The 144,179-nt window shown below is 39.9% G+C and overlaps 4 protein-coding genes, 2 long non-coding RNA genes and 1 pseudogene across 12 annotated transcripts in view; 2 read left to right on the top strand and 5 right to left on the bottom strand.

The window, feature by feature from the left end:
- On the bottom strand, positions 4,400-23,893 carry LOC100737764 (solute carrier family 22 member 10). The gene is given in 12 exon segments (XM_003480686.3): positions 4,400-4,564; positions 5,802-6,005; positions 6,491-6,599; positions 8,102-8,316; positions 10,379-10,494; positions 10,960-10,991; positions 10,994-11,082; positions 12,207-12,375; positions 12,704-12,858; positions 22,534-22,637; positions 23,327-23,523; positions 23,526-23,893. Coding segments are annotated over 12 exon segments (1,653 nt in total). The 5' UTR covers positions 23,728-23,893; the 3' UTR covers positions 4,400-4,503.
- On the top strand, positions 24,054-30,500 carry LOC110259243. Its single transcript, XR_002341450.1, has 2 exons — positions 24,054-24,184; positions 30,288-30,500. It is a non-coding gene; the product is annotated as an uncharacterized LOC110259243 (long non-coding RNA).
- Positions 27,237-61,307, bottom strand: LOC100737802 (annotated as a pseudogene).
- LOC110259244 lies at positions 73,120-94,565 on the top strand. 7 transcript variants are annotated; one of them, XR_002341452.1, is made up of 4 exons: positions 73,120-73,593; positions 73,820-73,945; positions 83,756-83,870; positions 93,098-93,226. It is a non-coding gene; the product is annotated as an uncharacterized LOC110259244 (long non-coding RNA). The 7 variants fall into 7 exon arrangements; XR_002341457.1 differs by lacking the exons at positions 73,820-73,945; positions 93,098-93,226 and adding an exon at positions 94,021-94,565 and having other exon boundaries at positions 73,122-73,593; XR_002341456.1 differs by lacking the exons at positions 73,820-73,945; positions 93,098-93,226 and adding an exon at positions 88,128-88,177 and having other exon boundaries at positions 73,123-73,593.
- Positions 81,080-100,237, bottom strand: LOC100514700 (solute carrier family 22 member 10). Its single transcript, XM_003122615.6, is given in 11 exon segments — positions 81,080-81,789; positions 83,360-83,563; positions 84,254-84,305; positions 84,308-84,361; positions 86,442-86,656; positions 90,373-90,488; positions 90,917-91,040; positions 93,133-93,301; positions 93,402-93,556; positions 98,517-98,620; positions 99,369-100,237. Coding segments are annotated over 11 exon segments (1,656 nt in total). The 5' UTR covers positions 99,771-100,237; the 3' UTR covers positions 81,080-81,728.
- LOC110259398 (solute carrier family 22 member 24-like) lies at positions 110,474-112,036 on the bottom strand. Its single transcript, XM_021084436.1, has 2 exons — positions 111,425-112,036; positions 110,474-110,659 (listed from the first exon to the last, which is right to left on the bottom strand). The coding sequence occupies exons 1-2, from the start codon at positions 111,824-111,826 to the stop codon at positions 110,474-110,476; spliced, it is 588 nt and encodes a 195-aa protein (XP_020940095.1). The 5' UTR covers positions 111,827-112,036.
- Positions 129,317-144,179, bottom strand: part of LOC100737875 (solute carrier family 22 member 10-like) — a 16,793-nt gene continuing 1,930 nt past the window's right edge. Inside the window, exons 3-10 of the mRNA XM_003480688.3 lie at positions 139,370-139,524; positions 139,084-139,252; positions 137,252-137,375; positions 136,708-136,823; positions 133,169-133,383; positions 131,311-131,419; positions 130,625-130,828; positions 129,317-129,487 (exon numbers count right to left, since the gene is read on the bottom strand). Of these exons, the coding sequence (XP_003480736.2) occupies positions 129,427-129,487; positions 130,625-130,828; positions 131,311-131,419; positions 133,169-133,383; positions 136,708-136,823; positions 137,252-137,375; positions 139,084-139,252; positions 139,370-139,524 (1,153 nt within the window). The 3' untranslated portion in view covers positions 129,317-129,426. The remainder of the gene's footprint in view (positions 129,488-130,624; positions 130,829-131,310; positions 131,420-133,168; positions 133,384-136,707; positions 136,824-137,251; positions 137,376-139,083; positions 139,253-139,369; positions 139,525-144,179) is intronic.

The following is a 144,179-nucleotide window of genomic DNA, read 5'->3' on the forward strand; positions in this document are numbered from 1 at the left end:
ATTGCTTGGACACATGGTAGGTCTTCGTTTAGCTCATGGAGGGACTTCCACACTATTTTCCATACTGGCTGTACCTTTCTTTTTGTCATCAGCAATACATGAAAATTCCAGTTCTCTACAATCCTGCCAACACTTATTAAGTGTTTGATTACGGTGACTCTAGTGTTTGTAAAGTGGTATCTTACAATTTTTTGATTTGCATTCCCTTAGGATTAACGAGAATGAACATAATTTTACGTTCTTATTTGCTATTTGTATAACATGTTTATATAAAAGTGTAGTAACTTAATTTTCCCATATAAAAATTGAGTTCTTGGAGTTTCTGTCATGTCTCAGTGGTTAATGAGCCCCACTAGTATCCATGAGGATACAGGTTCAATCCCTGGCCTCGCTCAGTGGGTCAAGGATCTGGCATGGCTGTGACTGCGGCGTAGGCCAGCAGCTACAGCTCCAGTTCGACCCCTAGTCTGGGAACCTCCATATGCCATGGGTGCAACCTAAAAATAAACAAAATAAATAAATAAACAAATAACTAAATAAATAAATGAAAATTGAGTTATTTGTCAGTTTGTTATTTAGATGTAAGAGCACATTAAATATCCTGGCTAAAATTTCTCAACCCATTTTGTGGGTTACCTTTTCACTTTCTTTGTGGTATCTTTTGAAGAACAATTTTTTTAACTTCTATATAGTTCAACTCAACAAAGTTCTTTTTTAAAAATCACTTGTTCTTTTAGTGTTGTGTTTACAATATCATTGTATATTCCAAAATCACGAAGATTTAGACTTATATTTTCTTCTAGGGGGTTTACATTTAGGCATATGATTAGTTTGAGTTTTTTTTTTTTTTTTTTTTTTGTCTTTTCTAGGGCTGCACCGGTGGCATATGGAGGTTCCCAGGTTAGGGGTCTAATCAGAGCTGTAGCTGCCGGCCTGCACCAGAGCTACAGCAATGCGGGATCTGAGCTGCATCTGCGACCTACACCACAGCTCACAGCAATGCCAGATCCTTAACCCACTGAGTGAGGCCAGGGATTGAACCCGCAACCTCATGGTTCCTAGTCGGATTCATTAACCACTGAGCCACGATGGGAACTCCTATTATTTCTTTTTCCTTGCTATTTGCCCTGGCTAGAAACTGGTACAATTTTGAGAAGTGGTAAGAAGGTACACTCCTGTATTGTTCTAGAAATTTGGAGGAAGCATTCAGTCTTTCATCATTTACCACGATGATGGCTGGGTCATTTTTATGTTTCCTGTTCATTTTTCCTTACTCTTTCTTTTTTTGAAATTGACTTCATTTTTTAGAGCAGTTTTTTTTTTTTTAAAATTGAATTTTTTTTTTTTTTTTTTTTTTTTTTTTTTTTTTTTTTTTTTTTTTTTTTTTTTGTGCATTGGAGTTCCAGTAGTCTAATCGAGTGTAGCACTGTAACAAGCACAAACGGATCGACCGTCTGCACTACACACAGTACCAACGGATCGTTAATGAGCAGGCAGGAGCCGCCTCATGTTCTAGTCGATTGTTCACTGCCACACGGATTAAAATTGAAATATTGTTCATTTACAGTGTTGTGTTACTTTCAGAAGTACTCCAAAGCGATTCAGTTATACACACATATATACCTATTTTTTCAGATTTTTTTCCCTTTAGGTTATTGCAAAATATTGAGTACAATTCCCCATTAGCTTCTTGTTGTTTATCTATTTTATTTATAGTACTGAGTATCTGCTAATCCTAAACTCCTAATTTATCCCTCCCTCCTTTCACCTTTGGTAACTATAAGTTTGTTTTCTATGTCTGTGTGTCTATTTCTGTTTTGTATATGTTCATTTGTATTTTTAAGATTCCACATAAAAGTGATATCATATGATATTTGTCTTCTCTCTTTGGCTTACATCACTTAGTATGATAATCTCTAGGTCCATGTTGCTGTCAATGATATTATTTCATTCTTTCTATGACTGAATAACATTTTGTGGTATAATGTACCGTATCTTCTTTATCCATTCTCTGCTGATTGACATTTAGTTTGCTTCCATGTCTTAGCTATTGTAAATAGTGCTGGAGCGAACATTGGGGTGCATGTATCTTTTTGAATTATGGTTTTCTCTGGATATTTTCCCAGGAGTGGGATTGTAGGATCATATGGTAGTTCTATTTTTAATTTTTAAAGGAACTTCCATATTGTTCTCCAAAATGGATATATCAATTTACATTCCCACCAACAGTGTAGGAGGGTTTCTTTTTCTCCCCACCCTCTTCAGCATATATTATTTGTAGACTTTTAATGATGACCATTCTGACTGGTGTGATATAATACCTCATTGTAGTTTTGATTTGCATTTCTCTAATAACTAGCAATATTGAGCATCTTTTCATGTGTGTGTGTTTTGGTTTTGGGTTTTTGGGTCATCTGTATGTCTCCTTTGGAGAAAAACCTATTTAGGTCTTCTGCCCATTTTTTTGACTGGGTTTTTTTGGTTTTTTGAGATTGAGCTGTGACTTGTTTGTATGTTTTAGAGATTAATCCCTTGTCAGTTGCTTCATTTTCAAACATTTTCTCCCATTCTGTGGGTTGCCTTTTTAGTTTTGCTTATAGTTTCCTTTGCTGTACAAGAGCTTTTAAGTTTATTAAGTCCCATTTGTTTATTTTTGTTTTTATTTCCCTTACTCTAGGAGGTAGAGCCAAAAAGATACTGCTGCAACTTATGTCAAAAAATGTTCTACTTATGTTTTCCTCTAGGAGTTTATACTCTCTGGTCTTACACTTAGGCCTTTAACCCATTTTGAGTCTCTTTTCGTATGTGGGATTAGAGTATGCTCTAATTTCATTCTTTTATACTTAAGCTGTCCAATTTTCACAGCAGCACCTATCTAAGAGACTTTTCTTCATTGTACAGTCTTGCCTCCTTTGTTGTAGATAAACTGACTATAAGAGCATGGGTTTATTTCTGGGCTCTTCTTCTGCTCCATTGATCTATGTGTCTGTTTTTATGCCAGTACAACACTTTTTTTTTTTTAATCACTATAGCTTTGTCATATAGTGTGATCCACGGAGCATCATACATCCAGTTCTGTTCTTTCTCAGGATCGTTTTGGCTATTTAGGGTCTTTTGTATTTCCATACAAAATTAAAGTTTTTTTGTCCTAGTTGCGTGAAAAATGCCCTTAGAATTTTGATAGAGATTGCATTGAATCTTTACATTCCTTGGGTGGTATGGTCTTCCAGTTCATGAACGATATTAATTCTTCCAGTTCTTTCTACCTATGTGTGTCATCTTCAGTTTCTTCCATTAGCGTCTTATAGTTTTCTGAGTACAGATCTTTTATCTCCTTAGGTAGATTTATTCCTAGGTATTTTATTGTTTTTGATATGATTGTAAGTAGAATTGTTTCCTTAATGTCTCTTTGTGATAGTTCATTGTTAGTGTATGGAAATGCAATGGATTTCTGTATATTAATTTTGTACCCTACAGCTTTACTGAGTTCATTAATGAGCTCTAGTAGTTTTTTGGTGGCATCTTTAGAACTGTCTTTGTATAGTATTTTGTCATTTACAAACAGTGACATTACTCATTCCTTTTTAATTTAGACTCCTTTTATTTCTTTTTCTTCTCTGATTTCTGTGGCTAGTACTTCCAATAGTATTTTTGAGTAAAAGCGGTGAGGGTGGGGAACACTTGTCTTATTCCTGATCTGAGAGGAACTTTTAACTTTTCACCATTGAGTATGATATTCGCTATGGGCTTATCATATAGGGCCTTTGCGAAGTTGAGGTATATTCCCTCTATACCTACTTTGCTGAGAGTTCTATCAAAAATAGATGTTGGATTATTGTCAAAAGTTTTTTCTACATCTATTGAGATGATCAAATGGTCTTTATTCTTCAATTTGTTAATATGGTATATCACATGACTTTATTTGTGGATATTGAACCATCCTTGGGTCTCTGGGATAAATCTTACTTGATCATGATCTGTGATCCTTTTGATACATCATTGGACTCAGTTAATGCTAATATTTTGTGGAGAATTTTTGCCTCTATGTTCATCAGTGATATTGCATCTAATTTTCTTTGTCTGTGCTATCACTGTCTGGATTTGATATCAGGGTGAGGCTGGCCTCATAGAATGAATTCGGAGATGTTCTATTCTCTGCAAGGTTTTGGAATAATTTGAGAAGGATGTTAACTCTTCTGAAATTTGGTAGGATTTACCTGTGAAGCCATCTGGTTCTGGACTTTTCTTTGTTGGGAGGTTTTTAAAAATTACTGATTCAATTTTGTTACTGGTAATTGGTCTGTTTTTGTTTTCTATTTCTTCCCATTCAATCCTGGGAATTACATGTTCTCTCGTGTTTTATGTTTAATTGCAAATAATTCCATAACTATAAATGAGATTTTTTTCTAGCATATTTTATTGCCAGTTTGTAGATGTAAAGGAAAATTCCAGTTTTTTTCCTTCTTATTTTTATTTCTTCACCAGTCAGCTCATGAAATCCACTTAAAATTTTGTTACTTTTGTGTAGGAATCTTTCTCATTTATTTTTCCTGAGAATTTTTTGCTGGAACAAAAACGCAGAGACAATCAATCAGGAGCAAATTAAACAGTAAAAAACAGAAAAAATAAGATAAATGTTCTTGCCCTTCTTGAACAAGTACAAATTGATCCTCTAACCTTAACTCTTTATGATCCAATAAACTCCCTGAGGGATTGACACTCATGCTGGAGAAGGCTGTGCTGACTGTGCAGGCCCAAGAAAGCAGTTTGAAAGTTGATACTCTCACTTGGTCTCTTTAGACCTCTGGCCAAAGGCACCTTGGGAGAGTCTAGAAGTGGACTGAAAAATCTTATGGGGAACTCTCCATTTCTTATGCACTGAATTGTGTTCTCCCAAAATACATATAGTGTAGCCTTCACTCTCAGCATCTCAGAATATGAGATTTCCATATTTGGAAAGAGGATTTTTGCAGTTATAATTAATTAAGATGAGGTCATCCTGGAGTAGGGTGAGCCCCTGAACCAAATGGCTGATATTATTACACAAAGGGGATATTTGGACAGAGAGGCATGCCAGGGAGATGCCATGCAAAGACGGGAGTTATATTGACACAAGCCAGGGAACTAACGGAAGCCAGGAGGGATCTGGAACAAATCCTTCCCTAGAGCCTTCAGAGAAATCATGGCCCCGCCAACAACGTGAGCTTCCAGACTTGTGACACAATAAATTTCTACTGTTAAGTACACTCAGTTTGTGGAACTTTATTATGGAAGCACTGGGAAAAGGATACTATTTTCTTATTTAAAAATACCTTTTACCAGTTTCTTATTTTCTCTATTCTCAATCTTTCCATTAATTGTGGCAATAAAATTGCCTGAAGATTTATTTCTTTATTATCTTTTCAATAGTGTCTGTAACTCTATGCAATTGTCCTAACATTCCTTCACTGATTATCCAGTTTCTTTCCCATATATCCCAGGCTTTTATGGATTGAGAACCATGAAATACCATCATGAGGGCAGGTAGGATGTGCCCTCACAACAGAGCTAGTTATTGTCTCTTCAGCACTAAAACTACCCATGAGAACAGGGCAGAGGGGCTCTCTGCAGCAGCCTGGAATAGAACTCACAATGGGTAGAAATGCCTTGCCACTCATGAAAGGCAATGGCCCAGGTGGAAGTATCCCAGGCAAGGCTCAGCCATCCAGAGATCTGAGGGACCCACTTGGAGTTTTGTCCATCTCACCCACAGATCCAAATCACACATTCCCTCCCAGGGGATAGATAGAAGGTTTACTCACTTATTTCGCACATCCTGGATTGTATCAAACAGAGGCAGATTTCTGGTTTCAGGTAGGAAGAAGACAACAAGACCAGCAAGGATGGGACTTACTGCATAGATGATCCAGGGCAAGGTGGGTAGATATACCGCTAGGGTCATCAAGAGAGGAGCCACTGATGACCCACTCCTACTGGCCACTATATCTAATCCCAAAGCTGTCGCCCTAAGAGGTAAACATGAATACGTAATAATCCAGTAAAAATCCACATATGTAATTTATGATATGTTTTTTATCTGATTATGGAACACAATAAAACAATTATTACATAACTGGGCTTGATGAAAAACACGTGTTTTTCTATTTGATCTGTGATTTTCTACCTGTCTTTCTCAGGATCAAAGTGTAATTGAGACCCACTGACATCATTTTAAATAGAATGTTGGTGTTACACACCAAAGCTATCCTGACACATATTCCAAAAAGTTAATGAAATGAAGCATTGAAGTACCACTTAGCACAGGACATGGTACCAATCAGCTTTTAAAATAAACTTTGACTATAACTGCTGCTATTATATTATTGCTATTACTATTGTAAATGATTGATTTATAATTAACAGAGCTTATTACGTTATTCCCACAATAAGCATCAATTAGCTTGGACAGTCCTACTTTGGGTCCTATCAGAGCATCCATAAACTCATATACCTTAGGACAGTGGGGACAAGTTCATCATAGTGGACAGAAAAACTGGTGGTGGAGGCAGCAGCAAAGGTGATTCCCACACTTGCCAAAGTCACACGCAGGGTCTGCATTTCTGGATACAGGAAGACCAGTGAGATTAAGAAAACTGTGTTGAAGGGATCAGCATCCACCAACTTTAGGCAAGGAAAAAAGACCCTATACATTATTTGTGTGTTTAAAATGTATTGTAGAAAAATGTACAGTAGCCGATATCATGATGTTGTGAAAATAGGAAATATAACATTATCAACATGGGTTGTAAAAAGTACATAAAATTATATGGATTCACTTAAAAAAATCTTTCTCTATATCTGAGATTTTCCAGAAAAGAAGACGAAAATGTGTGTCTGGCAGAAAATTTGCTTTCACTTAGTCATTCCAGTACTTGCTGTATCCTTACTGTAGAAGGTAGGGCTGCCATATGTACAATTATTGAGTCTAAGGCTCAGCTCTAACCTTGAAGACTTCAATTTTTTCCTAGTTTTCTTGGTAATTAGGTTTTATTAGTAATGTGAGATTTTCACTGATACAATCAGGAATGTCCCAGGTATACCTAAATGAGGGTAGATACAGCATTGTTATGGGGAGAATATGGCATCAGAGAGTAGTAAAAAGACAGGCCCACTCTGCTAGTGGACTGGCTGAAGAGAAGCTAGCTCTAGATCAGTGTTTGACATAAAGAATCAAGAATGGAATCTTCTATTTGGGAAAGAAAGGCCAGAATTTGGGACCACTGGAAAATTTTGGAGAAACATTTTTTTTTTGCACAGTATAAAAATAAATCTAATTATAGCTTTATATATTGGAAAGAACTCTATTTTAAGGGGGTAGGTCTGCATCCTTAGTGATATTCTGAGGAGCAGAGTCCATGCGAATATAAAGCCGTAAATCATATGATGGCATTGGGAGATGGTGAGGCATAATTCCCACTAGGTTTTTCCTAGTTATTGTATACATCATTCTATTACTTGTAAAGTAATCTCTCATGGAATGGGCAAGGATTTTACTCTGCTTAAACCCTGCTTGCTACTGTACACACATTCACTTCTTAAAAAGGAGGATTTTTTCATTTCCTGGAAGAGCAAGAGCTATAGTCATGGTGACCTGATGCCACGGTCACATGTGGATACATGGAGATGAGGAAGGAGACTAGTTACCAAAGCTGGTAAAGAACACCCAAGCAGAGGAGTGACCATATTGCGTCCTCACCCAGGGTTTAATTGCAAGACCTCACCCCTCCATGCTCATTATTTAAAGTGTGCGTGAATGGGCAAAAGGCAAATGAACAATTGTTGTTCTAGAGAAATGGTCCAGAAGAAATGGTACCAGTTTCCAGACACTCCCACAATGTGATGAAGACGAATACATGCCTGACCAGCCCCTCACTAACCTTTGGCTCTTTTCCCAAAAAGCTTATTAGCGGAATATCTCATAAACCATCAGATTGGTTTTGGAGAATACTTAGACCTTAACTGGAACCTTTGTGTACCTCTGACTTCTGACAAATGTGATTAATATAATCCCTGAGGAATGGGAAAAGGCATTTCCTTTCCCCAAAGTCCAGTCTTCTCTCACCTTGCGGCACAAATGTGTTGCACAAAATGGAAAGTCCCAGCAGGTACATGAAAAACATCTGGGATGGTCGACGACCCACATGATTCAGAGATAAAAGGGCAAGATAACGGGCTAAGGCAGTGAGAGCTCCAAAGATGACCTGGAACAGGAAAATGTTGCTCCCAAAGTACTGTAGATTGATAAAGATGCCATAAAAGGGTATTATGCTTGCAAATCTGTAGTGAACAAAAGAGGAAAGGCACACATCATAAGTGTAGAGCCCAGGTGTGCAGTTGATGTTTCTCTTAACCCAGGCACCAATGATCAATGTTGAAGAATAAAGGCCCAGTTTGAGTTGTATAATACTTCATCTTAAAAGTGATAGGAGTTCTCGTTGTGGCACAGAGGAAATGAATCCGACGAGGAACTGTGAGGTTGCAGGTTCAATCCCTGGCCTCGCTCAGTGGGTTAAGGGTCTGGCATTGCCGTGAGCTGTGGTTCAGGTCGCAGATGCGGCTCGGATCCCGCATTGCTGTGGCTGTGGTGTAGGCTGGCAGCTGGAGCTCCGATTCAACCCCTAGCCTGGGAACCTCCATACGCTGCCCTAAAAAGCAAAAAAAAAAAAAAAGTGATAAAGTTACCAAAAATGTACATAGCTGTGTATAAAAATAACATATCTTCTTTTATTCTGAGTCCCTAAGCATAGAATTGGCAGTGACTGGAAAACATAACCTGACTCAATCAGCAAACGGGATCATAGAGAGAAGCTGAATATATAAACAATAAAAATTCAAATTTATGGAAATAATTTCTGAGTGTTGTCTGTCTGCTGTCATTCTTCTCCTTCTGCAACCTCAATTCTTCCTTTTTTCCACTGACTGAAGCTGCCAAGAGATTACCCATGTCACTTTGATCTGGGAGAACAGTATCCTTAGCTGTGACACAATTCTGGGAAATTTAAAGTTCATAACTGATTTATTCGGATTAACAGAAAATGTAAGAATTCAGGAAAGCAAACTTGCACCAACTGTATCATTAGAAATAGAGTCAGAGTTTTCTGCTGGGGATCTACCTTTTACCCAAAAAGCATCTAAGGGAAAGGAATCCACTTTAATGATCTACTATACCCAGAGAGCACTAGACTTAGATGTTGCACCAGAAGAAACCATCACGGATCACAGCAATTATGGGCAACTCCTCTCTTGATCATTCTCTAAACTTTTCCTTCCAGTTTTGTTGTCTAGGATTCAGAAATGTAAGGCTGTGTCCTAGGGGATACGGAAAGGGTGAAAAAGCACAATGAAATTAAATGCAGAGGCAGTCTACTAGGATATGTCTAGGGAGAGGTAAGTTGTACAATTTAGTAGTTACTGTCTTAGGCTTGGCAGTGGATGTATATTGTCCTGTGTGCTTTTTTTTTCCTCTTAAGACTACGAAAATTCAGAATTATATTGAAAATTTCTCCTCCTGACTCTATCAAGGTATTCCCTCAAGAGTTAATGAAGAAGACTTCCACCGAAGTACTTATGCTAAGATACAAATAAACTCTATTCAAATTCAAAAATAAATAACATTGAAGTACATGAAGAAATTGTAGTTAATTCATCTAATGGAAACTAAAACACTACGGAGGAGAAACACCTACTGTCATAAGCAACAGAATGGATGAATCTTCTTGAATGAGTATGAGGAGAGGGAGCCTGTCACAGAACCTTTTATCATTTATGTTACAGTGAAGTCAAGATCAAGCAACACTCATCTATAGTAAGGGAGATCAGAACAGTTAAGGGCGTTTTTTTTTTTTGTTTTGTTTTTTTTGTTTTTGGCACTGGAGAGGGTAATGAGGAGACAATAGAGTAAGATGTGGTGGGGATAGTCGTGGCTATTTTTGTGTGAGATAGTTGAGGGGAATGTCTGGGGAATTCAAATTTTTTATCTTAATCTTGAGGTTGGTTACATTTTTACAGACATTCATTGATTTATGTATATTCCTGATCTCTTCTTGTTTCTTTTTGCATGATTTGCTTTGATTAAAACTGAAAGAAAAAGAATATTAAGTGCCCAAATCTGTACTATGACAAATTTCTCAACATTAACCTCCAGTGAAGAGAAGGATAGTATGATATTACTTAACTACCTCTTCATCGTATATTCAGTACACATGAGTCTTATTTGATGAGATTTCCTCATTTTTATTTCCAAATCAGCACCTCCCCCAACAACACTGTTATAACCTTTGAAATAAATAGATTCATGTCCCCACTCTATGAATTTCGTCAAGAATTGCATGAAGCCCACCTCACAAAGGACAGGAGACACATCCTTCTACGCAGGATGGGTGTGCGGAACAAGTCAAATAGAGTCGTTTTGGTCCGTGCTGCCTCCAGCTCCTCCTGCATGGTAGCTCTCAAACCCTTCAACAACAACAAAGATGAATCATTTGCCAACATAGCGCCATGTATTGTGATGAGCACTGGCACCAAACAGGACAAGAGTGATGTGTTCCCTTTCTTTGCAGTATAACATATTATACATGCAACCATAGGTGTGAACATGTTATGAAGGAGAATGTAGGGAGTTAAGGGAGACTATGGGAAATTATACAATAATTACAATATTTTGAAGATGAGGCCATAGAAGAAGGCAGAATATCCAGGAGATTACATAGGCTATAAATTCAGATCAGAAATCGAACTAAAGGAATAAGTCCTCTAAGCTTCGTTTATATAAGATAGCCCTGAAAGAGGAGGGAACTGAGCTTTCATTATCAACAAGCGGACCTTCTTCAAAAAGCAGTTTGTCTATCTCAATAAGGAGAAGGCATTTGTCAGTTCATGACTTCCCTCCAATCCAGGAACCACCTTCCCCGTCCTGCTCACCTCCATGTTCAGGGTGGCTTCATCATTTTTATTCCATTTCTATGTGCAACTTTTTTAAGTTCCTTTAAGCCCTCCTCTGGTTTATTGGTTATAATCAGCCACCGAGCAGATTCCACCAGCCACCTGATGAAAGGCACACAAGAGCAGTCGACTCTCTCTTTCTTAATTGTCCTTTGATTACTGACAAACATAACGCTTTCTGCCTTCCATCTATATCCACCACTTCACTTGTTAGGTTAGGAATAGAAACTTACATTCTATTATACAAATACCAGGAAAATATAAGAATGACCATTTTATGCAGCACACCTTAAAAGTGTACTACTCACAAAGGGTCAGAAATTTTGGAGTCGAATTCCCCCTGTGCTTTCTCACCAGGAGATTTTCCGAGAGTTTATGAAATTTAAGGTAGAGAGTCCTTCACATGCATAATTCTCTTCCAAAGCCTGACATGGGATCTAACCCCTTATTTATTTATAATTGCCTCAATTTTCTCATTAAAAATGGAGACAGCAAGCACATCTTTTTTTATTTTGATAATAGAATGACTTAGCATATGAGTCTGACCTGAATTACACTTTTTTTCTCATTCTGTACCCAATTCACTGTATTAAATATGTAGCCATTTCTCTGTGATCTGCTAAATATGATTATCCCTAGACTGGTTTTTAAGTGTAGGGATGAAATTATCCATAAATAAATATTTATTAAAGTTATTTTAAGAGAAAGGGAGTGTTGAACACATGATGTAAATCATCTAATCTGCATGCTATATTCACTTCTGGAGACATTATGCTATTATTTTGTCAAATTGATCTATGAATAAATTTGCTGTCTTTTTTTTGGATCCAGTTTCATCTGCAATGTAGAAAATCACTGAAAACTTCATGGTTTCCCATTTATTTCAAAATCAAACCATTAAAGGTATATTTTTTAAAAAGCACTTATATCTGTATTTTATAAAGTACTAGGGAAAATAATTTTAGAATGAGTCTATTCCTACTATACAGGGTAGGACTTAGTAAGCAAATTGGCAGAAAATACCTAGAGTTCCCAGGCAGAAAGGTAATTATTACTCCCTAGCGTAGTTCTCAAATCTCATATTTCTCAGAGTGAACAGTTGAGACATGGGTTTTTGGTGCAAACAATGAGGAAAGTTTTAGAGAATAAGGAAATCAATATATCCCAATTCAATATGCGTTTTCATCCCAGATTCCCTTAAGACAGAGTGAGTGAGAGACTCATACCTTGAAGAGACAAAGAAGACAAAGAAAGGTATGGATATCACCAGCTGCAGGGTGCGCCATTCACGAAAGGCAAAAGCTAGTCCTCCCAGAATTATCTGTCCAATACTAATGGCAGAGGTTATCAGTGCTATTACCATGGCTTTTGACTGGGACCTTGTCCACTCTATAGCTGAGAGAAAATCCAATTGGGATATTAATGTCAGATAAGGGTAAAATATCAAGGTCAAATTCAAAGTTAGGAAATAGAGATCGGAGTTCCTGTTGTGGCTCAGTGATTAACGAATCCGACTAGGAACCATGAGGTTGCAGGTTTGATCCCTGTCCTTGCTCAGTGGGTTAAGGATCGCTGGCGTTGTTGCATGTGGCTCATTGCGCTGTAGGCTGGCGGCTACAGCTCTGATTAGACCCCTAGCCTTGGGACCCTCCATGTGCTGTGGGAGAGGCCCTAGAAAATGCAAAAAGACAAAAAAAAATAGAGATCAAAATTATTGACATACTGAGCATCCAGTTATTTGTAATGATGACTGCAGCAGAACAGCCTGACCAGAAGCGTAGTAAACAGTAAATGAGGAAGGTGGGAGCAAAGGCTGTACAGGTCCCAGAGATGGCGAGCTGAAGCAAACACCATCTGAGAATCAACTTTCGGCCAAACCTAAGAAACAGAGAGAGTGGTTAGATTATGGGAGCAATGATAATTTGTGGCAAAAATTAAGGAAACATAAATAGACTTCTCTATCAAAACCTCATGGGAACTGCAAACCAAAAATCTACAATATGTACACCCACAAAACAGAAAGAGTAATCCAAACACAACACTAGATATATTTATCGAATCACAAGAAAAGAGAACATAAGAGGAAAAGAAGAAAAAAGGCCTACAAAAACAAATCCAATGCAATTTCAAAAGGCATTAAGATTTACCATCGCATCAATAAGAATGAAATATTTAGGAATAAACCTACCTAAAGACACATAAGATCTGTACTCTGAAAACTATAAGACGCTGATGAAAGAAATCAAAGATGCCATAAATAGATGGAAAGACATACCATGCTCTTGGATTGGAAAGACACAGCATGCTCTTGGGTTGGAAGAATCAATATTGTCAAAATGACTGTACTGCCCAAGGTGATCTACAGATTCAATGCAATCCCCACCAAGTTACCAAGGATCTCTTTCACAGAACTAGAACAAAATATTTTAAAGTTTGTTTGGAAGCACAAAAGACCCAGAATATCCAAAGCCATCCTGAAAAAGAAAAATGGAGCTGGAGGAATCAGGTTCCCTGACTTCAGACTCTATCACAAAGCAACAGTCATCAAAACCATACAGCACTGGCACAAACACAGAAATATAGATCAGTGGAACTGGATAGAAAGCCCAGAATTAAACCCACGCACCTATAGTCAACTAATCAATGACAAAGGAGGCAAGAATATGCAATGGAGAAAAGACAGCACCATCAATAAGTGGCACTGGGAAAACTGGGCAGCCACATGTAAAAGAATGAAATGAGAACACTTCCTAATAACATACACAAAAATAAACTCAAAATGGAGTAAAGAAATCAATAAGCCAACAGAGATCCTAAATGACACAATAGAAAAGTTAGACTTAACTGACATTTTCAGGACATTACATCTGAAAAAATCAGAATATACATTCTTCTCAAGTGCACATGGAGCATTCTCAAAGATTGATCACATACTGGGGCACAAAGCTAACCTCAACAAATTTTAGAGTTTAGAAATTATTTTAAGTATCTTCTCTGACCACAATGGCATGAAACTAGAAATCAACCACAGGAAAAGAAATGAGAAAAAACTTACTACTTGGAGACTAAACAACATACTACTAAAAACCCCATGGGTCAATGACAAAATCAAGATGGAAATTAAAAAATACCTCAAGACAGATCCTGCTGAGTAGCATTGAGAACTATGTCTAGATACTCATGTTGCAACAGAACAGAGGATGGGGGGGAAAACATATACATGTAAGGATAACTTGATCCCCTTTCTGTACAGTGGGAAAAAAAAATACCTCAAGACAAATGATAATGAAGACACAACCACTGAAAATCTATGGGATACCACAAAAGCAGTCCACAGAGAGAAATTCATAGCAATACAGGCCTTCCTCCAAAAATAAGAAAGATCTCAAAACAAGAAGAGCAGAGAAAAAACCCAATTAAACAAAATCAGAAATGAAAAAGAAGTCACAACGGATACTGCAGAAATACACAAAACCATGCGAGAATACTATGAACAATTGTATGCCAACAAATTTGACAACCTAGAAGAAATGGACAACTTTCTAGAGACTTACAGCTCACCAAAACTGAATCAAGAAGAAACGGATCAACTGAACAGACCCGATCACTAGCACTGAAATTGAATATGTCATAAAAACACTCCCTACAAATAAAAGTCCAGGACCAGATGGCTCACAGGTGAATTCTACCAAACATACAGAGGAATTTATACCCATCCTCCTTAAACTTTTTCAAAAGGTTGAAGAAGAAGAACACTCCCAAAGACATTCTATGATGCCACCATCACCCTAATTCCAAAACCAGACAAAGATACCACCAAAAAAGAAAACTATAGGCCACTATCTTCGATGAACATAGACGCAAAAAATTCTCAATAAAATTTTAGCCAACCAAGTCCAACAACATACAAAAAAGATCATATGCCACGACCAAGTGGGATTCATCCCAGGTTCACAAGGATGGTTCAACATACAAACATCAATCAACGTCATACACCACATTAACAAAAGAAAAGTAAAAAACCACATGATCATCTCAATAGATGCAGAGAAAGCATTTGACAAAGTCCAATATCCATTCATGATCAAAACTCTTACCAAAGTGGGTATAGAGGGAACATACCTTAACATAATAAAAGCCATTTATGACAAAGCCACAGCAAACATAATATTCAGTGGAGAAAAGCTGCAAGCCTTCCCACTAAAATCTGGAACAAGATAAGGATGCCCACTCTCACCACTGTTATCCCAGATAGTTCTGGAAGTCCTAGCCACAGCAATCAGACAAACAAAAGAAATAAAAGGCATCCAAATAGTTAGAGAAGAGGTAAAACTGTCACTTTATGCAGATCACATGATACTGTATATACATACGTATATATGTGTATATGTGTGTATATATATATATAAAACTCTAAGGACTCAACCCAAGAACTACTTGAACTGATCAACAAATAGAGCAAAATAGCATGATATAAGATTAACATTCAGAAATCAGTCACATTTCTGGATACTAACGATGAAATATTAGAAAAGGAATACAAAAATATAATACCTCTTAAAATTGCACCCCAAAAAATCAAATACCTGGGAATACACCTGACCAAGGAGGTAAAGACTTATATGCTGAGAAATATAAAACATTAATCAAGGAAATTAAAGAGGATTCAAAGAAATATTCCATGTTCAAAGACATTCCATGTTCATGGGTTGGAAAAATTAATATTGTAAAAATGGCCGTACTACCCAAAGCAATCTACAGATTCAATGCAATCCTATCAAATTACTCATGACATTTTTCACAGAACTAGTACAAACAATCCAAAAATTTATATGGAACCACAAAAGACCCAGAATTGCCAAAGCAATCCTGAGGAACAAAAACCAAGCAGGAGGCATAACTCTCAGACTTCAGGCAATATTACAGAGCCACAATAATCAAGACAGTGTGGTACTGGTACCAAAACAGACAGACAGACCAATGGAACAGAACAGAGAACACAGAAATAAACCCAGACACCTATGGTCAATTAATCTTTGACAAAGGAAGCAAGAACTTAAAATGGGAAAAAGACAGTCTTTTCAACAAGCATTGCTGGGAAACCTGGATAGCTGCCTGCGAATCAATGAAACTAGAACACACCTTCACACCATGCATGAAAATAAACTCTAAATGGCTTAAAGACTTAAACATCAGACAAGCACCATCAAACTCCTAGAAGAGAACACAGGCAAAACATTCTCTGACATCAACCTTACAAATATTTTCTCAGGTCAGCTCCCAAGGCAACAGAAATAAAAGCAAAAATAAACCAATAAGACCTAATCAAACTCACAAGCTTTTGCACAGCAAAGGAAACCATAAAAAAAAAAAAAGATAACTTACAGAATGGGAGAAAATACTTTCAAACAATGCAACTGACAAGGACTTAATCTCTAAATTATACAAGCAACTTATGCAACTCAACAGCAAAACAGCCAACAACCCACATAGGTTCAAAGTGAAGGGATGGGAAAAGGGTCTCTACACAAAAGGAAATCAAAATAGAACAAAAGTAGTTATACTCGTAGCAGACAAAATACACCTTAAGTCAAAGAAACAGGAATAAGAGAAAAGAAGGTCATTGTATAGTGGAAAGGGGGTCAATTCATCAAGAAGATGTATCAATCATAAATAATTACAGTCCTAGTATCAGAGCACCTAAATATATTAAGGAAATACATTTATGAAGGGAGAAATAGACAACAAAACAACAATAGTAGAGGACTTCAAGACCCCATCTTTAACAATGGATAGATCATCCAGACTGCAAACCAATAAGAAAGCAATGGGCTTGAACAAATTGCCCCAACAGATACATAGAACATGTCATTCAACAACAGCAGAATAGACATTCTTTTCAAGTGAATAGCAAACATTTGCAAATGCATGCTAGATCGCAAAAAAAGTCTTAGCAAATTTAAGAAGATGGAAATTATATCAAGCGCCTTTGTAACTACAACAGAATGAAGCTAGAAATAACAGAAGGAAAGCTGAAAGATTACATATACATAAGAATTAAACCACTGAAAAACCAGTGGAACAAAACAAAACAAAACAAAAACCCAAAAGTGAAACAAAAAAACTTGAAGCAAAAAATGATAACACAACATAGCAAACCCTATGAAATGCTGCAAAAGCAGTTCTAGGAGTGAAGTATTTAGCAATAAAAGCCTACATTAAGAAAAAATAAAACTCCCAAATAACATTAATTTGCACTTTAAGGAATTGGAAAAGAGAAAAAAAACTAAGCCTGAAGTTAGCAGAAGAAAGGAAATAGCAGAAATAAATGAAATAAAAACCAAGAAAACAATAGAAAACATCAATAAAACCTAAAGATGATTTTTGAGAATGTAAAAAAAAAATTGAGAAACTTATCTAGACTAAGAAAATGAGGAATTCCTGTTGTGGCTCAGTGGAAACAAATCTGACTAGTATCCATGAGGACACAGGTTTTATCCCTAGCCTTGTTCAGTGGGTTAAGGATCCAGCATTGCCATAAGCTGTGGTGTAGGTTGCAGACGCAGCTTGGATCTGGCTTGCATTGCTATGGCTGTGGTCTTGCCCAGCGCTACAGCTCCAATTTGACCCCTAGCCTGGGAATCTCCATATGCCACTGCTGCAGCCCTAAAAAAACCACCAAAAAAAAAAATTAAAAATGAAAGCTGATACCACAGAAATACAAAGGATTATCAGCAACTACTACAGCTATTTATAAAGAACAAAGTGGGTAACCTAGAATAAATGGATAAATTCATATAAACATATAACCTATCAAGACAGAACCATTAAGAACTAGAATATCCAAAAACACCAATAATGATGGAGATTGAATCACTAATTAAAACACTCAAGTCCCCCAAAGAAAAATATCCAAAATATTTAAACAGCTCATATAACTCAATATCAAAAATGTAAATAACCCAGTTTTAAAAATGGGTAGAAGACCTGAATGGACAGTTTTCCAAAGCAGACAAACAGATGGCCAACAGCCACCTGAAAAGATACTCGACACTGCTAATCATCAGAGAAAAGCAAATCGAAACCATAATGAGATAACACCTCACACCTCACACCTACTAAATACCTATCATGAAATAGACCTGAATAACAACTTTGGGGAAAGTATGGAGAAAAGGGAACTTTTTATCCAGTGTTTGTGAGAATATAATTTGGTGCAGAAACTAGGTAAAACAGTACAAAGATTCCTTAAAAAAACTAAAAATAGAACTACCATGTGACCCAGCAATACCACTTCTGGGTACATATCTGAAAAAACAAAAACACTAATTCAAAGAGATAAATGCATATAAATGTTCATAGCAATGCTACTTACAATAACAAAGATATGAAAGTAACTTGTGTTCCTCAACAGATAAGTGAATAAAGAAGATATGGTGTGTGTGTGTAAAAAAAAATTCATATTACACACACACACACACACACACACACACACACACACACACACACACTGGAATATTACTCAGCCACAAAAAAGAAAGAAATTCTACAATTTGCAACAATGTAGATGGACTTACAGAGTATTACGCTTAGTGAAATGTCAGAGAAAGACAAATACTCTGTGTTATCACTTATACGTGGAATTTAAAAAATGCAAATGAATGTATGAAATTAAACAGAAACAGACTCACAGATACAGAGAACAAACTAGCTGTTACCAGTGAAGAACGGGAAGGGACATGTGGCAAGATAGGGGATGAGATAAAGAGATTTAAACTACTATGAATAAAATAAGCCACAAGCGTATACTGTATAGAACAGGGAAATGTAATCATTGTTTTGTCATAATTTTAAATGGGGTATGATCTATAAAAACATTGCATCACAATTTCGTGTACCTAAAACTAATATAATAGTGTAAATTAAGTATATTCAAATTTTTTGAAAAGGACCAGAAGAATACTTCCAAATGTTTAAAGAAGAATAAACACCAACTCTTCTCATTCATTTCTGAAAATCTGAAGCAGAAGTTACACTCCCAAACATTTTAGAAGGCCTCCTTTTTTCCAGATATCAAAATCAGATAAGGATGCTGAAAGAAAACTACTGGCCAACATCTGTGGTGAATATAGATGCAAAAAGTTCTCAATAAATTATTAGCAAGCCAGATTCAACAGGTTATGAAAAGTATCATACACCACAAGCACGAGGGATTCATCCCTAGGATGCAAGGAGTTCAACATATTGCGATTCGATATATGTGATAAACCATAGCAAAGGAATGAAAGATAAAAGTCATTGATTCTTTCAAAAGATGAAGGAAAAGCCAGTTGACATAATATAAATATTTTTGTAATAAAAAATGCTCAGTTAATTAGGTGTGGAAGGAATGTAACTCAACATAATAAAGGCTCTATATGACAAGTCTTCAGATAACATTGAACTCAGTAGTGATAGTTTGATGCTTTTCTAGGTTCAGGGACTAAAAAGGGTGCCCACTTAAACCACTCCTATCAACATAATCCTGGAAGCCCTAGTCAGCATTATCAGGCAAGAAAAAGAAGTAAAAGGCATCCAAATTGGAAAAGTGGAATTATATTTTCTTTGCTTATGGATCATAGGCAACGTGTATAGAAAATCCTGAAGACTCAACTAAAATTTTTGTCAGAACTAATCTACAAATTCAGTAAAGTTGCAGGATACAAAATCAACATACAGAAATCAAATGCATTTCTACACACCAACAATGAAATATATGAAAAATTAATAAAAGATCTCATTTACCATAGCATCGAAAACAATAAAATAATGAAGTTTAAATTTAACCAAGGAGATGAAAGATCTGCACGCTGCAAACAATAATATGTTGATGAAAGAAATTGAAGAAGTCACAAATAAGTGGAAATATAACGCATGTTCAGGGGTCGGAAAAATTAATATTTTTTAAATGAAGCCATCTATAGATTCAGTGCAATCTCTATCAAAATTCCAATGGCACTTTCCACAGAAATAGGAAAAACTAGCCTGAACTTTGTGTGAAATTGCGAATGACCCTAAACAGCCAAAGCAATCTTCACAAAGAAGACCCAAGCCAGAAGCATCATACTTTCTGATTTCAAACAATGCCACAGAGTTATAGGGATAAAAACAGTATGGTACTGACATAAAATAGACCTATAAACGAATAGAAAAGAATCATGATCCCACAAATTCGCCCTTCAGATGCCGCATGTAATAAAGGAGCCAATAACCATCTCTTCAGTAATGATGGACAATCACATAAAGAAGAATGAAATTGGACCCTTATACACACAATTCAAAAAAATTCACTCAGGAGTTCCCGTCGTGACGCAGTGGTTAACGAATCCGACCAGGAACCATGAGGTTGCGGGTTCGGTCCCTGCCCTTGCTCAGTGGGTTGACGATCCGGCGTTGCCGTGAGCTGTGGTGTGGGTTGCAGACACGGCTCGGATCCCGTGTTACTGTGGCTCTGGCGTAGGCTGGTGGCTATAGCTGCGATTCGACCCCTAGCCGGGAACCTCCATATGCCGCGGGAGCGGCCCAAAGAAATAGCAAAAAAGACCAAAAAAAAAAAAAAAATTCACTCAGAATGGATTAAAGTCTTAAACATTATCCTGGAGTTCCCATGGTGGCACAGCAGAAACAAATCTGACTAGGAACCTCCATGTGTCGTGGGTGCGGCCCTAAAAAAGCCAAAAAATAAAATGAGGTAAAAATAAAGACTTAAACATTATCCCAAAACAGTAAATCTTCTGAAAAAAAAAAAAAAAAAACATAAGGAAAAACTTCCCTGACAGTGGTCCTGACAACAGTTTTTTTTAAGGTATAGCAGCCATCCAAACTGTTGCGAAGATATCACAGTTGCTTTGAGTTGTTTTCTCTGATGGTTAGTGAGGGTGAGTGTCTTTTGCATGCCCGCGGACTGGTTCTAGGTCTTCTTTGGAAACATACCTATCGAGTTCCTTCACCCACTTAAAAAAAAAAATCATGTTATTTATGGGTTTTTGCTATTGGTTGTCGTAGTTCTCTGTATATTTTGGACATTAATTCTTTGTCTGTTATAGGACTTTCAAATATTTTCTCCCATTATGCAGGTTTCCTTTTCATTTTGTTGATCATTTCCTTTGCTGTGCAGAAGTTCTTGGTTTTACATAATCCCTCTTATATATTTTTGGTTTTGTGGCCGCTATCCACAAATTATTTTTTGGTTCAAAATCTTTAGCGTAGCAAAAAGGCTCCTTCTTCCTCACCAAGATTTCCACTCTTACCTCCTGTCATAACCATCCACTCCCCCCACACGACCCCATATATTCCCTTCTGCCCGTCTACACGGATCAATCAGCCTTTTGTTGTGATTCAAAATAAAGGGCTTGGTCAGAAAACTGGTCAAAAAGAACACTCTGACCCTGAAATTTTTATGAATTACATTGAGGGGATCCATTCAGAGTTCACAATGTTCAGTTATAAGATTAAAAGATGTTAGGCTCATAAATGACAGGGGAAAATTTAAGCCTCCCATTTGCCCTGTAGGATACTTGAGTGTGTGTTGTCATGGTCGTCCTCTTACTTTCAGGAGACAACAGCTGCAGGATAACCTCAACTTCTCAATCCAGAAATTATGACGCCTGAGTTCTATGGATTAGTTGACTTATATTGCTGAACGTTTACCTCTAATGAGACTTTTTTTTTTTTACAAGATCAAACACCCACGTTACAACCACAATTATTTCTTTTTTTTTTTTTTTTTAACTTTTGTCTTTTTAGGGCCACACCCACAGCATGTGGAGGTTCCCAGGCTAGGGGTCTAATCGGAGCTACAGCTGCCAGCCTACACCACAGCCACAGCAACGCCAGATCTGAGCCACATCTGCAACCTACACCACAGCTCATGGCAATGCCAGATCCTTAACCCATTGAGCAAGGCCAGGGGTCGAACCCGTAATCTCATGGTTCCTAGTCGGATTCATTTTCACCGCGCCATGATAGGAACTACCACAATTATTTCTTAATCCAGTTCCAGTACCATCTCTCTAAGGACCCAGGTTTTATAGAAATGCCTACTAATTACATTGGGGTAACCATGGCATGAGGACCAGTGTGAAAACCCATAAGCATTTAGCTCACTGAGGCCATCAGGGAATTAACACAGAAGCCATGACAAAGGCCTACAATGCTGTTTCTTCAAAAATGCAGAAGCTTCCGCCTTGAAACCCCTTACTTTCACTTTCCATTGCTAACTCCTTCTCATCCTTATAAATGAAGTTACAGTAACTTGAGTCTCTATTTTCAAATGCCCCTAAATCTGATAGTGATGCCATTCCTATGCCCAGTACAGAGAGCTCTGTGGCAACAAAATAGCATTTATCATGAGTCAAATTCTACACGTCCATCTACAGCTCCCTGGGAACCAAGGCAACTCACAACAGTATAAACAGTATATTGGAACTTAATAAAAAAAACTTTATAAAAAAGTTAATTATAAACACTGAAAACGCCGGAGAAGCAGGGCAGGAGAGATGTGGAGACACTCACCTGTCTGAGAAGTGGCCATATATGAGGCCTCCCACCAACATTCCAGCCAAGAATAGGAACTGAGCCACTGATTTCTGAAACTGATAATCACATACAAGGTCCCACTGGAAGAGAAGGAAGCCAGCGCGAGGAGCTTCTCAGCATCTCGTAGTCTGTTAATGTTCACTCAGTCCAACAACCCTCAGTGGACACACTCTGCTTTCCCTTGACTACATTAAATCATGTGCATCGTTCAAGTCTCAAGTTGAGCATGGCTCTTCTAGAAATGCTCAATTAAATCCTCCAGATTATGTCATGACCATTCTTTATAATCAGTTAGTACAGCATTTGTTCTCAATCTTAACCACACATTGGAAACATTTGAGGGTTTTTTTTTGTTTTTGTTTTTGTTTTTGTTTTGTTTTTTTATCACTTGTGCCTAGATTTCACACCAGGGCATGGATTTTTTTTTTTAATTAATACAAATGGTTCCAATTTGCAACTGGGCTAAGAGCAAGTAACCAAGAATAATTTTCAACAATTATATCAAATACTAACTTCTCTAACCATCAATCTTCACATTAAATTCAAACTTTCAGATCATAAAGTTTATATCTAGTTTGTTTGTTTCACTGTGTTCAATTGTCATGTAAGTGCTTGGCAGTTAAAAAGGCAAACAATCACTAAAGGCTGAAAGAATGAAAGTGAGCAGACAACACTAGCTATTCAGTAACTGAAGACTTGAATCATATTTATTTTATGTTATTCTACACACCTAGACCTTGTACTCAGAAAAAAACAAATGGTCCTTTACCTCAGTCACGATGGTGGAGGAGAAGAAGCTTTGATCATACACCCAGCCGTCCACACAGGGCTCCGTGTCCAGATCAGTCACGTTGGGGAAGGTTCCACTCAGGTGAAGGAGCTGCCACTGGGGGTGGAGGAAGCGACGACACTTCTCCGGCTTCAAGTTTGAGTCCAGGGGGATGTAGATTCTCAGGAGGACATCAGGGCGAGGGTCCCAGTGGCATTATCAGACATAGTGTCATTGTCGAGAATGTGGACCCAGCAACGATGACCAGGAATGGCCGCTGTGAAGTTCTCCAACAGTATGTGACAGGCTAATATCATGACAGGGGGGAGAACTAAAAACAGCTGAAGGATCTGGAATTTCCCCATGCCACCAGCTTCATTCAGGAGCTCCTCAAAGGCCATTGTGAACAGATGACCTTCAAGAAAAGTCACAATGACTTTATGGAGATAAGTTCCAAGGGAGAAAAAAAGTTTTCTTTCATTAATTCACGCTGTCTATGTGACTTCACACCAGTTTCTCATCAACGGGTCCTGTCACCTTACTGTCACAACAGAGCAGTGGAAGCAATTTCCCCAGTTTTTTTGGAATCACAGGGTATTAGTTTTCGGTGAAATGGTAGAGAAAATTATTTACTAAATGTACTTCTATCTGATGATCATTAAATGTGTTTAAAGGTTTACTCACTTAACATTCTTGTCCTCAGTGATTTAGTAAAATCAACCTTGGACTTTGGTATGTACGTAGTCTCTGAATAATCTAAAATATGCCTGCTGCAAGTCTCAAGTTTATTTCCAGAAAAAGGAATTTGAGAGACACTGAAGTAAATGCTTTACAATTTTGCTGTAGAAAGAGCCAAAAGTAAGTGTTTTTCTTGTTTATACTGATTTTGAACTACAATAATCAACAGCATACAATCCTTTGTTTTTAATTGAAGCAAAGTGGAATTTTGTGCAATTACTATATTTTAGCAACTGATATTGAGCTTCAGTTGCAATCACACCAGGAACTCACAATAATTTTACATTTCTTCCAACAAAGATACTGGAGAAAGGCAGTGGTAAGCTCACATAAGGGTGTATTTTCTCAGGTTTATTTATTCATTTACAGAATATATTTAAGGATTTTTTATGTGCTTCTGTTCAGAAGCCTGATGAATTGATCATTTTATCAAGATGAACCTGATCTATTTATTCTAATAATCTCTTTTATTTCCAGTATGTATTTATTCATATTGATATAACCAATTCCGTTTTCTTATACTTACAGTTTACATACTATAGATTTCTAATCCTTTATACTTTTAATTGAAATTGTTTACAGATAATATTGAAGATGCACATGCAGTAGCAAGAAAAATATGAGCAACTGAGTGCACTTCACCCAGTTACTCTCAAGAGTAATATTTGTAAAATTAGAGTATCATAATCACAACTAAGATATTGATAGGGATGCAATCTACAGATCTTATTCAAATTTTTCTGTTAGTTTTACCTGTACTTGTGTGTGTGATTCCACTTAGTGTCATATGTTTTTATCACGTGTAGTTTTGTTTTTGTTTTTGTTTTTTTTATTTTCCCACTGTACAGCAAGGGGATCAAGTTATCCTTACATGTATACGTTACAATTACATTTTTTCCCCACCCTTTCTTCTGTTGCAACATGAGTATCTAGACAAAGTTCTCAATGCTATTCAGCAGGATCTCCTTGTAAATCTATTCTAGGTTGTGTCTGATAAGCCAAAGCTCCCGATCCCTCCCACTCCCTCCCCCTCCCATCAGGCAGCCACAAGTCTCTTCTCCAAGTCCATGATTTTCTTTTCTGAGGAGATGTTCATTTGTGCTGGATATTAGATTCCAGTTATAAGTGATATCATATGGTATTTGTCTTTGTCTTTCTGGCTCATTTCACTCAGTATGAGATTCTTTAGTTCCATCCATGTTGCTGCAATGGCATTATATCATTCTTTTTTATGGCTGAGTAGTATTCCATTGTGTATATATACCACATCTTCCGAATCCAATCATCGTTGATGGACATTTGGGTTGTTTCCATGTCCTGGCTATTGCAAATAGTGCTGCAATGAACATGCAGGTGCACGTGTCTCTTTTACGTAGAATTTTGTCCGGATAGATGCCCAAGAGTGGTGTTGCGGGGTCATATGGAAGTTCTATGTATAGATTTCTAAGGTATCTCCAAACTGTTCTCCATAGTGGCTGTACCAGTTTACATTCCCACCAACAGTGCAGGAGGGTTTCCTTTTCTCCACAGCCCCTCCAGCACTTGTTATTTGTGGATTTATTAATGATGGCCATTCTGACTGGTGTGAGGTGGTATCTCATGGTAGTTTTGATTTGCATTTCTCTTATAATCAGCGATGTTGAGCATTTTTTCATGTGTTTGTTGGCCATCTGTTTATCTTCTTTGGAGAAATGTCTATTCAGGTCTTTTGGCCATTTTTCCATTGATTGTTGGCTTTTTTGCTGTTGGGTTGTATAAGTTGTTTATATATTCTAGAGATTAAGCCCTTGTCGGTTGCATCATTTGAAACTGTTTTCTCCCATTCTGTAAATTGTCTTTTTGTTTTCTTTTTGGTTTCCTTTGCTGTGCAAAAGCTTTTCAGTTTGATGAGGACCCATGGGTTTATTTTTGCTCTAATTTCTATTGCTTTGGGAGACTGACCTGAGAAAATATTCATGAGGTTGATGTCAGAGTGTTTTGCCTATGTTTTCTTCTAGGAGTTTGATGGTGTCCTGTCATATATTTAAGTCTTTCAGCCATTTGGAGTTTATTTTTGTGCATGGTGTGAGGGTGTGTTCTAGTTTCATTGCTTTGCATGCAGCTGTCCAGGTTTCCCAGCAATGTTTGCTGAATAGACTTTCTTTTTCCCATTTTATGTTCTTGCCTCTCTTGTCAAAGATGAATTGACCATAGGTGTCAGGGTTTATTTCCGGGTTCTCTATTCTGTTTCATTGGTCTGTCTGTCTGTTTTGATACCAGTACCACACTGTTTTGATGACTGTGGCTTTGTAGTATTTCTTGAAGTCTGGGAGAGTTATGCCTCCTGCTTGGTTTTTGTTTCTCAGGATTGCTTTGGCGATTCTGGGTCTTTTGTTGTTCCATATAAATATTTGGATTGTTTGTTCTAGTTCTGTGAAAAATGTCATGGGTAATTTGATAGGGATTGCATTGAATCTGTAGATTGCTTTGGGTAGTATGGCCATTTTCACAATATTGATTTTCCCAATCCAGGAACATGGAATATCTTTCCATTTCTTTACATCTTCTTTGATTTCTTTGATTAAAGTTTTATAGTTCTCGGCATATAGGTCCTTTATCTCCTTGGTCAGGTGTATTCCGAGGATTTGATTTTGTGAGGTGCAATTTTAAAAGGTATTATATTTTTGTATTCCTTTTCTAATATTTCATTGCTGGTATACAGAAATGCAACTGACTTCTGAATGTTAATCTTATATCCTGCTACTTTGCTGAATTTATTAATCAGTTCAAGGAGTTTTGGGGTTGAGTCCTTAGGGTTTTCTAGGTATAGAATCATGTCATCTGCATACAGTGACAGTTTTATCGCTTCTCTTCCTATATGGATGCCTTTTATTTCTTTTGTTTGTCTAATTGCTGTGGCTAGGACTTCCAAAACTATGTTGAAGAGCAGTGGTGAGAGTGGGCATCCCTGTCTTGTTCCAGATTTAAGTGAGAAGGCTTTCAGTTTTTCCCCATTGAGTATTATATTTGCTGTGGGTTTATCATAAGTGGCTTTGATTATGTTCAGGAATGTTCCCTCTATACCCACTTTGGCGAGGGTCTTGATCATGAATGGATGTTGGACTTTGTCAAATGCTTTTTCTGCATCTATTGAGATGATCATATGATTTTTGACTTTTTTTTGTTAATGTGGTGTATGATGCTGATTGATTTGCATATGTCGAACCATCCTTGTGAACCTGGGATGAACCCCACCTGGTCGTGGTGTATACATGTGTAGTTTTGTGTGTCCTTCACCACCATCAATATACTAAAGAGTTTCCTCTCCACAGGTATCCCTCTTACTGTACATAAACATATCACCTCCACTTGCTCCCATCATCCTCTTTCCTACCTTTGGCATCTAGTAATCTGTTTTATAATATTTAAGAACTGTCATTTAAAGATTGTTATGCAGCGGGGAGGGATCAAAATGGTGAAGCAAGAGGACATGGAGCTCACCTATCTCCACAAGCACCTGAAAAATACATCAATACGCGCAGCAGTTCCCACAGAATACTAACTAGAAATGGTCAGAAGAACTCCTATACAAACAAAGCTGTAAGAAGACTTCCACGTAATAGAGTAGGACAGAAGAAAACATGTAGAGTCAGGACCCCTGCCCTGGAGAAGGATCTTAAAATAAGAGAACTTCTGCAAGGGCAGACACGTACCCTGAGGAGCTAGCAGGTTGTGTCCCAGCTTACATATCTCAAACTAGGAGTCCTGCATGGATGAGACAAGCCCTCTTGGTTGCTGGGAGAACTGCCAGGACAGATAATGGGAAGATAATGGGTCCCTGGCACTACTTGCAAGGAGAACATACATGCTGGCTCCTATAGTCAGGATGGAGAGAGCTTTACACTGGCAGCTACCTCCTCACTGCCGTTGCCAACCTGAACAGGGTGAACGCCTTGGCTCCACTCACTCCACACAACAGTTTAGTACTGGACCTCTGGATCTGGAACAGAGAGGTTGTAGAGAAAACTGCCAGCGAGGCAGCCCATGTATCTGATGGCAGTGCAGCCGCCTCACTTTCTGTAGCTAGAACGCACTGACTCTCAGCCCCAGCCTAGGGAACACACATTCTACATGGGTAGGGTTATTCTGACACCAAGAGAAGATGAAGGTAGAAGAAAAGCAATCCAGAAGCCAATAACTCTCATTAACATGATGCGAAACATCACTAAAATTTTAGTAAATTAAATAAAAGATATGTTTTGTTTAAGGTTACTATATCCTGAATAAGTAGGCTCATCCTAGTGAAAGGTTAGTTTAACACTTTCAAATGTATCAGTGTAAACCACTTAAACAGGAAAAAAATAGGAAGGAACATATGTTCATCTCAATATACTTGACAAAATCTATTGGGAGAGGCACAAAGCTTTGGAGAACTTCTTAGAAGACATAGCCAAATGGTGCGCCTCCGGAGACCAAGTAATCTTTTTTAATGGAAAAGTGAAAACCTGCTCTTTGAACTCTAACCCATAATTTTGGCTTTGATGCTAGAATCCTGATACCTCAGATTAAGAGACTTTGAGGCATATGGACCTGAAATAATTCTGGAATCCTGCCAACTTAGAGACACATGAGTGTCCATGTTAAAATCACGTGGACTTGTAGAAAATTACACTGTGACAGCCAAACTTCATTTGGGGACCACCTACCCTTCTGATTCTATGTTTGTTTTTTAATCTCAGTAACCATGGAAACAAGCAAAGTCCATTATAAGTTATACATGCACAAGTGTTTGCAGAACCAAAAATTGAACTCTAGTAAAATACCAATAGTTTTACAGCAACCTATAGCATGTTTGGCTTTTTAAAAATTATTTTTAAAAGCATATTTTCACAGTTATGAATGCTCATTACAGTATGCCCTAACCCACAATGAGAAATATTAGCACACTTAAAACTGCTGTTTTTAAAATGAAAACTTATATCTCATACTGGGTTTGTCTTCACTTACTACTATATTTGAAAAGCTTTTCCTATATTAATTAATCATGACACAGCATATAATTTTATTTTGCAGAGATTTTTATTAAATGTATATATTTTGCAATTGCTTATCTTGTTATTTGCCCTGTAATTTTGATGTCTTTATAATATTTTAAATTACATATGCTAATTGCTGAAAATATGAAGAGGGAAAATTGCAAAGGGAAAGTAATAATCATTTAAAATTGCACCATTTCAAGGTCATCATTGTTATCATTTCAATAAATGGATTGCAAATATCGCATAATATTTCATTTGCTGGTGATTCATGATGTCGAAAGCATCATGTAGTAAGTTTGTTGATGTTTGCTTCTGGATTTCTTTTTAATTCCAGTTGCATATGCTACATTGCTCTGATTTTTTTTTCATTTATTTCTGCTGCTTCATACATCAGTCAGCCACATCCTAGTTGAAAGGAGTTCCTTTGTTGCTGAATTATTTTGTCTAGTAATAATGTATTGATAAATTCAAAACTTTTCCAACAACATCCTCCAAATATTGGACTGTTCTTGGAATTACATGTTCCCACGAATTACATGTTCAATTGCAAATTGATGGAATAATTATAAATGAGATTCCATTTTACAATATATTTTCTTCCTAGTTTGTGGATATAAAGGAAAAAGTTTTTTCCTTCATGTTTTTCTTTTCCTTGCCAGTCAGCTCACAAAATCTCCTTAAAGTTTTGTCACTTTTATGTAGGAATTTTTTTCATTTATTTTTCTTGAGAATTTTGTGCTGGAAAAACAAAACAGCAACAATGAGTCAACGAACCAATTACCAAAACAAACAAATATTTAAAAAGCAGAAAAAACAAAAGTAATTTGAATGCTGTACAAGTACAAAACATTCCTCAAATCACCAGCTTTTTACAATCCATTAAAATCCATGAGGGATGGACACTCATGCTGGAAAAGGCTGTGCTGACCTAGCAGACCCAAAAAGGCAGTTGGAAAGTTGTTATTTGCACTTGGTGGCTTTAGACCTCTGGCCAGTGACCACTTTGGAAAGTCAAGGGGTGAATGGAAAACGCAACCCCATTTTTTATGCATTAAATTTTGTCCCTTCAAAAATCTTAAATCTCAGTATCTCAGAATGTGAAGCTGCCATATTTGGAAACAGTGGTATTGCAGACATAATTAAGATAAGGTCTTACTGGAATAGAATGGGCCTCTAATAATCCAATGTGACTGGTGTCCTTACAGAAAGGAATATTTGGACACAGAGGCATGCCAGGGAGATGCTATGTGGCGATTGGAGTTATGCTGCCGCAAGCTAGGAAACTACCAGAAACCAGAAGAGACCTGGAACAGATCCTTCCCTACAGCTGTCAGAGGGGGAATGGCCCTGTCAACAACTTGAACTCAGACGTCCAGGCTCCAGAACTGTGAGACAATAAATTTCTGTTGTTCCAGTCATCCAGTCATTCACTTTATTATGGAAGTTCTAGATCTCTAATATTTTCCCTCATTTTAAAATATCTTTTATTAGTTTCTTCTCACCCCTACCCTCAATCTTTCCATGACTGTGTGGCAGCAAAATTGCCTGAATCTCACAGGCTCATACATCAGACTTATCTCTTTATTATCTCTTCAAAAAGAATATGTACATGATCCCCCTAACATTATTACTTCCCTGGCCATCTCATTTCTTGTCCTTTTATATCTCAGGCTCTTATGGATTGACAATCATGAAATACCATCATGAGCGCAGGTAGGATGCGCCCTCACAACAGAGCTAGTTATTGTCTCTTCAGCACTAAAACTACCCATGAGAACAGGGCAGAGGGGCTCTCTGCAGCCTGGACTAGAACTCACAATGGGTAGAAATGACCTTGCCACTCATGAAAGGCAATGGCCCAGGATGGAAGCATCCCAGGCAAGGCTCAGCCGTCCAGGGATCTGAGGGACCCAATGGGGGCTGCATCTTTCTCACCCAAAGATCCAAACCACACAGTCCCCACCAGGGGATGGATAGAAGGTTTACTCACTCATTTTCCACATCTTGGATGGTGTCCAGCAGAGGCAAATTTCTGGTTTCAGGTAGGAAGAAGACGACAAGACCACCAAGGATGGGACTTACTGCATAGATGATCCAGGGCAAGGTGGGTAGATACACCGCTACGGTCATCAAGAGGGGAGCCAATGTTGCCCCACATCTGGAAGCCACATTATCTACTCCCAAAGCTTTTGCCCTGAGAGTTAAAGGACAATACATTATAATTCAGTAAAAATATGCACATGTAACTTATCATCTGTAATTTTGATCTGATTATGGAAGACAATAAGACATAATTACTAAATACGTGAGTTTGATGAAAAACACTTGTTTTGCAGATTTTCTCTGTAATTTTTCTAGCTGTCTTTGTTAAGGTCAAGGTGTGTTAGGACCCATTATCATCATTTTACATGGAATGTTACACACAGCACTTATCCTGACAAGTGGTCCAAAAGGTTAATGAGGGGATGCATTGACGTATGCTTAGGACGGCACAGGGGTGAAAGTCCTAATCACTGAAAAATGATTCCTTTATAGTTAAATGATCTTACTGTGCTTATATCTGGTATAAGCATGAATTAGAAAGTCCCATTTGGGGCCCTGGGAGAGCATCCATAAACTCATATACCTGACAATAGTTGGGACGAGTTCAACCAACTGGACAGAAAAGCTAGTGGCAGAGGCAGCAACGAAGCTAATTCCCACACTTGCCAAAGTCACACGCAGGGTCTGCATTTCTGAAGGCAGAAAGACAAGTAAGATTAAGAAATCTGAGTTGAAAGAATGAGCATCTACCAAATTTAGTCAGGGGAAAACTCCTACAGGTTATTTGTATGTTTGAAATACACGGTAGAAATGTTTACAGTGGCAGAGACTGGAGTAGTCGATGAACAGTACAATTATCAACCTGGGTGGTAAAAAGTACACAAAATTAACTGCATTATTAAAGCAAATCTCTCTGCATATCTGAGATTTTCCAGAGATGAAAAAAAGACAAGTCTGAAAAATGTAATTGTAATGTATACATGTAAGGATAACCTGACCCCCTTGCTGTACAGTGGGAAAATAAAAAAATATATATATAATAATAATAATAAAAAGATGAGTCTGGCAGAGATTTGCTTTTACTTATTCTGTCCAGTGCTTGCAATATCCTTATTGTAGAAGGTAAGATTCTCAGGTGGACAAATACTGAGTCTAAGGCTCAGCTCAAACCTTGAGCACGTCACAGTTAAACTACATAATTTAAAGTGACAAGTCACTCTGGTTTTTCTGGAAATTAGGAGGTTTTTGCAATGTGGGACTTTCACTGAAAAAATTAGGAAAGTCTCGGGTAAACCTAAATGTATGAATCAATCTAGTGAAGACACAGCATTGCCATAGGGTGAGTATGGCACAAAAGACTAATAAAAAGATAGGACTACTCTGTTAGTAGAAAAGCTAGATCCAGATCAATTTTAGACATAAAGAACCAAGAATGGAAACTTCTATTCAGAAAAAAAAAAAAGTCAAAATTTGGGAACTGCTCAAAAAGTTTCAGGGAATCAGTTTTCTGAACAGTATAAAAAGCAATTTAATTGCAGCTTTCCCATATTGGAAAGAAATGTATATTGTAAGCTTGCATTATTAATGATACTCTGAGAAGGAGAGTCCCCCAGTCTGTAATGCTGTAAAGCATATTCCTGCATTGGGAGATGGGGAAGCCCAGTGCCCACCAAGTTTCTCCTACTCATTACATATCATCATTCCATTAATTTACGAAGTAATCTAACAGGGAATGGACAAGGATTTTAATCTGCTTAATTGCCTGTTTCCCCTGTACTTTGCCACTTGAAATATGGGGATTTTCTTTTACTTCCTGGAAGACACCAACAAGCCAGATCTGTAGTCATGGTGACTTAACTGCACACTCACATGTGGCTCTGTAGAGATGGGGAAGTAGATCAGTCATCAAAGCTGGTCATGAAGAACTCAAATGGGTGGTGGAGGGGTTGACCATATTGTGTCCTCACCTGGGGTATAATTATAAGATATAACCTCTCCATGCTTGTTATTAAAAGAGTAAATTGGCAAAAGGACAATTGAACAAGTGCAGTCCTAGAGAAACTGTCTAGAATAAATGGGACTAGTCTCCAGACACTTTCATGATGGGATGAATATAAACATAAGCCTGAATTGCCCCTTGCTGACACTTGGCTCATTTCTCAACAATTTGTTAGCAGAATTTCTCATAAAATCTCAGATTGGCTTGAGATAATGCCAGCCTTTGATTAGGACCTGTCTTTACTCCTGACTTCAGACAAGCATGACTAACATAATCCCTGAAGGATGGGAAAAGATATTTCCCTCTCCCCAAAGTCCAGTCTTCTCTCACCTTGGGGCACAAACGTGTTGACCAAAATAGAAAGTCCCACCAGGATAAGAAAAGCATCTGGGTTCGTCGATGATCCATATGATTCATAACTAGAAGTGCACAATACCTGGCTGAGGCAGTGAGAGCTCCAAAGATTACCTGGAACAGGAAAATATTGCTCCCAAAGTACTGCAAATTGGTAAGGATGCTATAAAATGGTATTGAAATGGCAAATCTGTATGAACAAAAGAGAAAGACACAAGCCATAACATTTAGAGCTCAGGTGCTGTGGTTGATGATTATGCTGATGGGCACAGCCAATGACCAATGTTAAAAAATAAAGCCTCAACCTTATTTGTATAATTATTCAATTTTAGGTGATAAAATTACCATAATAATTAAATGGCAATATATGAAACCAGTGCTCTTTCTGTCATGCTTTTGTCCAAGTCCCTAAGTGTAGATTTGGTGGTGACAGGAAAACATACCTGTTCCAAATAGCAAACTGGATGGTATGTTGAAATTGAATAGAAAAAGATTAAAACTTGGAATTTAGAGAATTTCTTTTTGCAGCTTGTCTGTATGCTGTGAGTCTTCCCTCTCCAATACTGTGAAGAATTGCCTTTTTGTCAACTAGTGGTCAAAGCTGCAAAGAGACTTCCCTTGACCTGGAAGCATAGTATCCTGAGGTCTGATACAAATCTGTGAAGTTTAAATTTTATATCTGACTTCTTAGGGCTAAGAGAAAGCATAAGAACTCAGGAAAGCAAACATTCACCAACTGCACTATCTGAAATGGAATCAAACATTCCCTTGGGGATCTACGTTTTAGACAAAAGGTGTTTAAAGAGAAGGAGTCCACTTTAATGATCTACTACACCCAGAGAGAGTAATTACATGAAAAACCTCTCTTGATCTTTTCCTTCTACTCTGATTATGTAGGATTCAGAAAGTCTGTGTCCTAATGGATATGGAAAAGGTGGAAAAGTGCAATGCAGTTAAATGCCAAAACATTCTACTAGAATATGCCTAGGAAGATGTAAATTGTACAATTCAATAGTTGCTCTCTCAAGTTTGGCAGTTGGGTCTATATTGCCCTGGTGCTTTTTGTGTACACGTGTAAGTTTTTTTTTTTGAGATTTTTTTTATTACTCATGAATTTATTACATTTATAGTTGTACAATGATCATCACAATCCAATTTTATAGGCTTTCCATCCCACAACTCCAGCACATCCCCCCACCCCCCAAACTGTCTCCTTTGGAAACCATAAGTTTTTCAAAGTCTGTTGAGTCAGTATCTGTTCTGCAAAGAAGTTCATTCTGTCCTTTTTTCAGATTCCACATGTCAGTGAAAGCATTTGATGTTGGTGTCTCATTGGCTGACTTCACTTAGCATGAAGTCCATCCATGTTGCTAGAAAAGCCATTATTTCGTTCATTTTAATGGCTGAGTAATATTCCATTGTGTATATGTACCACATCTTCTTGATCCACTCCTCTGTCGATGGACATTTAGGTTGTTTCCATGTCTTAGCTATTGCAAATAGTGCTGCAATGAACATCGGAGTACATGTGTCTTTTCGAGTCATGGTTTTCTCTGGATAGATGCCCAGGAGTGGGATTGCTGGATCAAACGGTAGTTCTATTTTGAGTTTTCTGAGGCCTCTCCATACTGTTTTCCACAGTGGTTTCACCAGTTTACAATCCGACCAACAGCGTACTAGGGTTCCTTTTTCTCCACACCCTCTCCAGCACTACTGTTTGTAGACTTTTGGATGATGGCCATTCTGGCTGGTGTAAGGTGGTACCTCATAGTGGTTTTGATTTGCATTTCTCTAATAATGAGGGATGTTGAACATCTTTTCATGTGTTTTTTTGGCCAGCCATATATCTTCTTTGGAGAACTGTCTGTTTAGATCTTTTGCCCATTGTTTGATGGGGTTGTTTGATTTTTGGTATTGAGCTGCAGAAGGTGTTTATAAATTTTGGAGATTAATCCCTTGTCAGTCGATTCATCTGCAAAGATTTTCTCCCATTCTGTGGGTTGTCTTTTCATTTTGTTTAAGATTTCCTTTGCTGTGCAGAAACTTTTAAGTTTAATTAAGTCCCATTTGTTTATTTTTGTTTTTACTGTCATTACTCTGAGAGGTGGATCTGAGAAGATGTTGCTGTCATTTATGTCAGAGAGTGTTTGGCCTATGTTTTCCTCTAAGAGTTTTACAGTGTCTGGTCTTATATCTAGGTCTTTAATCCATTTTGAGTTTATTTTTGTGTATGGTGTTAGGGAGTGTTCTAATTTCATTCTTTTCCATGTGGCTGTCCAGTTTTTCCAGAACCACTTATTGAAGGTGCTGTCTTTTCTCCATTGTATATTCTTGCCTCCTTTGTCATAGATGAGTTGACTGTAGGTGTGTGGGTTTAATTCTGGGCTTTCTATCCACTTCCACTGATCTATATTTCTGTCTTTGTGCCAGTACCATATGGTTTTGATGACTGTTGCTTTGTAATAGAGTCTGAAGTCAGGGAACCTGATTCCTCCAGCTCCATTTTTCTTTTTCAGGATGGCTTTGGCTATTCTGGGTCTTTCATGCTTCCAAACAAACTTTAAAATATTTTTTTCAAGTTCTGTGAAAAATGTCCTTGGTAATTTGATGGGGATTGCATTGAATCTGCAGATTGCCTTGGGTAGTAGAGTCATTTTGATAATATTAACTCTTCCAATCCAACAGCATGGGATATCTTTCCATCTATTTGTGTCATCTTTGATTTCTTTGATCAGTGTCTTATAGTTTTAAGAGTACAGGTCTTTTGTCTCTTTAGGTAGGTTTACTCCTAGGTGTTTTATTCTTTTGGATGCGATGGTAAACCGGATTGCTTCCCTAATTTCTCCTTCTGATCTTTCATTGTTAGTATATAGAAATGCTGTTGATTTCTGTGTATTAATTTTGTATCCTGCGACTTTGCCAAATTCATGGATGAGCTCTAACAGTTTTCTGGTAGAGTCTTTAGGATTCTCTAGGTATAGTATCATGTCATCTGCACATAGTGATAGTTTTACTTCTTCTTTTTCAGTTTAGATTCCTTTTATGTCTTTTACTTCTCTGATTGCTGTGGCTAGGACGTCCAAAACTACGTTGAATAGTAGTGGTGAGAGTGGACATCCTTGTTTTGTTCCTGATCTCAGCAGGAATTCTTTCAGCTTTTCACCACTGAGAATGATGTTGGCTGTGGGTTTGTCATATATGGCCTTTATCATGTTGAGGTGGGTTCCCACTATGCCCACTTTCTGAAGGGTTTTTATCAGAAATGGGTGTTGGATTTTGTCAAAGGTTTTTCTGCGTCCATTGAGAGGATCATATGGTTTTTATTCTTCAGTTTGTTAATATGGTGTATCACACTGATTGATTTGCGGATATTGAAGAACCCTTGCAACCCTGGGATAAATCCCACTTGATCATGATGTACAATCCTTTTAATGTATTGTTGGATGCGGTTTACTAGTATTTTGTTGAGGATTTTTGCATCAATGTTCATCAGTGAAATTGGCCTGTAGCTTTTTCCTTTTTTTGTGGTATCTTTGTCTGGTTTTGGTAGCAGGGTGATGGTGGCCTCATAAAATGAGTCTGGGAGTATTCCCTTCCTCTGCAATTTTTTGAAATAGTTTCAGAAGGAAAGGTGTTAGCTCTTCTCTAAATGTTTGATAGAATTCGCCTGTGAAGCCATCTGGTCCTGGACTTTTGTTTGTTGGAAGTTTTTAATCACAGTTTCAATTTCAGTTCTTGTGATTGGTCCATTCATCTTTTCTGTTTCATCTTGGTTTAGTCTTGGAAGGTAGTACTTTTCTAAGAATTTGTCCATTTCTTCTAGGTTTTCCATTTTATTGGCATATAGTTGCATATAGTAGTCTCTTATGATCCTTGTATTTCTGTGATGTCTGTTGTTACTTCTCCTTTTTCATTTCTAATTTTATTGATTTGAGTCTTCTCTCTTTTTTTCTTAAAAAGTCTGGCTAAGGGTTTATCAATTTTATTGATCTTTTCAAAGAACCAGTTTTTTTTTCATTGATCTTTTCTACGGTTTTCTTCATTTCTATTTCATTGATTTCTGCTCTGATCTTTATGATTTCTTTCCTTCTACTGACTTTAGGTCTTGTCTGTTCTTCTCTCTCAAGCTGCTTTAGATGTAAAGTTAGCGTGTTTCTTTGAGCTTTTTCTTGTTTCCTGAGGTGGGCTTGTATTGCTATAAACTTTCCTCTTAGAACAGCTTTTGCTGCATCCCATAGGTTTTGGAGTGTCGTATCTTTGTTGTCATTTGCTTCTAGGTATTTTTTAATTTCCTCTTTGATTTCTTCAGTGATCCATTGGTTGTTTAGTAGCATGTTGTTTAGTCTCCACTTGTTTGTGTTTTTGTAGTTTTTTTCTTGTTGTTGATTTCCAGTTGTATAGCATTGTGGTCAGAAAAGATGCTTGATATGATTTCGATTTTCTTAAAGTTACCAAGGCTTAATTTGTAGCCCAGGATGTGATCAATTTTAGAGAATGTTCCATGTGCACTTGAAAAGAATGTATATTCTGCTGCTTTGGGATGGAATGTCCTATAGATATCTATTAAGTCCATCTGGTCTAATGCTTTATTCAGGGTCCATGTTTCCTTATTGATTTTCTGGCTGGATGATCTGTCCATTGCTGTAAGTGGGGTGTTAATCACACCAGGATTGTTGTTTGCCCTGGGGCTTCCCAGCACTGATGGGTGGGGCCAGATTTTCCAAAGATGGCCACCTCCAGAGAAAGACATGCTGCTGAATATTCCCGAGAGCTTTGCTTCCAATGTCTTCCCCCACAACAAGCCACATGCACCCCTGTTTTCCCAGGAGGTCCTCCAAGAACTGCAGTCAGGTTTGACACAGATTCCTATGGAGACTTTGCTTTGCCCTGGGACCCAGCGCACGTGAAAGTCTGTGTGCGCCTTTTAGAATGGTTTCTCCATTTCCCCCAGTCTCGTGGAGCTCCTAACATGCCAGAGCTCCTAACATGCCAGATGCTCCAGGGCCTCTTTCTCCCAGTGCAAGATCCCCACACATGGGATTTTGATGTGGAGCTCAGAACTCTCACTCCTGTAGGTTAGTCTCTGTGAAGCAGTTTTTTTCCCAGTCTGTGGGGCTTCCCACCTGGGAGGTATGGGGTTGGTTATATCGTGTAATTGCCCCTCCTACCTCTTGATGTGGTCTTCTCTTTGTCTTCTGGAGTAGGATATCTTTTTGAAGGTTTCCAGTCCATTTGGTTGAAGATTGGTCAGCCTTTAGTTGTGAATTTTGTTGTTTTTAGGAGAGAAGTTGAGCTCCAGTCCTTCTATTCTGCTATCTTAATCCCATCTCCATGTGTAAGTTTTTAAAAATTCAGAAATGTATTTAAAATTTCTTCCCATGACTCAACCACTGGAAGTACCTATATCTGCTGAGACATATTGAAAGTGATTTTCACAGAAGCCCTTGTCCTAACATACAAATAAGTCGTATTCAAATTGGAAAGTAATAAAAGTTCAACAACAATGAACTATTTAAAGAGGTTATTTTTTAATATTCTTATTTCTAATTGTGGCTTTTCCTTTTCTGCTTAGAGAAGTTCTTTTAGTAATTGGTGTAGAGCTGGTTTGGAGGTGCTGAATTCTCTTAGCTTTTGCTTGTCTGTGAAGCTTTTGATGTTGCCATCAAATCTGAATGAAAACTTTGCTGAGTAGAGTAATCTTGGTTCTAGATTCTTCCTCTTCATCACCTGAAATATATTTTGCTACCCCTTTCTGGATTGTAGGGTTTCTGCTGAGAGATCAGCTGTTATCCTTATGGGAATTTCCTTTATGTGTGATTTGTTGATTTTCCCTTGTGGCTCTTAATATTTTTTTCTTTGAACTTAATTTTTGTCAGTTTGATTAGTATGTGTCTTGCCTTATTTCTTCTGGGCTTTATTTTGTATGGAATTCTCTATGTGAGGATGTCATATTTCACCAATGTTATTCAACATAGTCTTGGAAGTCCTAGCCACAGCAATCAGAGAAGAAAAAGAAATAAAAGGAATCCAAATTGGGAAAGAAGAAGTAAAACTATCCCTGTTTTCAGATGACATGACACTATACCTAGAAAACCCTGAAGATACTACCAGGAAACTATTAGAGCTCATCAGTGAATTTGGTAAAATAGCAGGATACAAAATTAGTACACAGAAATCAATTGTATTTCTATATACAAACAATGAAAGATCAAAAAGAGAAATTAGGGAAACAATCCCATTTACCACTGCATCAAAATAATAAAATACCTAGGAATAAATGTACATAAAGAGACAAAGGCTTGTACTCTGAAAACTATAAGACATTGATGAAAGAAATCAAAGACACAAATAGATGGAAAAACATACCATGCTCTTGAATTGGAAGAATCAATATAGTAAAAAATGACGCTACTACCCAAGGCAATCTACAATTCAACCCAATATCTATCAAATTACTAATGGCAATCTACAAATTCAATGCAATCCCTAGCAAATTCCCAATGACATTCTTCACAGAACTAGAACAAAATATTTTAAAATTTGTATGGAAACACTAAAGACCTTGAATAGCCAAAGGAATATTGAAAAGAAAAAATGAAACTGGAGGAAACAGGCTCCCTGACTTCAGACTCTACTATAAAGCTACACTCATCAAAACAGTATGGTACTGGCACAAAAACAGAAATATTAATCAATAGAACAGGATAGAAAGCCCAGCAATAAACCCAAACACCTATCATCAACTAATCTATGACAAAGGATGTAAGAACATACAGTGGAGGAAAGATAGTCTCTTCAATAAATGGTGCTGGAAAAACTGGACAATTTCATTTAAGAGAATGAAATTAGAACATTTTCTAACACCATACACAAAAATAAACTCAAAACAGATTAAAGGCCTAAACGTAAGGCCATATACTATAAATCTCCTAGAGGAAAACCTAGGCAGAACGTTCTTTGACACAGCAACATCTCATTTGATCTGCCACCTATAATAAAGACAATAAAGACACAAATAAACCAATGGGACCTAATTAAACTCAAAATCTTCTGCACAGCAAAGGAAAACCACTTAAAAAATGAAAAGACCACCCACATAGTGGGAGAAAATTTTTGCAAATGACTTAACTGACAAAGGTTTAATCTCCAAAATATACAAACTCATATAACTCAACAACAACAAAAAAACAAACAACCCAATTGAAAAATGGGCAGAAGACCTAAATAGACATTTTTCCAAAGAAGACATACAGATTGCCAGAAGGCATGTGAAAAAATGTTCAACATCACTAATTATTAGAGAGATGCAAACAAAACTACAATGAGGTATACCTCACACCAGTTAGAGTGGCCATCGTTAGCAAGTCAACAAATAATAAATGCTGGAGAGGATGTGAAGAAAAGGGAACCCTCCTACATTGTTGGTGGGAATGTAAATTGGTACAACCACTATGAAAAACAGTATGGAGATTCCTCAGAAAACTAAATATAGAACTACCACTTGACCCATCAATCCCACTCCTCAGTATACATCTGGACAAAACTTTCATTGGAAAAGATATATGCACCCGTATGTTCATCACAGCACTATTCATAATAGCCAAGATATGGAAACAACCTAAATGTCCATTGACAGATGAATGGATTAGAAAGATGTGCTACATATATACAATGGAATACTACTCAGCCATAAAAAGGACAAAATAATGCTATTTGCAGCAACATGGATCGAACTAGAGACTCTCATACTGAATGAAGTAAGATGGAAAGAGATATAAAGACACCATATAATATCGCTTATATGTGGAGTCTAAAATATGGCACAAATGATCTATCTACAAAACAGAAAAGATCATTTGTGGGACAGACTCATGTTTGCCAGAGAGGAGAGGGAGGAAATAGCATGGATTGGGAGTCTGGGGTTAGTAGATGAAAGCTGTTGCATTTGGAGTGGACAAGCAATGAGGTCCTGCTGTAGTACAAGGAACTATATATCTAATCACTTGTGATAGAACATGATGGAGGATAATGCGAGAAAAAGAATATATATATGTATGACTGGGTCACTTTACTATACAGCAGAAATTGACAGAACATTGTAAATCAATCATAATTAAAAATTTTAATTAAAAATTAAAAATAATATTAAAAAAATAAAGAGATTATAGTGTATTCAGGTAATGGAAACTAAAACACTAGGAAGGAGAAAAACCTACGGTTACATGCAACAGAATGGATGAATCTTCATGATGTGCATGAGGAATGGGAGCCTGTCACAGAACCTCTTATCATTTACATTATGTAAACGTCAAGATCGGGGAATGCTCATCTGTAGTAATGCATATCAGAACAGTTGTTAAGTTTTATTTGGCACAGGAGAGGGCAGTGAGGAAAGGATAGAGTAAAGCAGGGGTGGTGTTGGTTACTCTTGCATAGGATAGTTGAGGGGAACTCCTAGAGAATTAGAACTTTTCTATCTTGATCTGGATGTTGGTACATTTTTTACATACTGATGTATCCATTGATTTGCATATATTCAAGAACTCTTTATTGTTTTGTTTGCAAAATTTGCTTCAATTAAAATTGAAAGAAAAAATAAACTAAGTGCCCAAATCTATGCAATGATGGAAGTTCTTAGCCTCAAACTCCAGTGAAAAGACCCACAGTCTGATAGTACCCCACCACCTCTTCATTGTCTAATCAGTTCTATGTGAGTCTTATTTGGTTTGTTTTTCTCATCTTTTATCTTCAAATTACAGCCTCCCTCCAATAACATTTTATAATCTTTAACATATATAGATTCATGTCCCCACTCTTTGGGGGTTTTGTGGGGTTTGTTTTTTTGTTTTTTGGTTTTGCTTTTGTGTTTTTGTTTTGTTTCATTTTTTGGTTTTGTTTTTTGTTTGCTTTTTAGGGCCATACCTGTGGCATACAGAATTTCCCAGGCTAGGGGTCAAATCAGGGTTGCAGCTCCCAGCCTACATCATAGCCACAGCAATGTGGGATCCTTAACCTACTGAGCGAGGCCAGGGGTTAAACCTGCATCCTCATAGATACTTGTCTGGTTTATAACCCACTGAACCAAGATGGGAACTCCACATGTCCCCCCGCTTTGAATGTTGTCATGCACTGTATGAAGCCCACCTCACAAAGAACAGGAGACATATCCTTTTACGCAGGTTGGGTGTGTGGAACAAGTCGAGTACAGTAGTATTGGTCTGTACTCCCTCCAGCTGGTCCTGCATGGCAGCTCGCAAACCCTGCAACAACAGCAAACTTATCATTTGCCAACATAGTGTCAGGTATGGTGATGAGCATTGACACTCAATAAGACAAGAATGATGGATTCTCTTTCTTTGTGGTGTAACATATCACACATGAAATCACGGGTGTGAACGTGATATTAAGGAAGATGTAGGGAGTTAAGGGAGACTCCAAGAAAGAAGACAGTAACACTGATATTTTGAAATGAGGCCTTATAAGGGAGCGGCACATCCATGGGAGAACTTAGGCTCTAGATTCAGCTCAGGAAATGAGCTAGAGGCAGCAGTAGTTTCATGTTGCACAAAGCTTCTCTTTAAGAGATAGACATGAAAGACCAGGGAACTGAGCCTGTATTCTCCACTAGCTGCCTTTGTTAAAAAACAGCTTGTCCGTCTCAATAAGGAGAAGGCCGATGACAATTTATGACTTCCCTCCAACCCAGTAACCTCCTTTCCTTTCTTGCTCACCTCCATGTTCAGGGTGGCTTCAGCGTATTTATTTCCATTTCTACGTGCAGCTTTTTTAAGTTCCTTTAAGCCCTCCTCTGGTTTATTGGTGGTAATCAGCCACCGAGCAGATTCCACCAGCCACCTGATGAAAGAAAAGGACACAAGAGCAGTCAGCTCTCTCTTGCTTATTTGTCCTGTGATTATTGACAAACATATGCTTTGCTTTCTGCCTTCCATTTATATCCACCACTTCTCTTGGTGGGTTAAGAATAGAAACTCATGTTCTATTATAATATTACTAGGAAAATACGAGAATGATCACTTTATGCAGTACACCTAAAAGTTGTACCACTTAACAAAGGATCACAGACTTTAGAGTCAAATTTCTTCTCTGCTTACTCACCAGGGGATTTTCCAAAAGCATATGAACTTTAAGATGGAGAGACCCTCACGTGCATAATTCCCTTCCAAAGCTTGTCATGGGATCTAACAACTTTGGACTTTTTTATATATGGATAATATATATTCTTCTTTATAAGCCCCAAATTATGTAAGCTTATAGCCCAACAGATATTGCAAGTACCCTTGCCATTATCGGCGATGTTGATACCTAGCTACATTAAGTGAGTTACTTCTTTACTTCTGTCTCATTTTTCTCGTCAATAAAATGGGGGCAATAGTGACATCTTCCTTGTAGCGTTATTACAAGGACAGAATGACAGCAGATGAGTTGACATGGATTATACTGTCCTCTCTGAACACATCTCACTGCATTAAATCTGTAGTCATCCCTCTGTGATTACTAAAGTTGATTCTCCCTAGACTGGTTTTCAGTGTAAAAATGGAATTATCCATAATAAATGTTTGTTAAAATTATTTAAGGGAAGAGGGAGTCCTGAACACATACTGGAAATCACCCTATGTGCAGTCATGCAGGTCATTTTCACTAATGGAGAAATTTTGCTGCTATTTTGGAACTCAGCTACATGAGTAAATTTGCTAACTCTTCCTTTATCCAATTTTACCCACAATATAGAAAATCACGGAAATTTAACCATAACCAGATTAATTAAAAAAACAAAATAATTAAATGTTTCTTTTTTTAAAAAAATTGCTTATATTTCACATTAATGAAAATAATGTTATAGTAACTCTACGACCACTGTACTGGGTAAGGCTTATAAATAAAGATGGCATAAAATACCTAGAACTTTCTGGCAGAAAGTTCATCATCACTTCCTCTACTACTTCTCAAATATCAAATTGCACAAAGTGAACAGATGAGAGATATAGGTTTTAGGCCCAAACAATAAGAAAGGAATAAGGGAATCCTAGGAAATAAGAAAACCAGTATATCCCAATTCAACACACATTTTCATCCCAGGTTCCCTTAAGACCGAGTAAGAGAGAAGTCCATACCTTGATGAGAAGAAGAAGACAAAGAAAGGTGCAGACACCACCAGCTGCAGGGTGCGCCAGTCTCGAAAGACAAAAGCCAGTCCTCCCAGGATTATCTGTCCCAGACTAAGGGCACATTGCATCACTGTTAATACCATGGCTTTTGACTGGGACCTCACCCACTCTAGAACTGAAAAAACCCATTGGGTTATTAATGTCAGATAAGGGTGAAATTTGAAAGTCAAATTCAAGGCTTAGAAAATGGAGAAGATTATAAGTGTTGACTTACCGATCATACCGTTATTTGACAGAAGGACCACAGCAGAACAACCCGACCAGAAGCGTAGAGAGCAGTAAAGGAGGAAGTTGGGGGCAAAGGCTGCACAGGTCCCAGAGATGGCGAGCTGGAGCAAACACCACCTGAGAATCACCTTTCGCCCAAACCTAAGAAACAGAGAGACTGGTTAGATTATGCAGCAATGATGATATGTGGTAAAAAATTAAGAAAATGAAAGCACACTCCGAAATTTAAAGAATGTTCTACCAAGTGATTCTTGGTATCTGAAAGCTGGAAAGAACAAGAGCTAAATTAGCAACGGAAATCTCCTCAAATTAACACACTTTGTCTATAAAATACATTAACAATACCAAAAGTTCATTGTCCAATCACCAGGAGGCACCAAGGGATACCAGGTGAAAGAAACTGGAAAGTGTGATGTACCATCAGCACCCATGCTACTAGTATAGGTATTTAGCATCATCAAGATACAGTGTCTAAAACACAAGAGACCTGAAAGTGTCCTTGGGTCTCTAGGGCCAGACAGATTAAGGTTAAACTGATGCAAAAGAGCAGTGGACAATGCATCAAGGTTGTTGAAGGTTTATGTACGAGTCACTCTTTGTTGAACCTGGATTTATAGGCCTTGAGCAATGTACTTTTCTAAAACACAATGTAAGAGCACCATAACCCAGATAGAAGACATTATATAGAGCTCTCAGAGGAAAGAATTAAGTAAGTGGGAGAATGAAATGGAAAAGGACGTGAAGGACAAACAAGGAAAAGGGAATTTTGTCTTTCCTTAGATATCAAGAAAAGAGACACTGGACTTCCCTGGTGGCTCAGTGGGTAAGGATCCAGCATTGTCCCTGTTGTGGTGTGGTTGTGGATTAGATCCCTAGCTGCATTGCGGATTCAGTCCCTGGCCTGGGAACTTCCACGTGCCTTGGGTGTGAGCAAAATTTTTAAAAAAAGAAAAGAGAGATAACTTGGGCTATACAGAATGTGCTAATCTATATATATGGTAATAAAAAAACCAAATGGACCGTTTGGGACTGGGAATTCTGCAATATTAAAAATAGAATTCGGGTGGCAGGGAGTGGGATGGATTGGGAGCTTGAGTTAATAGATACAGACTATTGCTTTTGGAATGGATTAGCAATGAGATCCTGCTGTGTAGCACTGGGAACTATGTCTAGTCACTTATGATGGAGCATGATAATGAGAAAAAAGAATGTATGCATGTATGTGTAATTGGGTTACATGCTGTAAGGTAGAAAAAAAATAATGTATTGGGGAAATAAAAATTTTAAAAAATAGAATTCTTAAAATATTTGATAATTCACCCTAAAATCAGAAAATGTCAACCACAGGGAAAAAAATGACAACAAATATTCATAATCATCATCACCATCCAGAAAATAATGTAGGAAATAAAATATGAAAGTAGAACGAACAAATCTTAACAACAATCATATAAACCAATTGCTATCTCTATCAAATGATAGACATTACCAGAAAGGGTTAAAAAAAGAGATATACTCCAAGTCCATGAGTCTCTTTTCTGTGGAGAACAGACTTGTGGTTGCCAAGGGGGCGGGGGAGGGAGTGGGATGGACTGGGAATTTGGGGTTGATAGATGCAAACTATTGCCTTTGGAATGAATAAGCACTGAGATCCTGCTTTATAGCACTGGGAACTACGTCTAGTCCCTTAGGATGGAGCATGATGGAGGATAATGTGAGAAAAAGAATGTATATGTGTACGTGTGACCGGGTCACTTTACTGTACGATAGAAAATTGACAGGACACTGTGAACCAGCTACAATAGAAAAAATAAAAATCATTAATAAAAAGAAAGGTAATTTTTTGCTGCCTGCAATAGTATTTAAAATATTATAGGTTGAAAGTATATTGATGGAAAAAGATACACAATGCAAATAGTAATAATAAGATAGCTGGGGTCTTTGTGTTATCATAAAACAAAATAAATTTCAAAATAAAAATCATTTCCAGAAATGAAAATGCTGACAGTGTCAAATGCGTATTTACTTAACAAAAGGTTGAAATACGTGAAGTAAAATTGAAAGAACTCCATTCAGAATTCACAATGATAGTTGGAGATGTATTGAAATGTTTCTGCTATGGTGAGGTAGATACAATACTTGTCATTTACATCATTTTTAGATACACAACTCAGTGGTTAATTACATTCGTCTATGCAACTATCATCAATGGTCTTCTTCTAAACTGTTTTCACCACCCAAACAGAAATGCTATCACAATTAAGCAATAACTCCCCATTCCCCCTGTCTTTTTATCCTTTTGTTATCTCTCAACTACTTTCTTTCTCCATTAATTTGCCTAATCTAGACATTTCATACCAGTGGATGAATATAACAATAGTCTTTTTATGCCTGGCTTATTTCATTTAGCATAATTTTTACAAGGGTCTCTCATGTTGTGCCATGTACCAGAACTTCATTCTCTTTGCTGGGTGAATAATATCCTATTGTTCTGGATGAATAATATCCTATCCTATATTTTGTTTATCCATTAATATGTTTATGGATCCTTGGACTGTCTCCTTTGGATATTGCAATAATGCTGTGATAAAATTTGATGGATGGCTATCTAAGTTCCTGTTCTTAGAATATATAACTGGAAGTAGAATTGCTGGTTCAGATGGAAATTATATGTTTAGATTTTTGAGGTTATGGCAAACTGTTTTCCATAGTTGTTGCATCACTTTACTTTCTTATCATGAATGAACAAGGATTTAAACTTCTCCACATGCTCCTTGATACTGGCAATTTCTAATTTTTTTTGAAGTACTGTTGATTTACAATATTATAAGAGTTTCTGATGTATAGCACACTGATTATGTATTTATGCAGATTATACTCCATTACAGGTTATTACTAAATAATGGATATAATTCCCTGTTATAAAATATATCCTTGTTGCTTATCCATTCTATGCACAATAGTTTTATCTGTTAATCCCATACCCATAATTTCTCCCTCCCACTTCCCCTCCTCTTCAGTAACCATTAGTTTGTGTTTTATATCTGTGAGTCTGTTTCTGTTTGACATATTGAAATGAGAGTTTTGGAGTTCCCGTCGTGGCGCAGTGGTTAACGAATCCGACTAGGAACCATGAGGTTGAGGGTTCGGTCCCTGCCCTTGCTCAGTGGGTTAACAATCCGGCGTTGCCGTGAGCTGTGGTGTAGGTTGCAGATGCGGCTCGGATCCTGTGTTGCTGTGGCTCTGGTATGGGCTAGTGGCTGCAGCTCCGATTCGACCCCTAGCCTGGGAACCTCCATATGCCACGGGAGTGGCCCAAGAAAAAGCAAAAAGACAAAAAAAAAAAAAAAAGAATTTTAACTAAAGAACAACCCCCCTTTGTCTAAAAAGGCAGCTGCAAGCCTTTCCAGCTATGCTCCCCACCATACCACCCTTCTTGTAATAATGGAACAACTGTGTGCCCTATGTCCAAGCCAGCAGCCCTGCTAATCAGATACCCAGCATTGCTTATCAGTTCCACTTCTGTAACCTTGCTTGCTCATTTTCTTAGAGAGGAACACTGTCTGCTTGGGGACTGGGGGAGTGGGGAGGTCAGGGATGCTTACATGGGAAAATCAAGACCTGGTAATGTATAAAACTTACCGAGAACAAAGACCTGGTGCTCAGACTCTGGAGGTGATGCCTCTGAGTCTGCACTGGTGCTGAATAAACCTTGCTTTTCCATATCTCCGCCTGCTGTTTGTCTTCTTCCACTGCCACGGTTTTTGCAGTTTCTGCAACATTGTTGGTGCATGGGCCGGGAAGCCAACAACCGTGCGCTAGCCTCTTGTGCCACCGATGTCGGGGAACCGGGGGAGGCCACGGTGGCCGGCCCGGTGACAGGTGGATAGCACGCACTAGCCATTTTGCTGGATCCAGACCCTCACTCGGGATGTGCTGGCCTTGGCTCACACTGCTTCCCAAACGGACTTAGAAGGAGAGTGGAAACAGGTTCCAGGACAGGACATCGGACTGGTGAGTGCCCTGGGGACATCTGCCCGAGTCAGGACCTGCCATATGGCGGAAGGAGAGACGGATCACCTCTCAGTGACCAAAGGGTCACTCAGGTCAGGGTTTGCTCCCTTGGCGTCGGGAGGCTTGTCAGTTCTGGTGTGTGTGTGTGTGTGTGTGTGTGTGTGTGTGTGTGTGTGTGTGACTGGAGAGAATGAGAGCCGTGCTCCACTGTCTCTGGAGGATGGAGCCAGAGTGAGTCCTAACCTGCAGTTCCATGGCAACCCTCCTATGGCTTGTGGTGGCCCTCTCCAGAGGGATCCTGATGTTGGGGTTTCTACAGTCCCATCTATGCTAAGAGGTGCCTGAAATAGCCCCTCCAGGGGAGTGGTCAGGCAGACGAAGGGATTGTTACCTGAGGCCTTGTCCTCGCTGTTTGTCTTGCGTCACCGTCACAGGGCGGGACTTCACACAATGGGTAAATCGGCTTTCAAGCCCACCGTCTTAGAGTGTATGGTTAAGAATTTTAAGAAAGGATTTTCTAGAGATTATGGTATTAAACTGAGTCCTGGAAAACTGTGTACCCTCTGTACCCTGGAGTGGCCCCTCTTTGGTGTTGGCTGGCCTTCGGAAGGGACCTTAGATGTGTTCACGGTTGGATCAGAATATAATGTTATAACAGGAGACCCTGGACACCCAGACCAATTTCCATATATTGATCAATGGTTGGAAATTGCCTATTTGAGGCCCCCATGCGTTTGGTTCTGCACCACAGGCCAGGGACAGTGTAGGGTGCTAGTGGCCCAGTCCAAGAAGAAAACCTTGTCTTGAGAAAAGGTGCCACCTATTTTTCAAGGGGAACCTGAGGACTCGCCCCCTGTGCCACCTCCTTATGTGCTGTCAGCCCCACCTCTGGGAGCCGAAGGTCCCCAGATGCCAGATAGCCCACTGCCTTCTGTTTCTCCTCCTCCTCCTCCTCCTCCTCATGCTCCTGAAGTTCCCAAGGCAATATCACCCCCACCGCCAGATTCACCAGAACCAATGAGCAGGTGTCTCCAGTCAGCCCAGGGAGCTGCCACTCCAGCATTGCAAATGCCCTTAAGGGAGACACGGGGACCACGGCAAGCCACCCCCGATGGGACCATACAGGAGGGGGGATGGGTTTTATTATTACCAGCCCTTTTCCACTGCCAATCTCCTTAACTGGAAACACCATACTCCCTCATATTCTGAAAAGCCTCAGGCGCTGATTGATCTCTTAGAATTCATTTTCCAGATGCACTGTCCCACCTGGATAGACTGCCGGCAACTTCTTTTTACTCTGTTTGACACTGAAGAGCGCTGGTGAATTGTAACAGAAGCCCAGAAATGACTTCAGGCCAATGCGGGGGGTCGAGCAGACTTGGCAAACTGGGTGAGGGAAGCCTTCCCAGAAGAAAACCCCCACTGGGACTATGACACTGAGGAAGGGAAACGTAACCTAGAGAGGTACCGGCAGGCCTTCCTACAGGGGGCAAAAGCTGGGGGTAACAAGCCCACTAATATAGCTAAGATCAGTGAGATACTACAAGAGCCGAATGAAAGCCCAGCCAAATTCTATGAACTATGTGAGCCTTTCCGAATTTACAACCCTTTTGATTCCGAGGCCCCGGAAAACCAACGGATGATAAATGCTGCCTTTGTGGGACAAGCCCAATCAGATATCCGTAAAAAGCTAAAGAAATTAGAAGGCTTTGCAGGAAAGAATGCTACAGAACTGTTGGAAATAGCCAAGAAGGTTTTTATTAACCGAGACCAGGTGGCCCGCCATGGTGCAAAAAAGAGAATGAAACAAAAAGTGACACTTCTGGTGGCCGCCGTGTCAAAACCGGTGCCCCCAGCAGGACCACCCCATAGGGGACAAGGCGCAAGGCCAGGGAAAAGGAGTCCCCTGGAACATGTCCAAAGCGCTTACTGCAAAGAAAAGGGACATTGGAAAAATGAATGCCCCAACCATCCTGAGAAAAAGACCAAGGCCCCCCTAGCCGGTACTGATCTGAGCCATTCAGCACCAACCTGATTGGCCTAACTGAGTCTGATTTGGGGGACCCGTCTCCCTCCAACAGGGCCCCCGAGAGCCTCTGGCCACCCCATAGACTTTATGGTAGACACAGGTGCCAAACCACCATCGTTGGGGCCACAGGTGACCAAACTCACAGGCCCCTCTGTGGTCCCTGGTGATGCCGATTAGGAGGCCATGAAGTAATACATGAATTTCTTTACCTGCCTGACTGCCCAGTCTCCTTGATGGGAAGAGATCTGCTGGTTAAAATGGGGGCACAAATTTCCTTTTCTACCGACAGATCGGCCCCACTCAAATTGACAGAACCCCCCAGTGCTTTCATCATGGCTCTTGCTGTAGAAAGGGAAGAGGAATGTCGCTTGTACTCTTCCCCTTCAGAGATGGGGACCATTCCCCCAGAACTAGAGACTAAATACCCGTGGGTTTGGGCTGAAGGAAACCCACCAGGACTGGCAAAATGCCATGCTGCTATCTTGATTGATCTAAAACCCAGAGCTCAACCAGCAAAGCTCTGGCACTACTCAATTCCCAGAGGAGCTCGACCGGGAATCCAGGTTCACCTGGCTAGGCTGCTTCAGCACGGACTGTTAATAAAATGTCAGTCCCCTTGGAACACCCCTTTACTTCCTGTAAAAAAAAAAACCAGGAACACAAGACTACCACCCAGTTCAGGACTTAAGAGCCATAAATGAAGCAACAGTCACATCACAGCCATCCGTCCCTAACCCGTATACCCTGCTAAGTCTGATCCCCTCCACTGCTGAGTGGCTTACTTGCCTGGTCTTAAAAGATGCATTTTTCTGCCTCTGGGTGGTGCCTGCCAGTCAGCCCTTGTTTGCCTTTGAATGGGAAAATCCACATACGGGGACAAAGGAACAGCTCACCTGGAGGAGACTCCCACAGGGATTCAAAAACTCTCCCACTCCTTTAGCGGTGCCCTAGCCACTGACCTGGCTGAATTTCCTGGACAAAAACTGGGCTGCGTTTTGCTGCAGTACATTGATGACCTCTTACCAGCTGGCACCACGGAGGCTCAGTTCCTAGAGGGAACAAAAGCTCTCCTTTCCCTACTGATGGAGGCAGGGTATCGGGTATCAAAGAAAGAGGCACAAATGTGTAAAAAACAAGTCAAGTATCTGGGCTTTAACATCATGCAGGGCCGACGAAGGCTGGGGAACCGAAAGAAAGCAGGCAGTTGGTGCCATTCCTGTCCCTACCACCCGCCAGAAGGTTCGTGAGTTCCTAGGGGCAGCAGGATTCTGCCGGATATGGATCCCCGGGTTTTCAGACCTGGCCAGGCCTCTGTATGAAGCTCTAAAAGGGGAAGAATAGGCTCCCCTTGAATGGGGACCAAGCCAGGAGGCAGCATTTCAGACAATCAAAACCAAACTCACCGAGGCTACAGCCTTGGGACTTCCTGATGTAACCAGAGAATTTAACCTTCTTGTTCATGAGAAAAATGGAATGGCTTTGGGAGTCTTAACTCAAGCATTTGGGCCTTGGCATAGGCCAGTGGCATATCTATCTAAACAAATTGACTCAGCTGCAGCTGGATGGCCTCCCTGCCTCCAAGCACTGGCAGCTACCACCTTGTTGGTGAGAGAGGCTGACAAGTTGACTCTGGGACAAAACCGCAATGTTAAAGTCCCACACTCAGTTGTAACCCTAATGGATACTAGGGGCCACCACTGGCTCACACATGCACGAATGACTCACTATCAAGGGTTACTATGTGAAAATCCACGGGTAAAACTGGAGGTTGTACGAACTCTGAACCCAGCCACTTTTGTGCCAGATGAAGCAGGGCCCCCAGACCATAACTGCTTGGAGGTACTAGATGAGGTGTTTTCCAGCAGGCCTGACTTGACTGATAAACCACTCCAAGATCCTGACCTGGTTTTATATACTGATGGCAGCAGCTTTATGGAGGATGGAAAAAGGATGGCAGGATGTGCTGTGGTATCTGACTTAAAAGTGATAGAAGCAGAGGTGCTTCCTCAAGGCTGGTCAGCACAGAGAGCAGAATTATGGGCCTTAGGAGTTCCCGTCATGGCGCAGTGGTTGACGAATCCGACTAGGAACCATGAGGTTGCGGGTTCAGACCCTGCCCTTGCTCAGTGGGTTGACGATCCGGCATTGACTTGAGCTGTGGTGTAGGTTGCAGACGCGGCTCAGATCCTGCGTTGCTGTGGCTCTGGCGTAGGCTGGTGGCTACAGCTCCAATTCGACCCCTAGCCTGGGAACCTCCATATGCTGTGGGAGCGGCCCAAGAAATAGTTAAAAAGACACACACACAAAAAAATTATGGGCCTTAATCAGAGCGTTGGAGCTCAGCCGAGACCAGCGAGTTAATATCTATACCGACTCACGGTATGCCTTTGCAACTTTACATGTCCACAGAGCCTTATATAAAGAAAGAGGACTCCCCACTGCTGAAGGAAAAGGGATTAAAAACCAGGCTGAAATCTTAAAGCTTCTAGAGGCAGTTACCCACTGTAAAGGCCACCAAAAGGGAGATGACCCAGTGACAAAAGGAAACAATAGTGCAGATGCAGCTGCCAGACAGGCAGCCCAGGGACAACAGCCAGACAAACCTAAGGTCTTGCTGGCCCCAGAAGTGCCGGCTTTCCCCAGATATTCTCCAGAGGAAGAAAAATGGATAAGGGAGGAAGGAGGAACTAAAACTAAGACGGGATGCTGGGTCACACAGGACCGCTGAGTTTACATTCCGGAACAGCTGGCCTACAAACTAGTCCACCAACAACACAAACTAACCCACATGGGCAAACCTGCCTTAGAGACCTTACTGGGCCGGTACTATCTCATTGCTCGTCTTCCTGCACTCTGCTTCTCTGTCTCCCAAAGATGCATAACCTGTTTGCAGAATAATGCCCGCCAGGGACCCCACAGACCAGCTGGGGCCCAACACTGTGGACTGTCCCCATTTGAGGATATGGAAGTGGACTTTACTGAGGTCACCCCTAGTAAGGGGTACAAATATTTACTAGTTTTTATCTGTACTTTTTCAGGATGGGTAGAAGCCTTCCCTACCCAAACTGAAAAGGCAAGGGAAGTAACCAAGACACTCCTGAGAGACGTTATTCCCAGATATGGAATGCCTCTGACCATTGGGTCAGATAACGGGCTGGCATTTGTGGCCGAGAAAGTACAACAGGTGGCAAAAGCCTTACAGATCTGATGGATACTACATTCTGCTTATCGCCCTCAAAGTTCAGGGAAAGTAGAATGCATGAACCGGACCCCTAAACAGACACTGGCGAAGTTATGTCAGGAAACTGGCTTGCCCTGGGTAGACAGGTTGCTGGTGGCCCTCCTAAAAGTGAGATGTTCACCCCAAGTGGGAATAGGATTCTAGCCATTTGAAATCTTATATGGGGGGGCCACCGCCACTGATCAATTTAAGAGGAAACACCAGGGAGTTGGGAGACTTGAAATTACATAAACAATTACAAGGACTGGGGCTCACTATTTCTCAGATACATAAATGGGTCACAGATAGAATACCTGTGTCCTTAGGTATAACAGTTCACCCCCACAAGCCAGGGGACCAGGTGTGGATAAAGGACTGGAAAAAGGAGCCTTTGAGGCTGGTATGGAAGGGCCCCTATACTCTAATTCTAACCACCCCCACTGCTCTTTTTTTTTTGGCATTTCTTGGGCCGCTCCCATGGCATATGGAGGTTTCCAGGCTAGGGGTTGAATCGGAGCTGTAGCCACCAGCCTATGCCAGAGGCACAGCAACGCAGGATCCAAGCCGCGTCTGCAACCTACATCACAGCTCACAGCAATGCCGGATCGTTAACCCACTGAGCAAGGGCAGGGACCGAACCCTCAACCTCATGGTTCCTAGTCGGATTCGTTAACCACGTTGCCACGACGGGAACTCCCCCCACTGCTCTTAAAGTAACAGGAATCCATCCTTGGATCCATCCTTCCAGAGTTAAACCGGCTGGCCCAGCTGACGACCATGGAGAGTGGGAGACTGCCCTCCATCCAGAGAGACCTCTACACCTGACAATACAGAGGAGGTGACAACGATCTCAAAGCCCTGCTCTGACCACACTGGAAGCTGGTCAGTCAATGCACAGCTAAAGCTTGAGGAATTGGCTGCCCAGTAAAATAAACTGCCTTACCTTCCACAAGACACTTGCTTACTGTTATATACTGTTATCTTATGACCAACATGTATGTTTGCTGCCTGTTGCTGTTAATTTGGTCCCCTTTGGCTCTGCCAGATTCCATTTCCTCATGTGACCCATGCATTCGAGTCATCCGATCAGATCAAGGTGTTACATGGACTTTGCTTTACTCCACTCATTTCTCCTGTTGCAGAGAAATTCACGGAAGTTGTACTCACAACAGGACCACTTATTCTATCTGTCAACAGAGGGACCAATATACTTGCTTTGATCCACGATACTCACCAACTGAGGAATGGTTAGAGGTCCAGCGGTTTCATAAATCAGGGCAACTAATTAATCAGACCCAAATCACCAACCCCACATTGCCAGTATCAATCCTTTTTCATGCCTGTGAAGCTATGAATGGGTCGTGAGCTTCTACCAGACCATGTGGAGGCCAGTCATGGGAGAGAGAATATAGACTCCAAGACAAATATATGTGCTGAGGGACCACCTGGAGCGGTTGCCAGGAATGCACTTCCTGGAGCTGCGTGGCCTGGGCAACCTGGGATAAGGGAGACAAAACAGCTTTCCTTCAAAAGGGTACAGCCCCTCCAGGCTGTCAGACTAAAACTTGTAATCCAGTTAATTTCACTATTTTCAATTCCAGTGAGCCCAAATGGAAGGAGGGTTGCAAAATGAGCATTCGCATTAATGGAAGAGACCTTAACCCTGGAGCGCTGCTACATTTCCAGAGAATCACATTTGTGCTCCAAGCTGCCTCTCACAGGGTCTTTCATTCCTTTTATGAAGAGATAAAAAAAAAAAACCACCCCACCTCCCATTCCGGCCACAACCTAAGAACGTGTTCTTAGCCCTGGTGGAAACTATTGCACAAACTCTCAAGGTCTCCTCTTGTTATGTATGCAGGGGAACGAACACAGGAGACCACTGCCCTTGGCAAGCCAGAGAACTGGACCCATTAGAGCCTCATAGTGAGACTGCATACCCCCAACTCACCAATGGGGTGTGGCTCCTCAGAACTGCCATTATAGGGAGAAATTGTCTTGCGAGGCAGGGAGGATGGTTCAGTTGGAAGCCTAACATGTTTAGGCCTAAGGTTTTATAATCTGACTGCCCCAAAGACTCCTCCAACCTCTCAGAGCCCAAGCCTAATCCCCTGTCCAACTTTTCCCACCTCCAACAAGCATGGGAAGATATCAGTGCTAATATCCAATGACGGGCACTGAAGGGATTATATTGGATTTGTGGGAAAATGGCCTATTCCTTACTCCCCCCCCAATTGGGCTGGGGCATGTGTACAGGGAACAATCAGACCTTCCTTCTTCCTGCTCCTGCTGTCACTAGGGGAGCAACTGGGAGTTCTTATGTAGAGGGCACAGGGTGCCCAGAGAGACCAGAGGGCTCTCCACATTGGAGACTGGAAAGATGATGAATGGCCACCAGAATGAATAATTCAATATCATGGGCCTGCCACCTGGGCAGAGGATGGCTCTTGGGGATATCGCACCACTATCTATATGCTGAACCACACAGGCAGACTACAGGCGGTTTTGGAACTTATAACAGATGACACTGCAAGGGCCTTGAGTATATTAGCCCAACAACAAACTAAAATGCACAGTGCAATCTACCAAAATCACTTGGCCTTGGATTATTTACTTGCTGCGGAAGGAGGGGTTTGTGGAAAATTTGACTTAAGTAAGTGCTGTCTACAAATAGATGATACCGGAAAGGAGACAGAAGAAATTGCTGACCCCATGACTAAACTTGCCCATGTGCCTGCACAAACTTGGAAAGGATGGGATACAGACCGTCTCTTTGGTAAATGGTTTTCTTGGTTGGGAGGAATTAAGACAATGGCCAGAATAATTGTGGTGATACTCGCAGGGTGCCTACTTCTTCCCTGCCTTGTACCTCTCCTGCTTTTTGTTTTGTTTTGTTTTTGCTTTTTAGGGCCACACCTGTGGCATATGAAAGTTCCCAGGCTAGAGGTCGAATCAGAGCTACAGCTGCCAGCCTACACCACAGCCACAGCAACACGGGCTCTGAGCCATGTCTGCAACCTACACCACAGCTCACAGCAATGCTGGATCTTTAACCCCCTGAGCAAGGCCAGGGATCGAACCCGCATCCTCATGGGTCTTAGTCAGGTTCTTTAACCACTGAGCCATGAAGGGAACTCCCCATCTCAGTATTTTTTTAATCTCCTTTCCACTTTCTTCTTTACTCTTTGGTTGCTTAAATGTGTGTTGTTTAATTTCTGTGTATTTGTCCATTTTCCAGTTCTTTCTGCTACTTATTTCTAAGTTCATTGCATTGTAATCAGAGAAAATACTTTGCATGATTTCAATCTTTCAAAACTTATGGATTTTTGGTTTTGAGCTTCATATATATTCCTGTCTGGAGAATACTGCCCATGAGCTTGACAAGCATGTATGCTCTGCTATCATCAGGTAGAGAGTTCTATATTTGTCTGTGAGCACTAGCAGTTTGTAGCATTGCTCAAGTCCTCTATTTCCCTACAGTACTTCTGCCTAGATGTTTGATCCATTACTAGAACCAAGGTATCAAAGTTTTCAGCTAGAAATACAGAACTGCTTTTTCTTTAATTATTTCAATGGTTGCTTCATATATTTGGGTGCTCTTCTTTGATGCAAATTTTATCCCTTTTTTTTTTTCTTTGGTTTTTTTTGTCCTTTTAGGGCCACACTTGCGGCATATGGAGGTTCCCAGGCTAGGGGTCGAATCGGAGCTATTGCTGCCAGCCTACACCACAGCCACAGCAATGCAGGATCCAAGCCGCATCTTTGACCTACACTGCACCTCACGGCAATGCCGGATCCTTAACCCACTGAGTGAGGCCAGGGATTGAACCTGCAACCTCATCGTTCCTAGTTGGATTCGTTAACCACTGCGCCATGACAGGAACTCCTTAACTCATTATTTCTAATGAGAACTAGTACATTCTCTGCATTTTATTGGCAATCTTTTATATGTGACTATTTACTTTTTTGCTTTCAATATTCCATCTCTGGCTTATATAAGATTGATTACAATAGATCTAGGTGTGGAATTAATCAATCATACAATAAACAGAGAGAAAAAGAACCCTTCTCAGAGTTCCACAATCACTTGTGAGAAGAATCACTCATCAAACTAAAAATAAAAGACAATTTCCTCAGCCTTATTAAGAATAGCTGCAAACATCACACACCTAACATCAGGCTTAAGAAGCCTCAATGTACTCTCTCTCTGATCAGAAACAAATCATGGATGTTATCTCTTGTTATTTCTATTTAGCCACTATACTTCAGGTATTAGTTACTATAAGACAGAAGAAATAAAGACATACAAATTGAAAAGGAGGAAATAATATTCTCTCCTTCCTTGATGAATGTATAATCATGTAGTAAAAATCCCAAGGAATCCAAACTGGCTTTACTAGAAACAATTTAAAAATTTAGCAGTTTTCAGAGTTCCTGTTGTGGCTCAGCAGAAATGAATCCAACTAGGAACCATGAGGTTGTGAGTTCAATCCCTGGCCTTGCTCAGTGGGTTAAGGATCTGGCACTGCCATGAGCTGTGGTGTAGGTCACAGATGCGGCTCAGATCTGGTGTTGCTGTGGCTGTGGTGTAGGCTGGCAGCTGTAGCTCTGATTCAACCCCTAGCCTGGGAACCTCCATATGCCATGAATGGAGCCCTAAAAAGACAAACATTTTTTTTAAATTTTTTAATTAAAAAATTTTAACGCTTGAGGTCTACAGACTAATTACCTTACATAGTTACAAGTATTACCTCTAATGAGGCTTTTTTTTTTTTTAGCAAAGTCAGACTTCCTGATTACAGCCATAATTATATTTTAATTCAACTTCACTGCCATGTAACAACACCAGGTTTTATAGAAGTAAATACTAATTATAGTGGGGTAACCGTGACACTACAATCAATGTGGAAAATGGCAAGCATAGACATCACCGAATCTACGAAAAACCTAACCCAGAAGCTATGGCAGAGGCCTGCACTGATATATCCTCCAACAGACTGAACTCTTATCTTAAAGCACCTCCCTTTCACTTTCCATTGATAACTCCTTCTCATCTTTATAAATGACGTTTATGGTAACTTGCCTCTAAATCCTATTCTCAAAGGCCCCCAGATCTTAAGGAGATCTCATTTCAGTGTCCAGGACAGAGAGCTCTGGGGCAACAGAATGGCACTTGTCACAATGAGTCTAATTCTGCCTTTCCATCCATAGCTCCTTGGAAATCGAGGCAACCCACAACAGTATAAATTGTATACTGGAACTCAATAAAGACTTCTTTGTGAGAGAATTAATCATAAACTGGGAAAATACCACAGAGGAAGGGCGGGAGAGATCTGGAGGTACTCACACGTCTGAGAGATAGCCATATAGGAGGCCTCCCAGCAGCATTCCAGCCATGAACAGGAATTGAACCACTGGCTTCTGAGACTGATAATCACATACGAGGTCCCACTGGAAGAGAAGGAAACCAGCACAGAGGAGCTTCTCAGCATCTCGTAATCCCAGAGGTTCACTTCCTTCCATAGCCCTCAATTAACATACTCTTTGGCTTCCTTTACTGCATTTCCTCATATAGATGCCTTGTCACAGCTTGAGCATGGTTTCCTCTAGAAATCCTCAACTACATCGTCTAGGTTATACCAGCGCCAATCTTCACATGCACTTAACACTCCGTACCTCCGTGGTTCTCAATTTTTGCCCCGCATTGAAACCTTCGAGGTAGGTTTTTTCATCACTGGTGCCTGGATTCCACTCCTGGAGTGAAATGCATTCTGATTGGTTTCTCTGACAAGTAACTAGGACATGGGATTTTTACAAATAATAAGTTCAAATATTTCTAATTTGGAACGAGGCTGAGAGCAAATGACCAAGAAAAATTTTCTACAATTTATATATAGTACTTATGTAACCATCCATCATCACATGAAATTTAAAGCTTTGTGAAGTAAAATTTATGTCCAGTTTGTTGCTTTCGTTGTCATCAGTTGTAATGTAATCCTTGGAAATTAAATAGATAAGCATACAGTTTTCCTAACAGAACAAGAGAAAGCTGGCTACACTATCTTGTCAGTACCTGAAGACTTGAACCGTGTTTATTTTATGTTATTCTAAACATTCAGGCCATGTACTTACAAGAGGCAAATGGGTCCTTTACCTCAGTCACGATTGTGGAGGAGAAGGAGCTTCGGTCATACACCCAGCCGTCCACACAGGGCTCCGTGTCCAGGTCAGTCACATTGGGGAAGGTTCCATTCAGGTGAAGGAGCTGCCACTGGGGGTGGAGGAAGCGATGACATTTCTCAGGTTTCAAGTTTGAGTCCAGGGGGATGGAGATTCTCAGGAGAACATCAGGGCTGAGAGTCCCTGTATGTTATCAGAGACAGTGTCATTATCAAGGATGTGGACCCAGCAGCGATGAGCAGGAATGGCTGCAGTGAAATTCTCCAACAGAATTTGACAACTTGTTAACATGAACAAGGAAGGGTTAGAACCATCTGAAGGATCTGGAATTTCCCCAAACCACCAACTTGGTTCAGGAGCTCCTCAAAAGCCATTGTGAACAGGTGATCTTCAAAAGTCACAATGACTTTATGGAGATAAGTTCAAAGGGAGAAATATATTTCCTTTTATTAATTCACACTAAGTCTATGCTACCTCACACCAGTTTCTCATTAATGGGACCCATTACTTCACTATTGCAACAGAGCAGCGGAAGCAGTTCCCCTAGGCTTTTTGGAAACACGAGGTATTAGTTTTTTTAGTAAAGTCATAAAGAAAATTATTTACCAAGGGTACTTCTAAATGATGACCAATAAACCTGTTTAAAGATTTACACTCTGAATATGCTTCTGCTTGGTTACTCTGTAAAATCCATATTGGACTTTGGTATCCACATGGTCGCTAAAGAAGCTAAAATAAACCTACTCCATGCTCTGCAGTCCTTTCCAGACAATGGGATTTGAGAGACATGGAAGTGAACTGCTCCATGATTTTCTTATGGAAAGAACAGAAAGCAAGTGTTTTGTCTTGCTTATACCATTTAGATAAAAACAGTTAACAAAATACAATCATTTGCTTTTAATTAAAGCAAAGTGGAAAGTGGTTCAAGGACCACTTTTTGGTCACTGATGTTGGGCTTCAGTTTGTTTATTTTATTTTTTGCTGAGTGGGTATTTATTTATTTTTATTTTATAACGATTTTTATTTTTTCCGTTATAGCTGGTTTACAGTGTTCCGTCAATTTTCTACTGTACAGCAAGATGACCCAGTCACACATACATGTCTACATTCTTTTTTATCACATTATCATGCTTCAGTTTATTTATTTATTTTTTGTTTGTTTTTGTTTTTTTCTCATTTTATTTTCCCACTGTACAGCAAGGGGATCAAGTTATCCTTACATGTATACATTTTTTTCCCCACCCTTTGTTCTGTTGTAACATGTGTATCTAGACATAGTTCTCAATGCTACTCAGCAGGATCTCCTTGTAAGTCTATTCTAAGTTGTGTCTGATAACCCCAAGCTCCCGATCCCTCCCACCCCCTCCCTCTCCCATCAGGCAGCCACAAGTCTATTTTCCAAGTCCATATCATGCTTCAGTTTAAATAACACCAGGAACTCACAATGATGTTAAATTCCTTCAAATAAAGAAACAGGGGAAAGGCAGTGACATGCTCACATAGGGGTGTATTTTCTCAGGTTTATTTATTCATATACAGAATATATGAAGAATCTTTTATGTACTGGTGTTCAGAATCCTGATGAATTGGTCATTTTATCATTATGAACTTGGCCTCTTTATTTTTAGTCATGCTCTGCAATTCCAAATATGTATTTTCTCACATTAATAGAATCTTTCCTGGTTTCTAATACTTATAATTTGCATGCCATACATTACAATCTTTTATACCTTTTATTAAAGTATTGTTGGATTTTTTTTTTCTTTTGTCTTTTGTCCTTTTAAGGGCCGCACCCGTGGCATATGGAAGTTCCCAGGCTAGGGGTCTAATCGGAGCTGTTGCTGCCAGCCTACACCACGGCCACAGCAACTCGGAATCTGAGCCGCATCTGAGACATACACCACAGCTCATGGCAACGCCGCACCTTTAACCCACTGAGTGAGGCCAGGGATCAAACCCACAACCTCATGGTTCCTAGTCGGATTTTTTTCCGCTGTGCCACAATGGGAACTCCCTAAAATATTGTTGATTTACAGTGTTGTGCCAATTTCTGATGTACAGCATCATGACCCAGTCCCACATATATATATACACATTGTTTTTCTTGTACAGTCTTCCATCATGTTCTATCCCAAGAAATTGGATAGAGTTCCCTGTGCTATGCAGTAGGACCTCACCTCTTACGCATTCTAAATGTAATAGTTTGCATCTACTAACACTTCCTCCCCTCTCCCCCTTGGCAACCCCAAGTCTGTTCTCTGTGTCTGTGAATCTGTTTCTGTTTTGTAGATGGTTTTTTGTGCCATATGTTAGATTTCACATATAAGTGATATCATATGTGGATATGTCTTTCTCTTGCTGATTTTCTTCACTTAGTATGAGAATTTCTAGTTGCTGCAAATGGCATTATTTTGTTCTTTTTTATGTCTGAGTAGTATCCCATTGTATCTATGTACCACATCCTCTTTATCCATTCCCCTGCTGGTGGACATTTAGATGGTTTCCATGTCTTGCCTATTGTGAATAGTGCTGAATATGAATATATAGGTGTGTGTGTCTTTTTGAATGAATATTTTGTCTGGATATATGCCATGAGTGGGACTCCTGGATCGTATAGTAGTTCTATATTTAGTTTTCTGAACTATCTCCATACTGTTTTCCATAGTGGTTGTACCATTTATTTATTTTATTTTTATTTTTTTATTGTTATTTCCCCTATACACTTTTTTTCCCACTGTGCAGCATGGTGACCCAGTTACACATACATGTATACATTCTTTTTTCTCACATTATCATGCTCCATCTTAAGTGACTAGACATAGTTCTCAGTGCTACACAGTAGGACCTCATGGCTAATCCATTCCAAAAGCAATAGTTTGCATCTATTAAGTTCCCAATTCATCCCACTCCCTCCCCCTCCCCTTTGGCAACCACAAGTCTATTCTCCAAGTCCATGATTTTCTTTTCTGTGAAAGATTCATTTGTAGCATATATTAGATTCCGATACAAGTGATATCATATGGTATTTGTCTTTCTCTTTCTGACTTACTTCACTTAGTGTGAGAGTCTCTAGTCCCATCCATGTTGCTGCAAATGGCATTATTTTGTTCTTTCTTATGGCTGAGTAGTATTCCATTGTGTATATATACCATATCTTCTTAATCCATTAATTCATCAATAGACATTTAGGTTGTTCCTATGTCTTGGCTGTTGTGAATAGTGCTGCAATGAACATACGAGTGCATGTATCTTTTTCAATGAAAGTTTTGTCCAGATAGTTGCCTAAGATATACCACATCTTCCTAAACCAATCATCAAAGGAAACCAAAAAGAAAACAAAAAGACAACTTAAAGAATGGGGGAAAATACTTTCAAAGATGCAATTGACAAAGGCTTAATCTCTAAAATACATAAGCAACTTATACAACTCAACAGCAAAAAAATCAACAACCCAATTGAAAAATGGGCAAAAGACCTGAGTAGACATTTCTCCAAAGAAGATATACAGATGGCCAACAAGCACATGAAAAAATGCCCAACATCCCTGATCATTAGAGAAATGCAAATCAAAACTACCATGAGATACCACCTCACACCTGTCAGAATGGCCATCATTGATAAGTCCACAAATAGCAAGTGCTGGAGGGGCTGTGGAGAAAAGGGAACCCTCCTGCCCTGTTGGTGGGAATGTAAGCTGGTACAACCACTATGGAGATGAGTATGGAGGTACCTTAGAAATCTATACATAGAACTACCATATGACCCAGCAATCCCACTCTTGGGCATATATCCAGACAAACTTCCCTTTAAAAAGATACATGCACCCGCATGTTCATTGCAGCACTATTCACAACAGCCAAGACATGGAAACAACCCAAATGTCCATCGACAGATGATTGTACCAGTTTACATTCCCACCAACAGTGAAGGAGGGCTTCCCTTTTCTCCACACCCTCTCCAGCATTTGTTATTTGAAGACTTGTTAATGATGGCCATTCTGACCAGTGAGAGGTGATACCTCATTACAATTTTGATTTTCATTTCTCTAATAATTAGTGATGTCGAGCATCTTTGTTATGTACCTGTTGGCTATCCATATGTCTTCTTTGGAGAAGCGTTTAATAGAAATGTTTATTGACATTATTGTAGATTCACATTCAGCAATAAGAAATAATATAATGAGAAAGTGCATGCACTTACCATTTCCTCCAGTAGTAAAATTTGCAAGATTATAGTACAACATCACTACTAACTTATTGATAGTGATACGTTCTACTAATCTTACTCAGATTTTCCCAGTTTTACCCATACGTGTGTGTGTGTGTGTGTGTGTGTGTGTGTGTGTGTGCACCTAGGGCCATTCAGTTGTATCACTAGTGTAGCTTTCTGTGCCCACCACCACAGTCAAGATACTAAAGAGTTCCCTCTCCACAAGTATTCCTCTCGTTGTATTCTTATAAATTTACAAATTTTCCCTTGTTCCTATCACTCCCTTTCCTACATTTGGCAGCTACGGATATGTTTACCATTTTTTAACTTCTGTCATTTAAAAACTACTATATAGGCATTCCCCATGGCTTAGTGGTTGGGGATCTTGTGTTGTGTCTGCAGGGACTCCAGTTCAATCCCTGGCCTGGGAACTTCTGTATGCCATGAGCATGGCCAAATAAATAATAAAAACATATTATATAGATGGGAGGGATCCAGATAGGGGGGTAGGAGGAGATGGAGCTCACTTACCCCATAACCACATCAAAAATAAACCTACCTGTAGAACAGTTCTCACAGAATACTAACTGAAAACTGTCAGAAGAACTCCTATACAACCAAAGCTGCAAGAAAGACTTCCACATAACAGAGAAGAATGGTTAAAAAAAAAAAAAGGCATAGGGTCAGAACTCCTACCCCCAGAGAGGGACCTGAAAGTAAGAGAAGATCTTCAGGGATGGACCTCGCCCTGGGGAGGTGGCAGGTCTAGCTACAGACTGAGAATCTGTAGCATGGCTTAGACCAGTACTTCGATTGCTGGGAGAACCACTGATATGGATGGGCTTGAGAAGCTTTGACACTGCTTATGAGGACAGCATACATGGCTGGCTTGCAACAACTAAGGTGGAATGAGTTTTGCACTGGTAGTGACTGCCTCATCGCACTCCCCTATCAAATGGGGTGAACACCCTGGCCTCACTCACTCCATACCACAGCTTAGTGCTGGATCTAGAGTGGAGAGATCCTGGGAGAAAGCTGCTAACAAGGCAGCCTACTTTTCCAGCAGCAGTGTAGTCACTTCAATTCCTGCAGCTGCAACGCCCTGACCCCCAGCTCCAGCCCAGCAAATGCAGGCTTGAGCACTCCACCTCATAGCCTTGCACTAGATCTTGGATGAAGACATCAGGGAAAAGGAAGCAAGTTTGCACTGTACTGGAACAGAGCTGCAGACACTTACATAGGTAGCAGTTTTTTCCTCTGTGAGCACTCAGGTCACAGTTGCTCTATGCTCCCCTCTGGGCAGAGCATACCCCCAGGTGATGAAACCTGATCAATATAACCCTCAGGGATTCTATTCCATGACAGACATGGAGCAGAGAGAAATTCCAACATCACTCCCTAAACAGCCTTTTATTTTTATTTTTATTTTTTATTTTTCGTCTTTTTGTCTTTTCGTCTTTTCTAGGGCTGCACCTGCAGCATATGGAGGTTCCCAGGCTAGGGGTCAAATCGGAGCTACACCTGCCAGCTTACACCACAGCCACAGCAATGCAGGATCCGAGCCACATCTGTGACCTACACCACAGCTCACCACAAGGCCAGATCCTTAACCCACTGAGCGAGGCCAGGGATTGAACCCACAACCTCGTGGTTCCTAGTCAGATTCGTTACCCACTGAGGCACGATGGGAACTCTGGCTTTAGATACCCCCAAACCAACCACAGCATGTATCAAGGTGATAAGGATCAGTACACACTAAGGATCTGTGTCAAAATCAACCCTTGCATGAAAGACACAGAGTCTGCACAAGCATGCTCCTACCTAAAACACTCCTTCAAGACTCCAATAAAGGAGTTCCTGTCACGGTGTAGCAGAAACAAATCAGGCTGGGAACCATGAGGTTGCAGGTTTGATCCCTGGCCTTGCTCGGTGGGTTAGTGATTCGGGCGTTGCCATGCTACAGGTCGGCAGACGTGGCTCAGATCCTGCATTGCTGTGGCTATGGCATAGGCTGGCAGCTGTAGCTCCAATTGGACCCCTAGCCTGGAACCTCCATGTGCTGCACAGCCCTAAAAAGAAAAAAAAAAAAGACTCCAATAGATAGCCGTTTTTCCTAAATTCATAGAAATAGATGACATTAAGTGAAATGAAAATCAGAGGAATACTCCCAGTTAAAAGAACAAGACAAATCACCTAAAAGAGCAAATAATGAAACAGAGTTCACTACTCTACTAGAAATCAAAAAGGTGATAAAATGCTAAAAGAATTAAGAAAGGTTATCAAAAGAAATGCAGATCAATGTAGCAAGTGACTGGAAACAATAAAGATGAAACAAAAAATAACAATTCAATGAACCGAAAAGATAAATACAACACAAAAAGCAATCCAGAAGCAGTGAATAAATTAATAAATGACACAGAAGAATGAATAAGTGATCTAGAAAATAGAAGAGTTGAACAAATTTCTAGAAACATGCTGCCTGCCAAGAAGGAGTCAAGAAAAAACAGACAATTTGAATAGACCAATCACTAGAAGTGAAGTAGAATCTTCAATTTAAAAATTCTTTGCGAACAAAAGCCCAGGACAGCTTCACTTGAGAACTCTACCAAAAATATAAAAAAGAAATTAAACCTATTCTCAAACCTTTACAAGAAAATGAAGAGGAGATAATACTTCCAAATTCATTCTATGAGGCTGTAATTACCAGATGATTGGATTAAGACATGCTGTTCACTGTGGTATGTGGAACAACTGGGCAAAAGGGACCTGCTGTATAGTACAGGAAACTCTACCCAATATTCTATGATAATCTACATGGGAAAAGAATCTGAAAAATAATGGATTGTGTATATGTATAACTGAATCACTTTGTTGTATAGCAGGTATTATCACAACATTGTAAATCAACTATACTTCAATCAAACTTTTTCAAAAAGAAAAAAATGACCTGGAACTTTCCAAAATAAATAAAAACTATTTCCCTAGCCCTAGCCCCCCAAACAAAACAAACCAACAAAAAGATGTGTTATACATGGTGGAATATTATTCAGCCACAAAAAGGAATGAACTCTCGTGCTTTGTAGCAACACAGATGGACTTAGAGAATGTCAGGTTTAGTGAACAAAGTTAGAGAAAGAAAATACTATATGATATCGCTCATATGTAGAATCCAAGAAATAACACAAATGAAGTTATACACAAAACAGAAACAGACTGACAAACATAGAAAACAAATTTATGGTTACCAGCAGGGAAAAGCAGGAGGGACAAATTAGGTGTATGGGATTAATAGATACAAACTACTAAGCATAAAATACATAAGCAACAAAGATTTACTCTATAGTACAAGGTATTACACCCAATATCTTGCAATAACCTATAATGGAAAAAAATCCTTAAAAACCTGAATCCTTAAGCTATACACCTGAAACTAACATAATATTGTACATCCTCTATACTTCAAATTTTTTTATTTTTTATTCTTTTGTCTTTTTGCTATTTCTTGGGCTGCTCCCGCGGCATATGGAGGTTCCCAGGCTAGGGGTCGAATCGAAGCTGCAGCCAGCAGCCTACACCAGAGCCACAGCAACACGGGATCCGAGCCGAGTCTGCAACCTACACCACAGCTCACGGCAACGCCAGATCGTTAACCCACTGAGCAAGGGCAGGGACCGAACCCGCAACCTCATGGTTCCTAGTCGGATTCGTTAACCACTGTACCACGGCGGGAACTCCTATATTTCAATTTTTTAACAAAACCTAACAATCTGAGTTTTAAAGGGACCACAGAAATGAATAGACCTTTCTAAAAAGACGATATTGAAAAGGCAACAGATGTGTGAAAAAGATTTCAACATCACTAGGCATCAGAAAAGTGTAATCAGGAGTTCCCGTTGTGCCGCAGTGGTTAACAATGAGGTTGCGGGTTCGGTCCCTGCCCTTGCTCAGTGGGTTAACGATCCGGCGTTGCCGTGAGCTGTGGTGTAGGTTGCAGACGCGGCTTGGATCCCGTGTTGCTGTGGCTCTGGCGTAGGCCGGTGGCTACAGCTCTGATTCGACCCCTAGCCTGGGAACCTCCATATGCCACGGGAGCGGGCCAAGAAATAGCAAAAAGACAAAAAAAAAAAAAAAAGAAAAGTGTAATCAATCTACAATGAGACACTACCACACACCTGTTAGAACAGTTATCATAAAAACAAGCAACGTTAGTGCTGGTCAGAATGCAGGGAAAAGAACCACTGGACACAATTGATAGCAATGTAAACGGGAGCAACAAATAAAGAAAACAGTGTGGAGTGTCCTCCAAATATTAGAAATATAACCATGGTATCATCCAGCAATCCTACTTCTGGGTACCTAACCAAAAGAATGAAATCTATATCTTAAAGAGTATCTGTGCTACAATGATCTAAAGTTAATTACAACATTCTTTATAATATTTTAAACATGGAAACAACCTAAATATCCACTGATGGGTGAATTTTTAAATATGTATGTATAAGTATATTTATATATCTATATATATGTGTGTATATGTATGTTTATATACATACATATATATATGCATATATATGGCATATGTATATGCCTTGAATGAAATGTAGTTAAATATAATAAATATATAATATGTAAAGAATGTGGAGAATATTATTCAGCCACAGGAAAGAAGGAAACCGTGTCGTTTGCAACAACATGGGTATCTATTGAGGGCATTGCGCCAAGTGAATACACTACACAGAGAAAGACAAACACCGTATAATCTCCCTTAAATGTGGAATCTAAAAAGTCTGAACTCATAGAAACAGAAGAGATTTGTGGATATCAGGGGTGGCAGGCACGAGTGATGTGCTCAAAGGTCCTGAACTTCCAGTTATACATTTAATACGTTCTGGGAATATAATGTATGGCGTGTTGATGAACGTCAGCGATATTTTATCATATATTTGAGAATTGGTAAACAATTAGATTTTTTTAAGTGATCAACAACAAAAAAGTTGTAACTATGTTGAGGGATGGATTTGTTAACTAACCTTATTGGGGTCATTTCACAACACATATGTATATTTAATCAGCAAGTTGTACATTTTAAACTTACACATTTTTTTATAAATCGTATCTCAATAAGCAAAAAAAAATTAATTTTAAAAGAGAAATGATTTGGTAATCTTTTGGGTTTGGCTTTTTTTTCACTAACAAAATTGTGCAGATACCCATCCAAGTTTCTGTGTGTATCAATAGCTTGTTTCTTTTTATTACTGAGTAGATGAAATGTACATACAAAAGTTAGTTTGGGGAAGGCCATCTGGATTGTTTCAAGTGTTTGTTCTTTATTGAGGTGTAATTGACATATGAAATTATGTAAGGTTAATGTATACAATATGTTGATTTGATGCATTTTCTATTGCACTAGGTACCATCATAGCTTGGCTTGTTTTTAATCATGTCAATACATTATCACTTCTTTTTTCTGTTGAGAACAATTAAGATCTAGACTTACAAATTTTGAAATTTATGGTATGTTGGAGGCATGACTATGCGACTGACAAAGAATGGAAAGAAAAGACTGACGCCACAGAGTGGCTGTAGAGGCCCGTCTCTACAAAGTCCTGTGACTCCCTCATGACCCTTGAGGCACAATGAATGAGAACAGAAATAGAACATCAAAGAACGGCATCTTGAAAACAAAATTGCTGAAGCATTGATGCTGCTGATGGGAAACCATCAGCTCTGACATTCTCAGGACTGGTGCCTTGGGGGATTTATGGGAGAGGCCATAGACGGCTTGAAGCAAACGACAAATTACGGCCTGGGAGGGCTAAAACACTTGTGACTACTTTCTGGTGCTTAGGAAGGACTGTGCTAGCATATCTTGCTTCCAATCTGTTTGAAGTAAAATACCAATGTATTCCCTACACGTACAAGGAAGTAGAAAATAGTAAAATCAAAACTTTGAGTTGGCTCAGAGGGTTGCTATTGCCTCTTGAAGGCGGTAGCCCCCTGATCCCCACTCTATTTTTGTGTCTCTTTCTTCTTATTTCTGCAGCACCGCTGACTTCGGGACTTGGGTTGACCAGCAGGCCTCTTCAATGATACAACAGTATTGTTGACTATAATTGGTAGCTGTGCATACATCTCCAAAACTTATTTATATACTAGTTGTGAGTTTGTACAATTAAGCATTAACCCAGTGCCCCCATCCTCTAACCCCTCATCACCAGCATCCTATTCTCTGTTTCCACAAGTTTGACTTTTTTAGATTTGGCATCTAAATTATATACAATATCAGTCATTCTCTGCCTTATCTCTCTCAGCACGATGCCCTCAAAGTCCACTCATGTGATCACAAATAGTAGCTTTTTCTTTTTTCTTAGTTGGATAATATGGGAATATGTGTTATTGTTTATACATATACCGCATCTTTATCCACTCATCTATGGATGGACACTTAGGTTGCTTCCATAGCTTGACTATTGTAAATAATACTGCAATAAACATGGGAGTGCAGGTATCTTTTCAATATCCTATTATTTGGGGGGAGGGATTCTTTTTTGTGTCACACCCATGGCATATGGAGGTTCCCAGCCTAGGGGTCAAATAGGAGCTACAGCTGCCAGCCTACGCCACAGCCACAGCAACACGGGATCCAAGCTGAGTCTGCGACCTACACCACAGTTTACAGCAACGCCGGATCCTTAACCCACTGAGCAAGGCCAGGGATCAAACCTGTGCCCTCATAGAGGCTAGTCAGATTCATTTCTGCTGAGCCACAACGGGAACCCCCAATATCCTGTTTTCATACCTTTGGATATATGCCCAGAAGTGGGAATGGCAGAAGATATGACAGGTTTTTTCCCAACTTTCTGAGGAACCTCTATGCTGCTTTCCCATAATGGCTGCACCAACTTACATTGGCACCAACAGTGTGCAAGGGTTCCTTTTACTCTACATACTCACCAACTCTTTGTCTTCTTAATGATAGCTATCGATGGAAAATGAATAATCAATCAAAAGGATAAATAGGGAATTTTATTTGAGCCAACCTGTCTAACCAAGGAGACAGACTTTTGGAAAACTCTGAGGATAGCTTCATTTGTTAGAAGTTGAAGTCACCAGGAGTTCCCGTCGTGGCTCAGTGGTTAACGAATCTGACTGGGAACCATGGCGTTGCAGGTTCGATCCCTGGCCTTGCTCAGTGGGTTAAGGATCCGGTGTTGCCGTGAGCTGCAGTGTAGGTTGCAGATGCGGCTTGGATCCCGCATTGCTATGGCTCTGGTGTAGGCTGGTGGCTACAGCTCCGATTCGACCCCTAGCCTGGGAACCTCCATATGCCGCAGGAGTGGCCCAAGAAACGGCAAAAAGACAAAAAAAAAAAAAAAAAAAGGTTGATGTCACTGCCATAAATGTTTTTGAGACAAAGAATTTTACATCAAAATGGCACAATGACATTTTACATCGTGTTCACCAAAGATACACAGTCTGTTCCTGCACATACCAAGCAAGCAGTGGGTCATCATGACCCGTTATGGTCAAGCAAGCATTTCCATCTTCAAGGAGATCTGGTTAATGTGTAATGCTGATGCACATTCCACCCTGAGGAAGGCCCAAATGGCAGGGAATGCATGATGGTTGAATTTTCTGGTCCTGCCTTAATGCATATATTTTATTCCATCAAAGCCATGCCAAGACGTGTGAGGGGTACCCCATTCTAGCTTTGATTTACATCTCTCTGATGCTCACTGAGAGTAAGCAACTTTTCCTATAGCGGCAGACCGTCTGTATGTCTTCTTTAGAGCAATGTCTATGAATGTCTTTTGCCCATTTTGAAATTAGGTTCCCTGCTTTTTTTATTATTAAGCAGTAGAAGTTCCTATGTATTTTGGATTCTACATGGTTTGTAAATATTTTCACATCCATACTATTGTAATACTACATCGAAACAAAAAGGAATAAAATACTGGTAGAAACAAAAGTAAACTGCATGAATGTCATGTACAACACACCAAGCAAAAGCCAAATACAAAAAAAATTAGCATATAATTCCATTTAGGTGATTTTGTCAAATAAGCAAAATTAATACCAAGTGAAATATACAGTGGAAGAGAAGTGAGAGTTTGGGGACAATTCTAAGAAATGAGCACAAAAGCGCTTTCTGGGTAGATGGAATTAATCTGCCCATTGATAGAATTGTAGTCTACAAGTATATGAATTTATCCAAACACATTGAATTTTGAGCTTGGAATTTGTAATTTGACCATGTGCAAATTTTAACTAAAATGAAACTGTAAACAATAGAATGTTATGTATGTATATTTATTCTTTTTGTATCTACTGTCAATTTTTCCTATCTGGTTACTGTAATACCTGCATAAAACTTTTCGTAGCTTTAACAGTCTATTTGAAGCTGATAGCAACTAATTTCAATTGCATACAAAACTCCACAAATTTATTTCACACACAGAGTATATGTTATTGGTGTCAGAATTTACATCTTACTGTGTATTTATAAAACAAATGTTTATGGTCATAATTATTAATGCTTTTGTATTTAGCTTTTATGTCGGGTTAAAAGGTGATTTATGTGCCACCATTACATTATTATGTTATTATTTGTTTATATATTTCCCTTCACCTTTACCAGTGAGATTTATACTTTGTTATGTTTTCATGTTGCTGCTCATGTTTCCACGTTGTTACTATTTCTTTGCAGCTGAAAGAACTCCCTGAGCTTCTTTGAAAGGATTCTTTGAAGTCTTTGTCAGGAAGGTCATAGGTAGGGATTTCTTTTTTTTTTTTTTAATATAATGATTTTTCTTTTTTTCCTTTATATCTGGTTTTCAGTGTTCTGTCTAGATAAGGATTTCTTTATGGTCAATTATTAGAGCTGCATTTTGTTAATTTGGATGAATCAGTTTTTCTCCCAAGTCTTCATAACCCTTGTAGCCTTGCATTTCTGTCTTTCTATTTAAAGAAGCAGTCGGCTTTTCCAGTCCTTACAGGCTTCTGCAGGGAAAGCCCTACACCAGTCAGCTTGTTCAGACACTATGGACAGGTCAGTTGGCTGGCGCCCTGGGTGGGCTGGCTTGTTAAGGTCCATTGTCATGGCCCGATGCTAGAATTCACAGACAGGCTTTCTCTCTCTCTCTCCCGTGAAAGAAAGTGGGGACCAAAAGGATCTTTCTCAGTTCTTTGCTGTGCCTTATTGTGAGACCGGAACCCTGGGAAAGCAGAACTCCGCAATTTTAAAGAGGTCCTTTCTCATTTTTCTGCTCCCCTAGGATAATGAAACCTCTTACCTGGATTCTGAACATCTCATAAAGGAATTTTCATTCCCAAACATTTGTTAAATTGGTGTTTCTGTCGGAGAGAAGGACTGGGACCTCCTATTCTGCCATCTTTCTTAGGTCCGTTTCTTTTATCATTTGTTCTTTTGTGTCACATCTAAGAAATCATTGCCTAGTCAATATCATGAATATTTACTCCTGTGTTTTCTTCTGAACATTTATAGTTTTAGTTCTTATATTTGTCTATGATTCATTTTGATGTTTGTTTGTTTAATATTTAAGTCTCCGATTTATTTTGATGTTTGTTTATCATATTAGGTAGAGGACCAAAACTATTTTTGGTATGTGTGTATCTATCTGTCCAATCATTTTTTGAAGACTTTCTCCTCCTCACTGAATTTTCTGGTCCCCTTTTGTTAAAAATCAATGGAGTATAACTTTAGGGTTTATTTCTGTGCTCTCAATTTTATCCCTTTGTGTCTAAGTCTATCCTTATGCCTGAACCACACTATACTGTATAGCTTGGCAGTAACCTCTGTTTGAAAAGTGAAAGTCCTCTATTTTCTGCTTTCTCAATATAGTTTTGGCAGTTTGAGTCTTTGAATTTCCATTTGAATTTTAATGACAGCATGTCAATTTCTGCCAAAATTAAAGAAAGCCAGCTAAGATTTGTATAGAAACTGGGTTGAAGCTGTAGATCAACTTGGGAAATATTGCTTTATTGGCAATACTACGCTACCCAGTACGAGACTATTATTGAGATCTTTATTTTCTCAGAATGCTGCTTTTTGGTTTACAGTTGACAATTCTTGCCCTCCTAGATTTTTTTCTGTGTATTTTATTCTCTGTGATACAATAGTAAATTGATTTTTTAAGATTTATTTTTGAATTGTTTATTGCTAGTATAGAGAAATAAAATCGATTTTTGCAATTTATTTTGTATCTTACAAAGTTGATAAACTCATTTATTACTGCTAATAGATATTTTGTAGATCCTTGAGAATTTCTACATACAGAACCATGCCATGTATAAATAAAGACAGTTTTGCTTTTTCATTTCTAATATGGGTGTCTTTTATTTATTTTTCTGGTCTAACTACCTTCACTAGAACTTTCAATACGTTGTTGAGAATACACGGTGACTGTCAACATCATTATATTTCTGAATTTCTGTTGAAGAAATCAGACTTAACATCATCCAGGATGACAATTTTTGTAGATGCTCATTTTCAGCTTTATTGAGGTGTAATATGAGTTGGAAGTGCTCGCTTCTCAAGTTTGTGAAGGATTCACTTTAATTGCATTTATTTTTGTACTTTGGTCTTTTGTCTTTTTAGGGCCACACCCGCAGCACATGGAGGTTCCCAGGCTAGGGGTCGAACCTGAGCCGTAGCTGCCAGCCTACCTCACAGCTACAGCACCATGGGGTCCGAGCCATGACTGCGACCTACACCACAGCTCACGGCAGCAGGAGGTCCTTTAACCCACTGAGTGAGGCCAGGGATCAAACCCGCATCCTCATGGATACTAGTTGCGTTCATTAACCACTGATCCACGACAGGAACTCCTAACCAGGCTAAGCTCCATGAGTCTGAGCTTCTCTTTATGGAAAATTTTGAAGTTAATGATTCAAGAGCTTTAACTTTTATGGTCTTATGAAGATTTTCCATTCCTTGAGTCAGTTTTGGTAAATTTTGTCTGCCTAGGAATTTTTCCATTTCATCAAAATTATCTTGTTTCTTGACATTCAGTTGTGTACAGCATTACCTATCTGGTCTCTTTGACTTGTGATTTCAGAAATTTGAGCCTCTTCTTATTTTTTCTCTTGTAAGCAACCTAAAGTTTATTCTCCCTCTTTTTTTCATCTTTTCAAAGAAGTAATTTTGCTTTCATCAGTTGTTCTCCATTGTTTTTATTAATTTTTTTCTGACTTTATTACTTTCCTTCTGCTTTGTTGGTGTTTGGTTTCAAGTTCAAAATTTGAAGCTTAGATGGCTGATTTGCACTCTTTTTCTTTATTATAGTCATGTATTCCTAGATCATGCTTTAGTGCATCCTATAACTTTTGGTGTATTATGTTTTCATAATCTTTAATCTCAATTTTTTTTTCTAATTTGCCATGTGATTTCTTCTTTAATTAATGGTTAGGTAGGAAGATGTTACTTAATTCCCTCAAATTTCTGAATTTCTCAAAATTTATTTTGTTGATTTCTAATTTAATTCCATTGTGGTCCATGAACATACTTTGTATTATTTCAGTCCTTTACTGTGTATAAAGATTGTTTAATAATATATCATCTATTCTGGAGTATGTCACATAAATTCTTGAGAAGAATAGGTATTGTGGTGTTTTAGGTGATGTATTCTGTATGTGTTAGAATTGTTCATTTGCTTATAGAATTGTTCAAGTCTTATTTACCCTTCCTGACATCCCGGCTAATTGTTCTATCCATTGTATTTAGTAGGACTCTTACTGTTGAATTTTCTATGTTCTCCCTTCAATCCTGTCATTTTTTGCTTCATGCATTGTAGGGTTCTATTGTTAAGTTTATGCAGATTTATAATTATTATATCTTCTTAAAGAATTGACTTATTTATCTTCCTAAACTGTCCATATTTTGCTTTGTAACAGTTGTTCTAAAGTCTATTTTATATGACATTTAGATAGTCACACTAGCTGTCTTGGTTGTTGTTTGAAGTATGTCTTTTTCTACCTTTTACTTTCAACCTGTTGTACCTTCGAACTTAAAGTATATTTCCTATCAACAACCTGTAGTTGGATGTTAATGGTTTTCATCCAGTCAGACAGTCTCTGCTTCTAGTTAGATTGCAAATATTATTTTGATATTGTTGGAATCACATCACTTATTTTGATTTTCTTTTTCTTTCTGACTATTTTGTTTCTCTGATCCTTTTTTTTTTTTTTTTTTGTCTTTTTTTTGGCCATTTCTTGGGCCACTCCCGCAGCATATGGAGGTTCCCAGGCGAAGGGTCTAATCAGAGCTGTGGCCGACAGCCTACACCAGAGCCACAGCAACATGGGATCGGAGCCCCGTCTGCGACCTACACCACAGCTCACAGCAACACGGGATCCTTAACCCACTGAGCAAGGCCAGGGATTGAACCCACAACCTCATGGTTCCTAGTCGGATTCGTTAACCACTGAGCCACAATGGGAACTCCTCTCTGATCCTCTTTTAATATCATGTTTCATTTTAAATATCTTCTAATGTATCATTTAAGTTATGTAAGCATTTTTACTCTTTTATTTTTCCTCAATGCTTTCTCAGTGGTTGTGGTAGAGCTTATAATACACAGCATAATCTATCAGAAACTACTTCATATTTATACTCACTGAATTCCAATAATATATATAAACTTTACCTCTGTGTAGTTCTATTTCCTCCCCCATCCACTTTGTGCTATTATTTTTAAACATACGGATATATTACTATAAAATACTTTCACAGTCTAAAATAGTTTCTTTATCAATCTTCCCAGTGTCCAAGGTCCATTTAGTCAAGAGACGAGACAGAGTGTGCCAGGATCAGAACACTCCTCCTCTGTTAAGGAAAGCTCTGTACCACCGCAATACAGTAATATACATGTAATTTGGGTATATACGGTGTCTATATATGAGTGTTTATTTAAAATTGTTTTCTGTAGGTAATTATATTCCATAATTTAAATTTTTCAAAGAAAAAAATTAAGAATGGGACAAGAGGGAAATGAACAGGAAGCAGAGAGACACATAAAGTTTATTTATAAGTGAGAGAAAAATGTGGAGGGAGAAATTGTGAAACTGTGCTCCATAGAATCGAAGGTGGTGCTTAATAGAGATCCTTGAGGGTGCCTTACGGAGCAGCAGATTAGGGAACATCATCTCAGAAGCCCCTCTGCTTGTAACCTGCATTTACTGAGTAAGCCCATTTTAGTTGTATTTTTTTCCCTTTCTCGAACTGCCTATCCTCTAAACTTCACAAAACCTCAGTAGTTTACCACCAGACTTCTAACTCATCCCTATAGATAATGTGTCAAATGTGTGAGTCACAGCAGGAACGGGGGTTTAAGTTGTTTTCCAAAAATTTGGAGTTGGTTTCTGCCCAATACACCTGGCTGAGACTAGCGGAGCCCATCAGCCCTAATACTGGCCTGCACAGAAATGAATTACCCCACGTTTTCCCATCCTCCAATCACCTTTCCAAGTGCCCAAGATCACCTGCTTCTTTATACTAGAAATATCTCAAGCCTCTGGACTTGGAAGGCAAATATGAGATTTGTTCTCCTGTATCCTTACTTGTTCACTTCATGATTACACCTTTCTCTGCTGCAAACCTCAGCCACTCAGTGTTTGGCTTGCTGTGTAATAGGCAAACAAACCTGGTTTGGTTTCAAATCTGGTGAGCAAGCCAGGAGGTAAGTCCAGACGTTTCTTTTGCCCAAGGTTATTTGGCCCCTTGATGGTATTTTTCGCTTTAGGACAAGTCCTGTTACCCAAAACAGAGTCCTCTGGATTTCCCCCAGATCCATCAAGATCAGCAGTGGTTCCAGGAAATTTTAGGCATATCTCAAACATCTCAATAATATTTTTAGGGAAACAAAAATATCCTGCACCCAAGTGTTAACTCACAATGCTCAGCTTCCAGGAATAATTACCAGGTAAGCAAAAATATAGGAGAATAGGCTCCATGAAAAGAGGAAAAATATTCATGAAGAAACAGATGAACAGAATAGTCCTACAAAATAACTTGTTTGTTAAACACCCTCCCACAAAGAAAACGGCGGGTATCTTCACCAGAAACTTTTACCAAATATTTATGGAAGACCTAACTCCCATTTTGCACAAACTCTTTCAGGAATGAAAGAGGAAAGAGAGTTTCCATACATTCTATGTGGGTACCATTATCTGATATCAGTAGCAGAAAAAGATGTTGATCTAGAGACCAATAGCTGTCATTAACATTGATGTAAAAACCTCTCACTTAATTTTAGCAAATCAGATAAAACAATGTTAAAAAATAAAAGTTCTTATATCCTGAGCGTGTAGGCTTATCCTAGCAGAAGCTTCACATTTTAAAATTCATCAGTGTAATTTGCCAGTTAGACTAAACAAGAATAACCATATGTTCACCTCAATATACATGAATAAATGTATCAGGGAAGACAAAGAATTGTAGAAGCACAAAGTAGATGCAGATAAAGTGTGCTCTTTCAGTGACCTGGTAATTTTTTGTACAGAAAAATTAAAAACATTTTTTTATTCTTTAACTCAGTCTTTTGGCTTTGTATAAAGATGCTCCAATCTTGATAACTCAAATGGAGAGATATTGAGGTATAAGCACCCAAAATAACTCTTTAATCCTGCCAATTTACAGAGACTTGAATTTCCATGTTATAATCATATGGACTTGGAGTTCCCGTCATGGCGTAGCAGAAACGAATCTAAGAACCACAAGGTCGCCAGTTTGATCCTTGGCCTCGCTCAGTGGGTTAAGGATCCGGCATTGCTGTGAGCTGTGGTGTAGGTTGCAGACACGGCTTGGATCTGGCATTGCTGTGGCTCTGGCATAGGCCAGCAGCAACAGCGCCAACTAGACCCTTAGCCTGGGAACCTCCATATGCCATGGGTGTGGCCCCAAAAGGAAAAAATACAAAAAAAGGGGGGGGCAACTATTTACATGAAGTACAATGAGACTCCCCAGCTACTATCACTTTCTAAAAAAAAATAATAATAATAATAATAATAATATGGGCTTGTAGAAAATCACAATGTGACAGCCAGACTTCATTTGCGGACAACTTGATACTTCCAATTTTATGTTTTTGTCTCATTAAATCTTTGTATCCACAGGAACAAGCCAAGTCCTTTATACTTGATACATTTTCAACTGTAGTTTGCTCAATTAAAATATGAGTAAAACTTGGAGTTCCCGTCGTAGTACAGTGGTTAATGAATCCAACTAGGAACCATGAGGTTGCGGGTTCGATCCCTGGCCTTGCTCAGTGGGTTGGGGATCCGGCATCGCCGTAAGCTGTGGTGTAGGCTCGGATCCAGCATTGCTGTGGCTCTGGCGTAGGCCTGTGGCTACAGCTCTGATTAGACTCCTAGCCTGGGAACCTCCATATGCCGCGGGAGCGGCCCTAGAAAAGGCAAAAAGACAAAAAAAAAAAAAAAATTTGAGTAAAACTCAATATAATGCCAACTGTTTTGAACAGCCTATAGCATGTTTAATTTTTAAAGTTAGAGCATGTTTCCACATTTATGAATGCCCATTACAGTGTGCCTTCACCCATAATGAAAATTATTAGTATATTTAAATCTGTTATTAAAACACAAATTTATTTTTCAAACTGGGTTTGCCTTAAATTACTATTATTTTTTTTTCCTTTCTTATGTATTTTATGGTTTTCTTTTTTAATTTTTTTTGAGGTATAGTTGATTGACCATGTTGTGCCAATATTCATATATACTTGAGTTACTTTGCAGTACAACAGTAATTGGCACAACATGGCAAATCAACTATACCTCAATAAAAATAAATATATACATATATATACACACATATGTATATATACATTCTTTATATGTGTGTATACATACATACATATATGTGTGTGCATTTATATATATAATATAATATACACATTCTTTTTCTCATATTATTTTCCATCATGTTCTAGCCCAAGAGATAGGATATAGTTCCCTGTGCTATACACTAGGGTCTCATTGTTTATCCATTCTAAATGTAATAGTTTGCATCTGCTCACCCCAAACTCTCAGTCCATCCTACTCCATTCCCCCTCCCCCTTGACATCCACAAGTCTGTTCTGTCTGTGAGTCTGTTTCTGTTTTGTAGATAGTTTCATTCATGACATGTTTTAGACTCCACATATAAGTGATATCATATGGTGTTTGTCTTTCTCTTTCTGACTTACTTCACTTTGTATGAGAAATTTTGTTTGCATTCATGTTGTTGCAAATGGCATTATTTTGTTCTTTTTTATGGCTGAGTAGTATTCCATTGTGTATATGTACCATAGCTTCATAATCCATTCATCTGTCAATGGACATTTAGGTTGTTTCCATGTCTTAGCTATTGTGAATAGTGCTGCAGTGAACATGGGGGTGCATGTATCTTTTTGAATTATAGTTTTGCCCAGGAGTAGGATTGTTGGATCACATGATAGTTCTATATTTAGTTTTCTAAAGATGAACAACTTTTCCTGTAAAAGCCATGACACTTGGAATATAACTTAATTTGTAGTGATTTTATTAAATATATATATATTTTGAAATTCCTTACCCTGTTACTTGTGCTTTAATTTTGATACTTTATAGCATTTTAAATTGTATATGCTATTTTTGAAAATATAAAGAGAAAACTGCGAAAAGAAAGCAATAATCATTTAAAATTTCATTGTTCAAATGTCATAATCATTATTTCAATGAATATATTTCCCAAGATCATAGGTCTTTCTATTTGCCAGCGATTTATGGTGTGAAAGAATCATGTATGAAGTGTATATGCTTTGATATCTGTTTCTGCACTTCTTTTCATTTCCAGTTGCATATGCTATACTGTTCTGGTTTTTGTAGATTTATTTATAGTTCACTATATGCTGCTGCATATATCTGTCAGCCACATCTTAATTGAAAGGTATTCCTTTTTTTCTGAATAATCTTATCTATTAATAATTTATTCATAATTTGATTTGTTCAACTTCTTCCCCAAAATATTGAACTGTAAAGGAATTACATGTTCCCATGTACAAATTAATGGTATAATTATAAATGCGATTCATCTTTCCGTTATATTTTCTTGCTAGTTTGTAGATACAAAGAAATCTCCAGTTGTTCTCTTCATATTTTTCTTTTCCTCACTTGTAAGCTCATAAAATCTCCTTAAAATTTTGTCACTTTTATGCAGTAATCTTTTTCATTTGCTTTTCTTGAGAATTTGTTGCTGAAAAACAAAACAGAAACAATTAATCAACAAATGACTAAGTAAAAACAAACACTAAAAAACAGACAAAAATAAGTTTGGGTACCCTCCCTGCACAAGTGCAAACTGATCCTCTAACCATTGACTTTTTCTGAGCCAATAAAAACCCATGAGGGATTGACACTCGTGCTGGAAAAGGCTGTGCTGACTGGGCAGACCCAAGAAGGCAGTTTGCAAGTTGCCACTCTCTCTTGGTCTCTTTAGACCTCTGACCAGTGACATCTTTGGGAAGTCAAGAGGTGGACTGAAATTCCCATTTGTTACGCATTTAATTGTCCTGCCAAAATTCATGTGTTAAAGTCGTAACGCTCCGTTTCTCAGAATGTGAGATTGCCATGTTTGAAAACAGGGTGATTACAGATGTAATTCATAAAGATAAGGTCGTGATGGGGTAGGATGGGCTCCTAATCCAATACCCACGTTTTCCCGAAGTGAAAGGGAAATATGAACATAAATGCATGCAGGGAGCTGCCATGTGAAGACTGCAGTTATTCTTCCACAAGCCAGGGAACAACCAGAAGCTGGAAGAGACCTAGAACAGATTCTTCTCTAGACCATTCGGAGGAAGTAAGACCTTGCAAACAACTTGAATGCAGACTTCCAGCCTCAGGGGTTCCTGTCGTGGCTCAGTGGTTAACGAATCCGACTAGGAACCATGAGGTTGAGGGTTCAGTCCCTGGCCTTGCTCAGTGGGTTAAGGATCCGGCGCTGCCGTGAGCTGTGGTGTAGGTTGCAGACGCGGCTCGGATCCCGCGTTGCTGTGGCTCTGGCGTAGGCCGGTTGCTACAGCTTCGATTAGACCTCTAGCCCGGGAACCTCCATATGCCTCAGGAACGGGCCTAGAAAAGGCAAAAAGACAAAAAACAAAGCAAACAAACAAACAAACAAAAAAACAGACCTCCAGCCTCTAGAACTGTGAGACAATAAATTTCCGTTAAGTCACTCAGTTTGTAGAACTTTATTGTGGAAATTCCAGATCACTAATATACCGCTTTTCTTATTTTAAAGTATCTTTTTCCAGTTTCCTGTTTCCAGTTTCTCTTTTCCTTATCCTCAATATTTCCATTACTTGTATCAACAAAATTTCTTGAATCTCACCGGCACATATACAAGATTTATCTCCTTATTGTCTTTCCCAAGAGAATCTTTACATGGCATCCTAACATTATTACTTCCCTGGCCATCTCATTTCTTGTCCTTTTATATCTCAGGCTCTTATGGATTGACAAGCATGAAATACCATCATGAGCGCAGGTAGGATGTGCCTTCACAACAGAGCTAGTTATTGTCTCTTTGGCACTAAAACTACCCATGAGAACAGGGCAGAGGGGCTCTCTGCAGCCTGGACTAGAACTCACAATGGGTAGAAATGACCTTGCCACTCATGAAAGGCAATGGCCCAGGGTGGAAGCATCCCAGGCAAGGCTCAGCCGCCCAGGGATCTGAGGGACCCAATAGGGGCTGCATCTTTCTCACCCAAAGATCCAAACCACACAGTCCCCACCAGGGGATGGATAGAAGGTTTACTCACTCATTTTCCACATCCTGGATGGTGTCCGGCAGAGGCAAATTTCTGGTTTCAGGTAGGAAGAAGATGACAAGACCACCAAGGATGGGACTTACTGCATAGATGATCCAGGGCAAGGTGGGTAGATACACCGCTACGGTCATCAAGAGGGGAGCCAATGTTGCCCCACCTCTGGCAGCCAAATTTTCTAATCCCGAAGCTGTTGCCCTGAGGGGTAAGCAATGATAGATAAGGATCCAGCAAGAATTTGTGCAAGTAACTTATGTTCTGTTATTTTTTTATGTTCTATTATTTTGATGTGATTGTGCAACCAAGAAAACGTGATTATTAAATACATGGGTTTGATGGAATATACTTATTTCTGTAACTTCCTTGTGATTTTTGAACTGTCTTTCTCAGGGTCAAAGTACATGAGGACCCAATTTCACCATTTTAAATGGAAGTGACACACTGCACCTCTCCGGACAAGCGGTCAAAAGATTGAGAGGATGCTTAACACGGAACATGGCACAAGGTCAGTTTATTCAATAAACTTCAGTTACAATTGCTTTTACTATATTATTACTATTATAAATAATTGCTTTATAATGAACAGATCTTACTATGTTTATTCTCACAATAACCATCAATTAGCTGGAAGAGACCTACTTTGGGTCCTGGAAGAATATCCAGGAGTTCCTGTCATGGCACAGTGGTTAACGAATCTGACAAGGAACCACGAGGTTGCGGGTTCCATCCCTGACCTTGCTCAGTGGGTTAAGGATCCGGCGTTGCTGTGGCTGTGGTGTAGACTGGTGGCTACAGCTCTGATTAGACTCCTAGCCTGGGAACCTCCATATGCCATGGGTGTGGCCCTAGAAAAGAGAAAAAAAAGAAGAATATCCATAAACTCATTACCTGACTAAAGTGGGGATGAGTTCGGTATAATGGACACTATAACAGTTGACAAAGCAGCAGCAAAGCTGATTCCCAAACTTGCCAAGGTCACACGCAGGGTCTGCATTTCTGGAGACAAGAAGACCAATGAGATTAAAAAATCTGAACTAGGAGTTCCCATCGTGGCGCAGTGGTTAACGAATCCGACTAGGAACCATGAGGTTGCGGGTTCGGTCCCTGCCCTTGCTCAGTGGGTTAAGGATCTGGCGTTGCCGTGAGCTGTGGTGTAGGTTGCAGACGCGGCTCGGATCCCACGTTGCTGTGGCTCTGGTGTAGGCCAGTGGCTACAGCTCCCTTGGACCCCTGGCCTGGGAACCTCCATATGCCGTGGAAGCGGCCCCAAAGAAATAGCAAAAAGACCAAAAAAAAAAAAAAAAAAAAATCTGAACTAAAGGAATTAGCATCCACCAAATTTAATCAGAAAAAAAAAAAAAAACCTCTAAAGTTTATTTGTATGTTTAAAATAAGTTGTAGAAAATTGTGGGAGTTCCCTTCATGGCTCAGCAGTTAATGAACCCAAACAGAATCCTTGAGGATGCGGGTTAGAACCCTGGCCTTGCTCAGTAGGTTGAGGATCCAGCATTGCTGTGAGCTCTGGGGTAGGTAGTAGACGGGGCTCTACGTTGTTATGTCTGTGACGTGGGCTAGCAGCTGTAGCTCCAATTCAGCCCCTGTCCTGGGAGCTTCCATATGCCACAGGTGCGGCCCTCAAAAGCAAAAGCAACAGAAAAAAAGGGAGGGAAAATTGTACAGTTAAGGACCATGAGTGATTCAAAAATAGTAAAATGTAGAATTATCAACATAGATGGTAAAAAATACATAAAATTATCTGGATTAATTGCAGAAAATCCTTCTGCATATCTGAGCTTTGCCAGAGGAAGGAAATGATGAGTCTGGCAGAAATTTGCTTTCATTATTCTGCCCAGTACTTGCTGTAACCTTGTTGTGGATGGTAGGATTGTCATGTGGACTCAGCTCTAACCCTGAAGACGTCACAATTAAAGGGCAGAATTTAAAGAGACCAGTAAGTAATCCTGGGTTTTCTAGGAATGAGAAGGCTTTTAGCAATGTGGGATTTTCAATGACAACGTCAGGAATGTCTCACATAAACTTAAATGAGTCAGTCAACCTAGGGTCCATAGAGCATTGCCACCAGGTGAGGACGGCACGAGGGAGTAATAGAAGGACAGGACTACTGTTAGTGGACAGGCTGCAGAGAAGCTAGATCTAGAGCAATGCTGGACATAAGGAACCAAGGATGGAAACTTCTATTGGGAAAAAAAGTCAAAATTTTGGAACCACTCCAAAAGTTTCAGGGAATCAGTTTTCTGCATAATATACAAAGAAATCTAATTGTAGTGTAATAAATCGGAAAGAACTCTATTGCAGTGCATAAGCCCACATCATCAATGATGCTCTGAGGAGCAGAGTCCCCAGTCTGTAATGCCATAAAGCGTGTTCCTGCATTGGGAGATGGAGAAGCACCGTGCCCACCAAGATTCTCCTACTCACTACTTAGCATCATTCTATTCATCTCTAAAATAATCTAACAGGGAATGGACAAAGATGTTAATCTTACTTTCTTGTTTCCTCTATACACTTCTTCATCATTTGAAATAGGGGATTCTCTTCCATTTCCTGGAAGGGACTCCCATACACAAGAGCAGTAGTCATGCTGCCTCAACGCCCCAGTCACATGTGGATATGCAGAAATGGAGAAGTAGACCAGTCATCAAAGTTGGTCGTAGAAGTCCAAACAGGGGGAGTGACCATATCCTGTCCTCACCTGGGCTATAATTGCACGGCCTCGCCCCTCCAAGCTTGTTATTTAACATGCATATGGAAAAAAAGGCACATGAACAATTGCTGCCCTAGAGAAACTACCTAGAGTAAATGGGACCATTTTCCAGACACTAGTGCAATGTGATAAAGATGAATATACACCTGAGCTTTCCCTCGCCGACCTTCAACTCTTTTCCCAAAAACATAGCAGCAAAATTTCTTATAAACTCTCAGATGGGTTTGAAGGAATACTTAGCCCTTAAGGAGGACCTGTCTTTACTCCTGGCTTCAGACAAGTGTGACCATTGCGATCCCTGAAGGATGGGAAAAGGACGTTTCCTTTCCCCCAGAGTCTGTCTTCTCTCACCTTGGGGCACAAACATGTTGGCCAAAATAGAAAGTCCCAGTAAGCACATGAATAACATCACGGTTGGTCGACGGTCCATATGACTCAGAAATAAAAGTGCAGCAAATCGGACCGAGGCAGTGAGAATTCCAAAGATGACCTGGAACAGGAAAATGTTGCTCCCAAAGTACTGTAGATTGATAAAGATGCCGTAAAAGGGTATTGCGTTTGCAAATCTGTAGGGAACAAAAGAGGAAAAATCCATATCATAAGATTCAGAGCCCATGTGCTGCAGGTAAAGATAATATATTGACTCAATCAAGAGTCAATATCGAAGTGTCTGATGGCATAATTCTTAATTTCAAGATGATAAAGTTACCATAAAAATTGCACAGCTGTAAAGGAAAATGATACTCGTGTAATTCTTTTGTCTGGTTTCCTAAAGCATGGTGTTGACAATGAGAAAAACATACCCTGACTCCATCTCCAAACTGGGTTGTATAGAGAATTTGAATAGAGGATTAAAATTGAATTGGGGGAATTTCTTTTTTCTTTTCTTTTTTTTGTCTTTTTTTTTTTTTTTTTTTTGTCTTTTTGCCTTTTCTAGGGCCACTCCCACAGCATAAGGAGGTTCTCAAGCTAGGGGTCCAATCAGAGCTGCAGCTGTCGGCCTACACCACAGGCACAGCAACTTTTCGGGATCCGAGCGGTGTCTGCCACCTATACCACAGCTCACGGCAACGTCGGATCCTTGACCCACTGAGCAAGGCCAGGGATTGAACCCACAACCTCATGGTTCCTAGTCAGATTCGTTAACCACTGAGCCACAATGGGAACTCCCTAGGGAATTTCTTTTTGAGGGCTGGATATGCTGTGAGTTCTCCCTCTCCTCCTTCAACCCCAGTACTGTAAAGAATTTCTCTTTACTCTCTCTACTAGTAATTGAAGCTGCAAAAACACTACCTGTGTCCCCTTTGCCTGGCTGCACAATGTCCTGAGGGCTAATACAAACCTGGGAAATTTAAAGTTCATATCTGTTTCTTAGGGCTAAGAGAAAACATTAAAAATACATGTTAAAAAAAAACTCCACCATTAGTAATAAAGGCAGAGGTTCCCACTAGGGATCTAATTTCACCCAGAAGCATCTTAAGGGAAAGGCATCCACTTAAATTATCTACTATACTGAGAGAGAAGTATAGATAATACAATAGAAAAAAAAAAAAAAACTGGTACAGATCACAGAATTGCAAGCAAGTCCTGTCTTGACCATTATCTGTATTTTTTTCCTTCCACTCTGATTGTCTAAAACTCAGAAACATAAGTCTGTGTCCTAGTGGATATGGAAAAGTTGAAAAAGCACAATGCGGTTAAATGCAGAAGCAATCTGCTAGGATACACCTAGGAAGAGCTAGATTATACAATTCAACAGTTACTCTCTCAAGTCTGGCAATGGTCTCTATTGTTCTGTATGCTTTTTGTGGGTGAACGTTAGGTCTTTAAATATCCAGAATTATATTTAAAATATCTACTCCTTTTGGAGACCACCTCTGGTCCACATGTTCTATGATGAAACTAGTTCGGAAAAAAAAAGCATTTCATGTGATATTTGTCTTTCTCTTTCAGACGTACTTCACTTAGTATGAGATTCTCTAGTTGCATCCCAAAATTGCTGCAAATTGCCTTTTTTTTTTTTTTTTTTCTTTTTAGGGCTGTGTCTGTGACATATGGAACTTCCAGGGCTAGGGGTTGAATTGGTGCTGCAGCTGCTGGCCTACACCACAGCCTTAAGCAAGACCGGATCCTTAACACACCGAACAAAGCCAGGGATTAAATCTCACAGCCACTATGTTGGGTTCTTAACCTGCTAAGCCACAAGGGGAACTCCATAAATGCCATTATCTTGTTCTTTTCATGGCTGAGTAGTATTCCACTGTGTGCATGTACCACATCTTCTTTTTTTGTCTTTTTTTGTCTTTTTTTTTTTTTAAACTTTCCTATGGCCACATCTGCGACATATGGAGATTCCCAGGCTAGGGGTCTAATCAGAGCTGTAGCTGCCGGCCTATACCAGAGCCACAGCAATGCAGAATCCGAGCCACGTCTGTGACCTACACCACAGCTCACAGCAACACCAGATCCTTAACCACTGAGCAAGGCCAGGGATTGAACCCACAACCTCATGGTTTCCTAGTTGGATTTGTTACCACTGAGTCACGACGGGAACTCCATACATCTTCTTAATCCATTCATCTGTCCTACTGTACAGCATAGGGAGCTATATCCAATCTCTTGGGATAGAACATGATGGAAGATAGTATGAGAAAAAGAATGTATAGGTATGTGTGAAGGGTCACTATGACGTAAGCAGAAATTGACACAACGCTATAAATCGACTATATATATATATACATATATATGTGTATATGTGTGTATATATGTATACATATATATGTGTATATATATATATATTTTGTCTTTTGTCTCTTTAGGGCCACACTAGTGGCATATGGAGGTTTCCAGGCTAGGGGTCTAATCGGAGCTACAGCTGCTGGGCTATGCCACAGCCACAGCCATGCCAGATCTGAGCCACATCTGTGACCTACACCACAGCTCACGGTAATGCCGGATCCTTAACCCATTGAGCGAGGCTAGAGATAGAACCCACAACCTCATGGTTCCTAGTTGGCTTCATTTCCGCTGCACCATAATGGGAACTCCCAAATCAACTGTGTTTTAACAAAATAAAATTTAAAAAGAGAAAAAAGTATTTCTACTACTAAACTCACAAAATTTTATCAAAAAAATTAAAAATTAAATTTATCTTCCTGACTTTATAGACATAAGAGATAATGAACAAGATTTTCTGCAGAAGCCCTCATGCTAACAGACAAATAGTGCATCCAAATCGGACACCCATAAAATGACACCAACATTGAAGTAAATGGATAAATTGTAGGGTATTCATCTAAGGCAAACTAAAACCCTAGGAAGGAGAACAACCTACAGAATGGATGAATCTTCATGAATGAACCTAAGGAAAGGGGGCTTGTCACAGAGACCTTCTGCCATTTACATCATGTCAAGGTCAAGATCAGGCAACATTCCTCCGTGGTGGAGATCAGAACATTTGAACAAGTGAGGGCAGTGAAGAGGGAACAAGAATGGGGCCGTAGCAGTGGTGGTGGAGGTGATGTGGTTATTGTTGTATAGGATAGGGGAGGGAATCATGTGTCTGGATCTGGACATTAGCATACATTTTTATATATTGAAATATTCATTGATCCGTAGATATGCATGCTCTCTTCACTATCTGTTTGAAAATATGCCTCAATTAAAATTAAAGTAAAAAAATAACAAAAATTAGGAGTTCCCATCATGGCACAGTGGAAACGAATCTGACTAGGAACCATGAAGTTCCAGGTTCGATCCCTGGCCTCCCTCAGTGGGTTAAGGACCCGGCGTTGACATGAGCTGTGGTGTAGGTTGCAGACACGGCTCAGATCTGGTATTGCTGTGGCTCTGGCATAGCCTGGCAGTAATAGCTTCGATTAGACCCCTAGCCTGGGAACCTCCATATGCCACAGACGCAGCCCTAAAAAAGACAAAAGACAGAAAGAAAAAGAAAGAAAGAAAGAAAGAAAAGAAAAGAAAGAAAGAAAGAAAAAGAAAGAAAGAAAGAAAGAAAGAAAGAAAGAAAGAAAGAAAATTAAATGCCCAAATCTGTACTGTGATGGATGGTCTCAGCATCAGTCTCCACTGAGGGGAGAAGTACTGTGGTATGACATAACCAACTTACAGCATATGTTCATCTCCAGGTGGGTCTTATTTGGTGTGTTTTCTGTACCTTTGACCTCCAAATTACTGCCTCCCTTTCACAACAGTGCTAAAACTTTGAAATCAATAGAATTACGTCTCCCATTTTGAATATTGCTATGCACTGTATCAAGCCCACCTCACAAAGAACAGGAGACATATCCTTTTACGCAGGTTGGGTGTGCGGAACAAGTCCAGCAGAGTCGTTTTGGTCCGTGCTGCCTCCAGCTCCTCCTGCATGGTAGCTCTCAAACCCTTGGACAACAACAGACATGCATTATTTGCCAACTTAGTGTCAGGTGTTGTGGAGAGTACTGGCACGCAATAGGACAAGAGAGATGGGTTCTGTTTCTTTCTAGTGTAACATATTAAGCAAGGAATCACAGGTGTGAATGTTACATGAAGGAGGATGTAGGGAGTTAAGAGAGACTCCAGGAAATAATACAGCAACAATGATATTTTGAAAAAGAAGCCATAGAGGGGTCGGCATATCCACTAGAGAACATAGGCTAGAGCGAGAGATCGGGAAGCGAGCTAAAGGAAGACCTGATACGGTGTTCAAAGCTTCTTTTCTATGAGATATACATGATAGAAAAGCAGCTTTTCTATCTTGGTAAGAAAAAGGCAGGTGTTAGTTTATGTCTTCCCTCCAACCCAGGAACCACCTTCCCCGTCCTGCTCACCTCCATGTTCAGGGTGGCTTCAATATTCTTTAGTCCATTTCTGCGTGCAACTTTTTGAAGTTCCTTTAAGCCCTCCTCTGGTTTATTGGTGATAATCAGCCACCGAGCAGATTCCACCAGCCACCTGATGAAAGAAGGGCTCACGCAGGCAGTCAACTCTCTCTTGCTTGTAAGTCATATGATTATTGACAAAAGATGTGCTTTTGCCTTCCCTAGCCACCGCTTCGCTTGCTGGGTCATAAATAGAAACTCAAGTTCTGTTACATCAATTCGAGGAAACTATGAGTACCTGAAAGGCACACCACATGCAAACGATCACAGACCTTGGAGTCAAATTGCCTCTAAGCAAGAGATTTTCCAAGAAGCTTATGAAGCTGAGATTTGAGAGTCCCTCACATACACAATTCCCTTCCAAAGTTTGGCGTGGGATCTACCAACTTTGTGCACATGGTATACATTGATAATATATATTCTTTTTTTAAAAAGAGGCCCCCAGGAGTTCCCGTCGTGGCGCAGTGGTTAACGAATCCGACTAGGAACCATGAGGTTGCGGGTTCAGTCCCTGCCCTTGCTCAGTGGGTTAAGGATCCGGCGTTGCCATGAGCTGTGGTGTAGGTTGCAGACGCGGCTCGGATCCCGCGTTGCTGTGGCTCTGGCGTAGGCTGGTGGCTACAGCTCCGATTAGACCCCTAGCCTGGGAACCTCCATATGCCGAGGGAGCGGCCCAAGAAATGACAAAAATAAATAAATAAATAAAAAGAGGCCCCCAAATTATGTAAGCTTAGGGGTTAAGAAATATTGTAAATACCCCTAACACTATCAGCAATATTCGTGCCAATACACAATTGAGTCACTTCATTACATCTGCCTCCGTTTTGGAGGGTATTTTTGTTTGGGGGTTTTTGCTTTTTTGTTTTTTGCTTTTTGTTTTGTTTTGTTTGTTTTTTGGTTTTTGGTTTTTTAGGGCCATACCTGAGGCATATGGAAGTTCCTAGGTTAGAGGTTGAACTGGAGCTGCAGCTGCTGGCCCACATCATAGCCACAGCAACGCAGGATTCGAGCTGCATCTGCAACCTACACCACAGTTCATGGCAACGCCAGATCCTTAACCCACTGAAGACAGCCAGGGATGGAACCCGAATCCTCATGGACACTAGTCAGGTTCGTTAACCACTGAGCCACGAAGGGAATTCCTGCCTCAGTTTTCTCATCAATAAAAATGAGGAGAGGAGGTTCATTTTCCTTGCAGAATTGTTGTGAGGCCAGAATGACTTCGCAGACAAGTCTGACATGGATTATACTGTCCTTGCCCTCTGAACTTTCTCTATTAGATCTATAGTCACCTTCTTCGGTCTACTAAATCTGATTCTCCGTAGAATGATTTTTAAGTGGAAGAATGAAGTTGCCCACTTAAAAAAAAAACGTTTGTTAAAATTATTTAAAGGAAGAAAGATTGTTGAAATCGTCATGTAAGTGACACAGTCTACGTGCCATTTTCACCACTGGAGAAATCATGCTCTTTTCTCAAACTGCTCTATGAATAAATTTTCTACCTTTCTTTATTCAATTCCATCCGCAACATAAAAAAATCACTGAAAATTTACTGGGACAAGATTCATTCCAAAGCCAAAAAAAATTAAGGTTTTTTTTTTAAAAAAAAAAGTTTGTGTGTGTGTATATGTATATATTTTAGGGCAGCACCTGTGGCGTGTGGAAGTTCCCAGGGTAGGGGTCAAATTGAAGCTGTAGCTGCCAGCCCATGCCACAGCCTGTGCAACACAGGATCCAAGCCATGTCTGTGACCTACACCACAGTTCAGGGCAATGCCGGATCCTTAACCCACTGAGCAAGGGCAGGGATTGTTCCCACATCCTCATGGATACTATTCAGGTGTGTTTCTGCTGAGCCACATGGGAATTCATGTCTATATTTGATACGAAGAAAAATAATGTTGTAATAACACTGATTACTCTACTGAGTTAAATATATGAAGAACAATGGCAGGAAATACCTAGGGCTCTCAGGCAGAAATGTCCTTGTTACTTCCAGGTTTGCTTCTCAAATCTCAAATTGTTCAGAGTGAACAAATGAGTGAGAAGAGTTTCAGGTCCAAACAGTAAGAAACGGTCCATGAAATAAGGAAATCAATATATCCCATATCAACATACTTTTTCATCCCAGGTTCCCTTAAGACCGAGCAAGAGAGAGGTCCATACCTTGATAAGAACAAGAAGACAAAGAAAGGTAGAGACACCACGAGCTGCAGGGTGCGCCAGTCTCGAAAGACTAAAGCCAGTGCTCCCAGCATTATCTGTCCCATACTAAAGGCACAGTTCATCAGTGTTATTACCCAGGCTTTTGACTGGGACCTTATCCACTCTATAACTGAAAGAAAACCCAATGGGCGTATTAAAGTCAGACAAGGGTAGATTTTCAAGGTCAAATTCAAGGTGAGGAATGGAGGAAATCAAAATTGTTGGCTTACCGAGCATCCAGTTATTTGACATGGCGACCACAGTAGAACAACCTGACCAGAAGCGTAGAGAGCAATAAAGGAGGAAGTTGGGGGCAAAGGCTGCACAGGTCCCAGAGATGGCGAGCTGGAGCAAACACCACCTGAGAATCACCTTTCGCCCAAACCTAAGAAACAGAGAGACTGGCTACATTACGGAGCAATGATGATATGTTGTAAAAAAGAAGAAGAAGAAGAAGAAGAAAACAAAAACATACTCTGAAATTTAAAGAGTGTTCTCACAAGCAACTCTTGGTACCTGAAATAAGTGCTAAATCAACAATAGAAATCTGGAGTTCCCATCGTGGCTCAGTGGTTAACGAATCTGACTAGGAACCACGAGGTTGCAAGTTCGATCCCTTGCCTCAATCAGTGGGTTAAAGATCCAGCATTGCCGTGAGGTGTGGTGTAGGTGACAGATGTGGCTCAGATCCCGCATTGCTGCGGCTCTGGTGTAGGCCAGCAGCTGCAGCTCTAATTAGACCCCTAGCCTGGGAACCTCCATACGCCGTGGGTGCAGCCCTAGAAAAGACAAAAAGATGAAAAAAAACATAGAAATCTCCTAAAGTAACAACTTTTGTCTATAATACAGACTAACAAAACCAAACTCCTTCATCCGGCCACCAGGAGGCCTCTGACATCAAGTGATGCCTTGTAAAGGAAACTACAGTGTCAGAAATTATAATACATTGTAAGTACCCATTGTACTAAAATACGTATTTAGCATAGTAGAGAGTATATACAAAGTATTAGAGTGTCCAGAATACAAGAGAGCTGAAAGTGTCCTTGTGTCTCTAAGGTAAGACAAATAAGGCTAAAACAATGAAAAATATCAGTGGAACAATCCATTAAATTGTTGAAAGTTTATGTAAGAGTCACTGTTTGTTGCATCTGGATTTATAGGTCTCAAACCATGTGCCTTTCTAGTACAGAATATAACAGCTTTTTGGGTACAGACTATAACAGCACCATTACCCAGAATGAGGATATTATACAAACCTCTCAGAGAAATGAATTATGTAAAATGAAGAATGAAGTGAAAAAGAAGGTGAAGGACAAATAAGGAAAATGAATTCTGTGTTTTTTGGGGTGTCAAGAATACGGGGCCTTAGCGGAGATAACGTGGATTGAATAGGATGTTCTTTTTTTTTTTTTTGTCTTTTGTTGTTGTTGTTGTTGCTATCTCTTGGGCCGCTCCCGCGGCATATGGAGGTTCCCAGGCTAGGGGTCGAATCGGAGCTGTAGCCACCGGCCTACGCCAGAGCCACAGCAACGCGGGATCCGAGCCGCGTCTGCAACCTACACCACAGCTCACGGCAATGCCGGATCCTTAACCCACTGAGCAAGGGCAGGGACCGAACCCGCAACCTCATGGTTCCTAGTCGGATTCGTTAACCACTGTGCCACGACGGGAACTCCCGAATAGGATGTTCTAATCTATATGCCCATTAAGAATAACTGATAGACAAGTTTGGGATTGGGAATTCCTCTCCGATCTTAAAACAGAATTTAAAATATTTAAATAATCCCCCCACACAGAAAATGTGGAGCATAAGGCCAAACACAACACCAAATAATCATATTCATAAGTACTATCATCAAGAAAATAATTTAGAAAACACACACACACACACAAGAGGCTTTCCCGTCGTGGCACAGCAGAAACGAATCTAACTAGGAACCATGAGGTTGCAGGTTCGATCCCTGGCCTTGCTCAGTGGGTTAAGGATCCGGCATTGCAGGACATGGAAACAACCCAAATGTCCATCGACAGATGATTGGATTTGGAAGATGTGGTATATATACATGATGGAATACTACTCAGCCATAAAAAAGAATGACATAATGCCATTTGCAGCAACATGGATGGAACTAGAGAATCTCATCCTGAGTGAAATGAGCCAGAAAGACAAAGACAAATACCATATGATATCACTTATAACTGGAATCTAATATCCAGCACAAATGAACATCTCCTCAGAAAAGAAAATCATGGACTTGGAGAAGAGACTTGTGGCTACCTGATGGGAGGGGGAGGGAGTGGGAGGGATCGGGAGCTTGGGCTTATCAGACACAACTTAGAATAGATTTACAAGGAGATCCTGCTGAATAGCATTGAGAACTTTGTCTAGATACTCATGTTGCAACAGAACAAACGGTGGGGGAAAAAATGTAATTGTAATGTATACATGTAAGGATAACCTGACCCCCTTGCTGTACAGTGGGAAAATAAAAAAATTATTAAAAAAAAAAAAAAAAAAGGATCCGGCATTGCCGTGAGCTGTGGTGTAGGTTGCAGATGAGACTCAGATCTGGTGTTGCTGTGGCTCTGCCATAGACCGGAAGCAACAGCTCCAATTGGACCCCTAGCCTGGGAACCTCCATATGCTGCGGGTGCAGCCCTCAAAAGACAAATAATGATAATAATGATAATAATAATTTAGAAAACAAAAAACAAATTGGTAGACTGAAGCAAAGTCATAGCAATCACATTGAACTAAGTGCTAATGGCCTAAGCACAGTCAGCTGATAGAGATTACCAGAATCTTAAAAAAAAAAAAAAACACAATATTACACTGCCCACAATACACTTAAAATATTATAGGTTGAAAGCAAATTGATAGAAAAAGATACAAGATAGTAATAATAAATGGCTGGAGTATATTTATATTATCATCAAATACATTTCAGAACAAAATAATAGTTTTAGAAATGAAGGTGCTGAAAATGTCAAATGTATCTTAATTCAACTAGTGTTTGAAACATATGAAGGAAAAAGTGACAGCCATAGATACACAATTCACAATGACAGTTGGTTTCATATTTGAATGTTTTTATTGTTATACAATACAATACTTGTCATTTTAGTCATTTTTAGACATACAATTCAGTGGTTAATTACATTTATTGTGTTGTAGAACCATCACCATTGTCTGTTTCTAAAACGTTTTCATCAATCCAAATAGAAATTTTATCACATTCTGATCTTTCATTGTTAGCATATGGAAAAAGCAATGAGAGTTCCCATTGTGGCCCAGCAGTAATGAGCTCAACTAGGATCCATGAGGACGCAGGTTCAATCCCTGGTCTCACTCAGTGGGTTAAGGATCTGGCGGCGTTGCTGTGAGCTGTGATGTAGGTTGCAGACTTGGCTCAATCCCAAGTGACTGTGGCTGTGCTGTAGGCCAGAAGCTACAGCTCTGATAGGCTAGCTCCCTAGCCTGGGAACTTCCATATGCCATGGGTGTGGCCCTAAAAAAGCGCAAAAAAAAAAGCAATAGATTTCTGTCTATTAATTTTGTATCCTGCCTCTTTATCGCTACCAAATTTGTTGATGAGCTCTAACAGTGTTCTGGTAATGTCTTTCAGATTTTCTAGGTATATTATCATGTCATCTGCAAACAGGGAAAGTTTTACTTCTTCTTTTCCAATTTGGATTCCTTTTATTTCTTTTTCTTCTCCAATTGCCATAGTTAGGACTTTCAAAACTACGTTGAATAACAGTGGTGAAAGAGGACAGCCTTGTCTTCTTCCTGATCTTAGTGGAAATGCTTTCAGTTTTTCACAATTACCCCAAAGCAGTAAAACTTGCAGAAGAAAACATAAAGAAAACTCCTTGAAATTAGTCTTGTCAATGGCATCTTCAATATAATAGCCATCGGAATTGATGAGGATATATATCATTTTTGTTTTAATTTCTATTTCTCTGATAGTTAGTGATGTTAAGCATTTTTTCATATAATGGTTGCCTATTTCTGTATCTTTGGAGAAATACCTATTCAGTTCCTTTGCCATTTTTCAAAGTCGGGTTACTTTTTGTTTGTTTTTGTTCTTGATTGTAATAGTTTTCTGTACAGTTTGAACGTTAACTTATTAGATCTATTTTTTTTTGTATCTTTTCTCTCATTCTGTAGGTTTCCACTTCATTTCATTGATCATTACTTTGCTGTGAAGAATTTTTCCGGTTTAATGTAAATGCACTTCTCATATTTGTTTTTTATGCCAAGGTCCAGAAGCTTCTAATCTACTCGAAGTTCAAGATCTTTAACTTAGCTGTCAGGCTCCCTATTCTTCAACAAATTTTCCTCTCATGTCTCCTGTCATAACCCCCTTACACACACACGCACACGCGTGCACACACACACACACACACACACACACACATGCATCTATTACCCTAGGCCATTTAAACTGATCAATCAATATCTTATTGTGAAGCATCATAAAAGCCTCCATCAGAAGACTGGTCAACCTGAGCACTAGGCCCTGAAATCTTATGCATTACAATGAGGTGATACATTCAGAACTCACAAATTTCATCCATAAGATTAAATTATGTTGGGCTTATAGAAGACAAGAGAAAGTTTAAACCTCCCGTTTCTCCTATGGGAGATTTCAGTGCATGGCTGCCATGGCTGTCCTCTGCCTTAAGAGGATCACTACCAGGTACCGGATAACCTAAACTTTTCATCCCTCATATTATGATTCCTGTGGTCTATAAATTAATTACCTTGTATTACTGAAAGAATTACCTCTAATGAGGCTTTCAATCAGTAAAACCAAACATCCATATTACAGATAGAGTTATTTCAAAATTCAACTTCAGTACCATCTCATTTAGCACCAAGATTTTATGCAAATGAACACTAATTAGAGTGGCTAGCCGTGAAATGACCCGTGTAAGAACCCACAAGCCATGGCAAAGGCCCACAATGCTGTTTCTCCAATGAGAGTGAACCTCCTTTCTTGAAGAACATTCCTCTCACTTCCCATTGGTAACTCTTTCATCTTCAGAAATGAAGTTTACGGACCTCACCGCTAAATAGTGTTCTGAAATGCCACCAGATCTTATGGAGAGGTCATTTCTGTGTCCAGTGCAGAGATCTCTGAGACAAAAAAAAAATGCCATTTTTTTTGCAACCATGAATGGAATTCTACATTTCCATCTTCAATTCCCTAGAAACCAAGGAAACCCTCAACAGTATCAATTGTACATTGAAACTCAATAAAGACTTCTTTATGAAGGAGTTAATCATAAACCATGAAAACACCACAGAGGAAGGGCAGCAATAATTTGGAGACACGCACCTGTCTGAGAGACAGCCATATATGAAGCCTCCCAGCAGCATTCCAGCCATGAATGCAAATTGAACCAATGGTTTCTGTGACTGATAATCACATACGAGGTCCCACTGGAAGAGAAGGAAACCAGCAGCAAGGAGCTTCACAGCACCTCATAATTCTCAGTTTCACTCACTCCGATAGCCCTCAGTGAACTACATGCCTTCACTACATTTACTCATCCATAGCATACATGTCTCAGTTTAAGCATTTTTTATAGGAATCTTCAAATAATTATCCTAGGTTATATCTGGATCAATATTCATATTCACCTATCACTTGCATACCTCACTGGCTCTCCATCTTTGCCAAAAATTGAAAACACTGAGGATATTTTTTTTTCATTACTGATGACTGGACGGCAATCTAGAATGAAATGCACACTTCATTTGTTTCTTTTATTAGTAAAAATTCCAGGATGTGGAATTTTTAAAAATTAATACAGATGTTTTCTCTGCATTTCCATCTTCAATTCCCTAGAAACCAAGGAAACCCTCAACAGTATCAATTATACATTGAAACTAGACTGAGAACAGATGACCAAGAATAATTTCCCACATATTATATCGAGTAACTTGTGTAACCAGAAATCTTCACCCTAAACTAAGCTTTGGTTGGTAAAATTCATATCCAGTTTGTTGATTTCACTGTCATCAATCATAAGACTTAAAAATTAAAAAGCAATTGTTATTCTCTAAAAGAATAAAGGAAAGCTGACTACACTATCTACAGAATAATTGAAGATGTGAATGTTGCCTATTTTTATATGATTCTGAACACCCAGACTATAGACTCATGAAAGTTAGATGGAGCCTTTACCTCAGTCACGATTGTGGAGGAGAAGGAGCTTCGGTCATACACCCAGCCATCCACACAGGGCTCCGTGTCCAGATCAGTCACATTGGGGAAGGTCCCACTCAGGTGAAGGAGCTGCCACTGGGGGTGGAGGAAGCGATGACATTTCTCAGGTTTCAAGTTTGAGTCCAGGGGGATGGAGATTCTCAGGAGAACATCAGGGCTGAGAGTCCCTGTATCGTTATCAGAGACAGTGTCATTATCAAGGATGTGGACCCAGCAGCGATGAGCAGGAATGGCTGCAGTGAAATTCTCCAACAGAATTTGACAAATTGTTAACATGAGACAAGGAAGAGCTAGAACCATCTGAAGGATCTGGAATTTCCCCAAACCACCAACTTCGTTCAGGAGCTCCTCAAAGGCCATTGTGAAGAGGATATCTTCAAGAAAAGTCACATTAAGTTATGGACATAAGTTTAAAGAGAGAAAAATATTTCCTTTTTTTTAACTCACACAAAGTCTGTGTGACCTCACACCAATTTGTCATCAGTGGGACTTGTCACTCACTACTGCAACAGAGCAGTGGAAGCAGTTTCCCCAGTCTTTTTGGAAGCAGGAGATACTACTTTTTAGAGAAAATTATTTACTAAAGGTACTTCCAGCAGGTGACCATTAAATCTGTTTAAAGGTTTACTCTCTGATGTTCTTTCCTCAGTGATTAGGTAAAACCAAGATGGACTTTGACATGTACATGTTCTCCAAACGAGCTAAAATAAGTCTGGTACACAGCCTTCAGTCATCGGGAAGAGAAGATTGTGAATGCAGAATACTAAAAAGAATTTGTAGTTGAGATTAGCAACTTAAAACAATCTTGAATGTTTGTATAGACTTATATCAAAACATCTGCAAACCAAAAATCTAAAATAAATAAACAAATAAGAAAAGCATTCCAGGAGTTCCCACTGGGGCTCAGTGGAAACGAATCTGACGAGCATCCATGAGGATGCAGGTTCAATCCCTGGCCTTGCTCAATGGGTTGAGGATCTCACATTGCTGTGAGCTGTGCAGTAGGTTGCAGAGGCAACTCGGATCTGGCGTTGCTATGGCTGTGTTGTAGGCCAGCAGCTACAGCTCAGATTTGACCCCTAGACTGGGAACCTCCATATGTGGCAGGTGCATCCCTGAAAAGACAAGAAAAGAAGAGGAAGAAGAAGAAAAGCAATCCAAACACAGCACTAAAAATATTTATCAAACCATAAAGGAAGTGAACAAAAGAGGAAGGGAAGAAAAACGGCCTCAAAAACAAATCCAAAACAATAAACAAAATGGCAAAATACCATACATATTGATAAATACCTTAAATGTAAAGGGATTAAATTCTCCAACCAAAAGAGTAGACCAGCTGAATGGATATAAAAACAAGACCCATATATGTGCTGACTACAAGAGACCCTCTTCAGTTCTAGGGACACATACAAACTGAAAGTGAGAGGATAGAAAAGATATTCTATGCAAATAGAAATCAACAGAAAGCTGGAATAGTAGTAGTCATATCAGACAAAATAGACTTGAAAATACAGTTTGTACATCAAATATAGGCCAATAATTTTTTAAAAGAACTGACAAGTGGCCTTGTTGGCATTATCACATCCCTGAGGTAAATTATAACATCCATCACATCAACTGCCACAAGCTCAGGGTTCCCTGCAAAGTTCTAGACCCCCAAATCAATACAATATGGAGCATTCCTCCCTTATTATTTCCTCTTGCACAAAAACCTTCATCTCTAACTTTTGCAGTGTTGATATATAAAGATATGTCAAAAAAAATGGAGTTCCCGTTGTGGTGTAGTGGTTAACAAACCCGACTAGGAACCACGAGGTTGCGGGTTTGATCCCTTCCCTTGCTCAGCAGGTTAAGGATCCGGCATTGCCATGAGCTGTGGTGTAGGTTGCAGACGCGGCTCGGATCCTGCATTGCTGTGGCTGTGGTGTAGGCTGGCATCTACAGCTCCAATTCGACCCCTAGCCTGGGAACCTCCATATGCCGCGGGAGCGGCCCAAGAAATGGCAAAAAAAAAAAAAAAAAAAAAAAAAAAAAAAGATATGTCAAGGTCCTTGGGAGTAAGATAGTCACATGAGAAAAGTGCTGGGTTTTTTTTACCCTGAATACAACATTGCTGGCTTTATCATTAAATACCTGTTTCATGTTTTTGTTTGGGGACTTCATCCTCCTAAAACCGTGGTACTCCTGCTTTCTTTTCAGGGGAGGGTTTGGTTATTACTGTTCTTTTTGTTTTGTTTTCTAAAGTATGTCTTTTCTGAATATTCTTGAGGAAACACAAAAGCAGAAATTATTAAAGTTTAATAAACTTGACTACATGACCTTCAAAAAAGTAAAATAAAGATAGTTAGAAGAGACAAAGAAGGACGCTACATAATGATCAAGGGATTAATCCAAGATGAAGATAAAACAATTATAAATATACATGTTCCCAACATAGGACCACCTAAATATATAAGGCAAATGCTATCAGCCATAAAAGGAGACATCAGCAATAACACAATGATAGTGGGGGATTTTAAATCCCCATTGACAGTAATCAAAAGATTGCCCAGAGAGAAAATCAGTAAGGAAACACAGGCATTAAATAATGCATTAGACCAGATGAACTTATTTGATATCTATAGAACATTCCAACCAAAAGATGCAGAATACACATTCTTCTAAAGCCACATGGGACATTCTCTAGGATAGATCACATGTTGGGCCACAAAGCAAACCTCAGTTAATTTAAGAAAATTAAAATCATATCAAGCATCTTTTCTGACCACAACTCCATAAGAGTAGAAATTAACTACGAGGGGAAAACTGGGGGGAAAAAAAAACACACAAACATGTGGAGACTGAACAATATGCTACTAAGCCACCTAGTGGATCACTGAAGAAATCAAAGAGAAAATCAAAAAATACAAAAGACAAATGAAAACAAAGACATCATGATCCAAAACCTATTACACAGCAAAAGCAGTCCTAAGAGGTAAATTTGTAGCAAATAGTTTTATCTCAGGAAACACGAAAAAACTCAGATAAACAACCTAAACTTACACCTAGAGAAAGAAGAACAAACAAAACCTGAATTTAGTAGAAGGAAAGAAATCAGAAAGATCAGAGCAGAAATAAATGAGATAGAGATGAAGAAAACAATAGAAAAGGTCAATGACACAAAAAGCTAGTTCTTTGAAAAGATCAATAAAATTGATAAACCTTTAGCCAGGCTCTTCAAGAGAAAAAGGGACAGGGCTCAAAACAATAAAATTAAAAGTAAAAAGGAGAAGTTAGAACTGATACCATGGAATTATGAAGGATCATAAGAGATTACTACAAGCAAAAATCTGCCAATCAAATGGACAACCTAGAAGAAAAGAAGTGGGAAAATTCTTAGAAAGGTACAGCCTCCCAAAACAGAACCAGGGGAAAAAAATAGGAGATATGGGTAGATAAATTACAAGTACTGAAATTGGAAGTTTAAAGACTTCCAAAAAACAAAAGTCCAGGACTAGATGTTTTCACAGGCAACTTCAATCAAACATTTAGAGAAGAGTTAACAGCTATTCTTCTGAAATTCTTCCAAAAATTTTCAGAGGAAGGAACACTCCCAAGGTCACCTATGAGGCCGCCATCAGCAAGATACCAAAACCAGACAAAAATATCATTAAAAAAAGAAATTAAATCCAATATCACTGATGAACATAGATGCAAAAATCCTCAACAAAGTACTAACAAACCAAATCCAACAATACATTAAAAGGATTATATACCATGATCAAGTGGGATTTATCCCAGGGATGCAAGGATTCTTTAATATCTGCAAATCAATCAGTGTGATACACAAAACTAAAAAAATGAAAAATAAAAACCACATGATCATTTCAATAGATGAAGGAAACGGTTTTGACAAAATTCAACACCTATTTATAAAAAAGAACTCTTCAGAAAGTTGGCAAAGAAGGAACCTACCCCAACATGAAACAGGCCATGTATGACAAAACCACAGCTAACATCATAATCAATGGTGAAAAGCTGAAAGCATTTCTGCTAAGATCGGGAATAAGACAAGGATGTCCATTCTCTTCAGTTATTCAACATAGCCTTAGAGGTACTAGCCATGACAACCAGAGAAGGAAAAGTAAAAGGCATCCAAATTAGAAAAGAAGTAAAACTGTCACTTTTTGCAGATGACATGACACTATACATAGAAAACCCTAAACAGGCTACCAAAAAACCACTAGAGCTCATCGATGAATTTAATAAAGTTGCAGGATATGAAATTAATACACAGAAATCTCTTGTATTTCTATCCACTAACAACTAAGATCAGAAAGAGAATTTAGGAGTTCCCGTCGTGGCTCAGTGGTTAACAAATCCAACTAGGAACCATGAGGTTGCAGGTTTGATCGCTGGCCTCGCTCAGTGCATTAAGGATCTGGCATTGCCGTGAGCTGTGGTGTAGGTCACAGAGGTGGCTCGGATCCTGTGTTGCTGTGGTTTGTGGTGTAGGCCAGCAGCTACAGCTCCAATTAGAGCCCTAGCCTGGGAACTTCCATATGCCACAGTTGTGGCCCTAGAAAAGACAAGAAAAAGAAAGAAAGAAAGAAAGAAAGAAAGAAAGAAAGAAAGAAAGAAAGAAAGAAAGAAAGAAAGAAAGAAAGAAAGAAGGAAGGAAGGAAGGAAGGAAGGAAGGAAGGAAGGAAGGAAGGAAGGAAGGAAGGAGGGAAGGAAGGAAGAAGAGAAAGAAAGAAAAGAAAGAAAGAAATAAGGAAAGAAAGAAAGAATTTAAGGGAAAAAGTCCCATTTATCATTACATTAAAAAGAATAAAATACCTAGGAATAAGCCTATCCAAGGAGGCAAAAACCTGTACTCTGAAAACTATAGGACATTTGTTGAAAGAAATTAAAGATAACACTAATAGATTGAAAACTATATCATGTTCTTGAATTGAAAGAATCAATGTTGTAAAAATGACTACAATACCCAAGGCAAGTTACAGATTCGATGCAATCCCTATCAAATAAAAAATGACATTTTTCACATAATTAGAACAAAAAAATTTAAATTTGTATGGAAACACAAAAACCCCAAATAGCCAAAATAATCCTGAGAAAGAAAAATGGAGCTGGATGGAGTTCCTGTCATGGCTCAGCAGTAATGAACCTGATTAGAATCCATGAAGACATGGGTTCAATCCCTGGCCTCGCTCAGTGGGTTAAGGATCTGGCATTGCCGTGAGCTGTGGTGTAGGTCGCAGATGCGGCTCGTATCCTGCATTGCTGTGGCTCTGGCGTAGGCCGGCGGCTGTAGCTCCGATTCAACCCCTAGCCTAGGAACCTCCATATGCTGCCAGAGCGGCCCAAGAAATGGCAAAAACACACACACACAAAAAAAAAAGAATCATACATCAAAATGACAGGCTGGCATTTTCCATCAAGTTCACTAAAGATACATACTTCAGTTATGCACATACCAAGCAAGCAGCAGGTCCCCATGACCAATTACAGTTGAGCACACACCCCACCTTTCGGCAGATCTGGTTAATGTATAGTACAGAAGCACCTTGCACATAACAGAGGGCCCAATATGGGCGGAGAATATGCTCGGGTTAAATTTCCTTTTCCTGTCTTAAAGCATGCCTTTTATCCGGTCGTAGACATCCCTAGGTGTGAGGTGGTCCCTCAGTGCAGGTTTGAGTTGCATGTCCCTGATGAGCAGTGATGCTGAGCAACTTTTCAGATACCTGCTTGCCATTTGTGGTCTTCTTTGGGGACATGTCTACTCAAGTCCCTTGCCCATTTTTAAATGGAGTCATTTGGTTTTTTTACTATTGAGTTGCAGGAGATCTTTATGTATTTCAGATATTAACTCCTTATCAGATATATGGTTTAGGAATATTTTCCCAGCCATATTTTGTAACCTATGCAGAAATATAAAGGAACAAATTACTTACATGAACAAAAACATGTATGAATTTCACATAAACCATACTAAGCAAATGCCAAATATAAAAAACACATGAGTCCACTATGTTCCACTTCTGTGATGTACTAGAATAAGCAATATTAATACCCAGTGAAATATATAGTGGAAAGATGTGAGGACTAGGGGATAATTCTGACTGCAGAATGAGCACAAAAGAGCTTTCCGGGGTGATGGAATTAATTTGCCTGTTGAGAGAATCGTAGTTGACACTGGTATATGCATCTGTCCAAATACATCGAATTTTTACGTAGGATTTTTCATTTGACCATGTACAAATTTTACATAGTAAATGAGCCATAGACAACAAAATGATATGTACCAAAATACTTAACTACAAACATCAAAGAGTGGTAACGAACAAAATATCAGGAAGGTATATTATTCTGGAGAGACATAGCATTTCTTCTTGGTTTCTAGCATGTTATCTTTTGTAATTTGGATGGTGGTTAAATAGATGTTGTCTTTATAATAATTCCTGAAAATATACATATATGTTTGATATACACTTAAGCACATAAATATCAGTCCTTATACAAGGTTTAAAGCTTGTTTATATGAGACCAAAAACATGTTTTGCTGATAGCTATGTTAATTTTTTTAACCATTAAGTAAAAGAAACACTTAAATAGAGGTCAAATAACAGTGGAAGGAAAAATGGATTTAAACACCAAGACCCACCCCCCTCCTTTTCTTTCTTTCTTTTTAGGGCCATACCCATGGCCTAAGGAGGCTCCCAGGCTATGGATCCAATCGGAACTACAGCTGCCAGCCTACACCACAGCCACAACATGTTAATTTTTGAAAAGAGAAAAAAAAGGTAAGTTTCTCCCAGATTTTCTTTTTTTTTTGTCTTTTTAGGACTGCACCCGCAGTATATGGAGATACTCAGGCTAGGGGTCAAATCGGAGCTGTAACTGCAGGTCCACACCACAGCCACAACAACACGCGATCCAAGCTGCATCTGGTCTGCAACCCTCACCACAGTTCACGGCAACGCCGGATCCTTAACCCGCTGAGTGAGGCCAAGGATTGAACCTGTGTCCTCAGGGATACTAGTCAGATTCGTTTCCACTGAGCCATGACGGGATCTCCTCTCCCAGATTTTAAACATGAAAAAACAATTAAGTTATTGAAGTTATAGAAACACTGAGTTACAGGAACAGGAGAGGACAAGCTGAAGAATAAAACAGATGAGGTGTTTCTGAAAACAAAGAGGCTGGGGGTTTTGTTTGTTTGTTTGTTTTCTTTTCTAGGGCTGCACCTGTGACAAGGAGATTCCCAGGCTAGGAGTCAAATCCGAGCTGTAGCCGCTGGCCTACACCACAGTCACAGCAGTGCTGGATCTGAGCCACGTCTGCGACGTACACCACAGCTCACGGCATCACCGGATCCATAACCCACCGGGCGAGGCCAGGGATCGAACCTGCAACCTCACGGTTCCTAACCACTGAGCCACGATGGGAACTCCAAGAGGCCATTATGTGATTCAGGAAGTATAACACATAGAGCGATTAGAGGATTTTTTTTAGGAGGTTGTGATGGAAATATATTCCATTCTGAAAACAAAGATAGGTGGATATCAAAATATTTGCTAAAGTTGGAATTAAAGATAATAACCAAGGTAGGGTCCTTGCACACACCTTTCCAGGAGCCCTTGCCAACTGGATAAAGGTTGAGGCAGTAGGAGGTGGCGATGGAAGACTGGAGAGCAAAGGGAGGCAAGAAGCAGTCCTTTACCAGCAGCAAAGTCCCCTCTGTTTCACCAGCACCCACATCCAGCCCATTTCTTTCAGGCCCCTCTGGGTGAGCCTGGAACCTGAACTCGGGGAGCACCAATGCCTGTATTTGTTCTCTAGTCCTAGTGGTAGCAGCTTCCTATGGTTGATCTAAATTGTCTTGCCAATCCTTGGCGGAACCTTTGGAATTTAGTACTCCGCATGAAATTTTAAATTTTGTTCTATTGAAATAAATGATATTTTGTGGGATTTATGACTGGGTAAAAAAAATAGAAAAGGGAAGGAAGATAAATGAGAAAGAACTGTCAATGAGCTCAGATAATAGGGCAGTACCTGAAGGAGAAAGGGGATCCATCAGGCGTTTATTTTGATTTGTATTTAAGTTGAGAGACATCACTGTCTGATGGCACGTAGGGCCCTGCTATTCGTAGATGAAGTGTATCTTAGGCTATAGAATACTTCCGTCTATGTCCTGTATCTCCTTGTCTCCCCAAAAGGGACAGGTTTGAGTTCATGGATTTACTAGGAGGTGCCTTCAGGGATGTGGGCAGCATCTTCCTAAGGCATTTGACCAGGGATGCTCCTGGAGGAGCTCTCGTTTTCAGCACAGCCTTGCCTTACAGATATTTCTCATGTGGTCCAGGCACTGTCTGTCTCCACTCTGCAAACAGGGATTGACTCCTAATTGTGTCCCCTTGTTATATTGAAGGGTTTCAGTGGGATCAAGGAAAAGAGCTGAGCAGAGGCGCAATCAAGGCAAATGTCTTTGCGGGGGGTAATATACTTTGATTCTTTTCTCTTTTTTTGTACCACTTGTAAGATTTTCTTTTCTGGCCACCGTCATAGTTGCAGAAAACTTCTAATAGTTTGGACAGTCTATTTGAAGCTGATAGCAACTAACTTCACTTGCCTACAAAACGGCACTTTTATTTCACACAGAGAGCATATGCTACTGATGATCGGAGTTTATGTCCTCTTATTTTGCATTGATAAAACAACTCCTTGTGGTCATAATTACTAGTTCTTCTGTATTTAACTATTATGTCTGGGCTGAAAAGTGATTTATGGCCCCTGTAACGGTATTGCATCCTTATTTATCTATATATTCCCTTTGCCTTTACCAATGAGATTTTTACTTTCTTATGCATTCGTGTGGCTGGTTATTGTCATTCCTTTGCAACCTCAAGAGCTCTCCCTGAGCCTCTTTGAATCAATCATTTTGTATTATTAGCCAGGCAGTTCAGAGAGATCCATGTTTTAGGGTCAATCACTAGAGCTGCATTTTGTTTCTTTGGTTGTATCATATTTCCCCTTGTCTTCCTGTTTCCTGAGTCTTGCATTTGTGTTTGCCTATTTAAAGAAGCAGTAACCCTTCCAGTCTTTACAGACTGGCTTCAGAAGGGAAAGCCCTATACCAGTCAGCTTGGCCAAAGACTCTGGGCAGGTCAGTTGTCAGGGACCACGGCTTGGTTGGCTGGTGAGGTCCAAGGTTTTTGTCTGATGGCAGAATTCACAGACAGGCTTTTTCTCTTTCACTTATGAGAGAACCTTTGTGTCAAGAGGATGTTTCTCAGTTCTTTGTTGTGCCATGTTGGGAGAAGGGTGACACAAGGGACGTGGGACTTTTCTTTTTTTGCTTTTTTAGGGCAGCACCTGCGTCATATGGAGGTTCCCAGGGTAGGAGTTGAATCGGAGCTACAGCAACGAAGGATCCGAGCCACATCTGCAAACTACACCACAGCTCATGGCAACACCGGATCCTTAACCCACTGAGCAAGGCCAGGGATCAAACCTACAACCTTGTGATTACTAGTCCCGATTCATTTACAGCTACACCAGAACGTTTATAGTTACACTTTTAAGTGGGTCCTTTCTTATATATTCTGGACCAGAGTGCTGTAACCTCTCACCTGGATTCATGATATCTCAGAAAGGAATTTTCATCCACAGACAGTTGATAAATTGGTTTCTACCGGACAGGAAGCCTGGAATCCCCTATTCTGCCATCTTTCTTATGTCATTCTCTTTTACCATATGTTCTTTTGTGTCATATTTAAGAAATTATTGCCTAAAAAATTATAAATATTTACTGCTGTATTTTACTTTAAAAATTTGTAGTTTAGCTCTGATATTTAAGTCTATAATCCATTTTTAGTTTTGCATGTTTGTCCAAAAAAATTTGTGTATGTTTATCTGTTTGTCCAAGCATCCCTTTTTAATTATTTGTTATTAAAGTGTAGTTCGGAGTTCCCGTCGTGGCGCAGTGGTTAACGCATCCGACGAGGAACCATGAGGTTGCGGGTTCGATCCCCGCCCTTGCTCGGTGGGTTAACGATCCGGCGTTGCCGTGAGCTGTGGTTTAGGTTGCAGACGCGGCTCGGATCACGCGTTGCTGTGGCTCTGGCGTAAGCCGGTGGCTACAGCTCCGATTCGACCCCTAGCCTGGGAACCTCCATATGCCGCGGGAGCGGCCCAAGAAATGGCAAAAAGACAAAAAAAAAAAATAAATAAATAAATAAAGTGTAGTTGATTTACAGGGTTGTGCCCATTTCTGCTGTACAACAGAGTGACCCAGTCATACATAGATATACATTCCCTTTCTTATCTTATCTTCCGTCATGACCTATCCCAAGAGACTGGATATAGTTCCCTGTGCTGTACAGTAGGATCTCATTGCTTATCCATTCCAAAGGTAATAGTTTCAAGCATCATTTCCTTTTGTTGTAAGATTTTTATTTTTTATATTATAGTTGGTTTACCTTGTTCTGTCAATTTCAAGCGTCATGTCTTTTTTTTTTTTTTTTTTTTTTAAGGGCCTCACCCGCAGCATGTGGAGGTTCCCAGGCTAACGGTCGGATCAGAGCTATAGCTGCCAGCCTACACCACAGCCACAGTAACACCAGATCTGAGCTGTATCTGCAAACTACACCAGAGCTCATGGCAACACCAGATCCTTAACCCACTGAGCGAGGTCAAGGATCAAACCTGCATCCTCATGGACGCTAGTCAGATTCATTTCCACTGAGCCATGATGGGAACTCCAAACATCATTTCTTAAAGTTTTCCTCCCCCTCCCCCTGAATTTTTCTTCTTCCCTTGGTTAAAAATCAATCAAACTTTAGAGTTTATTTTCCTTTTTTTTTTTTTTTTTTTGCCTTTTAGGGCCACATCCGCGGCATATGGAGATTCCCAGGCTAGGTGTCCAATCAGAGCTACAGCTGCCTGCCTACACCACAGCCACAGCAAGGCAGGATCCGAGCCACATCTGCAACCTACACCTCACGGCAATGCCATATCCTTAAGCCACTGAGCAAGGCCAGGGATTGAACCCGCAACCTCATGGTTCCTAGTTGGATTCATTTATGCTGCGTCATGACAGGAATCATAAACCATGAAAACACCACAGAGGAAGGGCAGCAATAATTTGGAGACACGCACCTGTCTGAGAGACAGCCATATATGAAGCCTCCCAGCAGCATTCCAGCCATGAATGCAAATTGAACCAATGGTTTCTGTGACTGATAATCACATACGAGGTCCCACTGGAAGAGAAGGAAACCAGCAGCAAGGAGCTTCACAGCACCTCATAATTCTCAGTTTCACTCACTCCGATAGCCCTCAGTGAACTACATGCCCTCTGGTTTGCCTTCACTACATTTACTCATCCATAGCATACATGTCTCAGTTTAAGCATTTTTTATAGGAATCTTCAACTAATTATCCTAGGTTATATCTGGATCAATATTCATATTCACCTATCACTTGCATACCTCACTGGCTCTCCATCTTTGCCAAAAATTGAAAACACTGAGGATATTTTTTTTTCATTACTGATGACTGGACGGCAATCTAGAATGAAATGCACACTTCATTTGTTTCTTTTATTAGTAAAAATTCCAGGATGTGGAATTTTTAAAAATTAATACAGATGTTTTCTCTGCATTTCCATCTTCAATTCCCTAGAAACCAAGGAAACCCTCAACAGTATCAATTATACATTGAAACTAGACTGAGAACAGATGACCAAGAATAATTTCCCACATATTATATCGAGTAACTTGTGTAACCAGAAATCTTCACCCTAAACTAAGCTTTGGTTGGTAAAATTCATATCCAGTTTGTTGATTTCACTGTCATCAATCATAAGACTTAAAAATTAAAAAGATAAGCAATTGTTATTCTCTAAAAGAATAAAGGAAAGCCGACTACACTATCTACAGAATAATTGAAGATGTGAATGTTGCCTATTTTTATATGATTCTGAACACCCAGACTATAGACTCATGAAAGTTAGATGGAGCCTTTACCTCAGTCACGATTGTGGAGGAGAAGGAGCTTCGGTCATACACCCAGCCGTCCACACAGGGCTCCGTGTCCAGGTCAGTCACATTGGGGAAGGTTCCATTCAGGTGAAGGAGCTGCCACTGGGGGTGGAGGAAGCGATGACATTTCTCAGGTTTCAAGTTTGAGTCCAGGGGGATGGAGATTCTCAGGAGAACATCAGGGCTGAGAGTCCCTGTATCGTTATCAGAGACAGTGTCATTATCAAGGATGTGGACCCAGCAGCGATGAGCAGGAATGGCTGCAGTGAAATTCTCCAACAGAATTTGACAAATTGTTAACATGAGACAAGGAAGGGTTAGAACCATCTGAAGGATCTGGAATTTCCCCAAACCACCAACTTCGTTCAGGAGCTCCTCAAAGGCCATTGTGAAGAGGATATCTTCAAGAAAAGTCACATTAAGTTATGGACATAAGTTTAAAGAGAGAAAAATATTTCCTTTTTTTTAACTCACACAAAGTCTGTGTGACCTCACACCAATTTGTCATCAGTGGGACTTGTCACTCACTACTGCAACAGAGCAGTGGAAGCAGTTTCCCCAGTCTTTTTGGAAGCAGGAGATACTACTTTTTAGAGAAAATTATTTACTAAAGGTACTTCCAGCAGGTGACCACTAAATCTGTTTAAAGGTTTACTCTCTGATGTTCTTTCCTCAGTGATTAGGTAAAACCAAGATGGACTTTGACATGTACATGTTCTCCAAACGAGCTAAAATAAGTCTGGTACACAGCCTTCAGTCATCGGGAAGAGAAGATTGTGAATGCAGAATACTAAAAAGAATTTGTAGTTGAGATTAGCAACTTAAAACAATCTTGAATGTTTGTATAGACTTATATCAAAACATCTGCAAACCAAAAATCTACAATAAATAAACAAATAAGAAAAGCATTCCAGGAGTTCCCATTGGGGTCAGTGGAAACGAATCTGACGAGCATCCATGAGGATGCAGGTTCAATCCCTGGCCTTGCTCAATGGGTTGAGGATCTCACATTGCTGTGAGCTGTGCAGTAGGTTGCAGAGGCAACTCGGATCTGGCGTTGCTATGGCTGTGTTGTAGGCCAGCAGCTACAGCTCAGATTTGACCCCTAGACTGGGAACCTCCATATGTGGCAGGTGCATCCCTGAAAAGACAAGAAAAGAAGAGGAAGAAGAAGAAAAGCAATCCAAACACAGCACTAAAAATATTTATCAAACCATAAAGGAAGTGAACAAAAGAGGAAGGGAAGAAAAACGGCCTCAAAAACAAATCCAGGGGAGTTCCCGTCGTGGCGCAGTGGTTAACGAATCCGACTAGGAACCATGAGGTCGCGGGTTCGGTCCCTGCCCTTGCTCAGTGGGTTAAGGATCCGGCATTGCCATGAGCTGTGGTGTAGGTTGCAGAGGCGGCTCGGATCCCGCGTTGCTGTGGCTCTGGCGTAGGCTGGTGGCTACAGCTCCAATTCAACCCCTAGCCTGGGAACCTCCATATGCCGTGGGAGCGGCCCAAGAAATAGCAACAACAGCAACAACAACAACAACAGACAAAAAGACAAAAAAGACAAAAAAAAAAAAAAAAAAAAAACAAAACAAATCCAAAACAATAAACAAAATGGCAAAATACCATACATATTGATAAATACCTTAAATGTAAAGGGATTAAATTCTCCAACCAAAAGAGTAGACCAGCTGAATGGATATAAAAACAAGACCCATATATGTGCTGACTACAAGAGACCCTCTTCAGTTCTAGGGACACATACAAACTGAAAGTGAGAGGATAGAAAAGATATTCTATGCAAATAGAAATCAACAGAAAGCTGGAATAGTAGTAGTCATATCAGACAAAATAGACTTGAAAATACAGTTTGTACATCAAATATAGGCCAATAATTTTTTAAAAGAACTGACAAGTGGCCTTGTTGGCATTATCACATCCCTGAGGTAAATTATAACATCCATCACATCAACTGCCACAAGCTCAGGGTTCCCTGCAAAGTTCTAGACCCCCAAATCAATACAATATGGAGCATTCCTCCCTTATTATTTCCTCTTGCACAAAAACCTTCATCTCTAACTTTTGCAGTGTTGATATATAAAGATATGTCAAAAAAAATGGAGTTCCCGTTGTGGTGTAGTGGTTAACAAACCCGACTAGGAACCATGAGGTTGCGGGTTTGATCCCTTCCCTTGCTCAGCAGGTTAAGGATCCGGCATTGCCATGAGCTGTGGTGTAGGTTGCAGACGCGGCTCGGATCCTGCATTGCTGTGGCTGTGGTGTAGGCTGGCAGCTACAGCTCCAATTCGACCCCTAGCCTGGGAACCTCCATATGCCACGGGAGCGGCCCAAGAAATGGCAAAAAAAAAAAAAAAAAAAAAAAAAAAAGATATGTCAAGGTCCTTGGGAGTAAGATAGTCACATGAAAAAAGTGCTGGGTTTTTTTTACCCTGAATACAACATTGCTGGCTTTATCATTAAATACCTGTTTCATGTTTTTGTTTGGGGACTTCATCCTCCTAAAACCGTGGTACTCCTGCTTTCTTTTCAGGGGAGGGTTTGGTTATTACTGTTCTTTTTGTTTTGTTTTTCTAAATTATGTCTTTTCTGAATATTCTTGAGGAAACACAAAAGCAGAAGCTATTAAAGTTTAATAAACTTGACTACATGACCTTCAAAAAAGTAAAATAAAGATAGTTAGAAGAGACGAAGAAGGACACTACATAATGATCAAGGGATTAATCCAAGATGAAGATAAAACAATTATAAATATATATGTACCCAACATAGGACCACCTAAATATATAAGGCAAATGCTATCAGCCATAAAAGGAGACATCAGCAATAACACAATGATAGTGGGGGATTTAAAATCCCCATTGACAGTAATCAAAAGATTGCCCAGAGAGAAAATCAGTAAGGAAACACAGGCATTAAATAATGCATTAGACCAGATGAACTTATTTGATATCTATAGAACATTCCAACCAAAAGATGCAGAATACACATTCTTCTAAAGCCACATGGGACATTCTCTAGGATAGATCACATGTTGGGCCACAAAGCAAACCTCAGTTAATTTAATAAAATTAAAATCATATCAAGCATCTTTTCTGACCACAACTCCATAAGAGTAGAAATTAACTACGAGGGGAAAACTGGGGGGAAAAAAACACACACAAACATGTGGAGACTGAACAATATGCTACTAAGCCACCTAGTGGATCATTGAAGAAATCAAAGAGAAAATCAAAAAATACAAAAGACAAATGAAAACAAAGACATCATGATCCAAAACCTATTACACAGCAAAAGCAGTCCTAAGAGGTAAATTTGTAGCAAATAGTTTTATCTCAGGAAACACGAAAAAACTCAGATAAACAACCTAAACTTACACCTAGAGAAAGAAGAACAAACAAAACCTGAATTTAGTAGAAGGAAAGAAATCAGAAAGATCAGAGCAGAAATAAATGAGATAGAGATGAAGAAAACAATAGAAAAGGTCAATGACACAAAAAGCTAGTTCTTTGAAAAGATCAATAAAATTGATAAACCTTTAGCCAGGTTCTTCAAGAGTAAAAGGGACAGGGCTCAAAACAATAAAATTAAAAGTAAAAAGGAGAAGTTAGAACTGATACCATGGAATTATGAAGGATCATAAGAGATTACTACAAGCAAAAATCTGCCAATCAAATGGACAACCTAGAAGAAAAGAAGTGGGAAAATTCCTAGAAAGGTACAGCCTCCCAAAACAGAACCAGGGGAAAAAAATAGGAGATATGGGTAGATAAATTACAAGTACTGAAATTGGAAGTTTAAAGACTTCCAAAAAACAAAAGTCCAGGACTAGATGTTTTCACAGGCAACTTCAATCAAACATTTAGAGAAGAGTTAACAGCTATTCTTCTGAAATTCTTCCAAAAATTTTCAGAGGAAGGAACACTCCCAAGGTCACCTATGAGGCCGCCATCAGCAAGATACCAAAACCAGACAAAAATATCATTAAAAAAAGAAATTAAATCCAATATCACTGATGAACATCGATGCAAAAATCCTCAACAAAGTACTAACAAACCAAATCCAACAATATATTAAAAGGATTATATACCATGATCAAGTGGGATTTATCCCAGGGATGCAAGGATTCTTTAATATCTGCAAATCAATCAGTGTGATACACAAAACTAAAAAAATGAAAAATAAAAACCACATGATCATTTCAATAGATGAAGGAAACGGTTTTGACAAAATTCAACACCTATTTATAAAAAAGAACTCTTCAGAAAGTGGGCAAAGAAGGAACCTACCCCAACATGAAACAGGCCATGTATGACGAAACCACAGCTAACATCATAATCAATGGTGAAAAGCTGAAAGCATTTCTGCTAAGATCGGGAATAAGACAAGGATGTCCATTCTCTTCAGTTATTCAACATAGCCTTAGAGGTACTAGCCATGACAACCAGAGAAGGAAAAGTAAAAGGCATCCAAATTAGAAAAGAAGTAAAACTGTCACTTTTTGCAGATGACATGACACTATACATAGAAAACCCTAAACAGGCTACCAAAAAACCACTAGAGCTTTAATAAAGTTGCAGGATATGAAATTAATACACAGAAATCTCTTGTATTTCTATCCACTAACAACTAAGATCAGAAAGAGAATTTAGGAGTTCCCGTCGTGGCTCAGTGGTTAACAAGTCCAACTAGGAACCATGAGGTTGCAGGTTTGATCGCTGGCCTCGCTCAGTGCGTTAAGGATCTGGCATTGCCGTGAGCTGTGGTGTAGGTCACAGAGGTGGCTCGGATCCTGTGTTGCTGTGGTTGTGGTGTAGGCCAGCAGCTACAGCTCCGATTCGACCCCTAGCCTGGGAACTTCCATATGCCACAGTTGTGGCCCTAGAAAAGACAAGAGAAAGAAAGGAAGGAAGGAAGGAAGGAAGGAAGGAAGGAAGGAAGGAAGAAGAGAAAGAAAGAAAGAAGAGAAAGAAAGAAAAGAAAGAAAGAAATAAGGAAAGAAAGAAAGAATTTAAGGGAAAAAGTCCCATTTATCATTACACTAAAAAGAATAAAATACCTAGGAATAAGCCTATCCAAGGAGGCAAAAACCTGTACTCTGAAAACTATAGGACATTTGTTGAAAGAAATTAAAGATAACACTAATAGATTGAAAACTATATCATGTTCTTGAATTGAAAGAATCAATGTTGTAAAAATGACTACAATACCCAAGGCAAGTTACAGATTCGATGCAATCCCTGTCAAATAAAAAATGACATTTTTCACATAATTAGAACAAAAAATTTTAAATTTGTATGGAAACACAAAAACCCCAAATAGCCAAAATAATCCTGAGAAAGAAAAATGGAGCTGGCTGGAGTTCCTGTCATGGCTCAGCAGTAATGAACCTGATTAGAATCCATGAAGACATGGGTTCAATCCCTGGCCTCACTCAGTGGGTTAAAGATCCGGCATTGCCGTGAGCTGTGGTGTAGGTCACAGATGCGGCTCGTATCCTGCATTGCTGTGGCTCTGGCGTAGGCCGGCGGCTGTAGCTCCGATTCACCCCCTAGCCTGGGAACCTCCATATGCCGCCAGAGCGGCCAAGAAATGGCAAAAAGACCAAAAAAAAAAAAAAAAAAAAAAAAAAAGAATCATACATCAAAATGACAGGCTGGCATTTTCCATCAAGTTCACTAAAGATACATACTTCAGTTATGCACATACCAAGCAAGCAGCAGGTCCCCATGACCAATTACAGTTGAGCACACACCCCACCTTTCGGCAGATCTGGTTAATGTATAGTACAGAAGCACCTTGCACATAACAGAGGGCCCAATATGGGCGGAGAATATGCTCGGGTTAAATTTCCTTTTCCTGTCTTAAAGCATGCCTTTTATCCGGTTGTAGACATCCCTAGGTGTGAGGTGGTCCCTCGGTGCAGGTTTGAGTTGCATGTCCCTGATGAGCAGTGATGCTGAGCAACTTTTCAGATACCTGCTTGCCATTTGTGGTCTTCTTTGGGGACATGTCTACTCAAGTCCCTTGCCCGTTTTTAAATGGAGTCATTTGGTTTTTTTACTATTGAGTTGCAGGAGATCTTTATGTATTTCAGATATTAACTCCTTATCAGATATATGGTTTAGGAATATTTTCCCAGCCATATTTTGTAACCTATGCAGAAATAAAAAGGAACAAATTACTTACATGAACAAAAACATGTATGAATTTCACATAAACCATACTAAACAAATGCCAAATATAAAAAACACATGAGTCCACTATGTTCCACTTCTGTGATGTACTAGAATAAGCAATATTAATACCCAGTGAAATATATAGTGAAAGATGTGAGGACTAGGGGATAATTCTGACTGCAGAATGAGCACAAAAGAGCTTTCCGGGGTGATGGAATTAATTTGCCTGTTGAGAGAATCGTAGTTGACACTGGTATATGCATCTGTCCAAATACATCGAATTTTTACGTAGGATTTTTCATTTGACCATGTATAAATTTTACATAGTAAATGAGCCATAGACAACAAAATGATATGTACCAAAATACTTAACTACAAACATCAAAGAGTGGTAACGAACAAAATATCAGGAAGGTATATTATTCTGGAGAGACATAGCATTTCTTCTTGGTTTCTAGCATGTTATCTTTTGTAATTTGGATGGTGGTTAAATAGATGTTGTCTTTATAATAATTCCTGAAAATATACATATATGTTTGATATACACTTAAGCACATAAATATCAGTCCTTATACAAGGTTTAAAGCTTGTTTATATGAGACCAAAAACATGTTTTGCTGATAGCTATGTTAATTTTTTTAACCATTAAGTAAAAGAAACACTTAAATAGAGGTCAAATAACAGTGGAAGGAAAAATGGATTTAAACACCAAGACCCACCCCCCTCCTTTTCTTTCTTTCTTTTTAGGGCCATACCCATGGCCTAAGGAGGCTCCCAGGCTATGGATCCAATCGGAACTACAGCTGCCAGCCTACACCACAGCCACAACATGTTAATTTTTGAAAAGAGAAAAAAAAGGTAAGTTTCTCCCAGATTTTCTTTTTTTTTTGTCTTTTAGGACTGCACCCGCAGTATATGGAGATACTCAGGCTAGGGGTCAAATCGGAGCTGTAACTGCAGGTCCACACCACAGCCACAACAACACGCGATCCAAGCTGCATCTGGTCTGCAACCCTCACCACAGTTCACGGCAACGCCGGATCCTTAACCCGCTGAGTGAGGCCAAGGATTGAACCTGTGTCCTCAGGGATACTAGTCAGATTCGTTTCCACTGAGCCATGACGGGATCTCCTCTCCCAGATTTTAAACATGAAAAAACAATTAAGTTATTGAAGTTATAGAAACACTGAGTTACAGGAACAGGAGAGGACAAGCTGAAGAATAAAACAGATGAGGTGTTTCTGAAAACAAAGAGGCTGGGGGTTTTGTTTGTTTGTTTGTTTTCTTTTCTAGGGCTGCACCTGTGACAAGGAGATTCCCAGGCTAGGAGTCAAATCCGAGCTGTAGCCGCTGGCCTACACCACAGTCACAGCAGTGCTGGATCTGAGCCACGTCTGCGACGTACACCACAGCTCACGGCATCACCGGATCCATAACCCACCGGGCGAGGCCAGGGATCGAACCTGCAACCTCACGGTTCCTAACCACTGAGCCACGATGGGAACTCCAAGAGGCCATTATGTGATTCAGGAAGTATAACACATAGAGCGATTAGAGGATTTTTTTTAGGAGGTTGTGATGGAAATATATTCCATTCTGAAAACAAAGATAGGTGGATATCAAAATATTTGCTAAAGTTGGAATTAAAGATAATAACCAAGGTAGGGTCCTTGCACACACCTTTCCAGGAGCCCTTGCCAACTGGATAAAGGTTGAGGCAGTAGGAGGTGGCGATGGAAGACTGGAGAGCAAAGGGAGGCAAGAAGCAGTCCTTTACCAGCAGCAAAGTCCCCTCTGTTTCACCAGCACCCACATCCAGCCCATTTCTTTCAGGCCCCTCTGGGTGAGCCTGGAACCTGAACTCGGGGAGCACCAATGCCTGTATTTGTTCTCTAGTCCTAGTGGTAGCAGCTTCCTATGGTTGATCTAAATTGTCTTGCCAATCCTTGGCGGAACCTTTGGAATTTAGTACTCCGCATGAAATTTTAAATTTTGTTCTATTGAAATAAATGATATTTTGTGGGATTTATGACTGGGTAAAAAAAAATAGAAAAGGGAAGGAAGATAAATGAGAAAGAACTGTCAATGAGCTCAGATAATAGGGCAGTACCTGAAGGAGAAAGGGGATCCATCAGGCGTTTATTTTGATTTGTATTTAAGTTGAGAGACATCACTGTCTGATGGCACGTAGGGCCCTGCTATTCGTAGATGAAGTGTATCTTAGGCTATAGAATACTTCCGTCTATGTCCTGTATCTCCTTGTCTCCCCAAAAGGGACAGGTTTGAGTTCATGGATTTACTAGGAGGTGCCTTCAGGGATGTGGGCAGCATCTTCCTAAGGCATTTGACCAGGGATGCTCCTGGAGGAGCTCTCGTTTTCAGCACAGCCTTGCCTTACAGATATTTCTCATGTGGTCCAGGCACTGTCTGTCTCCACTCTGCAAACAGGGATTGACTCCTAATTGTGTCCCCTTGTTATATTGAAGGGTTTCAGTGGGATCAAGGAAAAGAGCTGAGCAGAGGCGCAATCAAGGCAAATGTCTTTGCGGGGGGTAATATACTTTGATTCTTTTCTCTTTTTTTGTACCACTTGTAAGATTTTCTTTTCTGGCCACCGTCATAGTTGCAGAAAACTTCTAATAGTTTGGACAGTCTATTTGAAGCTGATAGCAACTAACTTCACTTGCCTACAAAACGGCACTTTTATTTCACACAGAGAGCATATGCTACTGATGATCGGAGTTTATGTCCTCTTATTTTGCATTGATAAAACAACTCCTTGTGGTCATAATTACTAGTTCTTCTGTATTTAACTATTATGTCTGGGCTGAAAAGTGATTTATGGCCCCTGTAACGGTATTGCATCCTTATTTATCTATATATTCCCTTTGCCTTTACCAATGAGATTTTTACTTTCTTATGCATTCGTGTGGCTGGTTATTGTCATTCCTTTGCAACCTCAAGAGCTCTCCCTGAGCCTCTTTGAATCAATCATTTTGTATTATTAGCCAGGCAGTTCAGAGAGATCCATGTTTTAGGGTCAATCACTAGAGCTGCATTTTGTTTCTTTGGTTGTATCATATTTCCCCTTGTCTTCCTGTTTCCTGAGTCTTGCATTTGTGTTTGCCTATTTAAAGAAGCAGTAACCCTTCCAGTCTTTACAGACTGGCTTCAGAAGGGAAAGCCCTATACCAGTCAGCTTGGCCAAAGACTCTGGGCAGGTCAGTTGTCAGGGACCACGGCTTGGTTGGCTGGTGAGGTCCAAGGTTTTTGTCTGATGGCAGAATTCACAGACAGGCTTTTTCTCTTTCACTTATGAGAGAACCTTTGTGTCAAGAGGATGTTTCTCAGTTCTTTGTTGTGCCATGTTGGGAGAAGGGTGACACAAGGGACGTGGGACTTTTCTTTTTTTGCTTTTTTAGGGCAGCACCTGCGTCATATGGAGGTTCCCAGGGTAGGAGTTGAATCGGAGCTACAGCAACGAAGGATCCGAGCCACATCTGCAAACTACACCACAGCTCATGGCAACACCGGATCCTTAACCCACTGAGGAAGGCCAGGGATCAAACCTACAACCTTGTGATTACTAGTCCCGATTCATTTACAGCTACACCAGAACGTTTATAGTTACACTTTTAAGTGGGTCCTTTCTTATATATTCTGGACCAGAGTGCTGTAACCTCTCACCTGGATTCATGATATCTCAGAAAGGAATTTTCATCCACAGACAGTTGATAAATTGGTTTCTACCGGACAGGAAGCCTGGAATCCCCTATTCTGCCATCTTTCTTATGTCATTCTCTTTTACCATATGTTCTTTTGTGTCATATTTAAGAAATTATTGCCTAAAAAATTATAAATATTTACTGCTGTATTTTACTTTAAAAATTTGTAGTTTAGCTCTGATATTTAAGTCTATAATCCATTTTTAGTTTTGCATGTTTGTCCAAAAAAATTTGTGTATGTTTATCTGTTTGTCCAAGCATCCCTTTTTAATTATTTGTTATTAAAGTGTAGTTCGGAGTTCCCGTCGTGGCGCAGTGGTTAACGCATCCGACGAGGAACCATGAGGTTGCGGGTTCGATCCCCGCCCTTGCTCGGTGGGTTAACGATCCGGCGTTGCCGTGAGCTGTGGTTTAGGTTGCAGACGCGGCTCGGATCACGCGTTGCTGTGGCTCTGGCGTAAGCCGGTGGCTACAGCTCCGATTCGACCCCTAGCCTGGGAACCTCCATATGCCGCGGGAGCGGCCCAAGAAATGGCAAAAAGACAAAAAAAATAAATAAATAAATAAATAAAGTGTAGTTGATTTACAGGGTTGTGCCCATTTCTGCTGTACAACAGAGTGACCCAGTCATACATAGATATACATTCCCTTTCTTATCTTATCTTCCGTCATGACCTATCCCAAGAGACTGGATATAGTTCCCTGTGCTGTACAGTAGGATCTCATTGCTTATCCATTCCAAAGGTAATAGTTTCAAGCATCATTTCCTTTTGTTGTAAGATTTTTATTTTTTATATTATAGTTGGTTTACCTTGTTCTGTCAATTTCAAGCGTCATGTCTTTTTTTTTTTTTTTTTTTAAGGGCCTCACCCGCAGCATGTGGAGGTTCCCAGGCTAACGGTCGGATCAGAGCTATAGCTGCCAGCCTACACCACAGCCACAGTAACACCAGATCTGAGCTGTATCTGCAAACTACACCAGAGCTCATGGCAACACCAGATCCTTAACCCACTGAGCGAGGTCAAGGATCAAACCTGCATCCTCATGGACGCTAGTCAGATTCATTTCCACTGAGCCATGATGGGAACTCCAAACATCATTTCTTAAAGTTTTCCTCCCCCTCCCCCTGAATTTTTCTTCTTCCCTTGGTTAAAAATCAATCAAACTTTAGAGTTTATTTTCCTTTTTTTTTTTTTTTTTTGCCTTTTAGGGCCACATCCGCGGCATATGGAGATTCCCAGGCTAGGTGTCCAATCAGAGCTACAGCTGCCTGCCTACACCACAGCCACAGCAAGGCAGGATCCGAGCCACATCTGCAACCTACACCTCACGGCAATGCCATATCCTTAAGCCACTGAGCAAGGCCAGGGATTGAACCCGCAACCTCATGGTTCCTAGTTGGATTCATTTATGCTGCGTCATGACAGGAACACTGGGTAGACTTGTTAATATGGTCATTCTGACTGGTGTGAGGTGGTATCTCACAGTACTTTTGATTTGCATTTCTCTAGTAATTAGTGATGTTGAGCATTTTTTCTTGTGCCTTCTGGCCATCCACATGTCTTCTTTGGAGAAATGTCTATTCAGGTCATTGGCCCATTTTCAAATGGGTTATTAGCTTTTTTGCTGTTGAGTTGCACAAGTTTTTTATATATTTTAGAAAGTAAGCCCTTGTCAGTTGCATCATTTGAAACTGTTTTGTCCCATTCCATAGGTTGTCTTTTTTTTTTTTTATGGTTTCCTTTGCTGTGCAAAAAAGCTTGTCAGTTTGATTAGGTCCCATTGGTTTATTTTTGCTCTTATTTCTATTGCCTTGGGAGACTGACCTAAGAAAACATTCATAAGGTTGATGTCAGAGAATGTTTTGCCTACATTTTCTTCCAGGAGTTTGATGGTGTATTGTCTTATGTTTAAGACTTTAAGCCATTTAGAGTTTATTTTTGTGCATGGCCTGAGGGTGTGTTCCAGTTTCATTGATTTGCATGTGGCTGTCCAGTTTTTCCAGCACCACTTGCTGAAAAGACTTTCTTTTTTCCCATTTTTATATTTTTGCCTCCTTTGTCAGAGATTAATTGACCATAGGTGTCTGGGTTTATTTCTGTGTTCTCTATTCTGTTCCATTGGTTTGTATGTCTGTTTTGGTACCAATTACCACACTGTCTTGATTACTCTAGCTTTGTAATATTGCCTGAAGTCTGTAAGAGTTATGCCTCCTGCTTGGTTCTTGCTTTGGCAATTCTGGGTCTTTTATGCTTCCATATAAATTTTTGGATTGTTTGTTCTAGTTCTGTGAAAAATGTCATGGGTTATTTGATAGGGATTGCATTAAATCTGTAGATTGCTTTCGGTAGTATGGCCATTTTTACAATATTAATTCTTCCAACCCAGGAGCATGGAGTATCTTTCCATTTCCTTGATAAATGTTTTATAGTTCTCAGCATATAAGTCCTTCACCTCCTTAGTCATCTTTGTTCCTAAGTATTTAATTTTGGGGTGCAATTTTAAAAGGTATTATATTTTTATATTCTTTTTCTAATATTTGATTTTTAGTATACAGAAATGCAACCAATTTCTGAATGTTGATCTTGTATCCTGCTACTTTGCTGAATTCATTGATCAGTTCAAGTAGTTTTCGTGTGGAGTCCTTAGGGCTCTATATAGAGTATCATGTCATCTGCATACAGTGACAGTTTTACCTCTTCTCTTCTTATTGGATACCTTTTATTTCTTTTGTTTGTCTGATTGCTGTGGCTAGGACTTCCAATACTATGTTGAATAAAAGTGGTGAGAGTGGGCATCCTTGTCTTGTTCCAGATTTTAGAGGGAAGTCTTTCAGCTTCTCTCTGTTGAGTTTTATATTGCCTGTGTGTTTGTCATAAATGGCTTTTGTTATGTTAAGGTATGTTCCCTCTATACCTACTTTGGTAAGAGTTTTTTATCAACAATGGATGTTGGGGTGTGCCAAATGCTTTTTCTGCATCTATTGAGATGATCATGTGGTTTTTGACTTTTATTAATGTGACATATGCAATTGATTGATTCGTATATGTTGAAACATCCTTGTGAACTTGGGATGAATTTCACTTGGTCATGGTGTATGAGCTTTTTTAGATGTTGTTGGATTCGGTTTGCAGAATTTTTTGTGAGAACTTTTGTGTCTATATTCATCAAAGATATTGGCCTATAATTTTCTTTTTTGGTAGTATCTGTCTGGTTTTGGTATTAGAGTTTTGGTATTAAGGTGATGGTGGCTTCACAGAATGTCTTTGGGAGTGGTCCTTCTTCAACCTTTTGAAAAGTTTAAGAAGGATGGGTATAACTTTTTCTTTGTATGTTTGGCAGAATTCTACTGTGAAGCCATCATGTCCTGGACTTTTGTTTGTAGGGAGTGTTTTTTATTACATTTTCAATTTCGTTTCTAGTGATCTGTCTGTTCAATTGATCTATTTCTTCTTGAATCAGTTTTGGCAGGCTGTAAGTCTCTGCAAAGTTGTCCATTTCTTCTAGGTTGTCAAATTTGTTGGCATATTATTATTCATAGTATTCTTTTTTTTTTTTTAATTTCTGCAGTAGCCATTGTGATTTCTCCTTTTAAATTTCTTATTTTGTTTATTTGAGTTCTTTCTCTCTTCTTCTTGGTGGGTCTGGCCAGAGGTTTGTTGATTTTGTTTACCCTTTCAAGGAACCAGCTCTTGGTTTTATTGATTTTTTTAAAGGTTTTTTGATTGTCTATTTTTTTGATTTCCTCTCCGATCTTTATGATTTCCTTCATTCTGCTGACTTTAGGTTTTACTTGTTCTTCTTTTTCTAATTCATTTAGGTGGTGACTTAAGTTGTCAATTTAAGATTTTTCTTCTTTTTTGAGGAAGGCCTATATCACTATGAACTTCCTTCTAAGCACTGCTTTTGCAGCATCCCATAGATTTTGAATGGCTGTGTTTTCATTATCTTCAAGGTACTCTTAAATTTCCATTTGATTTCCTCATTGACCCGTTGGTTTTTCTAGCAGCATGTTGTTTGGTCTCTGCGTATTGCATTTTTCCTCATTTCTTTTCCTGTGGTTGATATCTAGTTTCATGCTATTGTAGTCAGAGAAGACACTTGAAATAATTTCTATACTCTTAAATTTATTGAGGTTAGTTTTGTACCCCAGTGTATGATCAATCCCTGAGAATGTTCTGTGTGCACTTAAAAAGAATGTATATTCTGATTTTTTTTGGATGTAATGTCCTAAAAATGTCAATTAAGTCTAACTTTTCTATTGTGTCATTTAGGATCTTTGTTGCCTTATTGATTTTCTGTCTAGAGGATCTGTCCATTGATGTGAGTGGGGTGTTAAATCCTCCTACTATGAGTGTATTCCCATCAATTTCTCCTTTTAGGTCTGTCAGTATTTGTTTATGTATCTGGGTGCTCCTATATCAGGGACATATATATCGATGAGTGTGATACCGTGATACCCTGATGCCCTCTTCTTGAATTGATCCTTTTATCATTGGTGTCCTTCTTTATCTTTCTTTATGGCATTTGTTTTAAAGTCTGTTTTGTCCGGAGTTCCCATCGAGGTGCAGTGGTTAACGAATCCGACTAGGAACCATGAGGTTGCGGGTTCGATCCCTGCCCTTGCTCAGTGGGTTAACGATCTGGCGTTGCCGTGAGCTGTGGTGTAGGTTGCAGACGCTACAGCTCTGATTAGACCCCTAGCCTGGGAAACTCCATATGCCGCGGGAGCGGCCCAAGAAATGGCAAAAAGACCAAAAATAAATAAATAAATAAATAAATAAAGTCTGTTTTGTTCGATATGAGCATTGCAACTCCTGTTTTCCTGTCTTGTCCATTGGCATGAAGTATCTTTTCCCATCCCCTCACTTTAAATTTATAGTTGTACTTTGCCCTAGGGTGAGTCTCTTGTAGACAGAAGATTGTAGGCTCTTGCTTTTTAATCCAGTCTGCCACTCTATATCTTTTGATTGGGGCATTCAGTCCCCTGACATGTATGGTAATTATTGATAAATATGGATTTATTTCCATTTTGAATGTTGCTTTCCAGTTGATTCTATGTTTCTCCTGTTCTCCTTTCTTTCTTTGGTTGGATGATTTCTTTTTATTTTATGTTTGTGCCTCTTCTTTTTAGGTTTTATGACTGTACTATTTGGTTTTGATAGGTGGTAGCCCTGTTTTTCAAGTATGTTAACCCCTTCCTAAATCTGCTTGCTTTAGCCTGATAGTCATATAGGCTCAAACACATTCTTTTAAAAAAGAGTCTAGATTTCCTTACTTTTCTTCCCCACATTCTATTATTTTGAAGTCCTTTTTTAACATCTTCATGTTTGTCCTTTTGCTATTCCTTTTGTGTGTTGTCACTTTTGCAGTAGGTTTTTTTTTCTTTTAGATCTGTATACTGGCTTAGTTAAGCGATTGCTTTCCAACTGTGATTTCCTCCATCCTATTTCTTCTCACCTCTTTTTTATTTAGAGAAGCCCTTTCAGTATCTCTTTTAGAATGAGTTTAGTGTTGCTGTACTCTTTTAGTTTTTGTTTGTTGCAGAAATTCTTTATTTCTCCTTCTTTTTTTTTTTTTTTGTCTATTTGCTATTTCTTGGGCCGCTTCCGCAGCATATGGAGGTTCCCAGGCTAGGGGTCAAATCGGAGCTGTAGCTGCCAGTCTACGCCAGAGCCACAGCAACACGGGATCCAAGCCGCGTCTGCAAACTACACCACAGCTCACGGCAATGCCGGATTGTTAACCCACTGAGCAAGGGCAGGGACCGAACCCGCAACCTCATGGTTCCTAGTCAGATTCGTTAACCACTGCACCACGACGGGAACTCCTCCTTCTATTTTAAATGATATTCTTGCTGGTTAGTGTATTCTAACCAGCAAATTTTTCCTTTTTAGAACTTTGAATATATCTGACCACTCTCTTTTGGCCTGTAGTGTTTCTATAGAGAAATCAGCTGATAACCTTATGGGGGTTCCCTCATAATTAACTCTTTGTTTTTTTCTTGCTGTCTTTAGAATCGAGAGCTTGTATTTCAATCTGCATTTGTTGAAATTACTATTAACTTTGAACAGCTTTTTATACTTAATTAATCATGACGCTTGGGATATAATCTTTAATTTGTAGAAATTTTGTTAAATGTATATTCATTTTGTAAATTACTTATTCTGTTACTTGTCCTTAAATTTTGATAAATTTATAATATTTTAAGTGAAGCAATTCAAAAAGAGAAAGACAAATACCATATGATCTCACTTATATGTGGAATCTAAATATGGCACAAATGAACCTATCTACAAAATAGAAACAGACTCATGGACATAGAGAACAGATTTGTGGTTGCCAAGAGGAAGGGGGGAGGGAGTGGGATGGACTGGAAGTCTAGGGTTAGTAGATGCAAACTATTACATATAAAATGGATAGGCAATGAGGTCCTACTAACAGCTCAGGGAACTATATCCAATCTTTTGGGATAGAACATAATGGAAGATAATATGACTGTTAAAGTCTCCTACTATGATTGTATTCCCACCAATTTCTCCTTTTAGGTCTGTTAATATTTGTTCTATGTATCTGTGTGCTCCTATATTTGGGGCATATATGTTGACAATTGTAATATCCTCTTCTTGAATGGATCCATTAACCATTAAATGGTGTCCTTCTTTGTCTTTCTCTATGGTCTTCGTTTTAAAGTCTATTTTGTCTGATATGAGTGTAGCAACTCCTGCTTTCCTGTCTTGTCCATTAGCATGAAATATCTTTTCCCATCCCCTCACTTTGCAGCAACATGGATGGCATTAGAGACTCTCATTCTGAATGAAGTAAGTCAGGAAGAGAAAGACAAATACCATAGGATATCACTTATATCTGGTATCTAATATACAGCACAAATGAACCTTTCCACAGAAAAAAAACTCATAGACTTGGGGAATAGACTTGTGGTTGCCTGGGGTGGGGGAGTGGGATGGATTGGCAGCTTGGGGTTAACGGATGCAAACTGTTGCTTTTGGAATGGATTAACAATGAGATCCTGCTGTGTAGCACTGAGAACAATGTCTACATACTTACAATGGAGCAATGGGATATGTAACTGGGTCCCCATGCTGTACAGTGGGGGAAAAATTGTGTTGGGGGAAATAACAATTAAAAAAAAGATAGTATGAGAAAAAAAAGATTATATGACCTATATGTATGATTAGGTCACTGTGCTGTACAGCAGAAATTGGCACAACACTGTAAATCAACTATACTTTAACAAAAATAAATTAGAACCTAAAAATAAAAATAAATCATGCATGGTGATTGTTGAAAAATTAAAGAGAAAATTGTTTTTTAAAAAAGAGGTAATACTTAAAAACCTACCATTAAAAGTCACCATTTCTGTTTTTGTGTCAGTACCATTCTGTTCTGATGACTGTAGTTTTATACTATAGTCTGACATCAGGGAGCCTGATTCCTCCACTTCTATTTTTCTTTTTCAATATGGCTTTTGCTATTTTGGAGTCTTTTGTGTTTCCATACAAATTTTAAAATATTTTGTCCTAGTTCTGAGAAGAATGTCATTTGGTAACTTGATAGGGATTACAGTAAATCCATAGTAGCCTTGAATAGTATAGTCATTTGACAAAGTTGATTCATTAAATCCAGGACATGGTTTACCTTCCCATCTGTTTGTGTCATCTTTGATTTCTGTCATCATCATCTTATAGTTTTCATAGTACAGTTTCTTTTTTCTCTCTAGGTAGGTTTATTCCTAAATATTTTATTATTTTTGATGTAATGATAAATGGGATTGTTTCTTTAATTTCTCTTTCTGATCTTTCATTGTTAGCATATAGGAATGCAAGTGATTTCTGTGTATTAATTTTGCATCCTGCAACTTTACTGAATTCATTGATGAACACTAGTAGTTTTCTGGTAGCTTCTTTAATTGCAAATTAATGCCATAACTATAAATGAGATTAATTTTTATAAGGTATTTTATTTTTACAGTTTCTAGATATAAATGAAAATGCATGGGGTTTTCTCCTGCATATTTTCTTTTCCTCACCAGTCAGCCCATGAACTCTCCTTAAAGTTTTGTCACTTTTATGTAGGCTTCTTTTTCATTTACTTTTCTTAAGAAATTTTTGCTGGAAAACAAATGGAAACAACCAATCAACCAAGCAACTGATGGATAAAAATGGACATAAAAAAATAAGTTTCTGTGCCCTCTATGCATGAGTACAAACTGATCTTTTCCTAGCAACTGTTTTAATTTAATAAAATGCATAGGATTGACACTCAGGCTGGGAAAAGTTCTGCTGCCTGTGGAAACCCAAGAAAGCAGTTTTGATAGTTGTTACTCTCATGATCTCTTTAAATCTTTGGCCAATGACACCTCTGGAAAATCAAGAGATAGACTGAAAATCTTAAGGGAGCCTCCATTTGTTATCCATTTAATTGTATCCCTCCAAAATGTCATATATTGAAGTAGCTCAGTACTTAACAGTCAGTATCTCAGAATGTAAGATTACCATATTTGGAAAGACTTGTTGCCAACACAATTAAGTAAGATGAGGTCATACTGGAGTAAGACTGGTTACTAATCCAATATTAGCAGTGTCCTTATACAAAGGAAAAATTTGGACATAGAGGCATGCCAGGAAGATGCCATGTGAAGATTGCAGTTATGCTGCCACAAACTAGGGAACTATCAGAAACCAGGAGAAACCTGGAATAGATCCTTCCCTAGAGCTTCCAGAGTGGGCATGGCCCTGCCAACAACTTGAGCTTCCAGACCTGTGACACAGCAAGTTTCTGTGTAGAACTTTATTATGGAAGCACTGGGGAAAGTATATTGTTTTCTTATTTAAAAATACATCTATCAGTTTCTTATTTTCCCCAAACTCAATATTTCCATTACCCATGGGAGCAAAATTGCTTCATCTTATAGGCACCAATATAAGATTCATCTCTTTAATATCTTTTCAAAGAAAGACTTTAACTCTATGTGGTTGTCCTAACATTATTCCTTCACTGATAATTCAATTTCTTTCCCTTTATATCCCAGGCTCTTATGGATCAGAAGACCATGAAATACCATCAGGAGTGTGTGTCTCTCATGAGGGCGGGTAGGATGTAGTGTCACAATAGAGCCCAGGATGGAGGTATCCCAGGCAAGACTCAGCTGCCTGGAGATCTGAGGGACCCACTTGGTGTTTTGCCTTTCTCCCCACAGATCCATACCACACAGTCCCTAACAGATGATGGCTAGAAGGTTTACTCACTGATTTTCCACATCCTGGATGGTGTCAGGCAGAGGAAGGTTTTTGGTTTCGGGTTGGAAAAAGACAACAAGACCAGCAATGATGGGACTCACTCCGTAGATGATCCAGGGCAAAATGGGTTGATATACCACTAGGGTCATCAAGAGAGGAGCCAGTGCTGCCCCAAATCTACTAACCATAAGCTCTAATCCTGAAGCTTTTGCCCTGAGGAGTAAATGACAATACATAAAGATCCAGTAAAGAATCACACATAATCCATTATTTTGACATGATTATGAAACATAATACAACAGACGTGTTACACACATGGGCTTGATTTAAAAAAAAAAAACACTTGTTTTTGAGATGTGTTCTGTGATTATAGCTGGCTTTGTCAGGGGTAGAGTGTGTTAAGACCCATTGTCATCATTTTAAACAGAATGTTATACATTGCACCTAGAGTGACAAGTGGTCCAAAAGGTTAATGAGATGAAGCATGGAAGTACTCCTTAGTACAGTACATGGCACCAAGTCAGCTTTTTCAATAAACTTTGGGTTTAAATGTTGTTAGTATACTATTACTACTACTGTTACAAATGATTAATTTATAGTTAACAGATCTTACTGCAATTATTTCTGAAATAAGCATCAGTTAGTTGAGATAGTCCTATTTGGGGCACTGTCAGAGCATCCATAAACGCTTATACCTGAGAAGAGTGGGGATGAGTTCAAAAGAGTGGACAGAATAACTGGTGATAGAAGCAGCAATAAAGCCAATTCCCAGACTTCCCAAAGTCACACGTAGGATCTGCATATCTGGAGACAAGAAGACCAATGAGATTAAGAAATCTGCATTAAAGGGATCAGCATCCACCAAATTTAATCAGGAGGAAAAAAAAAACCTGTAGGTTATTTGTATCGAGGGGGTTATATTTTTATTTTTTATTCTTATTGTATTTTTTGAAATATATCATAAAAATTGTACAGTGACAAAGTCATGGAGTGGTTGATAAACTGAAATATATAATTATCAATATAGGTGATTTAAAGAACATAAAATTATCTTATGTACATACAGCAAATCTCTCTGCATATCTGAGATTTGCCAGAGAAGAAAAGGTGAGTGTGGTAGAAATTTGCTTTTCGTATTCTGTCCAGTACTTGCTATATCCTTATTATAGAAGGCAGGACTCATGTACACAATTACTGAGTCAAAGATTCAGTTCTCAACTTGAGGATGTTACGATTGAAGTGCAGATTTTAAAGTGACCAGTCAGTCTTCCTGGTTTTCCTGGGGGTTAAAAGATTTTAACAAGAGGGGGGGGTCATTGAAAAAACCAGGAATGTAGTATAACCACATTGCCATAGGGTGAATACGGCACAGGGACAGGATACCCTGTTAGCAGACAAGCTGAACAGAAGCTAGATCTACATCAACAATGGAACCTGCACTTTGGGAAAAAGGTCAGAATTTGAGAGCAAATTTTAAGTCTCAGAGGATCCATTTTCTGCACAGTATTTTAAAAATGCATTGATACTGTAATATATTGGCAGGAACTCTCCTGTAGTGAGTAAGCCTACATCATCAATGATGCTCTGAGGAGCAGAGTCCCCAGTCTGTAATGCCGTAAAGCATATTCCTGCATTGGGAGATGGAGAAGCCCAGTGCCCACCACGGTTCTCCTACTCATTACATAGCATCATTCCATTAACCTCTAAAATAATCTAACGGGGAATGGACAAAGATGTTAATCTGAATAAAACCGGGGTTCCTACTCGACAGTCCTTCGCTTTTTACAAAGGAGGATTTTATCACTTCCTGGAAGACTTCCATAAGCAAGACCTGTAGTCATGGTGGCTAAACACCACAGTCACATGTGGATATGTAGAGATGGGGAAGCAGACCAGTCATCAAAGCTGGTCATGAAAAGCCCAAGCAGGGGGAGTGACCATATTGTGTTTTCACCTAGGACATATGTTTTTTGGAGGAGGGAGGGTGCACTCGTGGCATATGGAAGTTCCAGGGCCAGGGATGGAATCCAAGCCACAGTTGCAACCTGCACCACAGCTATAGCAGCAGCAATGTAGGATTCTTAATCCACTGCAAGCAGCCAGGGATGGAGTCTGCACCTCAGCAGTGACCCAGAAAACCCCAGAGACAACACTGGATCTTAAACCCTGTGCACCACAGCAGGAACTCCGCCTGGGGAATAATTGCAAGGCCCCTCCATCCTTTGCTATTTGAAGTATGAGTAGGCAAAGGGCCACCGAACAATGACTCTCCTAGAGAAACTGTCAGGAATATATAGTACCATTTTCCAGACACTTCCACGACGTGATAAAGATGAATATACGCCTGAGCTGCCACACACTGACCTTTGGCTCTTTTCCCAAAAACCTAGTAGCAGCATTTCTCATAAACCCTCAGATTGGTTTGGGGGAATCCTTAGCCCTTAACTAGGACTTATCCTTACTCCTGGCTTTAGGCAAGGGGGACCAACCAATACCATCCCTGAAGGACGGGGAAAAGATGCTTCCTTTCCCCAAAGTCCAATCTTCTCTCACCTTGGGGCACAAACGTGTTGGCCAAAATGGAAATTCCCACCAGGAACATGAAAAGCATCTGGGTTGGTCGACGGTCCATGTGATTCATAACTATAAATAAAAGACTTCGGGCTAAAGTACTGAGAACTCCAAAGATTACCTGGAACAGGAAAATATTGTTTCCAAAATGCTGTAGATTGATAAAGATGCCGTAAAAGGGCATTGTGTTTGCAAATCTGTAGTGAACAAAAGAGGAAAGACACAAAACATAAGATTTAGAGCCCAGGGGCTCTTGTTGGTGATTATGTTGACACAGGTAGCCAAAAATCGATGTTACAGAATAAATGATCAGTCTGATATATACACTATCTCATTTTAAGGTCATAATTTTAAAGTTACCATAAATAATTACATGGCTATAAATTAAGACAACGCTCCATTCATTTTTCTGTCTGAGTCTCTGAGCACAGAATTGACACTGGCAAGGGAGCATAACCTGGAGTTCCCATCATGGCTGAGTGGAAAAGAATCTGACTAGTAACCGTGAGGACACCAGTTCAATCCCTGGCCTCGCTCAGAGGATTAAGGATCCTCTTTGCTGTGGCTGTGACGTAGGCCAGGGGCTACAGCTCCTATTTGACCCCTAACCTGGGAACCTCCAAATGCCACAGGTACAGCCTTAAAACAGACCAAAAAAAAAAAAAAAAAGAGAGAGAGGGAGTTCCCGTCGTGGCGCAGTGGTTAACGAATCCGACTAGGAACCATGAGGTTGCGGGTTTGGTCCCTGCCCTTGCTCAGTGGGTTAACGATCCGGGTTTGCCGTGAGCTGTGGTGTAGGTTGCAGACGCGGCTTGGATCCCGCGGTGCTGTGGCTCTGGCGTAGGCCGGTGGCTACAGCTCCGATTCAACCCCTAAGCCTGGGAACCTCCATATGCTGCGGGAGAGGCCCAAGAAATAGCAACAACAACAACAACAACAACAACAAAGACAAAAAAAAAAAAAAAAGAGAGAGAGAGAGTGAGAGCATAACCTGACCTATCACCACCGTATCGGATGGTGTATAGAAGTTGAATATAGAAGGACGAAAACTTGGAATGTAAGGAGTTTCTTTTTTGAGGGTTATCTGTATGCTATGGGGCCTCCCTCCCCTCCCCCAACCCCAATACTATGAAGAATTTCCTCTTTCTCAACTAGTGATTGAATCGGCAAAGAGACAACCTGTGTCCCCTTGACCTGAAAGCATAACGTCCCGAGGTCTGACATAATTCTAGGAAATTTCAAGTTCATATCTGGCTTCTTAGGGCTAAGAGAAAATGTAAGAATTCAGGCACACAAGTGTGCGCCAACTGTACCATAGCAAAGGGAATCAAAGGTTCCCACTGGGGATCCACAATTTACTCAGAAAGCATCTAAGGGAAAGGAGTCCACTTTGATGATCTACTCCACCCAGACAGAGCTGCATGTAGACATTGGCCCAGAAGAAGCCACTGCAGACCCCAGTGGGCCTGTATGTCCTTTCCTGACCATCATCTCTACATTTTCGTTCTTCTCTGGGCATCTGGGGGTCCTGAACCTCAGGCTACGACCTAGTGGGTAGAGGGAAAGTGATAGAGCATAGTGCCATGAACTGAAAAAGCAATCCATTAGGACATGCCTAGGAAGAGGTAATCTGTACAGTTCAATAGTTAACTCCTTAAGCTTGGCAGTGGGCTTATATGTGGCTGTATTCTTTTTCTAAGTCTGCAAATATTTAGAATGATGCCTCAATTTTCTCCTCTGACTCTACCAAAGTAAGTACTTGCATCCCCTCAAGAGATAACGTAGAGGGTTTAAAATTTTTTAAATGAAGAAAAAAAAAAAAAGAAAGTGATTTAAAAAAAATTAGGAGTTCCCATTGTGGCTCAGCAGAAACAAATCTGACTCGTATCCATGAGGATTCAGGTTTGATCCCTGGCCTCACTCAGTGGGTTGGGGATTCGACCTTGTCATGAGCTGTGGTGTAGGTCGCAGACGCGTCGGAAACTGCGTTGCTATGGTTGCGGTGTAGGCCAGCAGCTGTAGCTCTGATTTGACCCCCAGCCATCCATGTTGCTGCAAGTGGCATTGTTTTGTTCCTTTTTATGCCTGAGTATTCCAATGTGGCCTATTTTATATATATATGGTGTGTGTGTGTGTGTGTATATATACATCTTCTTTATCCATTCATCTGTTGATGGACATTTAGGCTGCTTCCATATCTTAACTATTGTAAACAGTGCTGCTATGGGAGTTCCTGCTGTAGTGCAGCAGGTTAAGGATCTGGCACTGCCACAGCTGTGGCTCAGATTCAATCTCTAGCCCAGGAACTTCCACATGCTGCAGGAAAAAATTTAAAAATAGTGTTATAAAAAAAATAGTGTTGCTATGAACATTGGGATGCGTGTATCTTTTCAATTTAGAGTTTTCTCTGGCTATATATCCAGGAGTAGGATTGCTGGATCATATGGTAATTCTATTTTTAGTTTTTGGGGTTTTTTTTTTAGTTTTTTATTTATTTTTGTATTACTCAAATGAACTTATCACATCTGCAGTTGTATAATGATCATAACAATCTGATTTCACAGGATTTCCATCCCACAGCCCAAGCACATCCCCCCACCCCCAAACTGTCTCCTCCGGAGACCATAAGTTTTTCAATGTCTGTGAGTCAGCATCTGTTCTGCAAAGAAGTTCAGTCTGTCCTTTTTTCAGATCCCACGTGTCAGTGAAAGCATTGGATGTTGGTGTCTCATTGTATGGCTGACTTCACTTAGCATGATAGTTTCTAGGTCCAGAAGAGGTGGTACATATACACAATGGAATATTACTCAACCATTAAAAAAAATACCAGCATTTTTAGCAACATGGATGGACCTAGAAATTATTTTTAGTTTTTTAAGGAAGCTCCCTACTGTTCTCCGTAGTAGGTACACCAATTTACTTTCCCAACAACAGTGTGATAGGGCTCCCTTTTCTCCACACCCTCTCCAGCATTTATTATTTGTAGATTTTTTGATGATTCTGACTGGTGAGAGGTAGTCTTGATTTGCATTTCTCTAATACTTAACAATGTCAAACATCTTTTTATGTGCCTGTTGGCCATTGTATGTCTTCTTTAGAGAAATATCTACTTAAGTCTTCTCCTTATTTTTGGATTGGATTGTTTGGGTTTTTTATTTAAGCTGTTTGAGCTATTAGTGTGGTTTGGAAATTACTCCCTGATGGTTCCATCATTAGAAAATATTTTCTGCCAGTCCATAGATTATCTTTTAGTTTTGTTTATGGTTTCTTTTGCTATGCAAAAGCTGTTCAGTTTAATTAGGTTCCATTTTTTATTTTTTCTCGCTCTTCATTTTATAGTCAGTTCCCTGTGAGTCTTCATAGCTCTTCAACTATTTCCAAAGGTAGCAATTCTTTGGTGTGTTTCCTTGTCTTTTATCTCCACATCAGCACCTCTATCTCACAAGACTGTTATAACCTGTGAAATAAATAGATGCATGTCCCCACTCTTTGAATGTTGACATGTACTGTGGGAAGCCCACCTCACAAAGGCCAGCAGACACATCCTTTTACGCAGTTTGGGTGTGCGGAACAAGTCCAGCAGAGTAGTATTGGTCTGTGCTACCTCCAGCTCCTCCTTCATGGTCTCTCTCAAACCCTGCAACAACAACAAACATGTACTACTTGCCAACATAGCGTCAGGTGTTGTGGGGAGCATAAGCACCCAATAGGAACAAGAATGATGCGTGTACCATGTTATACATGCAAACACCGTGGTAAATGGGACACGAAGGAAAATGAAACTTAAAGACACTCCAGGAAATTAGACAGCAATAATGATGTGTTTGAAGGGATGCCACAGACGAGGGCAAGGCATCCACGATATACGTAGGCTATAGATTCAGATCAGGAAGTAAACTAAAGCGTGTCATTTGTTCAGTAGGCAAAACCTCTTTGGCATGAGATGGTCATGAAAGACAAGGGAACCAAGCTTCCATTCTCAACTAGCTATCCTTGTCTGTCTCAATAAGGATAATGCACTTGACTTCCCTCCAACCCAGGAACCGCCTTCCCCATCCGGCTCACCTCCATGTTCAGGGTGGCTTCAGCATTCTTTAATCCATTTCTGTGTGCAACTTTTTTAAGTTCCTTTAACCCCTTAGCTGGTTTATTGGTGATAATCAGCCACCGAGCAGATTCTACCAGGCACCTGATACAGGAAGGGCACACAAGAGCAGTCAATTCTCTCTTGCTTATTTGTCATAGGAGTCTTGACAAACAGATGCCTTTTCCTTCCCTCTATATCCATCACCTCACTCCACGGGTTAGGAATAGCCACTCACGTTCTATCATACAAATACTGGGAAAATGTGAGAGGGACCGTTCTGTGCAGTACAGCCGAAAGATGCAATACTAGCAGGAAATACAGCCTTTGGGATCAAACTGCCTTTCTGCACACTCATCAGGAGATTTTACAACAAGCTTATGAATCAAGCTTGAGACTCCCTCACATGCGTAATTTCTTTCCAGACCTTGGCATGGATTTTAGAAAATTTGTATTCATAGTATATGTTTCAACTATATATTCTTTTTTTAAAAAAAGCAGCTCCAAACATGCTTAAAGGGTAACAAAAATTGGAAATATTCCTGCCACTACCAGCTATGTTGGTAACTAATTACCCAAGTGAGTCACTTCTGTACATCTGCTTCAATTTTTCATCGATAAAATGGGGACAGTAATGCCAGCTTCTTGGAGGGTTGTTATGAGCCTAGAATGACATAACAAATGACTCTGACATGGATTACACTGTCTTCTCTCTCTGAACTCATCTCCTGGTATTAAATCTATCGGTGGTCCTGTTGTGGCTCACTGGAAATGAATCTGACTGGTATCCATGAGGTTGCAGGTTCGATCCCCGACCTCACTCAGTGGGTTAAGGATCCAACATTGCCATGAGCTGTGGGGTCGTTCACAGATGTGGCTCAGATCTGGCCTTGCTGTGGCTGTGGTGTAGGCCGGCAGCTGTAGCTCCAATTCAACCCCTATCCTGAGAACCTCTATATGCCACAGGTGGGGCCCTAAAAAGAAAAAATCTATTGTTATCTCTCTCTGATTGATGAAATCTGATTCTCTCTAGACTGTTTCTAAGTCCGGGGATGAAGTTATCCATAAATATTTGTTAAAATTAAAGGCAAGTGGGGTGTGAAGCACAAGATGTAAATCACCCCCAACTGCATGCCAGTTATTAGAACTGGAGAAACTACAGTGCTATTTTGTCAAATTGCTCTTTGAATAAATTTGCTGCCTCTTCCTTTCCTCCAATTCATCTACAACAATGAAAATCGCAGAAAAATTTACCATAACCTGGTTCATTCCAACTCCAAAAAAAAAATTAAAGATATTTCTTTTTAAAGTATTTGAGTCTATATTTTATATTAAGGAAAAAAATTATGGGATAACTCTCTGACCACTATACTAAGATTTATGAGGAAAGACGGCAGAAAATACCTAGAACTCCCAGGCAGAGAAGTCATTATTTCTCACTGTTTTGTTTCTCAAACTGCACAGCGTGAACAGATGATAGAGATGGGTTTTAGGTCTAAACTATTTTTATTTTTTTGTCTTTTTAGGGATGCACCTGCAGCATATGGAGGTTCCCAGGCTAGGGGTCTAATCGGAGCTGTAACTGCCAGCCTACTCCAGAGCCACAGCAATGCGGGATCCAAGCCGCATCTGCAACCTACACCCCAGCTCACTGCAACGCCGGATCCTTAACCCAGTGAGCAAGGTCAGGGATCAAACCCACAACCTCATGGTTCCTAGTCGGATTCATTAACCACTGAGCCACGATGGGAACTCCTCAATATGCATTTTTATCCCAGGTTCTCTTAAGACGGAGTGAGAGAGAGGTTCATACCATGTGGAAAGAAAGAAGACAAAGAAAGGTACAGACACCACCAGCTGCAGGGTGCGCCACTCTCGAAAGACAAAAGCCAGTCCTCCCAGGATTATCTGTCCAATACCAGTGGCACAAGTAATCACTGATATTACCATGGCCTTTGACTGGGCCCTTGTCCACTCTACAACTGAAAAGAGGGAAAAAAAAAAAAAAAAGCCCAATTGGGATATTAATGTCAGATAAAGATGAAGTTTCAAGGTCAAATTCAAGGCTTGAAAAATGGAGATCAAAAGTGTTGACTTACCGATCATACTGTTATTTGATAGAATGGCCACAGCAGAACAACCTGACCAGAAGCGTAGAAAGCAGTAAACGAGGAAGTTAGGGGCAAAGGCTGCACAGGTCCCAGAGATGGCGAGCTGGAGCAAACACCACCTGAGAATCAACTTTCTCCCAAACCTAAGAAACAGAGAGACTGGCTACATTATGGAGCAATGATGGTATGTGTTGAAAATTTAAGAAAACAAAGCACACTGTGAAATACAGAGTATGTTTTAACAAGCGATGCATGTACCTGAAAGCTTGAAAAAACAAGAGCTAAATCAAAAACAGAAATCTCCTCAAGGTAACACACCTTTTCTGCAGACTAACAATACTAAAACATCATCATTCAATCCCCAGGAGGCCTCTGACACCAAATGACACTATATAAAAGAAACGACAGGAGTTCCCATCATGGCTCAGCAGAAACAAATCTGACTAGCATCCATGAGGATGTGGGTTCGATCCCTGGCCTCGCTCAGTGAGTTAAGGATCTAGCATTGCAGTGAGCTGCGGTGTAGGTTGCAGACACGGCTCAGATCTGGTGTTGCTGTGGCTGTGGCATAGGCTGGCAGCTTCAGCTCTGATTCGACCCGTCACCTGGGAACCTCCATATGCCACAGGTGCAGCCCTAAAAAGGCAAAAAGAAAAAGAAACTACGGTGTTGGAAATTGTAATATACCATAAACACCCACTGTACTAACATAAGTGGTTAGCACAGTGTAGAAAGTCTGTGTAGTGTCTAGGACACAGAAGAGATAAAAGTCCCCTTGGGGGAGTTCCTATCATGGCTCAGTGGACATGAGTCTGACTAGTGTCCATGAGGACGCAGGTTCGATCCTTGACCTCACTCAGTGGGTTAAGGATCCAGCGTTGCCATGAGCTGTGGTGTAGGTGGCAGACACGACACAGAGGTTTATGTAGGATCATTCTCTGTTGAATCTGGATGTATAGGCCTCAAGCGACATGCTTTATCTAGAACAGAATATAAGAGCACTAAAAAAAAAAAAAAAATACGAAGAAGAATATGAAAGCACTAAAACCCTGGGGAAAGATCAAATGGTGGAGTAAAAGAATGTGGAATTCACCTCCCCCATGAACACATCAAAAACACATCGACATATGGAATAATTTTCACTAGAAAACTGACAGAATAACACCTGTAAACCAAGGGCGTAAGAAAGATACGCGTGTCGTCAGTAGAAAGGGAAGAAACGCTGTTAGGTCAGGGCTGGTACCCTGGAAGAGGACCCAGGGGGAAAGGGAGGTGACATGGGTGGACATCTGGCCTGGGGAATGAGCAGGTCCAGGCCACAGACTGGGCATCCAAGGCCTGGAGACTCTTTGGAGGAGATAACCCCCTCCCTCCCCCCCCCCCCCCCGCCGCCGGCTGGTTGGAGGACTGCTGGCAATAACTGATGGGCTGTGGGGAACCTGGACCCAGCTGGTAAGGACCGTGTGTGTGCTTGGTAGCCTCCAAGGCAAGGCGGAAAGAGGTCTTCCCTAGAAGCTGCCAGGTTTCCCACTACCGCCTTGCAGGGCCCTAGCCAAGGGAAAGCTCCTACCCCTACTCAAGCCACGTCCCAGTGCTGCACTGGATCCAAGGCACCCACGGCCAGGAAAAAGGTTTGGGCATGGAACGCAGCCGTGACCCAGTCCCAGGGTGGAGCCTAGGTGGGGAGGCAGCAGCCATCGTTGGCACTCACTCAAGCAACACTCACAAGTCACTCAGACTCTGACAGCAACTACTCTTTTCCAGTTAACTTCTCAAACATGCTGAGCATCTTCAGAGGCCACTGTCAGCCCTGTGGGACAGTTCCACAACAGGGTGAGGGTGGCACGAGCAGGTGGCTGTGGCTGATGGTAAGGGACAAAGGATACAGGCACTCAAGACTGTGTCTGCATGTAGCCACAGATGCCATACAGACAGCACATCAAACTTCTGTCTGCACCAGGGCCCCTGTCTGTACCTAAGTCCCATTGCCTCCACACTCACCTCCTCTGGAGATGAGGGCCAAGAGGAAGGGGAAGGGGAGGGGAAAAAAAAAAAAAAGCATTTAAAAGGACAAAGCTAGGGAGTTCCTGTTGTGGCGCAGTGGTTAACGAATCCGACTAGGAACCATGAGGTTTCGGGTTCGGTCCCTGCCCTTACTCAGTGGGTTAACGATCTGGCGTTGCCGTGAGCTGTGGTGTAGGTTGCAGACACGGCTCGGATCCCACGTTGCTGTGGCTCTGGCGTAGGCCGGTGGCTACAGCTCCGATTTGACCCCTAGCCTGGGAACCTCCATATGCCGCGGGAGCGGCCCAAGAAATAGCAACAACAACAAAGACAAAAAAGACCAAAAAATAAAAAATAAATAAAAGGACAAAGCTAGCTTGTGTCCAGGCCTCAGAGCTTCTGCTACAGCAATTCGGGACTAGACCCCACCCCTGCTAGGGCAATTACAGGCACTAATCAGAGAGGAAGCCCCCCCTTACACAGGGCGCTGGATCTAGGCTGTCCATCTGCAGTCCCATCCCTTAGCGGGGTGATACCTGAAGGCACAACCTGAGGGGAAACGTGGGGTGTATCCAGATCAGTCCAGCTTCTGCACAAACTCATTAGGCACATGCAGTCTGCAAAGGGATTCTCCCACAAAAGAACATGCTTTCAAGATTACAATAGGTAACTTGTTTCATCTAAATTCATGGAGGCAGAGAAAACGGAGCAAGTAAAAAGGCAGAGGAACTCCTCTGACTTGAAAGGGCAAGAGAAACTCTTTGAAAAAAACAAATAATACAACAAAAATAAATAATTTACCAGATAAAGAATTCACAATGTTGATGATAAAAATGTTAACTGAGGAGTTCCCGTCGTGGCGCAGTGGTTAACGAATCCGACTAGGAACCATGAGGTTGCGGGTTCGATCCCTGCCCTTGCTCAGTGGGTTAACGATCCAGCGTTGCCGTGAGCTGTGGTGTAGGTTGCAGACGCGGCTCGGATCCCACGTTGCTGTGGCTCTGGCGTAGGCCGGTGGCTACAGCTCCGATTTAACCCCTAGCCTGGGAACCTCCATATGCCGCAGGAGCGGCCCAAGAAATAGCAACAACAACAACAACAACAAAGACAAAAAAAAAAAAAAAAAAGATAAAAAAAAAAAATGTTAACTGAATTAGGGGAAAGAATTGATCCAAACAGTAAACATTTTAACAACAAAAAAAATAGAAGATAGAAAAATACCGAATCAGAAATAATTAATTCAATAGCTGAAATAAAAAACACACTGGGAGGAACGAATAGGAGGCTGAGCGGTAAAGAAAATGCATAAGTGATAGGGAAGACAGAATAATGAAAATAACCAAATCAAAACAGTAGAAAGAAAAGACAGCGTTAAAGCAAAGAACTTAAAAGATCTCTGACATAACATTTTGTACCAGCCTTTTCATTATAAAGGTCCTAGAAGAAAGAAAGAGGAGTTCCTGTTGTGGCTCAGTGGTTAACGAATCCGACTAGGAACCGTGAGGTTACAGGTTCAATCTCTGGCCTCGCTCAGCAAGTTGACCATGTGGCATTGCCATGCGCTGTGGTGTAAGTTGCAGATGATGCAGCTCAGATCCTGTGTTGCTGTGGCTGTGGCATAGGCTGGAAGCTGTAGCTCTGATTGGACCCCTAGCCTGGGAACCTCCATATGCCATGGGTGCAGCCCTACGAAAAAGAAAAAAGAAAAAAATTTTTTTTAATTTTTTAAAAATCTACACGGAGAGTGAGTTGCACAGAACATCTCCTGAACACTACCAAAAGACTGTAAATCTCCAAAAAAGCAAGAAACCCTCCACATAACTGAACAAAAGGAAAAATGGGGTGGGGGAGGAATCAGGATGGGACCAGCACTCCTGAGAGGGAGCTGTGAAATAGGAAAGGAACCCACACCTGGGAAGCCACCTAACTGACGGGGAGATCGGCTGAGATGGAGGGACCTCAGATGCTCAGAGAAAAGTGCAGCAGCTGGACTGAGGAGGGCAAAGCAGAGAGAGAGCCTCCCAAACCATCAGCATCACCACCCAAGGAAACCACAGCCTGAGACACTTGGGTAGGGGCCGGGCACAAAGATTCAGGCTCTGGAGGGCCCTGAAACCAGAAGCAGCCTGGCATCACCTCCCAGCAGGCCCTTGCCACTGTCAAGGGCCAGCAACCAGGCACTGGCTCCTGGCCCTGCCCATTGCCTCCTTCTCCCTGGAAGCACGAGCGGGCCATCCACCAGCACACCCCCTATCAAGGGAATGGCAGCCTGCACACACCGAGGGAAGAGACAGCAAGCTCCCAAACCAAAAGCAGCCCTCACACCAAAGATGATAATAATAATATAATAATAATAATAATCCCTCTCGAAATACCCAAGGGCACTCTCGCATATAAAGAGCCCTCCAAGACTATAGCAGTTGGTTTTCCTGAAACTCACAGCAGAAGAACAACATAAGCAAAACGAAGAAGCTCAGAAACCCTTCCCAGCTCTAAGAACAGGAGGATTCCCCTGGGGGAGCACACAATGAAACAGACCTCTTCAGCCTCACAGATGCCAAGTTCAAAGGAGATAGTGAAACTACGGAAGGCGTTAAGAGGTGAATATGAAGGAATTAAGAGCAGATGGGAAGAGCTACGCAGGTTCCTTTAGAAAGGAACTAGAGACGATAAGGAGGAGCCAAGAAAAATTAGAAAAGTCATGTGCAGAGACATAAGCTGAATTAAAGGCACTGAAGAGCAGGTCGAACAATGCAGAGGAACGAATAAGGGAAAGACAGAATAATGGAAATCA

This window comes from Sus scrofa, chromosome 2 (assembly GCF_000003025.6).
Source record: "Sus scrofa isolate TJ Tabasco breed Duroc chromosome 2, Sscrofa11.1, whole genome shotgun sequence".
In the NCBI taxonomy this organism is placed as follows: Eukaryota; Metazoa; Chordata; class Mammalia; order Artiodactyla; family Suidae; genus Sus; species Sus scrofa.

Coding starts and splice junctions, on each gene's coding strand:
- LOC110259398 (XM_021084436.1), bottom strand. CDS start 111,826: ATGGCCTTTGAGGAGCTCCTGAACGAAGTTGGTGGTTTGGGGAAATTC. Junction 110,660..111,424: donor CCTCCACAATCGTGACTGAG/GTAAAGGCTCCA, acceptor CTTCTCTTCCAG/TGGGACCTCGTATGTGATTA.